The sequence below is a fragment of the Capsicum annuum genome, chromosome 9 (assembly GCF_002878395.1).
Source record: "Capsicum annuum cultivar UCD-10X-F1 chromosome 9, UCD10Xv1.1, whole genome shotgun sequence".
Classification (NCBI taxonomy): domain Eukaryota; kingdom Viridiplantae; phylum Streptophyta; class Magnoliopsida; order Solanales; family Solanaceae; genus Capsicum; species Capsicum annuum.
Window position 1 is genome coordinate 23,536,066 of NC_061119.1, and position 144,179 is coordinate 23,680,244.

Below are 144,179 nucleotides of genomic sequence, written 5' to 3' on the forward strand. Positions count from 1 at the left end.
AGTAAAGATAGATAGATAGACCAAGGGATGGTATAATATCAACAACCCAAAAGCGTATTCCACTTTTGGACCTTTAATATCACACACAACCTAAAATTATCTCTTACGTGACCACAAGGGAACCAGAATTCCCAAGAAATCTCCATTTCTAATCAAATGATCAACACAAGGATTCCACCTTGCTAAAGACTCTCAACGAGGCTGAAAAATATTTTCTCCAAAAATTCCCCAAAAATGAACTAATGAGGTTCTATTTATACCTAGGTTAACTTATTACAAATGACTAAAAAACCCTTACAAAGGGCGGATGAACAGTGAATGCGGATGAACAGTGAAACAGTTTTAGAGCTTGTGGGACTTGTTCTCTACACTTCAAATCTTGTTCCTTGAATGGGCAGCCCCCTGAGCTCGAGTCTTGATGCATTGGACCCCGATCATGATCATACCCGTATCACCTGCAGCCCTCAATTGGTTGCAATAACATCTCAAATATGCCACAGATCACCATACCCCATGTATGTCTCAAACTTGGGCATTTTAAAACCAAGGGGGAGGTTAATGTCTGGGAACATGCAAAGATCTTTATAGGCAACACTCTTATAACCTCTGACTCCCTACAAATTCCTCATGGCCTGTTCTAAACTTTTCAACTTTCGCGCCATGACTTCTTGTTCCTCTGTTGCAACAGGCTTCTCCATATCAAATGGAAATATAGGTGGCTGAGTGTACCCATATGGTTCATTTATCTTCAAAGTACTTTTCGAGGCATAATATTGATTATCTGAAACCTTCAATACTGGCTCACTAGCTGACTGAGAGAGTACCATTGTCGGATGCACAGTATAGGCGGGAGCTTTAGGTGGTGGCAGAGCCACGAATACTGGCACTGCCGGTGGCACTAGCTGAGTCGTGGGCCTTGGTTGAGGAATTGTCAAGGGCACACTAGAAGTACCAGGGTAATATTATCGCAAAGTAAATCCTGGTGCGTGCTCTGGTGACTCAATAAGAACAAAGAATTGCGCATGAGAGAGCAGTGGGCAATTAGGGATGTTCCTAAGATCTTCAGGGAGTGGAGGAGGAGGCATGCCACTAGCCCATGCTCGAAGCAAATCTAGAAATTGTTGTCTAAGTCTTAATACCTCATTATTACGTTCTGAACTTTCTTCCCTGGGATCCTGATCTAGGTCAATGAGTTAATTTTCAATCTCCCTACTTGCCATGGCAAGCTTCGCTTTTGATCTAGTGAAGTACGGGTGACTAGCCAGAGTGCTGCAAACCAACCACTTATCTGAAAGTACATGCTCATCAAAGACAAAACCCATTAGGATTAGGTCACACAACAAGCATGGGAATCACATTTGTAAAATTGTCCAAGATTCATGCGTATTTCTACCAACCTTTCAGGGTAGCAAGGTCATTTTAACATCATCCCCATCTTTTCCTACACCTATTTCTTCTTTACTCCAATCACGCCTTTTTTTTTTCTTCTCTTTTTTTTTCTTTCTCCATCACTTCTCTCATCTCTTGCGGCAATCCCTTTTTATCCTTTTTTCCCTTTTTTTATTATTCTTTCTTTCTTTCATCTGTCGACGTCTCTGTTTTTATCATTCTTTATGGCTTTTGTTTTTCCTTAAAATAAAAGAAAAAATAGTGAATAACCAAGAAACAAAATGATTAGATCAAACCCAAAAGTAGGTTGCCTACGTATCATGTTGTACATGAATCAGATCTTGCATAGTTCGGGAAGCGCATGCATAACTATCACAAAGTTGAAGTTTTTTTTTTGATGAAAAATAAACAAAAGAAAGAGCAACGCAACTTCACAACATTTCATAAAAAGACAACTAAAATTGACTTCGAATTTAAGGCAACCTTAACACTAATCAACAAAGACTAAACAACACTCCAAACCCACAGGAAAACATGCGTGACATTCCTAATAAAGACCCTTAAGTTAAAACAAACTTGACACGAACTCAACAAAGACACAACAATGCAATGACAGAAAAATAAAGGAGTCAAACTAAGAGAAGAAGTGCCCTTTCAAACTGCTGCACTGCATGACGACCCTGACTGAGATGGCCCTGTCTGTGAAACTCTCGCCATACCAGTCAAATTTTGCAACTGTAATGAAACGTTGATATTCGGGAGAAAGCTCCTAGAACGTATTGCTGCCTCTTGGGGAGTGCACCTAAAAAGTCTGTTCTGATACCCTTCCACAGTTGTGAGCAACCCTGATAATTGAACTCTCAGCATCTCTACCTTAGCCCCGCACTTTCATCCTAACGGTCATCAACTTTACATTCTTCCTGTATTATTCCTCTAAGTTGTACTGGTAACGGCCTACTGGCACCTCGAGGAATGGATTATAGCCAAATCCCATATCTTGGAGTGTATCTTGGATTATCTAAACCTTCCTTGAGGGTATTCATGCCCTGCCACATTGCATTATCCCAGAGTTTCTCGTATTTAATCTCATCCATAGCTTGGTCTCTAAAATACAAAACATCTTTTTGAAGGTCCATTATCGGTGGAACATCTTGTAATCTGCCCAACTGACGCATTACCCTAAGAGGAGTGTATAGTCGAGTACAATTAAACCCCAACAAAACTAGAAGTAGTTGCATGCTATATCCGACCAAGATTTTTTTCAAGTGAAGCCAAAAATAGGTCCATAGAACATTGTCATTTGTTCTTGATTCGAGAAATTCAATCCAAGCCTCGACTCCCACTGGCAATGAGAATTTGTCGAAGCGCATTGTTTCTTCCATGGCTTTCACTTGATTGGAGAGGCAACAGTCAATGACATTTGATTTTATCAAAGACGTAGCATGGAAATACTCCATCATCCATAGTTGCAACACTAGATTACTTCCTTCAAAGAACCGCATCCCCCCTTTTATTTCAGTTAGGGCCTTATATATCTCTACTAAAATCATAGGCGCTAGAGTAACCTTGCCCCCTTGATCCTTATGAAATAAGGCCATCACTATAGATTGCAACTGAGTATTAATACGTCTTTCATCTTGTGGAAACACTAAAGTTCCTAACAAAGTAAGAGCAAAGATTTCGAGACGCTTTTTTTCCCATTTCTGCTTAGTTATATGAAATTCATCCCAAAAATAATCAAAACCTCCCAATGATCCGAATTGAGAGAACAAGTAATCTAGGGAAATCTATTATTGATTAAGACATCCCAAAAGCATATTCTTACTCTTTAAACCACAATGCTGAAGAATGCTCGAGCCAGTATGATTGCGGGCTCAGATTATCTTTAGACCAATATAAGATAACTGACACAGACTGGATATTTTCGCCAGAGTAGGCATCATCTCACATTTTCCAAACCTAAACACCAAACTACTAGGATCCCAGAAAGTTGACGCTGCCTCTATTAGATTTGGACGGGGCGTAAGATGTAAGAGGGCTGTAAGATTACCCAATACTATCTATAGCTCGTGCTGCTCAGTGTAGTTGAACGTACCCCACCATTTGACTAACTTTTTAGGGACCTTAGAAACCATTCGAACTCTAGACCTCGTGGTTGGGTCTATCCTGAAATAACACATAGGTCATTAACTTAACAAGAAATTCAATTAGAGCAAAAGATTCACAACCCTTGGGAATTTGACATAAACATATGTCGAAGGGATAGACCACTTATGACTCCAAATCACCAAATAGTACCGCCGAATGAAATCGGCCTACTTGGCAAAGACCAGCTAACAGCACTAGATTACGAGTAGAAAGACCCTGGGCTAAGATCAAGACAAAGACCAAATATAAAAGATTACCGAACCCACCGAGGGTTTCCTATGTATCCCACCCTGAGGGGAGGGAATCAGGTATGCGTAGCTCGTCTAGATTGGATAATTAATGATTAACTGACAGACTGACCCTAACTTAAGACACACAACCAAAGACAGATGAATAAAATCTTTTTGGGTTTTTAATTAGACACTTCAAATAAAACTGACACCAACAATTATGAAGGAAAAATCTTTTTGGCATTTTCGATATATGAAATGTACAAAACTTTTACCATTTTTTTTCATTTTCTTTCATAAAAACTCCTAAAATTTTTTTTTTTTTTAATTTTTGAATTATGAATGTTTGTTAAAGAAATAAAGAAAAATCTTTTTGATGTTTTTGTTTTTGGACAAATGAGTGCGAAAGATAAAGATAAGAAAATCTTTTTGAATTTTGAAAAACAAAGGCCATAAAGAACTCTAAAACTACGAAACTCTCTTTTTTGACTTATTTTTCATTTTTCTTTTTTTTTTGTTCAACACTTAATATTCTACACACTTTACTTCTATCACATGCTTTCCCAAAATCAGTCCGTCAAATGACCACATTACCCTCAGAGATGCAACATTTAGCATGTAGAGATGTCTTAGAGGTGAGTATCCTACAAAGGACTACGTGGGTCCCGCTAGGTCTTAATATGATGTAAATAAGTATGTCCTAAAGGCTGACCTACGCTGGGGTTCACTAACAAGGCTGTTCGGGGGTGTGTATGGTCAATAGTGGCTACGAGAGCTTTCCACCCACTCCATAACACCGATGGCTCCCCCTCTTAAGATAAGGATGAATCAACTAGAGGTTGTGTACAACACATATACTATAGACTTGTTGCAGAAAGAATGACTCAGGTTATGCACATGATGCCAGATATAAAGCGGTAACACATAAGGTAAAAACTGTAAACAAAGAGCACGTAGGCACTCAACAATGATAAAAACAATAACACAAAACAACACAAACAATGTCTATACACCCATAATTCCAAACAAAGCCGATACAACTCCAAAAATAAGCTCATATTCTGAAAAATATCCCCAGCAGAGTCACCAGAGCTGTCACACTCCCTTTTTTAACTCAAAAGATATAGCTTTGAAGTTTCAAAAGGATTTTTATTATTAAAGTGACAAAATGAAGATAATTTTTTTCAAAAAGTACCTTTTAAATTCAAAACTCAGAGTTGCCACTTGACATAATCTGATATGCCAAGTCACCTTTGAAAAATCCTTTTCAAAATGATTTGACTCTAAAACTGATCCACGAATAGAGATTCTAGCTAAGGAATTCTGTTGACCAAGGGGAAGGTGTTAGGCACACCCTGATCCCGTGGTTCAACTACGTTCTCTTGGTGGAGCATATCGGCTAATCTGAACAATATGAATGTATAAACCAAACAAAACACACAAATCAAACAAACAAACACACAAAACAAAATAAATCTAAAGTATAATGTTTAGTCCAATTATACAGTTCCAAAATATATAAATAAGAAAAATCAAAAATAAATCCTATCTAACCTACACTAATCCTATCTACACTCCACAGCTCACTAATCCTATCTACTCTCCACAGCTCCACCCGATACCTCGGGCCTTCACTACGAACATCTTTCAAGTACAAGATACTTTGGGGAATTTCTCAAATAAATCAATACAGATTCTTTGAGGCATTCCCCGGCCAAATGAATGCACTTTTTTTAGTGCGAGAAGATTAACTATTCAACAAAATTTCAAACATTCCGCGGAATTTCCAACATTCAACCAAAGCCACTGATTCTAAACATTTTCCTACCCAACCTATTTGCCTAAACCAATCGATGTATCATGATACTACCAAATTCAATTAACGTTTCTTTCAAGTTATACAAACAATGAAATCAAACTAACCAAAATCGCCAATTATATCAAGTTTCCAATTCTCACCCCCAAACCCATTTTTAACCACATGATTAGTGCATGCTTCTATTATCCATTCACGTGTCAAAATCCAAAACCAATCATTGACGCAAACAACCAACGAATATTCAAACTAAGCTCACAACACATAAATCATCCACACCCACAACATCAATAAAGAATAAAAAATAAGGTAAAGATCAAGAAATGGACCTTTGAAGAATCGATTACGTTGATAATAATATTTAAGAAAATCAAATTTGAGAGCCCGAATAGAAAACCTTAACAGCGATAAAATCCCAACTCGGTATAGAGACACCACAATCTGAGACTGACCACGACAAGATAACTGAGACCAACGGTGTACCCTCAAACCAGTGCTAAAACCAAAGGACCAAAACCAAAAACCCTATTCGAGTGAACCAAACCAGTATGCAAAAGTTATTGCAAAATCAATTCAGAATAGAGACGAACGAGTCAGCGCTGGTTTGATCAACAACGGTAACCCCGAAGCTAACAATGAATTTTGGCAAAAAGTTCACTATTTCCGGCCAGATTCAACTAAAAATAATGGAAAATGAAGAAGATTTTGAGGAATTTCAACACTTTGGTGGATTTTTGAACCTGTAATACCTGGATTCGACTAACACAGACAGTTTCGGCGACGGGTTCGCTGGAAAAGCTCAAACCCTCCATTCTCTCTCTATATATTCGTCGGTCTTTCTCTCTCTATTCTATGTGTGTATGTGTGTGTGCCATTTTTTGTATGTTGTATCAGAAAAAAAATCATGTTACTTTATCTGAGAAGAAGAAAAAAATGGCGTCATTTTTTGCTCAAGATGATGATGATAAAAAAACAGGTCCCCTTTTTCTCTCCCTGTCTATGCTATATATGGAAGAATGGAATCCTATATCTACTCAATGAATAATAATAATAAAAAAAAAAAGTGAGGCATGGTATATGTGTTCAATGCTCCTTCCAGGAAGCTTCCTAGTGAGTATTAGTATCATATTCCTTTTTTTGGTCTTTTGTGAATTCATTAAAAAAAACGTGAGAAAGGGGTTGGGGGGGGGGGGGGGAATGGGGGGGGGGGTTGGGGTAGGGTAGGTGTGGTGTGAGGTGTTCCCTTTTAATTGGAGGGGTAGAGGTTAGGTGTTCATTTTTGCTTGGGTGGGTTGTTGGAATAGTAGAATGAGACAAAGTTTGTTATGACTTGTTACATGGATAAAAAAAAAAAAAACAAAAATAAATACATAAATAAGTAAAAGATGAGGTGGTTATTTATTTTCTTGGGAAAAATTATAAAAATGGGATTAAATTGTGTGATATCGGAATAAGAAATATTTTTTACGGGACAAAATTATGTGTCTACATTCATCACTGCTGTTTGTCATGGTTAAAAATAAGTTTTAAAATATTATTTTTAAAAGTGGACTAAAATTAATATTTTATTTTTATTTTTAAAGATGCAACAACAGGATTGATGAAATATGCTTAAAACTTCTTCTCTACATGTAGCTAAACAAAATTGTCATTATCGCCAAACTAGTTGTAGCTTGATTTTGAAACTGCTTTGAACCTGTATTTAATCTCTTTTCACCAAAAAATTGAATTTTTGAATCGTAAGCTTTGATACCACTTGTAGGGTTCGAAATCGAGAGTGTCATACGAAATTTTATAGTTTGCAAATCACAAAGACAATAAATTAGTTGACAAAAAAAATACTAAAAACATATTAGTAATATGGTTTGGTCAAAATACCAATATATTAAAAATAATATTGAAAAACTTAAAATCTATTGAGAGAAAATCTCCCCCTAAACAAAACTCTTTAAACGACTAAATTGTGGATGCTATTGTGTTAAGATATGAGAAGATTAGTCTTCTATTTATAGAGTTCTAAAATCTTTCTTGTTATCCAAATATGGAAAAGAATTATATTTTCATCTTAGGAAAAATAAAAGTAATTATGGTATTATTTTTATTTTCCTTTTAAGAAAAATAAAACCTATTTGGTAAGAAAATCAAGGCAAAATCTGTAACAATTGTCATTAGTAAATACCTCCAAAAAAATATTTTACGATAATTAAACTATTATAATTATTTAGTTGTCGCTAAAGATATTTTTGATGCAGCGTCAATGCTAACAACGATTAGCTTCTTAAATAGAAGTAGCAAGTATTAACAATGCTTGTATTAGTTACACATACATTATTTTTTACATAGCATTTGGTTTGATGTATTAAAGATAATATATATTTATATAATTTTTATAAAAAGATATTTTTTACTGAATTACCCTTCTTTCAACCTTCCTTTTACAATCTGTTTTCAAGGTGTACAAGCAACAAAGCTCGAACAAATTCCTATTTCATATTGTTTTCAAGGTGTACAAGCAACAAAGCTCAAACAAATTCCTATTTCAAAGTGAAAATTACAAAAAATAAAAATAAAAATTACAAGAAATAAGAATGTAAATACAGAAACAATCATCCTAAATACTTTGAACTTTATGATTAATAATACTTGATATTAACATTTCAAAGTTTCTATAGCAAGCAAGTTGCAGTTAAATGTCCAAGAATATCATCCAACATATATAAGAATAAATTTGAGGACTTGAATACAATGTAAACTTACTGTGGTAACTATGTAGAGAATTTCTTCTCGGATGAACCTTTTTTTTTTGTATCTCATACAAGTTCATCAAAACTTGAATACAATGTAAACTTACTGTGGTAACTATGTATAGAATTTCTTCTCGGATGAAACCTTTTTGTTGTATCTCATACAATTTCATCAAATAACACCCTCTTTTCCACGGTAGAATACAAAATTATCTCATACAAGTTCATCAAATAACACCCTCTTTTCCATGGTAGAGCACAAAAATAGAGAGCATTTTTTGAATATGGTGGGAAAGGAATAGGGGATGTGATATGGTGGGAAAAGGAGGGAAAATAATTCAAGGGGCAATAATGTAATTTAATAAATTAATATATGTGTTGAAAGTCTTACATTACTAATACATGGAAAATGGTGTGTATTATTAATACACACCTCAATACACAATAGAGTGTATAATTAATACAAAGAAAAATTCTTTTGACCATAAAATGTGGCCATAATTTGGATATAATGGCTCAAATTTGATAATAAAATTTATTCACATTGTAAACATGTTTACATATTTACATTTTTACCCTTTTCTCCCAAATTTATATTTTCTTTCGTCATTTATTTTCTAGCTATTTCTAACACATGGGGATTGAACATCTAACTTGTTTACTTATTTGTTTGCTGACTTTGCATTTTAAAATAATATCTATACAAACAAAGAAGAAAAACATTAAGTTATTTCATTTATTTGATTTTTTTAATTTAAAATAATTTAAACTTAAAAATAATTTTAAAATTGTTGGATATTTTTAGAATGATATATAAATGACTAAATGATAATTTAAAAATAATTATAAATAATTTTATTTGTCTTTGTTGGACAGTTATTCCATTTGGCCACATTTTTAGAATGAGAATTTAGAATATAAAATAATTTAAAAATTTAGAAAATTAACTTTTTTTCAAGTTTATTGACATTCTGTTTTTATAATTCATCAACAAAAAAATAAAATTACTTAAAATTAGGTAATTAGAGAAGACAAATTATTAAAATTATGTAATTAGACAAGATAAATTTTTAAAATTTCTAATGATACAAATTTACTTCTAGAATTTATTTCTCTGAGTTTTTAGCTATTTAAAATCTTGTTGTGTATTTTTTTTTCAAATTTTTAATCTAAAGGATCGAGAATATAGTAAATTCAACAACGTCAGGACTGCTGCTTCAATTAAATTAAAAGAGATATCAATAGAACATGCCTACTAAGAAAATTTATATTTTTCTATAGATAATTATTTTTATTCTTGTAATATAGAACTTAATACACTTACTTTGATTCAATAATTTGCTAAACATTGTATATATTTGCCACTAATATAACCTCTAATAAGTAATTTTACCAATTATTGAGTTTAAATAAATTTTAAAACTATTTAGATAATTATTTAAATATAATTTAAAAATATTGTCAATGACAATTAAAACTCAAAATAGTTTAGACATGGTAGATATCGATTCAATACAAAAATTATAAAATGCATATAGTTCATATATGTCGACTCTAGTTAACATTAACTCAGGAAAGTCACACATTGATGTTACAGTCTTGAACCCATATATTACATCGATTTGAAAAATTATGAATCATTACTTATGATTGTTATTATATATAACCTCTATTTAAATAATTTTATCAAATATTATATTTATATAAATTGAAAATAGTTTTTAAAATTTAATGTGTAAACAATTCAATAACAACAAACAAAATTCAAAACATTTTAGACATTAACAAACTATAAAAATCATAAAATTATACATAGTTCATTTGTGTCAATCCTAGTTAACAGCAACAAAAGAGATTCCAACGTTAATGTGGTAGACTTGTATTCCTATGTCAAGTCGATTTGATCCTGTAAATCATTATTTAATATGACCTATAATTAAGTAATTATATTAATTAATATATTTATACAAATTTAAATTGCATATTTAAATAATTTTAATCTGATTTGAAAATATTTCAATAACAACAACAAAAACTCAAAACACTTTAGACATGATAAATATTGACACATTATAGTAAACAATAAAAACATATAATCTGTAAGTGTCAACCCTAGTCAACATCAATCTAAGAGAGTCATATGATGTTGTAACAAATTGTCTACTCCGATTTAATAACTTGTGAATCATTACTTACATTGTTATTAATATGATCTTTAATTAAGTATTTTATTAATTGTTATTAATAGATTTAGATAAATTTTTTTAAAAAAATTGATAATATTCCAGTCGTCAATTCAAAAGACTTTAGAAATAAAAGACATCGACACATCAAACATAATTGGTATAAACGTTTATAATTTTCAACCAAACGTATTTGGAAACATACTGTGAAAATTGAAACGTATTTTCAAACCGATTTAAACATAATTTTTTACTAATTCTAATTCTCGAGTACAAAATTTTCTCTAATTCTTTAGTAAAATATTTTTCCTCCATACTTAAATTTTTTTTTTAGTGAAACGTATTTTTAGTATTTGGAAACATATAGTGGTAAATACGTTTAGAATTTGCCAACTTTTATACATCCTCATTATTTGTTAATTTAAGTATAATTTTATAATTTTAAAACATAATCATTATTGTTAGATACGTTTTCAAATACATTTACTTAGATTGACATTCTTAATTTTAGCTAGTATAATTTTATACCTTTTCAAGTTAAAAAAAATAATTAGATAAAGATCTCAATATTTCAGCATGATCTCAGTCAATGCTTATTTTTTCATAGTAAGAATTTTATTTGTGACAGTAAAAGACAATCAGTACTTAAATTTGAACATAACATCCTTGACTCTAGCTACGACTGTTCAGAATCGAATCGAAATCAATAATCTGTAATGACATCTTGGTTAGTGAACTAGTGGTTTGACTTATTGGATTACCAAGTGTAAAGTATGTGTGATTTATTGTTATCGCAATACTTTACAAATTATATTTGAAAATTATATACATATATATATATATATTAATTTTATTTAAGCATAATAATAAAAAAATAATTTATTAGAGATCATTTAGTAACAAATATAAGTAATAATTCATAATTTATCAAATCGTCGTAATATAGGGGTGAAAGAGTTATATGACTAACACTTATATCTCTCGACAGATGTGAACTATATGCATAATTTCTATAAGTGTCAACGTTTAAGGTATGTTGAGTTGTCATCATTACGATATCTTACAAACTATGCCTGAGAATTATTTAAATATATTTTTAAATTTTATTTAACCATATAATTAAAAAAAATAAAGAATTAGAGATCATTTTAGTAACGAGGAGAGAAAGTCAGAGAAGAACATGAGAAAAAAATAGACAATAAACGTAGTGTTTGAGTTATAATAAAAAATATGTACTTTTTTAAAGAAATATACATATTTTAATGGTATACGACTATTGATATTCTTGCCTAAGAATTTGTGTTGCAATTAAATTGCAATATAGGGAGTATACATATTTTAATGCTTAATTACCTTGACTTTAAAAAAATAGAAAAAGATTCTAAAAGGCTATTATAGACTTTTTAATATTATGGCCATATTATGGTTAATGTTTTATGGCCATATTAGTTATTCATAGTCAAAAATATGATACCAAACATAGTACTACCAATGCAGAAAACTAATGCATGTATTAAACTTTTAATACACTCTACCAAACGACCCCTAACGGGTCATTTGGAAGAGTGTATAAGAATAATGCTGAATAAGGTGTATTAGTAATGCTTGTATTATTAATGCAAGTATTAATAATGCTATATTATTTATACATACATTATCTTTTACATACGTTTGGTTTGATGTATTAAAGATAATATATATTTATATAATTTTTATAAAAGTATGTTTGTTTACCAAATTACCCTTCCTTAGTCCTTCCTTGAATTCTTCCTTGTACATTTTATTTTCACCCGTGCAAGACTAGCAGCAGTTATACTCTGTGAATTCAAAAATTCTGGCAATGAAATTAACGGAATTGTAGCTGGAAAGGGGAAGAACTCAAAAAATAAGAATAATCAAGTGGAATAGCCCTTACAGAGCTAAAATAGTTGAAAAATAGGTGAATTCCGAAATATGGAGTTTTATTAGAGCCACCGCATCGATCGAGGAAGAAAAATATGGATGGTTTTACTCTATACACGAAAAAGGAGTTGAGTATTAGGAGGTCTAATGTTCGAGGTACCCACTTTAACTTTTGATTGTAATTGTTGTTTTTAGTTGTTCTAGGATACAAAGAAATCATTGGCCACAGATGTATTTCATATTAACTATTGGTTATGCATCTACTTGTTTCCAATAAGGAGGAAAAAGATCGTTACTTCTCAAAATATAATGAATGATTCTGCAAGATCTTGTTAAATTTTGATCTTGTATTTGACATGTCTTGTGAATTGGTAACGGGAGTTGCAAGATAGAGTGGAAAAGGTGAAGGATCGTAATGATGAGATCATTAAGATTCACAGGGAGATAGTAGACTTCCATGGGGAGTGTGTTTTGCTGAAAATTATAGTGCCCTCAACTATGTTCATAATTTCTAGTTCTTTCTCAACTATGTTCATTATTTCAAGTTCTTTCTTTGAATGTGAAAATTAGTTACACCTCAGAATTTTACGGGAGCCTTTGAGAAGTCTCAGTAAATTCGCAAGACTTAACGTTTCAGGCTTTTGTTGTACGTTTGTATCTACTGTGATTGTCTGATTATTGTGCACCAAGATGGTGACATCATAAGTCACTTTATAATATCATAGGTAGCGATGAGCATTGGCAGATGTAGCTCTTTGGCAATGGGTTCGTCTCAAGTTCTTTCAATGTGGTCTATACATGAAATATTTGTAAACCGGCTATAATTTCAACTAATATTACATCTAAATCCATAGTATTATTAGTACGAGTTCAATGCTAAAAACCTTAAAGATCGAACTTGATTCGGTGATGATCCAATCTGATCTATTTCTATTTTATCTTATATCTTACTAGTGCAGACTGTTAGATGGGGTCAGCTATGCCTTTGAGATGTTTCCAATGAGAAGATTCTTCTGCTCTAGCCCGAGATTATTTTTTAGGTAGTCATTTAAGTCATTTCTTCTATAGCATCAATAACATGGAAAAGGAGAAAAGGTTGTCTTTGGTATTTGTATGTTGAAATAATTTTCTTCCCCGCTCTTCACATTTGACCGTTCTGAATGTTAGTGTTATCATTGAACGATGAATATGCTGCAAATTTCATGTTCTTACGAGAGTACCATTCCCTTTCCTAAAATACAGGCACTAGCAGTGTCTATGGATTTTTCGCTGCTGCTTTCCTAAAATACACTGCTGCTTGCAATGTCTCTGGATGCTTCTCCTAACTTCTATTTGCTCGGTTTTATGTTAGCTTTTAACATATGTTTCCTTCTTTTTTTCGTCTATACAGATGAGTTGGATGTTCCTTATCCAAATTCAGAAGGTGGAGAAGAAAATCGGATTGTGATTGTTGCAAAAGAGATGCATCATCCCCTCTGAGTTGAGCTATATTAGAAATAACATCTTCTCCTTGTTGTATTAGTACTATTTACGCTCGCTCTTTACTTTCAGTTTTTTCACGCCTTCAAAGTGAAAGGGTGCTTTAAGATTTCTCTGGTGATTGATACATTGAGTCGCGGAAGGAAATTTAGGTTAGGCATTTGGTCTATTCAATATTCCTACCAATTTAGTTTTGGAAAGGACTACTTTTATCCAAAATTAGATGGAAAGATTCTTTTAGCTGAATAATCTATGTACTTCAAAAACTATCTTGAAGTAGGTATTCTGGAGTTTTACACCAGTTTTGACTTGCCCTCTTGAGCTTGATCTTGTTACCTAACTATGGTGATGTTTAAATGGTTGAATTTCATTTGTTAGCATCCATCTTGGTATGTGCTATTGAGTATTAGAGTAAAAATGCTTCAATATGTTGTGCTCCATTAGATCGTTATATCTCTTGTATATGCAAAAAAGATGCAAAATCATGTTCAGATCGTTATATCTCTTGTATATGCAAAAAAGATGCAAAATCATGCTCATGAATATGATCTTTCATTCTTTCATGCGTTGTAATGCATAATTCTATGGCATGATGGCCAAGTTACTAAACAAGATAATTTCTGTATTTCTTTTTATATCCGACACAGATGAGGAAACATTTTTAAAGGGTCTGAGCAAAATATTTACTTGAGGCAATATGATCAGTAGGAGAAAAGAAGTATCTAAGCAATATATCAACAAGAAGACATTATTACCTTCACAAAATAGCAATAAGTTACATCTTACAAAAGCTTTCCTGAACTATTCAAACATGTCTTGACATTGCAGAAATAAACACAAAACCATACAATGTCTGAACAGACGATGATACATCTGAACAGAAGATGAAATATAGTTCCATCAGAGTATGAACGTTCGTTTGGTTTGGAAATTGTTATCCCGGGATAACTAATTATCCCAGAATAAAATAGAAGAACACATTTTCCTTTGTTTGGTTGGAGGGATTAATCCAACCCGGGATAACTTATCCCACCATTTTCCCCTTAGTGATGGGATAACTTATCCCATATACATGGTAGGATAAGTTATCCCGGGTAATCCTGGGATAACTAATCTCGGTATTAGTTATCCCGAGATAACAATTTTTAAACCAAACGACCCCTATAACTGATATAAACACAAAGCTCCCGTCAGTTGCAAAGAGCGAACGTTGGGGGCTAAAATTCTCATGATGGGTCCATGTACATGATTATCGTTTTCATAAACAATTGTTTCATACTCACATGCATTCACAGTTCTAAAGTAAAGAGAATCAAGTGTTAGATCATTATAGCCCCAGCATGAAAACAACTCAAAGAATTCTAGTTTTGGAGCACCCACCATAATCTCACGAAAGCTTTTATCCCGCAACACTGAGAACCGAGGGATAACTTTGTCAACAAGTTCCATCTTATCTGCTTATCAGGTACAAACCTACAGCCCTACAACTTCAATATCTTGAGTGAAGAATTGCAATACAAACATTGAGGCGGCAACTATTCGTAATAGTATGTTTCGAATTCTATAAAGAGATCTTCCACATTATTCTTCTCCGCATATGAAATCCATCCCTCATAATCATTAGGACAAAGAGAACTCAAATATAGTTCAATTCTAAGTGTCTTGATCTTACAAATGCCACGATAGATTAAGGATCGATTTACAAAGGCCAAATACTTCTCATAGGGAAAGAAACCTTCAGTACTAAAATAAAGCTCTTGAACATTAGTCCACAGGCGCTGCCAGTTGGTTACCATCAGCACTAAAATAAAGCTCTTGAACATTGGGTTGCAAAGACTCTCAAGCTCTTTCATTTTTTCCTCAAACTTATCAGACTCAGCAAGTTAGTTACCATCGAGCCATTGGATGGCTTGCTCAATGGTAATATTGGTGTTTCTGGGAATGAATACAGTCATGACACCTCCAGTAGTTTCCAAACCAAATGATAGAGGGGTAACATCCAACAAAAAAAGGTCCTGATAGAGTCGAGCACTTTTTTACTTATTAAACCCAAGAAAACTTGAGCTCCAGCTATTCAATTTTAGACAACAATTTAGCCATGCACTTCTAAACTAATTTCTGGTGGCAATGTTCATTGAAGAAAACTTGTTGCACAACCATCAGATAAAAATTATACACTGATCAGAAAGTTAAATTCCAAAGCAGAGGAGTTTCTTGAAAGTTAAGAGTAGCAGATAAAAAGGAAATGGTTATACTTCCCCGTTAATTGTCATAGTAGCTATCAAATTGCACCATAGAATCTAGAAGTCAAACGGCTACAAAGAGAACTTGAATAATTGTCATAGCAGCTATAAAATTACATATACACTTAACATTTGTTCTAGAGTTGAGATATTTAACAAACATTAGTTACACAAAAAGTTAGCATTCTTAGGTCCATAGCAATAACTAGAGGTGTCAAAAAATTACACTATTGTCATACTTTAGAGTTGTTAATCAAGAAAAAACGATCAAACTAGTGCCGCCACTTATATCCATAAGTTTTCCATACTTCAAAGTTCATCATGGACAGCTATCCACACCATTGTGTTGCGCTCATCTTCACCCACACTTACAAATAACTCCATTTTTTTTATCATCTTTACAGAGAACAGTTGCAGCTTTGATACGCTGTTGTACAGTGTACAATTCAAAAAATACAGGGGATTTAAGGATGGAATAAACTTGACAACGAACATCGGATCGATCACACTGCCCGAGCTTTTCAATCAAGGAACCCATTCTTTTGTCTTGAACTTCAGTAAAAAATTTTAGAACTTCCATCATACCCTCAATAAATGTTTTATTATCATCTTCCACTATTTTTTTCCTTTTCTTGTTTTTCTCTTTTTCATTAACATTAGAAGAGGACCTTTTAGCATACTCACCTTGTTTATGAGTCTGTCGGGATCCAACATTTTCATTTACAGATGTTCCAGCACTAGCTCCAGCGACATTCTCTCCTCCAGTAAACACACTAGGTCTAGTGGCATTTTCAGCTCCACCGAATGAACTAGGTTCAGTGGCATCTTCAGCTATAGTAAATGCACTATGTCCAGCGGCATTTTCAGCTTCTCCAGTACCTATTTTATAGCTATGATAAACATCACCTTCTTCTTCATCATCAACATCAATAAGAAATCCCAAACTCATGTCATTGCAAAGTTGTGGAGTTCGACTCTTTTGAATGTCCTCAATAGCATCTAGCGGTGCTTCCACAAACTCTCCAGTTGCTCTATCCTTGCCAAAGATTTCCTCCCAATCCTAAAACATTGGACATTTCTTAGTATTCATATTCTTTGCTTTTGGTTCAGCCTACAAAAAATAATTAAAATATAGCGTAATGCCATATTCATCAATTATGAAAGAATTTAAGAGCAACAAACTTCAATTAATCTAGCTCTTATTCCTTCAAATAGCAAAAAAATTCAGCAAATCAAGACGTTTACTAGCATTCACGCTCATTTAGAGAGGCTGTTAATTGACTTCGATAAATGTTGTGTAGTAGATTATCAAAAATGACACAAATGACTTCCATAAATAACACATACTTAATACGAAAATTGAAAAAACTCACAAAGAATCAGAATAGTAAGTCGGCTCATATTAATTACATTCAAAAAATTATCCCAAAATGTTGGATTGTCAAGTAATATAGCTCCATCACTATATTGAAAGCCCAAACCACTTTGAGTCTTTAGGAGAGCTATAATTCCATAACATTTTTTCCAATATTGCATTTTATTTTTGATATGTGGTTCACCTTTTAATGCACTCTTAGGATGATGTTTGTGGATATAACGTTCTAACTCCATCAAGTGGCCTGGTCTAAAGGTTCCATTATCGCCTCTCCAACCATTAGCACACAACTCTTTCAATCCATCTAAAAGAGTTTGTTCTTCCTCTGGAATCCACATCCTTCGCGTCGATGGAGTTGAGTTGCTTGGCTTTTTTGATGCCTTGGTTGAGGATGTCTGACTATTCATTTCACCTATAAATCTTGTATAATAGATTATCAAAAATGTAAAAAATAGAGCATCACAATAACTTCAGAAAGTGTGCCAAATTATCAAAAATATATTTTTAAATTATACTACACTTTACAGTCAGAGAATAACATGAAGTTAAGCTCCGAAAGATTAACTGATTCAACTAACCAACACTATAAATTACAGCATACAATAATGGAAGTTATAAAGAGTACAAAAGGATGTGCTATTAAGCTCACAAAAGTTAAAAGTTCCTGGCAGCTATACAACACATACAAGACCAATTCTAAGAGCTAATAAAGTCTAAAAGTAGTCCATAGCTAACAGGTAGTAATATAGTCTCGAAAGTGGTAAAAAATCAATTATTAGTTCTTTTATTCCACATTCGTTGAGCCAACTCATTCCTCCAACTGCTCCACTCCTCCGGCGATTCAACAACGTCAATTTTTTCGTGTTGATATTCCGCTTGTTCTTCCATATCACTGTCCAAGGGATCCACTTCCATCTCTCTACGAATAAAGTTATGAATAAAGCAACAAGCACTAATTACCTTGTTATGAACCTTAACTAAGTACCACGAAGGGCTTCTAAGAATTCCCCAACATCCTTTTAGGAGACAGAACGCCCTTTTAATAACATTACGAGCCCTAAAATGCCTCATGTTGAAAAGTTCTTCTTTACATCGAGGTGATGGATTGTCACCTCACCAATCATTCAACCAATATCTATATCCTCGAAAAGGTGACAGAAAACCTTTTCCATTTGTATATCCTCCATCGCACAAGTAATAATTACCTATAATATAAACATATAATTTAGTTATTTCTTTATAATATTCAATCCATGATGTAACTTGAAAGCATATATATGACCTACCCTTGGGGATTCTTAAACCATTTGTTCTTACTATAGCATCTCGTAAAATACGGCCATCGGCAGCTGGTCCTTCCCAACCAGGTAACATATACGTAAAATTGAGGTTTCTATCATAAACTCCCAAAACATTAGTTGCTATCTCTCCTTTTCTTGTCCTATATCTTGGTTTGTATTGAGTTAGAACTCTAATAGGAATGTAAGTACCATCTAGTGCACCTAAACAACCCTATAAGACAAATTATAATGTTACCTCAAAGTATAAAAGTTTTGTACTTAAAGAAGTGCTAAACTGTAATTTCACCTACCTCAAACCATTTCCAGCGATCTTCAGTCTCATCCTCAAGTATTGGTTTAGGATTAACAAGTAACAATGGGGTTAGTTTGAGAATAGCGCACAAGCATTCATTGAAAGCCTGACTTACGCTCCATCCCGATCTAATATAATCAAATTTGATAGATCTATTCTTCTCGTGATGAGACAAGACATTTAAAAATATAGCTAACTTTTCACTGCTTGACATACTTTTACTATCGGTCAAATCTCCAATATTCTTAGTTAAGAGAACTAAAGTGTGAAAGGCATTTCTATCCATTCTTAACTTATCGATACATATATTATCACCGTTGTTTATTATATAATGCAAGTGAGAAATAATTTTGGGAACTCAAACACCCATACGGTACCTAAATTTACCCCTATTTCGACATTGTCTTCTTAGAGAATGACCATGACTAGCCATGATTATGAAAAGACAAATAAGGACAACAAGAAATTGTTGAAACATTATCTCCTCAAGAATAATATATTCTGTACCTGACAGTGGTTGATGATCCATAATAACACCTAAATATGCCATCAAAATAAAAAGAATGAATATATATACAATTTTAAAATAAATCTGTGAACAACCATATAGAGAGTGAAACAGATACTCAAACAAAAACATAGTGATAAACTTAAACTTCATCATCAAATTCATTGACTTTGAAAGATTGCATTCCAAAATGATTGTCACTCTCTCTTGATGGTTGATTTTGGTATACAATAAACTATACCCAAATTGTGAAATAGGGATAGAAAAAACAAACAGTGACCAAAAATAAAGGTTCGATACAATTACAAACCTTGTGGAGAAAAGCAAACACTATTGACTAATTACAAGGATGAAGATGTGGAGAATATTACACTCTCTTTTTCATGGCAAAGTACCAAAACAGAGAAAAACTTTCTAATACAGTGGAAAAGGAGCTCTCTATTTCATAGCAAATTACCAAAACAGAGAGAACAAATTTTTAATATAGTGGAAAAGGAACGGGAACGAAATATAGTGGGAAAAGAACATGGGAAAATAATTTGAAGGGGCAATAGTGTCATTTAATAGACTAATACATGTGTTAAAAGTTTTGTATTATTAAAACATGGGAAATGATGTGTATTGTTAACACACACTTTAATACACAAAAGCGTGTACAAATAATACAAGTATTAGTTATGCATAATCTAAAAAAGGATACCAAACATGGTACTAGTAATACACAAACCATAATGCATGTATTATATTTTTAATACACTCTACCAAACGACCCGTTAAGTGTTACCATAGATACTTCTATAGCGACGGTTTAAAAAAGTGTTAGCTATATATATCTATTGTAACGGTTTATTTTTAATAGCAACGGTTATAGTTCTAATAGAACTATTATTTTTGGAAATGATTAAAAATGTTGCAATAGAATATCTATAGCAACGAATTTCCAATCGTCACCAAAAAGTCCATTGCCATAGGCCCAATATTTTGTAGTGGTGTAGATCCAAAGAGATTTTTCTTTTGACTAGTTAAAGTAATATACTTTATTGATAATCACCTCCCAACTTAATCCATATTACAACTAAAAATATGTTAAATTTATCATAAAAAACAACTCTATTTATTACAAAAAATCACAAAAACAACAATTTCCTACCCCAAAATAAATTCCAATTTGACTAGGGGGCATATGGAAAATAATTTAAGAAGAAAAAACAAGTCATGTGCATTATTCATTAAAGCAACTTTTAGTACTTCTCCTTGTTTTAGGAAATGCAAACTCCAATTCTCTGTCTTAGAAGCTCGAACTTGCTGACTGGAAGCGGCTTAGTAAATATATCAGCACATTGTTCTTCCGTCTTGCAGTAGACAAGAGTTACATCTCCATCTTTTTGAACTTCTCTCAGGAAAAAAAACTTAATACTATAGTGTCTAGATTTTCTATGAAATACAAGACTGTGAGAAATAAATATTGTTTCTTGGTTGTCCACGAACACTTCAATGCTTCGTGCTGATTTCATATGTAGATCAATCAAAAAAAATTTTAGCTACAGTGCTTGATTTACTGTTAATGTAGCTGCCATAAATTCGACAGTAGATTGAGCCACAATATCCTATTTCTTACAACTCTATGCAACAATCCCAGAATTAAGACTAAAACAGTGCCTTGATGTACTCTTTGATTCATCCCCAAAAACTTCACATGTTGACTCTTCTAAAACATGATTCCATAGGTGATGATTCTTTTGATGTATCGCACAATTCTTTTGGATACTTGCAAATGTATTTCACTTAAAAATGCATGAACCTTGATAAAACACTTACAACATACAATATATCGAATCTTGTTACTATAAGATACAGCAAACACCAAATGAAACTTCGAAAGTATGTTTTCTGTACCTTTTGACCCATCATCTTTGCTTATTTTTTTTTGGTTCATGGAAATATTCATCTCCTTGCAATTTTATATTTTGAATTTCTTGAGAATTTTCTTTGCGTACTTTTTCTGGCAAATGAAAAATTCATATTTTTCCTGTGTAATCTCTATTCCATGGAACTAAGTCATCAAACAAAGATTAGACATTTCAAAAGCTTGCATTGTATCCTGTTTGAACTCATCAATAAACTTCGGACTGCTCCCCGTAATCAATAGGTCATAACATAAGAGAAATAATAAAATTTCACTATTATTACATTTAACATAACATGTGAATTCTGAAAGACTTTTGTCAAAATTGAGGCTAAGCAAATAATCATCTATTTGACCATACCAAGCTCTTGGTGCCTGTTTTAGGCCATAAAAATCTTTTTGTAGTCGATAGACTTTCTCTTTCATTTACAATAAAACCTTCAAGTTGCTTGATATAGATTTATTCTTCAAGAACTCCATTAAGAATTATTTATTTGACATCCATCCGATGCACTTTTCTGTCATGTTGTGTAGAAATACTAAGAAGCAACTGATTGTGTCAAGCCTAGTAACTGAAATAAATGTGTCAAAATAATCAACACAAAAAATTTGTGCATAACCTTTAACTAAAAGCCTTGATTTGAGCTTATTAACAAAACCATTAACATTCAATTTTGGGCGGTAAACTCGCTTTACACTTGTTAGAATTGAAGAAGCTTCAATGGAAGCAAATCATAAACTCCATTAATAGAGCAGTTTAAGCTCTACAGAGAAGATATTTGAGAGGTTGAAGTGAGAAACCAAAAACTAATTTTATTCACGTAGGATCAATATATATATACAAGTAAGAAAAATAAAAGTCAGCTATCAATAACTTGTAACAAGGCATAACCAACTGCCAAGTCAGCATAACTACTCTAAAAAACTACTCTAATAACAAGAAACTAATCAGCGAGCTGTATAGGTAACAAGGCTAACACCAAACTGTACTAACTAAACTAGTAGCATAGTTATATTTGGTAATATCAACACTCACCCTCAATTTGAAGGCGGGAATGCACTGACAACTTGCCAAGAACGGAATGGTGTTTGGGATCAGAGAGGGCCTTAGTATGTATATCAGCTAATTGATCAGTAAATGAAATATGTTGAAGTTTAATGAGTCCTTCATGTAGCTTTTCCCTAACAAAATGACAGTCGACTTCAATGTGTTTCATTCTTTCATGGAACATAGGATTTCTAGCTATATGTATTACTGCTTGGCTCACAAAAGAGAACTATATATTTAGAAGTAAGAGCTGCCAATTTTGTGAGGAGCTTATTTATCCAAACCAGTTCTCCCGCCACCTTCTTATGGATCTGTACTCTATCTCAGCTGATGATAACGATATGGTCGATTGTTTCTTAGACTTTTAGCTGATAGGGGTGTTACCTAGAAACACTAAGTACCCACTCACCGACCTTCTTGAATCAAGGCAAGTAGCCCAATCAGAATCACAATGAGCAGTGATAACATAATTAGGATCATTAGAAAAGAGAAGACCTGAAGAAGGGTCATATTTGAGATACCTCAACATATGTCATGCAGCTCTGTAATGGGGTTATCTTGGAGCCTGCATAAATTGGCTTAAATGTTGCACACTATAAGCAATATCTAGCCTTGTATTGCTAAGAAAATTTAGTTTTCCAACTAGTTTTCTGTAGGAAATTGGATCTCATAGAAGCTTGTCGTCTGCAGCATGTAGTATTTTTATAGGATCAAGTGGACTAGAGACTGCAGGGTAGTCCAGACAATCAAACTCTTTTAGCAGATCATTCGTAAACTTTTTTTGTGACACCAGAATCCTATTGACAGTATAAAGAATTTCTAATCCCAAAAAGTAATGTAGTTTACCCAAGTCTTTGATTTTGAATTGGTGAAGGAGAAAAACTTTTAGTTGTTGAATTTCGTTCAGATCAGTACCAGTAAGGATTATATCATCAACATACACAACAATAAAGACCAAGGGCTTGTTGTTCTTCTTGTAAAATAGAGAGTAGTCACTAGCTGAGTGAGTGAACCCCTTGGAACACAAAGACTCAATTAACTTGTCATACCGTAGTTTACCTACTTGCTTCAAGCCATAGAGTGACCTTCTTAACTTGTAAACTAGCCCTTGCTATGGTGTAACTAAATCCGGTGGGACTTTCATATACACTTCCTCTTTGAGGTCACCATGTAAGAAGGCATTATTGACATCTAACTGGAATAAAGGCCAGTTCTTCTTTACTTTTAAACCGAGTAAAACTCTGACAGTAGTCATCTTAACTATAGCTGAAAAAGTCTCAATATAGTCCACCCCCTCCTGTTGAGTGAAACCTTTAACTACAAGTCGAGCTTTGTACCTTTCTATACTTACATCAGCTTTGTGTTTACTATTATAACCCATCTACAACCTATAGCCCTTTTTTTCAGGAGTTAGTGGTACAAGATCCCAAGTATGATTTGCATGTAGTTATTCAAACTCTTATGTCATTGCAGTTTGACAAAAAGGATGTAATGTTGCCTCTCCATAAGAAGAAGGCTCACCATCAAGTAAAGTATTTCTCAAAACCTGCTGATTGTCCTGATTAAGGAGTGATAAGAAAGCATGACTAGAGTTAGTAGTAGGTGGTGATAAGGTAGAGTAGAAGTGAGAGTATCTAAATTAGAACAAAATGGGTTAGTATTTGTTTGTTGAGTAGTATGTGTTTGTTGATAGGAACCAGACATTGGTGAATCGTCATTAGTGGGTACAAAATCATGGAAAATAGGATCAGTAGTGTCTCTGGTGTATAGATGAGATGCATCAGTGTGGTGTGTGGCAATGTTATGCATATGATCAAAATGAGAGTTGATTAAATGCAAAATAGAAGGAAAGGTAGAATTAGCATGTGACACTGGAAAGGAAAAATATGCTCATGAAATAACACATCTCTTGATACAATAATCTTTTGGTTTATAAGTCTAGGACTTTGTACCCCTTTATACAAAAAGGATATCCTAAAAAAATATGTGGTGTAACCATCGGTTCAAATTTGGTTTTGTGTGTTCCTAAGCTTATGGGGAAGCAAAGACATCCAAAGGTCTTAAGATGGTTGTAAGTAGGTTTATTTTGGTAGAGCAACTCATAAGGACATCTATTTTTCAGAAAAGTAGTGGGTAGTCTATTTATCAGATAGATTGCAGTCAACAGATACTCCCCCAGTATTTAAGAGGTAAATTGGATTGATATAATAATGCTCTAGTTGTTTCAAGTAAGTACTTGTGTTTTCTTTCCACAACACCAATTTGTTGTGATTTATAGGGACATGCTGTTTGGTGAATGATACCTTTGGATTGTAAAAAATTATGTGTTTCAGCATTGACAAATTCCAAACCATTATCGGTCCTTATGGTTTTAATGGTGGAAGAAAATTGATTCTCTATAAGGGAAATAAAAGATTTGAGAACATGAAGAGTGTTACTCTTGTTGTTGATTAAATAAGTCTAAGTTGATCTACTATAGTCATCAACCATGGTAACAAAATACTTGTAATTTTCATGAGTGCTAATGTGATATGGCCCCATAGGTCAACATGTAATAGTTCAAAAATTTTAAATGTGCTGGTTGTTTTCTATAAAAAATTCAATCTAGATTGCCTTGCCATGGGGAAAATGTTGCAAACAAAGGGTTTTTGAGCTGCCAATGAAGGTAAGAATGGGATAGTTTTCATTTTGGCAAAGGGTACATGTCCTAACCTCAAATACCATAAAAGATCATCACTATAATTATGAGATGGAGAGAGTAGATAAGATTCAATGTTAGAACATGTTCCTTTATTGATGGAGTGTGGTATATTTACAATATCTGAAGGAAAAGGAGATGAAACAAATGGAACTTGCTTATTACAGGCAACAACACTGGATGAAGAATCAGACAAACTGAATGTAGAAAGAGAAACATTGTAGGAATTGTAAGAAGTTGGAGATATTGAAATTGAACCTTTGTCGTGACATCTTGAGCAAAGGTAATACAAACTATTTCTAGCCCTACCAATCTACAAAGGCCTCTTCAGTGAAAGGGCCTGCAAGATGCATGAAAAACTGCTAAAGCTAATAGTGCTATGTAACTGCACAGTCAAACTGTGAATTAAAATAAAATTGAACTTAAAGCTAGGAACATACAACACTATGTGTAAATTCAAAGAGGGATTGAGAGATAAATTACCAATTTCTATAACTTTGACTCTATACCCATTTGGTAAGGTTATAAGGAAAGTATAAAGTAGAATTCTAGTATTGGTTAATAGTGCTCTATTGTAAGTCATCTGGTGAGATGCTCTAGAGTCTAGGATCCAGGATTCAACAGACAATGTATCACAATTACAAGTTAGTTTACCAATCTTAGTTATATAAGAGTGGCAAGCAATGATATCTGCAAAGTTTACTGTTCCACCAATGAGATTGTTCAAGTCCTATCCAATATTCCCAAGCTAAAAATGATTCAGTAGGTTGATCAACTTGTCATATTGATCCTTACTCAAGCTGTGAGCATCTTTACCAATCATCTAGCTCCATTGTGATCTCCATCAGCATTCTCAAGATAACCACTATGAGCATTAGAGATAGAAGCTGAATTTTTGCCTTTAGTAAACTTGAAATCATGAGGAAATCCAAGTAATCTATAGCATTTGCTCTCAGTATGACCAGTTTTCTTACAGTAATCACAAAACTTATAAGGTTTGGGGTTCAAATAGTTTGTCCTTTGATCTCCAAATCCAGAAGGATTCCCAAAATGATAAGGTGTGTTAGATTATAGTGACTTGGTCCTTGCTTGACCTGGTAATTGGTTCGAAAACCTGCATGTGCTGCTACTACCTGTAAGTTCAAAGAAGTGGAGGCCAACTCCATGGCCTTGGGTGACCTCCATTTGGTTTTCTTCTTGAATAAGGCTGGAAAAACACTAAGCTAGATTTAGTAAGGGGCTCATCATCAAAATATTACCACACATAGGCCACAATTGGGCTATCGATTATAGTGACTTGGTCCTTTCCTAACATGGTAAGCATAACAAAATTGCAATAACAAAATGAAAATGCAGCAACAAAGGTCGTGTAAATAGAGAGCAGAGAAAAAAATGAGAATTTGATGTAAAAGTGAAATCGTGATATAGTGAGGACAAGAGCAAAGGTTTAAATTCCCTGCTCTAATACCATGTTAGAATTGAAGAAGCTTCAATGGAAGAAGATCATAAACTCCATTAATGGAGCAGTTTGATCTCTAGAGAAGATATTTGAGAGGTTGAAGTGAGAAATCAAAAACTGCTTTTATTTATGTAGGAGCAATCATATATACAAGTAAGAAAAATAAAATTCAGTTGTCAACAACTTGCAACAAGGCATAACCAACTGCCTAGTCAGCATAACTACTCTAACAAACTACTCTAATAACAAAAAACTAATCAGCTAGCTGTACAGGTAACAAGGCTACCTTCAAACTATGCTAACTAAATTAATAGAATAATTATGTTTGATAATCTCAACAACACCAATGATTTTTCTATCTTGAGGCTTTTCCACAAGTTTCTCGATCATTGCAAGCTCCTCCTCCTCTATTGCAACTTGCCACTTAGGATTTAAAACAACTTCTTCAAATTTGGAAGGCTCTAAAATGGCCGCATTGTATCTATGATTTATGTTTGGGAGCAACCTTGTTCCTCTCACAGATTGATCATCAATGTTTTTATCAGAATTTGGTAGATTACTTGTAATTTGATTCCGGTTAACTTTTTTCAATCCCATTGCTCATTCTCCATAAAAAAATACATCTCTGCTTATCATAATTTTTTCAGAATGAGGCTGAAAAATTATCTAAGCTTTAGAGATTGTACTGTAATCAATAAAGACTTCAGATTTAGTTTTTTTGTTTAACTTATCCCTCTTAACCAGTTGAATATGAGAGAAACACAAATAACAAAATATTTTTAAGTTTTTAAAGGACGTTTTATACTTGTCATGCCTCAAAAATGTCTTTCCCCCAACTGGTTTGGTAGGAAACCTGTTCAACAAAAAAAATGAACAATGTTACCTACTTTGCCCATAAATATTTTGGTAGGACCTTCTCATATAACAAAAACTTCGACATATCTATTATAGTCCTATTTTTTCTTTCGCTGATACTATTCTCTTGAGGAGTATATGGGGCAGTGAGTTGATGTTCAATACCTGCATTTTCACAAAACTTTTCAAATTGATCAAATATGTACTAAGTATCATTATCTGATCAAAACAATTATATCCTGCAAAGAATCATTATCTGATCTAAGCAATTGCATCCTGGAACCACTTTGATTTTCTACCAAAGCTTTGAATTTCCAGAACACTTCAGGTACTTTAGATTTGAACTTGGGGAAATAAATCCAACACATTTTGTCATATCATCAATGAATGCTATAAAATATTTACTTCCACTAAGCAAAGCAGGATTATGTGGTCCACACAAATCAGTATGGAAAAATTGAAGCTTCTCCGATGCTCTCCAGGTTGCCTTGGCAAAAGGCATCCTACTTTGCTTTCCAATTGACATGTGTTGCAGCTTGCATGTTTGTCCTCCATTTATAGTAGTCTTTAAACCATATCTTTCTTCAACATGTACAAGAGTGCTCTGTGATAACAATTCTTGAGTCTCTTGTGCCATACATTTATTGTCATCTCTTGGGTTGGATAGGCAACTGACTTTCCCTCCATATCAAATGAAATTTTTTTTCCTTCTATTTTAAATTGACAAATTTTTGACCCTTTGGATCAAATATCACACACTTCTTGTCCCCAAAATTAAACTTGAAACCATTCTCCAAAAGCTACCCTATGCTCAATATATTTGGATCAAGTTCCAAAAAAGAAGTATATTCGAAATTAACTTTGTACCTAAGTAGCTTTCAATAACTATTGTGCCTTTTTCTTTGGCAGAAAGATAATCACCATTACTAATTTTGACTTTAGATATTGAAGAACTGTCTAAACATCTGAAAATCTCCTTAAGTCATATGATTTGTACAACCGCTATCAACTAACTAACTTTCACTTGAAGTTTTACTTGCAAAACAAGATGCGACAAAGAGTTGATCCTCTTTCTGCTTGAGTATCTACATCCTGTTACTGAGTTTTTTTCTTACAAATGATTGCTTTATCCCCAAGATAATTGTATTTAGTGTACTTAGCATCAGGCCTTTTCCATCACTTTAAAGGTGTGTGTCCGAGCTTGATGCAATGCTTACAAGGAGGGTAGTTTTCTTTGGAGCTGCCTATTTTGCTTTTGTTGTAATGAGATGCTCCTTATCCATTTGTTGGTTGATGCTTTATATTATTATTCTTTTTATATTGTCCATTATCATGATGCTTGGCTGGTAAGGCACCTTCAACAGCCCTTCCATGTTGTATAACACGTCGTTGCTTTTGTGTTTGAAAAACACTTAAGAGCTCTGCTAGTGTAATTTTGGACAAGTCGTTAGTATTTTCCAATGTTGAAATGGTAGCATCAAATCTTTCAGATACCATTACTAGGATTTTCTCAATGATCCTTAAATTTTTAACAGGGAACCAATAATCCGATGCGCTTTTCTATATTAAGAATTCGATTAGAGTACTTCTTTATGGTTTCACTTTCCTTCATCCTTTGAAGCTCAAACTCATTTACCACATTCAAAACTTGCATCCATTGAATCCTTTCATCTCTTTCATACTCAGTCTTGAGATAATTCCATACCTCTTTTGCTGAGTCAGAGACATAATACGAGTGAGGACATTAAATGAAACTGCAGTAAATAAGCATGTTTTTGCCTTTGATTTCTGGTTTGCCTCTTCTTATGAGTTTTAATATGTGCCATCGTGGGATTTTTTAGCAATAAAGATATCTCGTATTCACCTTCAACATCCTCCCAGAGATCCAAAGCCTCCAAATTTTTCTGCATTCTAACAACTCAGATTTAATAACCCTCTCCATCAAAAGTTAGTGCTATTCAAGAAAAACCTACTTCTCTGTTCATGATGTCTACTGAATCTGATTGATTCACACATTCACATGTACCTCAAGATTAAATCCCTATTACCAATTGTTGGTTTTAATACCATTAAGAAAAAGAACGCAGAAAGATGAGACAAAAACTAGCGGCTGGAAACATAGATCGAGGAAAAGAAGTAGACACAAAGAGGTTTTTCTTTTCTAGTTAAAGCAACCTACTTTATTGATAATCACCTCCTAACTTTAATATCCCTATTACAACTAAAAATATATTAAACTTACCATTAAAAAAGAACATTATTTGCTACCAACATTCAATTTATCAAGTCTTTAAAGCTGCATTGATCAAGTTGTCGCTGAAATCCCAAAGGTTTCGGGCCAAATCTTTGTCTTGTGCTAGCTCGATTGGCTTGTACTCTTTATAGTCATTGAAGAACTTTGAAGTGACCCCTTTCAGACTTGGATGCAATGCAACATAGCAAATTGTAGCTGCCTCCTATATAACAGTATCATTTTCATACCAATCAGTGTTTTCCCCTTCATAATCTAACAACAGTCAACATAATTATCAAAGTGATAGTTCATCGTACTTGACCTTAATTCCTATTACCTAAAGATAAGATATCATAATTTTCTAGAGCTAATTTCATTCTAAGTGACATGAAAGATTCATGAAGATTGTCTTGATTTAGTATTGACAATAACTCCTATCCCAGAAGTATATAATGCTCTGTATATTTGTAATATAGTTCTATAGGGAAGTGCTTTGTGTCACCTCCCATTGTCCTAACCTGAGTTTTGGATCCATAGTACATGTCCCTAATATCCCTAATCTAAGCCACAGGTACGCCTCTAGGCGACTGACACCATGTGTAAGTCCATATATAATACCTCCCTGTGATTCATAGGCACTCTCTACAAATAGAGGCCAACCCCCTTTACCTGGCTATCAAAAACAACCCTAGGCATATTTTTTTTCTTGAGTATATGGTACAACAATTGACGTCCAACAATTGATTTATCCAAAATGTGAGAGTGTAATAGCTATGCGGACGGTGGAAGTTGGGTGTTGAAGGTACACTTGTATAGTCCTAACTCAAGATTTAGTGTTTATATCTAGATACCATCTTAATCTATGTTATGGTTATTGATTTAATATCTTGCATCAGACCCTTGCAAAGAATCTATTCATTTACCTGTTGGACATTCTTCCATATGAAAGAAGAAAAAACCTTAAGGATACCTGTAAAAGAAAATCCAAGTAAAGCTCCAGAAAATTCAGTATCCTCAAAATAATCTTTTGTGAGAAAATAAGACATAACACTTACTCATTAAAAGGGCAGTATGCCTCATGAGAGGAGTCATTATCAAACCTGGATGCAATGAATTGACAGTTATATTTGCTCCCTCTTCTTGCTTTTGAGGAAAAGATTACACTTTCTAAAGTACTCTTAAGTATATATCTAATTGCATATTTGTCACGACCCAAACCGGGGCCCTGGCTGTGACGAGCATTCCAAACCATGAAGGCCCGAAACACCCCTATCTATCTAGTAATCATGCACATAATTCATATAATAAAAGAAATGCAGAAAATTCATAATATTATGGAAACATGGTCATGAGTCCAATGAAATCAATAATGGAAAATAATGTCCCAGAACATCTATCGGCATCTGAAAACCGTCTGCGATCTCTACTACATGACTAAAATAAACAAACTGTCTGAAAACTAGGACAAGGCCCCCAGTAGACCCCAAACTATTAAATGACATCAGGCCTTCCAAAATATAGAAGGCTCACCACTTGTCTATGCACAACTATCTGAAGATTCTACTAATTTTTTAGACCCCTAGACTGCGCCTCCGAACCTGGGAGGGAAAGGAGTCAATACAAAGTACTGGTACGCAGAATAATCCAAAACAAAGTAAAGATTTTTATATAAAATAAATGACAGCTGATATAAAGTACATTATTGAAATATGATTTTGAAAATACATGGGCTTAGTATAATGATTTTTCAACAAAAATGCAATGCATTTGAGCTAGGTGCTACACCCTATAATTTCACATTTTCACCAACTGTCAAATCTCAGTTGCCGCCGAGATTAGAGTATAAGTGAGGTAAAGACACAAAAGATCACATAGAAGGGTGTCTCTACCCAATCAAGTATGGTAGTGCACAAGATTACAAAGCAGGGATCCTAATAATAGTCCCAATTTAGGATGACATAATGTCAGGTACACAAGATCACACAGCAAGGTACTAAGTTCCCGAGTCGGTAAACACGATTTTCAGCGTAGAGTCATTTGACTCGTGCTTTCTTTGGGTAACCACCAATCTCACAAAATCAATGAATTAAACTCATTTTAGTTAATCACATGTCATACTCTGCAGGGTATTGTCATACCCGACTTGCAAGTCATCAATATCACATCAACTTTCCAACTTCTCATACTGTAACGATCCGAAATCACCCCTCGAGATACTACACGGTGTCTAGGGTCACAAGTGACCCCAAGCTAACCCTTCACTTGGCATAACACATAAACAACTGAATAAAATGCATAAATCTAGAGGAATAAAATGGAAGTTAACTTTATTATAAATTTTCTCAATACAAAACTAAAGTCACAAGGTTACAACTCTAGTTTTCATCAAACTAAAACTCAATATATCAACTTCTACTAACTATCTATGAAGCCTCTACTAGTACTGACCGTGGGTAGCTGGGTCATGACTCCCAACCAACCCAACTCAATACTACTGAATAAGGAAAATACAACACTTTTCTATTTTATCACTGACCCGTAGCCCTGAATCAAAGGACCCATCACCTGATGACTGGAAGCTGCGAACTGATTGGATATGGTACGTGTACTACAATCCTGTACCCACATTATGAGACAATGTAGCACACAGATGTGTATGTGAATCAGTACTTTGAGGATGTACTGAGTATGTGGGGGTGGATGCATATGTATAAAACAGTGTCAATCTTCTTCAATCAAGTCATGCATGCAATATAGGATGACTCACATGGCTTGAACAAGTATAAAATGTAAAGCTCATAAATCAAGTAGGATAAAGCGTTTAGCACAAATCTCTTGATTCATCATACTTTCACTTGAAATCACAAATCTCCTCTTATTCTCAATACTCAAGGGATAAAGGAACTTCACACGATACTTCCAAATCATTCATATATCTCATGGAGGGTAAAACTTCATCAATGCTCAAGATCTCATAACTCTTTTTGAACTCAAATACTTTGAATTGGAATCATATAACTTGAAAGCATACTTGAAGGCATTTCATTCACTTTAGGAAAATATCTTATTTCAAGATTTAGGAAAAATCATTCTATCTCAATTGGAAAGCATTCTAGTTTATGGAACAACTTATCTCAAAGCTTTATGAAAATACTATAACAAGGAAAGATGCTTTCATTTAGGAAAGTAACTCACATCAAGAAAAATACCTTGGTTAGGGAACATCTTTGCAATTCAACCATTTAGGAAAATAGACTATAGGGAAGGAAAATAAGTATTTGATCTCGATGTTTGAAAGACAAGGGAGGTTCTCGTAACCGACATAAACTATGCAAGCTATATGGAGTCCAACATTTTGTCCTTCTAAGTAAGAGACCCCACATTGGGGAGGAGCGTCATAGTCTTGCCAAGGAGTATAACCTAGGTCTAGTGATCACTAAATGAACTTAGCCTCAGGCCCACTCATAATCATAATATAATCAGCCTCAGGCTCACATCCTACGGTGACACGTAGTTTTTGGGGTAAGAAATCATAGTAACTTACCCGCTCGGTGTTAAATACTACTCCCTTTAGATTACCTACGCTCATCTCATAAAAATCCACTTTTAGAATAATCACATGGTTCACCATAAATCCATTAATCAAATCAATAATCTCATGTAGTGAAGTGGATTTCAAAGCTCAAGGACCATTAGGTCAATTCATTTCTCAATCATCTCAAAATACTCATAACATGGGTGCTTATAGCATAAGAGTTCATAAATTCACAAGTCTCAAATAGGGCTTACTAACCCATATATCAATCTCAAGTTAAAGCTTATCAAAAGCATAATATATAGCATATAGATTTATAAATCATATGAAAATCTGGGAATTTCAGCAATTTATATCAAAATCTCAATATAGTCATATGCTTCAATATCTCAAACATTTCAAATATTAGCTTCTCAAGGAGTGAAATCATGGGTTTATACCCAGCTATAATTTTCTCAATAAAATATGTAGAAATCATGTCATTTGACTCATAATTCATGGGAAATATCAAGATAATGCATTAAATAATAATGGGTGAAAACCTTCAATTCAAATTCATCTAAACTCCTCATATATTTCAAGAAATTCATGATGTAAATAGCCTTTTGGGCACAAGGGTGAAAGGGTTACTCTTGTTCAAAACCCTACATACCTTGAGTTAGAAGCTTTGGATGAACTCTCACTTTTGGGACTCTATTCTTGCTCTAGAGCGAGGGCTCTTGAGGCCCTTAACTTAGGAACCTTGAATCTTGACTCAATTTAGAAAACTCATGGTGGGCTCTTGAGATTCTTGGAAGAGGTTTTAGATATTTAGGGTTCTTGATGAGAGAAAACTTGAGAAAACCCTTATAGGATGCTTGTAAATGGCTTTGTAAGTGTTTCCACGATTTTATAGGCTTGGAAAAAGTCCAAAATGTCCTTTTAAACATCTGTGCAAAACTGGAAAGATTGAACTGGATCCCAATTTCACTAGCCTCCGCGATGCACCACTAATCGTGTTGGCTTACTGGAATTAGACAACTAGGAAAATGACAGCCTCTGCGATATGGAGCCATTGCATTTTCCAACTAGTTAGGACCTGGGACTCCTCCACAATTGCGAGGTTCCACTGGAAATTGACAATTTCCAAATGCACCCTCTCCGCAATGCGCTAGGCTCTCAAATGATGCAGTTTTATGACGAAGGCTTAAATTGGCCATAACTTCTTACCCGAGTGTCTAATTTGGACAAATTTTATATCGATGGAAAGCTTATTAGATTTCCCATGTAAAAAAAATATGAAAATTAGAGAAATTCTATATGGTTAGCATGTTACTCACTTAGGAAGATACATCTCAATCTTTTAGGGCTGAAATTACGCCTCACTCGATATGCCCTAAGGCTCAGACTAAGAGGGGATTTTGCGGGGCCTTACACATAATATTTACCAATGCACATACGTATGACTTTCACACTATTAAAACACATAAACCATGGTTCTAAACATGCAATTATTCAAGAAGTTTAATCATTTATGAGTAATGTCATATCAAATGCAAAACTCATGCTCTCAATGGTTTTAATAGTAGCATAATATGGGGTATAAACATCATCATGGGGAATTTAGAAAATTCACAACTCATGTACATCACACCCTTTTAAAATTTCAGGTCACATGTTCACAATTCAACCATTTAAATACATTCAAACAAACAACCCCATGATATCTCAGTAGTTCTTTTAAAATCATATATCAAAACATATTATTTGTATCAATTGAAAATCCCCATTTGTAAAAACATATATGTTCTTGTATAAGTTTAAAGTCTTGCGTAAGTTCCTTTTTGAAAACATGCCCATGAACTTTAGGATAACCCCATGTACCTCTATTTACGAAATTAGCGGGTGCTTCTTGAAGGGTATGATCTGGGGATTTTGAATCTTCAATCGATTTTGAAAACCCACGATTGAATCTTGGGTTTCTTGAAGTTCTTGTTTGAAACCCTAGAGAGGATTCTTGATGATTTTAATGAAAATAGGGTTAAGTTACTCAAACTTACCCTAAATCCTTTATTTGGACGGTTTTAAATGCTAGGGAAAAGTCAAATTTACCCTTAATGACTCCTAAATGGAACTGCAAATTTGAACTTAAAAACCTAATTTCGGGTACCACCTGATGTGTGAGCAGATGCTAATACATTTGAGGCTTTTAATGAGGAATAATTGTGAAGTCTTGATCAAATTTTGTTGTTTTTGATTGTTTTTAGTGTTTTAATGTAGATACAAGTAATCGGGGAGGAAATCAAAGGAAAGAGGAATAAATCAGCTGAAATCTGGTGTAAATAAGATGAAGTGTAGCTGACGCTATTTTTGACGCGCCGTCAGACATGGGACAGGCTGTCAAAGTTGCCGTCAAGCTTAGACAGAACCTGAGAGTTTGAGATGAAATGTGACATTTCGAAAGTACCGTCAAATCTGTGATGAGGCATCGAAATTACCGTCAACCTAAAGCAGATCATGCTGAGTTCCAATGAAAATGTGATGACATTTTTCATGCACCATCACATATTTGACACGCCGTCAGAAGAATCAGAAAACAACAATTCACTGGAATCTTTGGCAACATCTCATACACGTCGTTAGGTATCTGACGCATCGTCAAAAGCATCATCGTCTATTTCGAAGAGAAAACTGAAACTTTAATTTTATTACCTTATTTAGGGTTGACTATTTAAAGACTTGTTTTAGGTTTTTTTTTTTAGGGGATCTATCATTATCTATTAGGCATTAACCTAGGAAAGAGAGACATGTAACATTGCTCTCTTATATCAATTATTCTTCTTATTTTTATCAACTATTTTTGGGTTTCTACCTTGTGATTCAATTGAAGAAACTACTTGTTATTTTTCATCTAATTGTAAGTTATCCTTATCATTAAGAATTCAACTTCTGATTTTGTTCATCAAATCATGAGCGGCTAATTCCATTAGCTGGGGTTATGGGATCCATGGATTAGGGTTTGATATGATACTAAGTGTTTAATGGATTCAAAGAGTAGTGGAACATCTTAAAATTCTGTTGTTTTAACTGAAATCTAGTGGTTGCAAACATTAGGTTATGCCTTAGGTTTTATTTTCTTCTAATGGAGAAATAGACTAGAGGACGTGAATTATCAACAGGGACTCGGAAGCTACCAACCTTTTGTTTAATGATTAATGTCGTAACTGGATTAATCTACCTGAGATAACATCCTATTGGAAATAGATAAGTTATCTAAGTTTGAGAAAATTAGATAATAAATTGTCTGGTAAGGTCGAAAGATAAGTCATATAGTATAATCGTCAGGGATATTCTACTGTTCTAATCATTTTGAGAATCTCTAGCATTACCTAGAATCTGTCAATTCCCAAAACCCTTGGTGAACATAACTCTAGTTTCCCATTTATATTGATTACAAACATTAATATTGAAGTGACAACATTACTTGATACTTTCAAAACCCCCATCTTAATTTTATATTTTTGTACCATTTTTTTGAATTGAACTTGTAGCTATAGCTTCAAATTAGCTTAATCTCCACTCACATTATTCCCTGTGGATTCGACCTCGACTCCAAAGTTGGGTAAATATATTGATGACGACCGCCTTACACTAATTTTAGTGTAAGTTAAGTGTTATAAAAAATGATGTCGTTGCCGAGGAACAATTTGGCGTATTGAGTTAATTTGGAATTTTAGCTTACTTGCTTGAATTCAAACTTGTAAATATTTGTTTGTGATTTTCTTTGTTTCTTGTGTTAGGTAGATTTTCTTTATTTTTGTTTATTTCTTACTATGGCATCATGGAATGAATGTAAGTTTGATGGTTGGAAATCTTATCTTGATGATCCATGTCCATATAGTGATGGACCCCACTTTTGGCAAGATTGTAGATATACTCCCCGGAGAGAGATGTGTGCACCATCTCCATCCTACCGGGAGTATAATTGTTCTTTATGTGGTGGTCAAGATGGATATTGGAGTGATTGGCCAAATTCCCCCTCCCCCTATTGCGCTAACCCAAGTTCTAGTTTTTCTTATAAGTATGATAGGTCTTATGGTCAAGAAAAGGAAGAATGCAGCACTGGAAAGAGTGACACTGAAGCTATGCTTCAACTAATGTTGGATCGAATAGACACAATGAATGATACCATATGTGACATACGTAAAGATATTAGGGCATTTAACGAGGGAAGAGAAAGGATAGAAGAGATGGATATTGAGGTCAATCATCCAAAACACTTTTCTACATTATGTTTAGATGGTATCTTATCTGTGGAATCATTTAAAATAATGGAAGAGTTTGACGATGAAGAGCAAGATTCCTATACTGATGATGAGCTTGATGTTGATCAACCCTTGGAGATTTCCCAACCAACCGAGCCAACCATAAGGGATGATGCCAAGATTGAGGAAATGGTGCTAGACGCAAAAGAAGAAGCCAAGCCCATCTCTTATGAAAACTCTATCCCAATTCAAAGTAAAATGTTGAGAAGATGAATAAAAGTGAGTGTGTATAGGATAGTGTAAATTTTGAAATAGGATTTTTGGGCCACACTCGAAGCATTTTTTCACATTATGTTTAGATGATATCTTGTCTGTGGAATTATCTAAAATAGTGGAAGACTGTGAAGATGAGGAACAATAATCCTATATTCTTTATTTTACACTTGATAAGCAACACAAAAACACACCTCGCTTTAAAGCTAAGTTGTTTACCATGCATCATCCATTACTCGGCTTCTTAATCTTTGTACCACCTCCCTATTAGCAAGGCAATAAGATGGACTCTACATTATGGGTGAAGTTCATATCCTAAAGATGGAGTAAAAAGTTGAGTTGAGTCATGCCGCGACACTAAATTAGGCGCTTCTTGGGAGGCAACCCAAGGTATTTTGTTGTTTGTATTTGTATTGTGTTATTGACATCAGATCTTTGCACCCATGGTGCCATAAGTATGTTTCTAAGTCTCTTGTTTTGGATTGACATATTGGGAACACTGCATGATATTAAGTTGAGGGTAGGGTTACTTGTGGGTGTGATGTCCTTCTGGGGGTTTTGTTTTCATGCCTCTTTTCCCCGAAGTCTTATTCCTAGTAGAGCTGGCATGTTTAGTAGTATTGTGTTTGTTTTGTGATGTATTGTGGTTAACTGGAGAAAAATAAGTATCTAGAGTAGTTGACATATTTTTGTTGATTTTTAAGACTGATAAACACCTCTCTGTTGGTCTGTTTTATAACTATGTGATATGCATTTAAATGTGGGCATTAGTACTAGGGATATGATAATCACTTCTAACAATTGCATAAACTGAATGGGTAGTAGCTTGTGATGTACCACTGTGCCATGTGTGTGTGAGGTCTTACTGAATTCCCTATGTGTGTTGAATCTAGAACTTTCCCGGTTAGTCTTACCTTGGTTGAAAGATAGGCGTTAGGAAAGGATCATAGGCCGTTTTGATTTTTAAGTCACATTTTGGCCTAAATGACCTTCCCTACATACATGATATCTCTTGATCCCTATTTTGAGCTTGAATTGACCATTTCTTTCTATGACACGTATCACCTTCCCGTTTAGATCATAATGAACCTGTTTTGGCCCTGGTCCTCCTCGGACACTGTGTACCTTGACTTAGGTAAACAACCTAAGTTGAGGGTGGCTATCATAGGGGTGCGTGATGTAAACTGGGTATGAAGAAAGGTACAATAAAAGGAAAAGAATAAGTGAAAAGGAATAAAAATCTGGGTGGTGTGGAACAAGAATAAGAAAAGAAAAAGAATAAAAAAGAAAAGCCACATCCATCCTGAATAATGTGTGATCAAGAAAAGGAGAAAAAGAAGAAAAAGGTTTATAAGTGAACCCCAAAAGTTAAAGTAGTGCCAAGGAGGCGTAGTCACTCTAAATTCCATTAAATATCATACCAACCCTTAGCCTACATTACAAGCCCAAGAAAAGACCTATAGTGATCCTAACTTACCTGTCTGGACACCTTGATAATGAAAATAAGGGCAAGCATATGGTATTTGACATGCAGTGATTGGAAGTTTTTTCTGAGAGTGAGTGTCTCTTGACCGTCCCCGCATTAACATGATTGATTTCATATATGAGTGAAGTGGGACTTCTTTGTTGTAAGGGCATATTGGTTGCACTGCTAGCTGCTTACTTGTTTGGGTAGTGTAACTTGTATATATGCATAGTTGTTGTCTCTAACTTGATGCCAAATCTTGATTCCTTTGTTTCATATTGTGGATCTTCATTTATAAACATAGTTGGGTTTTTAAGTAATTGAACTTGGAGAGTGCCATGTGTTTTGAGCTAAAATTGAAAATCAAGTACCATGGGTATCTTATGTATTTCTTGGTTAAGCATTGTAGTGTTGTATTTTGGTTGCTTGAGGACAAGCAATTGTTTTAAGTTGAGGGTGTGATGTGTGAGCAGATACTAACGCATTTGTGGCTTTTAACGAGGAATAATTGCAAAATCTTAAGAAACTTTTGTTGTTTTTGATTGTTTTTAGTGTTTTAATGCAGATACAAGTGATCGGGGAGGAAACCAAAGGAAACAGGAATAAATCAGCTGAAATCTGGTGTAAATAAGCTGAAGTGTGGCTAACGCCATTTTTGACATGCCTTCAGACATGGGACAGGATGTCAAAGTTGCCGTTAAGCTTAGACAGAACCTAAGGAGTTGAGATGAAATGTGACATTGTTTCAGCAGCGCCGTCAAATCTGTGATGAGGCGTCAAAATTGTCATCAACCTGAAGCAGATCATGCTGAGTTCCAGTAAAGATATGACGATATTTTTCACGTGCCGTCATATATTTGACACGCCGTCAAAATTGCCATCAGAAGAATCAGAAGACAACAATTCACTGGAATCTTTGACGACATCTCGAACACGTCACCAGGTATCTGACGCGCCGTCAAAAGCATCATCGTCTATTCTGAAGAGAAAACTAAAACTTTAATTTTATTTCCTTATTTAGGGTTGACAATTTAAAGAGCTGTTTTAGGTTTTTTTTTTTAGGTGATCTATCATTATCTATCAGGCATTAATCTAGGGAAGAGAGGCACGTAACATTGCTCTTTTACATCAATTATTCTTCTTGTTTTTATCAACTATTTTTGGGTTTCTACCTTGTGATTCAATCGAAGAAACTACTTGTTGTTTTCCACCTAATCATAAGTTATCCTTATTATTATGAATTCAACTTGTGATTTCGTTCATCAAAGCATGAGCAGCTAATTTCATTAGTCGGGGTTATGGGATCCATGGATTAGGGTTTGATATGATACTAGGTGTTTAACTGCTTCAAAGAGTAGTGGAACATCTTGAAATTCTGTTGTTTTAACTGAAATCTAGTGGTTGCAAACATTAGGCTATGCCTTAAGTTTTATTTGCTTCTAACGGAGAAATAGACTAGAGGACGTGAATTATCAACAGGGACTCGATGAGATAACATCCTATTGGATATAGATAAGTTATCTAAGTTTGAGAAAATTAGATAATAAATTGTCTGGTGAGGTTGAGAGATAAGTCAGATAGTATAATCGTCAGGGATATTCTGCTGTTCTAATCATTCTGAGAATCTCTAGCATTACCTAGTATCTGTCAATTCCCGAAACCCTTGGTGAACATAACTCTGGTTTCCCATTTATATTGATTATAAACATTAATATTGAAGTGACAACATTACTTGATACTTTCAAAACCCCCATCTTAATTTTATAGTTTCGTACCATTTGTTTGAATTGAACTTGTAGCTATAGCTTCAAATTAGCTTAATCGTCACTCACATCATTCCTTGTGGATTCGACCCCGACTCCAAAGTTGGGTAAATATATTGACAACGATCCCTTACACTAATTTGAGGTGTAAATTGAGCGTTATCGCAACTACGACGCGCCACAATCGTGGTGGTCCACTGGAATTCAACGAGTGGGAAATTAGGTGCCTCCGCGATGCGCCACCATTACAGAGAGCCACTAGAATTTGACGATTGTCAATTTGAACCTCTCCACGATGCGCTAGACCCCAAAATGATGATGTTTACAACTGGAACTTTAAATTATTCATAAAATCTTCACCGAGGGTCCGTTTTGGACGAATCTTATATCGTTGGAAAGCTAATTCAGTCATCTACATAATAAAAGGTTGAAATCTATGAAATTCCACATAAAAAATAATTTAGATCATTCTAGAAACTAATGCTTAGACTTTCCATGGATGGAACTTAGCTAAGAAAATATTGGGGTGTTACAATATCCCCCCTTGGGATCGTTCATCCCTGAATGATGATGCGGAACACCGACAAGCATGATTCCAAGCATACTAAAGCATAGAAAGATTTAGGTAAGGGTTGTACCTTTAAATCCGCCATATACTGGGTTAAAAAGGTATGGGTATCTTGTTCTCATGTCGTCTTCTGATTCCCAAGTGGCTTCCTCAACCTTCTGATTTCTCCACAACACGTTAATTGAAACTATTTATTTACTTCTTAACTTTTGGACCTAACAATCTAGGATTGCAATAGGTTCCTCTTCATATGATAAGGAGGCTGTCACCTTGATCTCTTCTACAGAAAACACCAAAGAATGGTCTCCAATGCGTTTCTTCAATATGGATATATGAAATACCGGAGGGACAGAACCCAAACTGGCAGGCAATTCTAACTCATATGCAACACCACCTATTCTCCTCAAAATTTGATATGGTCCTATATAGCGAGGACTCAATTTACCTTTCTTTCCGAATCGCACAACTCCATTCATAGGAGAAACCTTCAGAAATACCCAATCTCCGACCTCAAACTCTAACTCTCTTCTCCTAACATCAGCGGAGGATTTCTGACGACTCTGAGCTGTTTTAAGTCATTCTCTAATAAGCTTCACATCTTCCATTGCCTGATGAACAAGATTAGGCCCAAATATCTGCATCTCACACACTTCATACCACCCTATTTGTGACCTACATCTTCTCCCATACAATGCCTCAAATGGCTCCATCTTAATACTGGAATGGAAACTGTTATTATATGCAAACTTTATCAATAGTAAGTGATCCACTCAACTACCTTTAAAATCAATCACACAAGCCCTCAACATATCCTTAAGGGTCTGGATGGTGCGTTCCACTTGCCCATCCATTTGGGGGTGAAAAGCAATTCTTAGGTTCACTTGGATACCTAAACCTCTCTGAAAAGATCTCCAAAACTGAGAAGAAAACTGCGTACCTTGGTCAGATATAATGGGCACAGGTGCCCCATGCAAATGAACTATTTCTGTGATGAACAACTTAGCATAATCCTCTCCTGAATAGTTAGTCCTGACAGGCAAAAAGTACACTGACTTGGTCAGCCTATCTACAATTACCCATATAGAATCATACTAGTTTCGGGACTTCGGAAATCCTATAATGAAGTCCATATTTATCATCTCCCACTTCCATAAAGGCAGAGCTATCTCTTGGGAAGTACCTCCTTGCCTCAAATGATCTACCTTCCCTTGCTGACAGTTCAAACATTTGGAAACAAAATCAGCTATATCATGTTTCATGTTATTCCACCAATACAAAGTTTTCAGATTATGGTACATCTTAGTAGATCCCAGGTGAACAATATACCTCAAAGTGTGTGCATCATCAAGGATTCATTCCCGCATTCCATCAACATTTGGGACGTACAAGCTACCCTCATATCTCAGAATACCATCACCACCAATTTTAAACGACATTACCTTTTGTTGACCCACATCTTTATTAATTTGCATCAAGATGGGATCTTCAACCTGTTTTTCTTTAACTTCAGTACAAAGGGATGACTTAGCTATCTCATGAACAATCACCCCTCCATCTTCAGAATTTAGGAGTCGCACTTCCAGATTTCTAAGGCGGTGAATATCCTTCACCATCTCTCTCTTCCCCTTTTCAACATAAGAAAAGTTGCCCTTAGACAACTTGCTGAGAGCGTCGGCTATAATATTTTCCTTGCCTGGATGGTAATGCAGGCTCATATCATAGTCTTTCAAAAGCTCTATCCAACGCCTCTACCTGAGGTTCAATTCTTTCTGTGAGAAAACATACTGCAAACTCTTGTGGTCAGTGTAAATATTAACATTCACTCCATAGAGATAATGCCTCCAGATCCTAAGTGTAAACACCACGGATGCTAACTCTAAGTCATGAGTGGGGTAATTTCGCTCATGCACCTTTAACTGCCTAGATGCATAAGCTACTACCTTACCATGTTGCATCAATACACAACCAAGTCCCACATGGGATGCATCACAGTATACCAGAAAACCATCTACACCCTCGGGAAGAGTCAAAATAGGAGCAGTAGTCAGCTTATCTTTCAACTTCTCAAAACTATTTTCACACAAGTCAGACCACACAAACTTCACCTTTTTTCTGAGTTAATTTAGTGAGCGGAGCAGCTATGGAAGAAAACCTCTCTACGAACCTTCTGTAATAACCCGCCAAACCCAAGAATCTCTGAATATCGGTAGGAGTCGTGGGTCTGGGACATTTTCTCACTACCTCAATCTTTTGGGGATCCACTCTAATCCCGTCACTAGATACAATATGCCCCAAGAAGGCAATAATATTCAGCCAGAATTCACATTTGGAGAACTTAGGATATAACTGATGATCCTTAAGGGTTTGAAGGATAATTCGGAGGTGAATGGCATGGTCTTCCTCACTTTTGGAATAGATTAGAATATCATCAATGAAAACTATAATGAACAAATCTAGAAACTGATGGAACATCCTATTATAAGATCCATAAAGGCTGCAGGGCATTAGTCAACCTGAAGGACATAAGTAAGAACTCATAGTGACCATATCGGGTTTGGAAGGCTATTTTTGGAATGTTTGACTCCCTAACCTTCAACTGATGATAGCCTAAATGAAGGTCTATTTTAAAAAAACACTTAGCGCCCTGAAGCTGGTAAAAAAGATCATCAATCCTAGGAAGAGGATATTTGTTTTTAATAGTGACCTTATTCTACTAGTAGTAGTCTATGCACATACGAAGGGACCCATCCTTCTTTCTCATAAAAAGTATGGGTGCACCCCATGGAGAAACACTAGGACGAATAAAGCCATTGTCTATGAGGTCTGTGAGCTGTTCTTTTAACTCTTTCAGTTCCGCGGGATTCATTCTTTATGGTGGAATAGAAATAAGACGTGTCTGGCAATACATCAATGACAAAATCTATCTCCCTATCAGGTGTTATCCCTGGGAGATCTTTGGGAAAGACTTCTGGAAACTCATTCACTATAGGGACTGACTAAAGAGGAAGAATTTTAACCCTGGAATCTTTTACTCAGATTAGATGGTACATACAACCTCTGGAGATGAGCTTTTAGGCTATAATATAAGAGATAAAGTGACCTCTAGGTGCCACAGAATTTCCTGCCCACTCAATTGGTGACTCATTTGAGAAAGAAAAAGTAACCTTTTGGGTTCTGCAATCAAGTATGGCATAACACGAATGGAGCCATTCCATCCCAAGGATAGCATCAAAGTCTACCATATCAAGTTCTACAAGGTCTGCCATAGTATCCCGGCTAAGAATAGACACAACATAATTTCTATACACCCTTCTAGCAATAACAGAATCACCTACAGAAGTGGAAACAGTGAAGGGTTCTACAATAAATTTGGGCTCAAACCCAAAACCAACAGCCACATAAGGGGTCACATAAGATAAGGTAAACCCAGGATCAAGCAATACATAAACATTGCGGGAAAAAATTCATAACGTACCAGTGACAACATCTGGTGAAGGTTCTATCTCCTAACGATTAGTCAAAGCATATAACCGATTACGACCACTCCCTACACCTGAAGGGGCATTCTTAGAAGGAGGAGTCATGGAGGCGGCTTGGGACTTAGCCCCCCCCCCCCCCCCCCCCCCATATTTCCTCCAGCAGAAGGGCTATCTCTTTGAGGGTGACCCACCTTGCCACAAGAATAACAATTTCTCCCCTCGAAATAACACTTCCCTGTGTGATTATTTCTGTAAGTCTCACACCATGGACAAGTACGATAATGCTAGGACACACTGCCCTATGACTGAGTAACTGGAGATCTAGTTCCATGATGAGTCTAAAAACTCTGAGATTATTGGTCTGTCGATGGTCTGGGCGCTAGGGCATTGGCAACAAACTGTGCATTAACTTAATTCTTTTTATTCTACCATTTATTTCCCCACATACCGCTTTGAGGTTGACTGTGACCCTGGTCGGCAGATCTGGCTCTTTTTGCCTGTCTTTCCTTCTCCCTAGATTCAGAAATCTTTTTTTCTTCACCTCTACTTGTTGCATGTGAACTGTCAACCTAGCAAAGTCCAACTCCTTATTCAGTATAGCTTCCTGACACTCAAGCACCAAATCATTAAAAGGCTAGAAGAAAACTTCCTTATTCGGGCCCTCATACTACTTGTCATCTCAGGAGCATAACAGGATAGCTAATTAAACTTTAGAGTATACTCCTGAACACTCATTTTACCCTGCTTAAGGTTTATGTATTCCTCTGCTTTATCTTCCCTCATCTCTAAAGGAAAGAATCGGTCAAGAAAAGCTTCCATAAATTTGTCCCACACTGTGGGCTCAGCACTGTCACCCTTCGCCTCTTCTTTTTCATTATATCATTGGTTCGCTATATCCTTTAGCTGATAAGCTGCTAGCTCAACACCTTCCACCTGATCTACATGCATCACTCTAAAAATCTTCTCCATTTCGTCTATGAACTCTTGTAGATTCTCTTCTACTTTAGTGCCAGTAAACTTAGGCGGGTTCATTCTCATGAACTAACCCACCCTAGTAGCTTCAGATGTAATAGGTACAGACCTAACATCTTTTGATCGTTGGGCCTGATTGGCCACCAAATGTGTCAGCATATGAATAAATTATCTAAATTCTGCATTCAAAATATCCCTCTGAGTAGTCGGGGGACGATTAACATTAGTCTATGGAGCCCTAGGTGGACTGGTTGGGACTGGAGGGTCTCCCAGAGTAGGGACAGGGTCTGGAGTGGGAGCTCTATTACGTGACCTCATCCCATGAGTGGGACAGACTTCATCATTCTGAGCACTCTGATTAGTATTACGACGAGGAGGCATGAATGTTATTTCTATAAAACAAAAGATCACTAATTAGTAACAGACTTGACACTGAAGCACGGACTAAATCACAAAGAAGGGAAACATTTTCTAAACGCCTAGTAGTCTCCTACTTATAAGTGTGGAGTGCTACACACCCATAAATAAGACTCTACCTGATGCAATTTCGCAGACACCCTGGGAACATGAACCATGATTTGATACCAAGTTTGTCATGAACCGAACTGGGACCCTGGCCATGATGAGCATTCCGAACCATAAAGGCCCAAAACACCCCTATCTATCTAGTAATCATGCACATAATTCATATGATAAAAGAAATTTAGAAGATTCATAATGCTACGGAAACATGTTCATGAGTCCAATGAAATAAATAATGGGAAATAATGTCCCACAACATCTATCGGCATCTGAAAACCGTCTGCAAAATCTCTACTACGTGACTAAAAAAAATAAACTGTCTGAAAACTGGGACAAGGCCCCCAGTAGACCCAGAACTATTAAATGATAAATAAACTGCTAGGCATTAGGCCTTCCAAAATATAGAAGGCTCACCACTTGTCTCTATAAAACTATCTGAAGATTCTACTGATTTTTTGGACCCCTAGACTGTACCTCCGAACCTGGTAGGGAAGGGGGTCAATACAAAGTACTGGTACGCAGAATAATCCAAAACAAAGTGGAGATTTTTATATAAAATAAATGAGAGTTGATATAAAGCACATTATTGCAAAATGATTTTGAAAATACATAGGCTTAGTATAATGATTTTTCAACAAAAATGCAACACATTTGAGCTAGGTGGTACAGCCTACAATTTCACATTTTCGCTAACTGTCAAATCTTGATTGCCGCCGAGATTAGAGTATAAGTGAGGGAAAGACACATAAGATCATACAGCAGGGTGTCTCAACCCAATCAAGTATGGTAGTGCATAAGATCACAAAGCGGGGCTCCTAACCATAGTCGCAATTTAAGATGACATAATGTCAGGTACACAAGATCACACAACAGGATACCAAGTTCCCGAGTCGGCAAACACGGTTTCCAGCGTAGAGTCATTTGACTCGTGTTTTCTTCGGGTAACCACCTATCTTACAAAATCAATACATTAAACTCATTTTAATCAATCACATATAATACTCTGCAGGGTATTGTCATACCCTATTTCCAAGTCATCAATATCACATCAACTTTCTAACTTCTTATACCATTTACCACATCCACATATGTATGACTTTCACACCATTAAAACACATACACCATGGTTCTCAATATGAAATTATTCAAGAAGTTTAATCATTTATGAGTAATGTCATATCAATTGCAAAACTCATGCTCTCAATAGTTTTAACACTAGTATAATATGGGATATAAACATTATCATGGGGAATTTAGAAAATTCACAACTCATGTACATCGCACCCTTTTGAAATTTCAGGTCACATATTCACAATTCAACCATTTAAATACATTCAAACAAACAACCCCATGATATCTCAATAGTTCTTTCAAAATCATATATCAAAACATGTTATTTGTATCAATTGAAAACCCCATTTGTAAAAACATATATGTACTTGTATAAATTTAAAGTCTTTCATAAGTTCCTTTTTGAAAACATGCCCATGAACTTTAGGATAATCCCACGTACCTCTATTTATGAAATTAGTGGATGCTTCTTGAAGCCTATGACCTGGGGATTTCGAATCTTCAATCAATTTTGAAAACCCATGGTTGAATCTTGGATTTTTTGAAGTTCTTGTTTGAAACCCTAGAGAGAATTCTTTAGGATTTTAATGAAAATAGAGTTAAGTTTCTCAAACATACCCTAAATCCTTTGTTTGGATAGTTTTAAAGGCTAGGAAAAAGTCAAATTTAACCTTAATGACTCCTGAATGGAACTGGAAATTTGAACTTAAAAACCCAATTTCGGGTACCACCACGACGCGCCACAATCGCGGTGGTCCACTGGAATTCAATGAGTGGGAAATTGGGTGCCTCCGCGATGAGCCACCATCGCGGAGACCTACTGGAATTTGACGATTGTCAATTTGACCCTCTCCGCGATGCGCTAGACCCCAAAATAATGATGTTTACGACTGGAACTTTAAATTATTCATAACTTCTTCACCAAGGGTCCGTTTTGGATGAATCTTATATTGTTGGAAAGTTAATTCAGTCCACTTGAAAAATAATTTAGATCATTCTAGAAGCTAATGGTTAGACTTTTCATGGATAGAACTTAGCTAAGAAGACGTCGGGGTTTTACAATATTCAGGTAATATTTTCATGATGTAAACCACTTGATACATTATTTTGGCAGAAGACAAAGTGTGTCATCAATAGTATAAACATATGATTAGAAGATTTGCGCACTTTAATGTGGTACTAAAATTGAAAAATATTTTGATCTCTGAGCCTTACCATTGCTTTACCGTCAAAAGCATTTTCATATGCTTACTGCTGAGGCAGAGCCAAAGTATAAAGTTTATGGCCTCAAGATTCTAATTTTTTAAGTTATTAGGTTCTAATTTGTATTTGATAGATTTTTAAGACAAATACAAGATTTGAATCAAAGCTACGTGGTTTGACCGAACTCGTACCTGATAAACTAGCTCCTCCCATGGTACTTAGTCACTAGCATAGGAAGGAGCATACGAAAGACGTAGAAAATAACAAGAATGCCTTTACTCTAACGGTTTTGTAAACCTCATATTTTTGAACTAGAAATCGAACTGTTGTTCCTACGTGTGGAAACTTTAATAGAAATTATTTCCAAGTGAGAATAAGTGTCATGATCTTTATCCTCATGTTTGAAGTGCTTTCGAAGCAAAAAATCTTTATAGGAATCACTTAGAGCAAGTTAAGCTAAGAATGTTTGATTCGGCTAAATCTTTGTATTCTGTTTTACAAGGGTCTACTTTGAACGTGTATAACTTTTGATACAAGTAGAATTTTGCAGCTCAAGACCCACCAAATTGTAGATAATTGAGTCAGCTTTCCAATAATACCAATTTTTCCTTAATCTGATACCCGTGCGAAAAGCTATAGCCATTTTTGTGAGAGAGGCAGTGAGGTCGCGCGATTAGCTCGCGTCGCGCGCTCCAATGCCTTCCCCTATTTTACAGCTGCTGGTTCTACATTTTTAAGGGTTTTTTAGTCTTTTCTTCCCATAACTTCTTGCCCACAACTTATAATCTTCAAGGGGTGATACTTTCCTCCTATTTCATCAATTAAACATCTCAAACTCCTCTCATACGCTCTCAAAAACAAGATTAGGGTTTTCTTACAAGATCATCCTCAAAGGTCAAGAATTCAAGCCTTTCAATTCAAGATTCTCAAGAAAAGTTTCAAGATTAGGGTTCCATTCTTTGAACTAAGTAATCTAAGGTACATGGGGCTATCCTAAATTACATGGGTATATGTTTTATGATTTCTACGAGCCTTAAAGATGTATATGCATGTATATACTATGAGTTTTAGTAAATTCTTTTTAAGACCATGCATTGTGAAATCAATTCAATGGAATTATAAAAGTGTTATAGGGTTTTCCATAAGTTTGATTTATAAATCTCATCCTTTTGTGATTTGAATTCAAAAGATGACCTACGAATGTAACATGTGAAATTCCACTTCCCATGATGAAATTTATGAACCTTGCATGATATAAATTATGATTTGGTTTTGAGAGTATGAATTAAAAGCCACTCTTTTTTATCATGAAATTTATGTATAACCAATATCGGGGAATGATTTGTGAATGATGATAAACTTTTGAGTTTTAAATATCTCGTTAATCGATATGCATGAGTAGAATAAATGGAATGGCCATAATGTTTTCAAGATTCGTAAAAAGAGGGTGTTTGAATGAATTTTATGTGTTTTTGATAATAAGGACTCTGGTGTGACTGGATAAACCTTTCGGTGGTAATTGTATATGTTTCAATAAGAAGCGTTGTGGAATTGATATGATATCAATGACTTGCAAGTCTGGGTGTGATGATACCCTCTTGTGATGCGTCCTTAACAGAATGAGAAAGATTTGTTATTAAGCTGAATTGTGTTTTAACGAGGCTAAAATTTGGCTCAAAGAGAGTTAGATAGTTACCCGAAGATAGCATAAGCTGAAAGACTCAATGCTGGAAATTGTGATTTACCGACACGAGATTATGGTACCCTGCTTTGTGATCTTGTGTATCTTTAATTCACGTCGTCCCAATTTGGGACTATGGTTAGGAGCCCTGCTTTGTGATCTTGTGTAGTACCATGACATGTTGACTTGATTGGGGATTATGACACCCTACTTTGTGATCTTGCGTGTCCCCCTTACTAATACTCCAATCCTTACGGTAAAGTTGAACTGGGGGTTTGGCCTCCGAGTCAAGAGCGGATTCCATAAAGCCCATGGAATTCTAGAAATGTAAGGTGTACCATCTAGCTCAGAAGTAAGATAAAGAGTAAGTCGTGGTTTTAAAGAAATGTTTCAAAGTCTTTAAGTATGCCCATGTGTTTTCATATATCGTATGTAAAAATATTTTTATTAATTTCTCTCACTTATGTTGTATAAAGGTATTGTTATTTTGGATTGCTCTGTGTACCAGTACAATTGTATTCACCCCTTATTTCAGGATCTGAGGCATAGTCTCAAGATCCCGCTAAGAAATAGATTGGTGTGTCTAAGACTTGCAGTTGGTGAGCCTCCCCTATTTTGAAAGGTCTGATTTGTAAGACATTATTATTTTATTTGATACAAGGCCCGACTGGGGGCCTTGTCCCAGTTTTTAGACATGTGTTGTTTCTTGTATTGTTAGAGATTTCGCAGACTAGTGTCATGTGTTTTGAATGTTAAGAACTTCCTCTTGTATTTGTTCAATTGAATTAAGAGATTGACCATGTTTCCGTTTTGTTAAATTTCCGCATTTCCTTATATTGTATGGACGTTGTGCATGATTTCCAGATAGAAAAAGGGGTGCCTGGGCCTTCACGGTTCGGGATGCTCGTCGCGTCTTGGTCCTTGGTTTGGGTTGTGACAGGTTTAAATTTGCAAATGAGATACTTTCAACAACTTGTGGTTGTGACGTAAAACAGATTAGTAGAGCGATCTAGTTTAGATATATAAAATATATCCTCTTATTGACTCCTTCAAGTAAGCGAAAAATTTAGTCCATTACCTGCAATAGATAAGAAAGCTCATTGGCACGTAATATGTTGGCTAATTTCGATTGACATATGTTAGTTTATCGTGATAACTAGTTTGAAGAGACAATAGATGGGTGAAAATTAACGAGAAGTCATGATTTAAAAATTTATTACCCTATGGTGTATATACACTGCAATGGATCAAAGGTTGACAGATCGTAGTACACCAGTTCTTGTCATTGATTGTGTCGAATTGTATTCCTTCTTTATAAGTGAAAAGGTGAGCTAATGATGACAAGCTCACAATCCTACCCTGAATACCAGTAGCTTTTGTTGTTTCCTTCATTTTGTCTATAAGAAGGTTAGTCAAGTAGAAGTGACCTGAAAAACCAAAGACAAAGATAATGGTTTAAGAACTAACTCGGCTGCAAAATGTGCATTTTGAGTTAAACAGTGCATAGATACCAATATGATTTGTCACAAAGTGCATCTCTATGTCATCTCTCGAAAGCTGATATGGACAGAACATGACACCCAGGGTCGGCTCAAGCATATGCGAGACCTAAAGAGAAAATTAAATGGAGGACCTTAAAAATAACTTTCTTTTAATGAACTCTATTTACAAAATTATATAATCGATTTTTTCTAATTATTTTAAAGTAATAATATAATCAATGCATTTAATCTTTCTTGAGACATAGTACTTTGGATATATGAACTTCTTCTAATAATTTTTTTCTTTTATATAAAAAAGTTATTTAGTCTATAAATAATATTAATTTTTTAAAAAAAATTATTTATATTATTATAAAAATAAGGCCCCTCAAATTTGAGGGCCTAAGGCGGACACCTATTTTTTCACAAGGTAGAGCCACCCCTGATGACACCTTCATTGTTCTGCTTTGCAAATTCTCATCAGATATACATATGTATTGGCAAAACTCAATAGAAACGTGTTGGGTACGATATAATTTTGATGATTCACAAACTGACAAAGTGATATGAAACACGTCAGTCAAGTTGGTTTACAGATGCACTGTCTCATATAGCTGAAACTTGTAGATAAATCATCGATGATTAAATACAAAGGTGGAAGAAATCAAGAACTAGATGAGTGGTTAATTCTGATAAACTCAATAAAATAAACATGTGCTAATTTGAAGAAGTTGAATTTTATTCAAACACTTGATGATAAGGGAAATCAAGTTGAGTTGAAAAAGGAGTCCTATAGAAAGAAGGAGTTTCACTTCTGAGCATATCCTGAAGAGACCTATGTATAAAAGGAGAAAGATTCTGCAGATTGAAGAATTCTACGCAAGATAGGAAACATACAAACTAAAGGACTCTTTGTTAGATCAATGAAGTTTTTGATGACTGACACATGAATGGACCATGTTACTTGAGCTGGTCCAAGCATAGAAAGACAGGTTTCAGGTTTCACTGATAGATACAGACAAAGATTCCTTAAGTCAGGAATGAATGAGCGAGCCTAATTCTAATATACTCAAGTTACTTATCACGTGAGAAATTGAAGAAGTTGTGGTTGAGCAAAATACTTGAAGATAAGTTGATTTAAAGAGTTGGAGTTTGACTATAACACTAAGGAGACAAGAGTTGGAAGAAGGAGTCTCACTTGAAGTAGAACTCTATGCAATGAGAGTTATAATTGAAGGGGGAGTTTGAAATAAAGAATGACTCTTTGAAGAGTTGTGCTTAAAGAGAAGATGCATCAGGTAGAATAAACTATGCACTTATAAAGCAGAAAAGCACAATCGACAGATTGACTTCATGAAGTGCTACTCAATCACTAAAGAAACACATTGAAGAACCTGGTCCTAAGTATAGAATCTAGCTAAGAGTTTTAGTGTTGATTTTTAGAGTTGTTCATTATGTTTGAACTATTGATGTAATATTAGTTTCAGTGAGTTATAAACTGAACTAGGATCTAGTCTTCGAGTTGGGGAAAACTCAGAGTCTTTGGAAACGCATACCTTAGGAGCTGTGTGTGTAGTTAGGAATTAGAGTTTTTAATTCCTAGTCGTTATGTTAAAGGAATTAGAGTTTATAATTCCTATTTGTTGGTTACAAGAGTTTTGTAATAAGTCGTTGTTGAGGCTCAGAGTTATTCAGTGAAATTAGGGTTAAATCCTATAGAGGTGCAGGTTGTGATTTTTTACACCTTTTTGAGCCGGGTGTTTTCCACGTAAAAATTATTGTGTTCCTTACTGTTTTATTGCTTCCCTAGAACATGTCAGGCAACCCGTTCCATCCATAGGTAACTCTTACGTTAAAGTCACTGATCAGTAGGGCACGTACTCTAACAAAATGCATACTGAAGAATCATCGAGAGCAATTACATTAGGATGTTGAGGGGAAGATTAAGTTCTATAAAATTATCAGAAAATCCCTTGAAAAATCTAATTGAGCTCAGGTCAAGTTTCTCAATATCAACTCGAGCAGCTTTATTGTCCTTGAGAATACACTGTTTTGCCTCATTCGCAGCCTCCATATTTCTAGCTGTAATCATGACATAGATATTCCTCAAAGTTAAAACTCTTGCAGTCTCCAAAACAATGCCACTTGCACCTCCTATAGTCATACATGCATAGTCGTAAGAAAGTTGAATAATTACCAAAAGTATGGTATTAAAAAATATCCGATTAACCATGAAACAGCAAGAAGGGAAGCCTTTGAGCAACGGTAAAGCTGTCCCGTGTGACTTCGCGCCATGGTATCAACTACTGATGTTTGCATCAGGGCAGAGATATCATACTGCTTTGGGGTGCGGCCCTTTTGGGGGTCCTGAGTGAACACAAAATGCTTTATCCACCGGGATGCCTTTTTTAACCACGTAACGTAACATAATACTGGTTAATTGGATTATCATATTTTTTAGAATCATTTTTACAGGTATGTAGTGTCAAATTGCCAAATTTTCCTCTACCGAACACAGAGAAACTGGATTATCTGTGTTTAAAATGTTCAGAGTTTCACTATGAACAACACTGTCTACAAAATTCATAATTATATAGAGGTGGCAAATTGGACCAAATATTTTCTATAGATATGAAAAATGGATTTTACAAAAAATATTAACAATTATTTGTCTTCCAATATCTGGTTGACATAATGTTCATATAAAATCACAAAACATACCAAGTGTAATTTCACAAGTGGGGCCTGTTCAGGGTAGAGCATACACATACCTTACCCCTATCTTGGGAGATAGAGAAATTATTTTTGATAGACCCCCAGCTCAAGTAAAAGCATTTCAAAGTAACAGGAACGAAGAATTCATAACAAAACGCTAAATAAAGCATGCCAAAGCATTCTCATAGAGGAACAATAACTAAAAATAGAAAAGATAAGATAATTAAAGTAGAAGAAACATAAAACAGTAATAGAGATCAAATAGCAAAAAACTGCCTGAGTAATACTGCAACTATGGAATACTAAGCGAGACAATGCTCAACTACCTTACTAACCTTCTAGCCATATTTGTGTCGTCTGTAACCTTCTATCTAAGTTCAAGTCCTTGATTAATTGAAATTGAGTCATATATTGCCTAATTACCTCTCCCAATACTTCTCAATACTTCCTAAGCCTATCTCTACCTCTCCTAAAACCATCCATAGTTAATCTCTCACACCTCCGTACTAGGGCATTCGTGCATCTCCTTTTTACACGTCCGAACCATCTGAACCTCATTTCCCACATCTTGACCTCACTCAAGATCACTCCACCTTGTCTTGAATATCATCATTTCTAATCTTATCTCTCATATTATGCCTACACATCTATCTCAATATCTTTATTTCTAAGTTTTTATCTTTTAGACATGAGAGTTGTTGACTTGACCAATATTTTACTCCATACAACATAATCGGTCTAATCACCACTCTACTTGCCTTTACGTTTTGATGTCATCTTCTTATCACACAAGACTCTAAAAGTGAACCTTCATCTCATTCACCTTGCACCAATACGATCTGTTATATCACTGAACCTGCACTATAAGTATTTTGTCTTGATCTTGCTCAAGATAAACTTTTTAGACTTGAGTTAGTCTCCAATACTCCAACTTATCATTAACTTTGTCACACGTCTTTCCGGTCATAACTATGTAATCCACAAATAACATACAATATAGCACTTTGCCTTAGATTTGTCGCGTCAATTCATCCATCACCAAGACAAATAAATGGGTTAATTGTTGATCCCTGATGCAACCTCATCACAACTGAAAAGTGTTTTTTAGGATAAATTACACAAATCCCATACTTAAGAGACTATATTACCTAATACCCCTTACTTTTTTAAAATTTACATAAAATATCATTTTTCAACTTTCTCTTGATATATATCAAGAATACTCCACATCCTATTTTTACTCCACCATTAACTCATTCAAGATTTTCTTCCCTAAAATATCTCACTAATTATCAACAATTAAATCATCTTCCTTCCTGATTTTTTTCTCTTCCATTAATGTTTAAATAATCTTCCTTTTTGATTTTTTTTCTCCTCCATTAATGCATGCAACTTTTTTTTTCCTCTCCTAAAATGTCTCCTATTTTTTTTTTAAAAAAAATCTATTGATACATATATAAATTTATTTAGTTATTCATACATGTTTATTTTTTTAATGGTGATTCATATTAATGATAAATATGATATCATTATATGTGTATTATGGGGATTCATACGATAGATACATTTTGTATGATTTAAATGGGTGATACATATAATATTAATGGGTGATACATATTGTATTATGGTGATTCATATGGTAGAGACAATTATTGAGTGATTCATATGATATTAATGGGTGATATATATGGTATTATGGTTATTCATATGGTAGAAACAATTATTTATTTCAATTATTGGGTGATTCATATATATGGTATTATGGTGATTCATATGGTAGATACAATTATTTATTTCAATTAATAGGTGATTCATATGATATTAATGGGTGATATATATGGTATTATGGTGATTCATATGATAGATACAATTATTTATTTCAACTATTGGGTGATTCATATGTTATTAATAAAAGGTAATGGTGTGGTCAGTGTAGGAAATAAAAGTAATAATATTTTTTAAAAAAAAAGACAAAAAGCAGAATTGAAACATAATTAAAATTAAATCTAAAAAAAATCAGACTAAAATTAAAGACGAGAAAAGAGAAGAAAGACCAAATAAAAAACATATCTTTCATAATTAAAGACGAAAAAGAGAAACATAATTAAAACACCTAAATTAAATCTGAAAAAAAAAAGAGAAAAATTAGATATCCTTTCTTAAATAAAAGAACACAATGAATAAAAGAGAATCTATTATTTCCTTAAATAAATATCTTGCTAGTTTCAAATGTATCACTTTTTTATATATATCACCATATAACATATGTATCACTATTTTGAAAAATTAGGATAAAATATAATTAACAAAATAGTAGGAATTTTATGTAAGATCACTTAAAAATTTAGAAATTTATGTAAGTTACCCTTTTTTTTTACTAAAAAAATACATAAATACACAACTTATGTTTTCAATATTACAAAAAATCTCAACCCCCTAAATATATTACAAAAAGTTTCAACATATACATGGAATATTATGTATATATCGGTTATGTTATGTATATTAATAGGGAGAGAGAGTAAAGTAATTAAAAAAGTGAGAGAGTGTGTAATTACTTCCAAAAGGGTTGGTATTTATGTTATTGAGTTAATACATAAAAATGACCCTAAACTTGACACCAAATTATAATTTTGACCTTAAACTTTGTAGTGTACAAATAAGACCTTTAACTATTCAAAACCTGAACAAATATGACCTCCGATTTTGCAACCCCATGCGTGAGTCTCACTCGCGCCTACGTGGAAAAGTAATCCAATCACACGGTGCCACGTCGTTAAAAGGGCTGACTTGGAAAGAGGTCATACTTGTGCAGTTTTAAATAGTTAAAAGTCATATTTGTGCACTGTTAAAGTTTTGTTTTTTATGTTAAAACGACGTCGTTTTTATTATTATTATTATTGTTGTTGTTGTTGTAGTTGTTGTTGTTATTATAATAATAATAATAATAATTTGTTTATTTATTTCTATAGTAGCAGCACCTAACTTTTTTTTAATTTTAAAAAATTATTATTATAATTATTTTTCTATTTATTTCTATAGCAGTAGCACCTAACTTTTTTTCAATTAAAAAAAACAGCCACTAGCAGGGATCAAACCTGCACAGTACGCTGAAGGAAGCGCCCAAGAAGAGCAAATAACACCACTGGGCTATCTAAGTTCCTTGTTTCATGTGGTTCAATATTAATATACGTATATAAATATACATTTTCTATCTTATATATATACAACGTAATTTTTTTACCGAGGGGTTCGGGTGAACCCCATGGCAACCACGTAGGTCCACCCCTCGTTAATTTAATAATATTTTAATAACGTTAATTTAATAACATTTTAATTACGTTAATTTTATAACGTTAATTTAATATACTACTACTATTGTCCTTAATAACATTAATTTAATAACGTTTTATTAAAACTATAAATTTTTTTATTATTAGTATAGTTTCATCTTTAATTTAATATTTAAATAAATAATATTTAGATATATTATATAACTTAAATTCGTCCTCTACTTTATAATATATATATACATACCCGCTCGATTTTTTCGTATGAGGCTGACCCGCCTAATTAATAAATCCTCAATATTGCTCTTTTCCCGCAATGACAAAAGAAATTTGATGTCATTTTCATCTTTGAGCCGAAAATAATAAAAAAATAATAGTGAAGAGACATTTAAAGGTCATATTTGTGCAGTTTTGAATAGTAAAAGGTCATATTTGTGCACTGTCAAAGTTTAAGGTCATATTTATGTATTATGCCCTTAGATTTTAAGCTAGACGCGCCCAGTTTTACGTGTTGAACACGCGTTTTTCCACGTAGGATTAGAGGTCATATTTGTGCAGTTTTGAATAGTTAAAGGTCATATTTGTGCACTGTCAAAGTTTAAGGTCAAAGTTATAATTTGGTGTCAAGTTTACGGTCATTTTTATGTATTAACTCTATGTTATTTATACTTTTTTTAAGTGAAAGTTGGGTTTTGGACCATAAATAAAATAATAAACTAAAAATTACACAAATACACAACTTATGTTTTTAATATTCTAAAAAACCCCAACTCCCTAAACATATTACAAAAATCCCACATATACATAAAATACTATGTATATGTCGGCTATGTTATGTATATTAATAGAGAGAGAGTAACGTAATTAAAAAAGTGAGAGAAAGTGTAATTACATTTAAAAGGTTGGTATTTATGTTATTTATACTAAAATAAAAGTGAAAGAGTCTTTACAAATGGCCTGGCCCAACAGTGATCTTGCCCAAATAAAGAAAAGGAAAGTAAATAAAAGAAGTGAAAACTATCCCAAATATACTTTTTAGATTATTAATTACAAGTTATAGCATAATTTTTCATTAATTACTAGACTTAAGAAATAATTACAACTTATAGCAACTTTTGAGAAAAATATATTTTAATTAAATTTTCAAAAATCAATTTTGTAATATTTATTATTTGTATTATTTCATTATATTTAGCATTTAACATCTATCACTATTAATTAAAGATTTTGGATAATTATGGTAAGTTAAGATATCAATATTTTTTTATAACAATTAAATATCAAAGTTTATCCACAATTTAAGGAGATATATATGGTAAATATATTTTTTAAACTTAAGATCTGATTTTATACTTTTTTATTAACTTGAATAATTAACTTGATTATACTCTTTTTCATATTTTTTAGTCTTTAATTATCAATAGAAGTCTTATCTCTTTACCTTTTTTAATTACCAATAGGAGTCTTTATCTCTTTAATTTTCATTCATTAAATTTCTTCTACATAGTGACTCTTCCATTCATTAAATTTCATTCATTACCTTTTTTAATTACTAATAATCTTCTCAATCATTAAATAGTGACTCTTCTAAATAGTGATTTTTCTAAATTGGAAAATTGTTTAGATCAATTTTATATTAAATTAAGAACAAATAGTAAATGTTAACATTTGAATTATTGTTGTTTTTGTTTGTTTTAATGCGTAGGTAGTGCTTAATTATTAATAGTTATTTCATTCTAAAAACATTAACTACTTTCAAAAAAATAAATCCTTTTTACAGTCAAAAGATAGTCTTGACAATTCAATTTTGTCAAATCGTTAAGTAATGATAACATATATATAGTTCTATTTTGGATTTTAATTAGTCATCGTTTCCCCACATCCATATAATGCATACCATAATTAAATTTTAATATTATTGCGATTGTAGTATATATGTAAAATTGAAATCAAAATACACACCAACACAATTTTGATTCCACATGTATACCTTGAAAAAAAAACTTATTCTTACACTCATCTAGAACTTCAAACTCGTGTTTAGCTCTTTGCTAACATCTGAAAGATAGTTAGCCAGAGCACATTTTATTGTTTTACCTGTAATATCCATATACTCGAGAAAGATAAATGAACAAGAAGACATTCATTTTTAAGATACATTAGCCAAACAAGAATGCCTTTTATTGAGTTTTTTTTCGTGTGAGACCTTTAGTAGATGTATTGATTAATCTGCAAGATTGTTGTACCTTCAGTTTATCGATCGAGGGATGGTTCCAATTAGTGTAATGATGTTAATTGCCAATTAGTGTAATGATGTTAACTAAGTTTTGATGAACACATTTTCCTAGGATAATTCCACTTTTAATACATAGAAATCAATTTATATACTCATTTCATACTTGAGTAACATTTTTATTTTGAGTTCTCAATGTATTAAATTGATATCGATGAAGTTTCGCATATATCACATTTGTATTGAATGAGTTTTATGAATGTGACAATCGATGAGAAAGATTATGTTTTATGTTACATAACCTTTTTAGTGTATGAATGGATATTATATGAAAAACTATCAACGTAAATGTTGAAAATAAATTAATTGATAGTTGTTTGATGTCAAATAATTTTTTGTTGTAATAAAAAAATAATCAATATTAATCAAGATTGATATTTTTATTTGCTTTCTAGCAAGATGAAGAACATCATATAAATACTATGTTAAATATCAAAACTAAACTTTATTCATACCAACAATCTTATACAAAGAGTAATGAGCACCAATAAAAATTAAGATTCAATATTCATGCCAAATGTTACTAATTGCAGCATCGAAAAATGTATAATTTGATGTAGTTGATATCAAATTTAATACCATCTGATGCGACTTAGTTCATATCAATTTCATTCAATGATGTAAAATACGAAACAAACGTTAGAGTAGCATAACATTATATAGATAATACATAAATACAAAAAATAAACTTTTTCATACCCACAATCTTATAAAAACAAACAGTAATAATCGAGCACCAAAAAGTTAATTTAAATTATTAACTATATTAGAAAAACAAACATTGAACAGAAAATGATTCAATATCAATTTTATACCAATTTAATATAAAAAAAAATATTTGTAAGTTTGTATGTACTGCTATAGTCCATGAATACAACTTTGTTACTACCACATCATGTACATGCTTACTAGAAAAAATAAAAAGAAATAAAAATCGAGGATGATAGACATGATCACTAAGTGAGAAAATAACATATAAATGACCAATCATTCGACAACAAGTACTAAGAATTCATTGATATGTATGTTGATATGTGAATTTATCAGAAGAAGCTACTTAAATGATGTACAAGAATTTGATGAACTAAAAGTCTGTATGTTTTTTCTGTAAGATGAAAGCTATCCCAAAAAACATAATCGGAATCATCGGAACACACCGATGTGCATAATTCTGCAACTTCTATTTTCCCTGTCCCACAACATCTATTTTGTGCAACTTTGAATCCTGCACGGTCATATAAAGAAAGAAACGGAGATCTTATCGATATTCAGGGAAAAAACAGCCATATTTGTACCATATTTTTGAGGGCTATTGATGACATCAAGTGGAAGATTATATCTACATACACCAATCTTGAATTAGTTACTTTGTTTTTCAGAGAACTTAAGTCATCTACCAATTTTCTGTTGAACAATTGTGCTGCTTGGTTCAAATAATCAACACATTCCCTTTCTTTTCGTCCTCTCAGTGTTCTTTGTGATGGCATGCATCCGATTGGTAGTATGCCAATAAATATTTAAATTCGTTTAGAAGGCGTAAAAAAATTAACAAATCTAAAGAATCTCATCTCCCTCCATGACGGATCATGACTGAGTGCAAATTAACAGAATTCATATTTTTTATCTAAAGAAATACTTATTTTTTGCTTTTCTATCAAATTCTAATCAACATAGAATGTGTTTTTTGTTTGATGGTAGATAGAAATCGTGTAAAAAGTGGCAAATAGTGTATGAAGATGGAAACTCTTAATGCAAGCATTAAAGTAGGAAGATAAATAATGGTTTGAGGGATTTGGAGGGATTTGGGGGTGGATAAATATCAGTAGTTAAGGTTAACTACTTTTAAGGAAGGTAAATTGTATATTAATTGTATTAAATATTAATTTTCCTTTTTTAGTAATTGCTTTTCTGTATTTTCAACAAAAGAAAAAAAATCTTTTTATATATTTTTTTAAGATGAAAGTTGTTATAACTTGAAAACTTAAAAGTTTTGCTATAAGTTATAATAACTAATCTAATAAGTTTATATAGTTAATTTTTCCATAAAAGAAAATGACAAAGTAAAGAAAAATCTAAAAAAAGGGAAAGTGAAGATGTAGACATCAATGTCTCTGGAAAGTTCCTGCGTGAAATTGAACTCTACCATTTCCATTTCTGTTCTTCAATTCCACCTGAATGTAGATGATTCAGTTAGAGCTCTTCCTCAATCAGCGAAGTACATCTTCATTTGCAGTCTCAAATTTCATTTGCAGTCCCCTTCCACTATCTTTAATAGATTCTTGGCTCTATCATATATGTCCTTAATCACCCTAATATACACCACAAGTATGCCTTTAGCCTCCAAGTACCTCTAAAAATTTCCCTTGGAACTTTGTCGTATTCCTTTTCTACATCGATAAACACCATGTGAAGATCCCTCTTCTTCTCCCTGTATTGCTCCACCATTCTTCTTACAAGATGAATGGCCTCTGTAGTCTAACTGATTCACGAAAATGGGCACACCCTTTCTTATACTCATTTCCACCCCCCTATGACAAACCTTCATTATATGGCTTAGCAGTTTGATACCCCTATAGTTGTTGCAATTTTGAATGTTACCACCCTTGTTCTTGTACTATGGAATCATTGTATTCCACCTCCATTCTCAAGCACTTTTATGGTTTAATATAACATTAAACAATTTAGTCATCCATGCCATACCTGCCCGCCTGCACCTTCAAAATTCCACCAAAATTTTATCTTGCCCAGTTGCTCTCCACTATGCACCTTATGAATAGCACCCATAACTTCCTCGACCTCTAGACACCTAGAATACTAAAACCGCAACACCTCTAGGAGTGCTCCAGGTCTCCCAGCGCCATTTCTTTGTTCCCCTTATTCGTTCAAGAGTTTATGGAAGTATGATTGTTATCTCTGCATAATGAGTGCCTACTCCACCTGCACTATGGCGCCCTCGTCCTTAATCCACTGCACTTTGTCCAGGCTCGAGCCCTCTTCTCTCTAGCCTTAGCTAGCAGGCACTATTTCTTATCTATGCCTTTGTCTTCTAGTTCTATATACAAGCATTAAAGGCTGTTGTTGTGCCGCCACAACCGCTAACTTTGCCTCCTACTCACCTTATACCTTTCCCTAGTCATCTGGTTTTCCTCCTCATCCGTACTCTCCACCAACTTTGCACATGCCACCTTTTTAACTTCCATTTTCCCTTCGAATGAAAGGAGCCATTTTCTTAAGAAGTCCTTAAGCACCAGATATAGTCCTTTTTGGCAAAGAGTTACCTAGACCTCATGTTTACACAAACTAATGAATGCAAGAAAGTGTCTTCCGAACACATAATATCACTTAACCATTTATTCACTTTAATTTTTAACTACTAAGTCAAATTATTTTGTTTGGTGTAAATAATGAGAGTGCAAGTATTTACCTTCATTTCCCCTATTGTTGGACGCATGAAAACATTAAGAATTTAGATCTAATAAGCTTTTATTATTGACGCCATTAAGAATCTTGATCTAGTAAATATTTATCATTGAAAACATAAAGAATGTATAGATCTACTAAGCTTTTATTATTGTAAACATAACCAACATTTAGATCTACTAACTTTTTATTGTTGAAAACATAAAAGAATACAGATCCAGATCTAGGAAACTTTATTATTGAAATATTGCTTCACAGTAAGACTCATCCATCAAGTGTCCAAAATCAGTGGTCCAATATCAACTCATCTCCAACTACATCCATTGATTCCAAACCCAATGTCATATAGAGCTATTTTTCCCCATTGTCGGTAAGGTATTTTTACACCATCAGGTCACCTTTATGTGTTATATGGAAGGCTATATGCCTTATTTTCAAGATTACAAGTCTCATATTTTAAGGAGGCTTACATGTAAATATCTCTTGGATAATCCGATAGTGTAAGCTTTTCTAAATTTCTTTAAACTGACGTTGTAGTATTTGCTTCAAAAACTAGTCAACTACGTAAACTCTCCTAAATTTTCAAAACTATATAATAAAAGAAGAACCACTATTCCGGTGAGCAAGGCGACCAAAGAGCCAAGTGCCAACTATAAGCACAACCACCTATGCCTGGAAACCATTTGGACGGACAAGTTCAGACTATGGCAGCAAGGCAGGGAATCCGGAATCGTTGGTTGGAAATTTTTTAGTAGAGAGTTTGTCCCAATTCTGAATTAAGGGGACAACATGTTTTGAATGCCGAATGATTAAATTCAAAACTAAAAATAAAAACATGGATCTATTAGTGAAATTGAGGTGGCTGTGTGCATGTGGACTATACTATGTAACTACAAAGAAAATCATACCATTATATCACCTTAAAGACAGTTGCAAGTAACTTATAATAAGCAAGCTATTGTGTACACAGCCTTACTCAACCTTGTTAAGGCATATAAGTTGTTTTCATTAGACACTCGACTCGAGTAAGCATATAAAAGATCAAAATATACATGAATGAGAATAAATTTGAAACCTGTAACAGTAGGAGTAAGATTGGAGCCATCAATGCCCTCAGTAACTTGTTCAGCAGTAGTAGCTGATCCAAATCCACTTGGACCTGGTCTACCTGTTATCATCCTCAACATCTTCTCGCCCTAAATTTTTCAACAAATATGACACACAATTAGTTAAACATAAGCAAACAAGAGGACTCTCTTATCTACTGATGTTTAAATAAACTGAGAAAGCAGAAACCAATCTTGGTTGCCATATAAACAGTGGGCAGTTTAAAAAAATAATTAGGACTAGATTTGAATGAGAAAATAGACAAACCTACAACTTAAACTTAAAATAACATGATTAATTTTTAATTTCTTATTTAATAATTTTTTTCCCTCACATGCAAATCACAATTACCAATTCCTAAAACCAGCACCTAAACTATTAAGTTCTCTCTATTAAATACACTTCCCGTTCCCCCTTTTGTTTTCTGCCCAAACCTAAAAGAGTTAATTAATGATCGAATCAAAACAAATTTGAATTATTACTTTTTCACGAATTTCACATCCCAATTATCAGTTGTTCTCTATTGCTTTCTGAATTATCACCATCGATGTAATAAAACACACCTGGAAGCTAATAAGGCCAACTATTAATTGTTTCTTTTTTCCACCTGAACTATCAACAACATCAAGTTCAATACCACAAAGTAGGGTCTGGGGAGAATAAGAGTGTGCACAAACCGTACCACTACCTTAGAGGTATAGATGTTGTTTCCAATAGACTCTCGGCTCAAAATAAAAAAGCAGTCCAAAGCAGTATAGAGGAGAAAAATAATGGAAATAAAGAGTCATGACAAAAATACTACAGACAAAGTGACAAATCCTAAACAATAGTCACTACAGGATACATTTATAATCGACGTATAAAAACCAACTCAAATGACAAGAAACTATAATTCTACCTGAACTCATAATCTAAAATACACATATGATAATTCAGTTTCCTCCATCTTTCCCGCCTTTGAATTTTCAGCAAAATGTTTTTGGATGGTGGCTTGCCATGGTTTCTTAGTGTCCGGTACAATATGGTATGGTATTTTACTGTATAGTATAGTACAATACAATGTTTGGATGAACTGTATCGTTCACTGATGTTTAATAACAGTTTTAAGGCTTTTCTTCTTATTGGTATGCCGCTCCGCGAGCAAGGAGCGAACTAAGTAAATCTTACCTGAAAATGAGTGAGATTCAATTCTTTTTCCTTTATGCTTTCTGTTTTGTCATTTTCTTTTCTTTATGATCCCAATTATTATATAATAGAAACTATAAAAATCCCAAAACCTCACATAATACATATCATTACATTTGAGTATCAATTTTGGAGAAATTTCTAAATAACTATCGTTTGAGCACGTAATGGAAATGCTGAAGTTTGAGCTTGTCTTTTCCTGATGCCTTTTTTCAAAGAAAAAAAGAAGGGGGTCGATTTAGGCACCTCCCCTTCCACTTGTTTGGTTTGATTGTATGATATTGTATCGTAATGGATAAGTATACTAAAATGCTCCTAATTATTATAAATTTTAAATTTATCAATAATTGTTAATAAAATAATTTTTCCTACACATTTATCACAAATCATGCCTTATAAATATATTTTGTTAAATTCATAAAAATTCTAACAAAATTAAAACTTTACATTCATGAAATAATCATGTAAATTGCGGCATAAAAGTAGAGAGTGAAAGAAAACGAATGTAAAAATAGACCAACATATAACAGGAAAGAGGGAACAACGCAACAGAAAAAAAACCTTCTGCGAATGACAGATTGAAATAAGGCATGCATGAATAATTCGTTAAGAATAATTTGCTGGGTTATGTTGATATGCTCCTCATTTTGTTCCTTTGCTTCATATATCATCCTAGCCTTCATCATTAGCTGCTGCACTTGGTCCATGCATGATCCCAAATCTAATGGCTTCTCATCCCATCCACCCTCAATCCGCAACCTCTTACTGCTGCCATTGAGAGAATGATGAGCCATGTTAGGCTCAATGTTTCATACCTAAGTGGTTAAAGACAATAACATGAAGTTTTCACATGGTTTTGCCTGGTCTGTTATTATCAAAGCATTCACACCATAAATTTGTTGGACTTGAAAGAGAAGACACCTTTAAAATAGAAGCTACAAGAATTGATGACTTAGTCCTGGACCACTTGGTTTAAGATGTGGCTTAACCTCATTTCTTAAACCTAGACACCCAGACTTGTTCACAATCCTTAAGTTCCCATTACTAACAAAAGCACATGGTATGCCTACTTATCTCAAGTTGGAAACTTTAGCTACATTCAAATTAGCCTTAACTTTATATAAAATGTTTCCATTAGACATTTTGATCAATCTACAGTATTAAAGTTCACATATCTACATGGCAAAGAAGAGAGCGTCAAACATGGTTTTGCTTCTTACCAGTAATTGTTCATTCAATGGTTTCAAATTATTTGCATTGGTTGGCTACACCTTTTATCCTTTTGGATTAGCTTCACCCACAAATTTTAGGCCCCATATCAACATGGCCAACAGGCATCAGCACGTGGCTTTGTCTTTGACTGTCAGTAGCAAAACTTCAGCTCCAACTCAAAGCCTGTCTATAGCCTTTTGTATAAATAACCCATCTTCCATCAGCCTAATTCATCATCAAATACAAGTGTAATGTGGACTTTGTTTGATTCACTCTTGCTTTGTCAAAGGAAGTTCCTACCAAATACTTGTGGAAGATTATTTTTTGGATTTATCAAACAATATTGCTACTTGTTCAAACAAGTTGCTACTTGTTCAAACAAGGTTGCTACTTATTCAAACAAGTTGCTTCTTGTTCAAACAAAGTTGCTACTTGTCTCCATTTTCATCTCTATAAATAAAGGCCTTCTTTCTCAATTGTAATATACATCAAATTACAAGAGTTCTCTTTCATTCTCTTGTATTTATTCTTCCTTCCTATTAGAATATTAAGTTAAGAGTGTTGGTGTTGGGAAATACTTTCTGTGAGCCCTTTATTTTTGAGTGATCTTGTGAGGTTTTCTCTTGGGATATTTGGGTTAATTAGAGTGACTATTCTAATTTTGTAATCTCTCTATTGTACTTTTGTTGATATAGTGAAGTTGTTCCTCTCCGCTCGTGGACGTAGGTCACACTGACCGAACCACGTTCCTTTCTTTTTTCTTTAAGTACCATTACTATCAACTTGTTATTGTTTTTGTTATTGTCATTATAACATTATTTGGCTAAATTCTGCAATAACCGGGTTCTCGATCCTAACAAATTGGTATCAGAGCCGAATCTAACCAGGTTATTTTTCAGTAGCCAAAATGACTATAACAAAGACTTACGTTGAGAAATTTGATCAGAGTGCAAACTTCGGGATGTGGCAATTAAATATGGAAGGTATCTTAATTCAAGATGGCTTAGATATGGCACTAGAAAGAAAGGAGAAGAAGTCGAAAAAATGATGGACGAAGAATTTGCCTTCATAGACAAAAAGGCAAAATCAGGTATTATTCTAAATCTCTCAAATGAGGTTTTACGTGAAGTATCTGCAGAAACCACAGCGAAAGGCATGTGGGAAAAACTAAAAGCCTTGTATATGAATATGACAGTGGAAAATCGACTTTACCTGAAGCAAAAACTTTACACATTTCGTATGGTAGAAGGTACCTCTATACTCTCACATCTTGATGATTTTGATTCTATTCTTATGGATTTGAGTAATACAGACGCTGAAGTTAATGATGAAGACCAATCCATCTTATTACTTATTTCCTTACCACAATTATTTAAGCATATTAGAGATACTATGTTTTATGGAAAGGATAATATCTCTTACAAAGAAATCAAATCTATCTTAAAAACAAAGGAACAGATAGATAGAGATATTACTGGGGAAAGTAGACAGCCGATGGGAAAGGATTATTTGTAAGAGGTAGATCTAATAAGAAAGAATCAAATAGTGAGAGGTCTCAATCAAGGTCAAAGTCTAAACCTAGAAATGTTGTGTGCAGATACTGTCATAAAAAAGTCATCTCATTTCTGAATGCTATAAGTTAAAAAACAAAGAAAAACTAAGGAAAACAAAAATGAGCACCAAAATGCTGACTCCGCCGAAGCAAGTGTAGCTGCTGATGAGTCTGAAGGAACAATATTCTTAGCAACTAATAATAGTTTTAAATCTAACGATGAGTGAATTTTGGATTCGGGTTGTTCTTATCATATGTGTCCCAATAGGGATTTGTTTAACATATTCGAATCTATTGGAGATGGAGTTATATTGATGGGCAATAATACTCCCTGCAAGGTTTTTGGTAAAGGTACAGTACGAATTAGAATGCATGATGGTGTGGTGAGAACTCTCACGGATGTTAGATATGTTCCGGACTTGAAGAAAAATCTCATTTCATTGGGCACTCTAGAATCTCTTGGGTGTAAATATACAAGTGAAGGTGGAGTTTTGAAAGTATCTTCAGGAGCTCTTGTGATGAAAGCACACAGATAGGTATGTTGTACACATTATTGGGATCCACTGTTACACGTCCTGCTGCAGTTTCCACTTCAAATCAACTTGATCCCAATATCACCGAATTGTGGCATATATGATTAGGGTATATGAGTGAAAAAGGTCTTTCCATACTCAGCAAAAGAGGTTTACTGTGTAGACAAAGTATTGGAAAAATAGAGTTCCACGAACACTGTGTGTTTTGAAAGCAGAAAAGAGTCAGCTTCAAATCTCCAGTTTATCGAACAAAAGGTACTTTGAACTACATTCATTCAGATCTTTGGTGTCTTTCCCGCACCCCATCAAAAGGTGGTGCCAGGTATATGTTAACTTTCATTGATGATTAATCAAGGAAGGTTTGGGTTTATTTTCTGAAAAACAAAAGTGATGTTTTCTTAACTTTCAAACAATGGAAAGTTTTGATTGAAAAACAAACAGGAAAATAGGTCAAGTGGCTTAGAACAGATAATGGCTTGGAATTTTGTAATGATGAGTTCAACAAATTTTGCAAAAATGAAGGAATTGCTCGACATCGCACTGTGAGGATGACACCTCAACAAAATGGTGTTGCAGAAAGGATGAACAGGACTCTTTTGGAAAGATCCCGTTGTATGATTTCAAATGCTGGGTTGACAAATTCTTTTTAGGCCGAGGCTATCTTTACATCTGGTTATATTATCAACCGTGCTCCTTCTGCACCTTTGAACTTCAAGACTCTAGAGGAAATATGGTCAGGTACACCTGCTAATTATTCTGACTTAAAAGTTTTTGATTGTCCTGCTTACATGCATGTAAATGATGGAAAATTAAAGCGAAGGGCTAAAAAATGTATTTTCCTTGGTTATGCATCTAGGGTAAAATGATATAGACTTTGGTGCCCTGATCCCAAGTCACCAAAAATTATAATTAGCAGAGATGTAACTTTTGATGAATCCTCCATGTTACATTCTTAAAAGGAGTCTTCTAGCTCTTGTACTAATAACAAAGAGCATGATGTGTATGAACAGGTGGAGGTAGATCTTGTCATACCTTCTGAGCCAAGCTCATCATCAACTGTGGAACAAAATACAGTTGAAAATCCAAAAGTTGAGCCAGAAGTTGTGACTTCTGAAGTTGAACCAAATGAGTATTCCATAGTAACACATAGACCAAGAAGACAAATTCTCAAACTAGAAAGGTATGAAGATTATGTTGCATTTGCTTTTTCAGTTGCACAGGAAACTGAAGAAATCAGAGAACCATCAAATTATTCAGAAGCAGTTTTTGGTGCTGATTCAGCCAAGTGGCTGATTGCAATGAATGAAGAAATTGAATCTCTTCATAAGAATGGTACTTGGTCTCTTGTGAAGCCGCCGTCAGGAAGTAGAATCATTGGTTGCAAATGGGTCTTCAAGAAAAAAGATGGAATTGCAGGAGTTGAAGATGCAAGGTATAAGGCACGATTAGTTGCAAAGGGCTATATTTAGGTACAAGGAGTTGATTTTAATGATATTTTCTCAGTTGTTGTTAAACATAGCTCTATTCGTGTCTTGCTTGCCTTAGTTTACATGCATGATTTGGAATTAGAATAGCTTGATGTTAAGACAGCTTTCTTACATGGCGAACTTGAGAAACAAATACGTATGCATCAACCTGAAGGATTTAAAATTGAAGGAAAGGAAGATCATGTTTGATTGTTAAAGAAACCCTTGTACGAATTAAAACAATCTCCAAGATAGTGGTACAAGAGGTTTGATTCCTTTATGTTGGGTTATGGTTATTCAAGAAGCATGTATCATAGTTGTGTTTACTTTCGAAATTTAAATGATGGTTCATTCATTTACTTACTATTATATGTTAATGACATGCTTATTGCTGCTAAGGATTTGACAGAAATGCACAATTTGAAAAGTCAGTTGAAAAGTGAATTTGAACTGAAAAATTTGGGAGCAGCTAAGAAAATCCTTGGCATGGAGATCAGAAGAGATCAAGAAGCCCGCACGCTATTTTTGACCCAGAAAAAGTACTTGGAGAAGATTTTGGAGAGGTTTGGCATGAAAGAAGCTAAACCAGTAAGTACTCCTCTTGCTGCTCATTTTAAGTTATCAGCTGCTCAATCACCGCAGTCAGAAGAAGAAGAAAGTTATATGATACAGGTACCATATTCTAGCGCTGTTGGCAGTATTATGTACGTAATGGTATGTACACGTCTGGATATTTCACATGCAGTAAGTGTGGTAAGTTGATATATGGCTTATCCTGGAAAAGCACATTGGAAGGCGGTGAAATGGATACTTGTGTGGTACCTCAAACACATGTTGGGAATTTGGTAGAAATACTAACACTTTAGTTGGTTTTGTAGACTCAGATTATGCAGGTGATCTTGATAAAAGAAGATTACTGACTAGTTACGTGTTTTGCATTGGTGGTTGTGCTATCAGTTGGAAAGCTACATTACAACACATAGTAGCTTTATCTACTACCGAAGCAGAATATATGGCAGTGACCGAGGCTATCACAGAATCTTTATGTTTGAAGGGTCTATTTGTTGAACTCAGTCCACACCAAGGTGATATTATTATTTTCTGTGATAGTCAAAGTGTCATCCACTTGACTTAAGATCAAATATATCATGAGAGGACGAAGCATATTGACATCAAGTATTATTTTATTTGGGAATCTATTATTGAAGGAAAGGTCTCTGTTCAGAAGATCAACACTAGAGACAATCCTGCAGACATGTTCACAAAGTCTCTTCTGGTAAGTTCAAGCTTTTCTTGAGCTTGATTGCCATTTGTGAAGAATAATTTTGCCCACACGGGCTTTTGTGGAGAGGAAGCAAATTTACTATATTAACCAAACTCAGGCCAAGGTGGAGATTTGTAATGTGGCCTTTGTTTGATTCACTCTTGCTTTGTCAAAGGAAGTTTCTACCAAATACTTGTGGAAGATTATTTTTTGGACTTGTCAAACAAGATTGATACTTGTTCAAATAAGTTGTTACTTGTTCAAAGAAGGTTGCTACTTGTTCAAACAAGTTGCTTCTTGTTCAAACAAAGTTGCTACTTGTCTCTATTTTCATCTCTATAAATAGAGGCCTTCTTTCTCAATTGTAATATACATCAAATTACAAGAGTTCTCTTTCATTCTCTTGTATTTATTCTTCCTTCCTATTAGAGTATTAAGTTAAGAGAGTTGGTGTTGGGAAATACTTTGTGTGAGCCCTTTCTTTTGGAGTGATCTTGTGAGGTTTTCTCTTGGGATATTTGGGTTAATTAGAGTGACCTTCTAATTTTGTAATCTCTCTATTGTACTCTTGTTGATATAGTGAAGTTGTTCCTCTCCTCTCGTGGACGTAGGTCACACTGACCGAACCACGTTAAATTTGTGCCTCCTTTATTTTTTCTTGAAGTATCGTTACCATCAACTTGTTATTGTCTTTGTTATTGTCATTATAACATTATTTGGCTAAATTCCACAATAACCGAGTTCTCGATCCTAACAACAAGCATTATCTTTTTAGCAATCAAAGGGTTTTAAATAGTCTACTTTCTTGCTTCAAAACTTTCAAGGAAAAATGGAAAGAAAAACAATGATCAGTACCAAGAAACTTATCAAAATGGCTAGGAGATGGCAGAAGTTTGCAGCCATGCAGAGGAAGAGGATCTCACTTACAAGAAATGGTAGTGATGCAGACAGTTGTAGTACGTCTTCACCCTCTATAGTCGGAAAAGGTCATTTTGTAGTATATACAATTGATCAAACACGCTTTGGGATTCCCTTGGAGTATCTTGAAAATGAGGTCATCAGGCAACTTCTAATCATATCCGAACAAGAGTTTGGCCTGTCAAGTGCTGGCCTCATTACATTACCCTGCGATTCATCCTTCATGGACTATATAATTTCACTTATCAAAAAAGGTGTAGCTGCAAGAGATCTTCACAAGGCGTTGCTCCTCTCAATTCCTTCATGTTGCTGTTCAATTTCTTCTTTGCAGCAAGAAAGTCAAAACCAGCAACTTCTTGTTTATTGAGTCAAGCTATTATGTTTTGTAAATGATAGCTCACTCTAGATCGTATAGTAGGTGAAAAATAGGCAACTGAAAGCTTGCATTATTACAGAAAGAACCAGATCTATGAAATTCATTTTTTTCAATTTGGGAATTGTGAAGTTTTAACATTCTCATCTTGGAGTAGCATTATTTTACTGCGGGCAAAAAAATAATGTCTGCACCAAAGTACCTTTTCCAATCAAATTGCACTCTTCAAAGTAAATATGCATGACTAATACGCCAACGTTTTGTTCCTTCTGAAGTTTGCTCTATTCAGATGAGTGCAGAATGAAATGAATAAAGAAAATGCAGTTTTGGAGACTTTTTGCAATGCAAATAACTTTTAGAATATTGAAATGGACAACATATAGATATACAGATAGTTGTTGTTTTACCAGAATTCAAAACCATCCACAAAACAGCAAAAGTTGTTCTAATCCAAATTACCCCAAAGACGTACAAGCAAAACAAAATACCATGGAGGAAATAAGACAACTAAATATCTAAACTATCTCAGCTTTCATTCGGATAAACATTTGAGACTTGAAAGTTGTCCCCCGTGACATTCTTGAGTGAGTAAAAACTTGGAAGATACCTAGTCGCTACAGTTCCAATACCCCTGCTAATGGGGATCATCCTAAAGATCTTGTCTAGTGGGTTGTAAGAAAGTAGCTGTGAGCCTTTTTTTCCTTGCATCAAGATTTCTCCATCTTTCCAGATTAGGATTGGTAAATATTTTTGATAACAAATATCAAGCCCAAAACCAGCCGGCCCCAAACAAGTCAAAATGCGATCTTTAGTCCAAGATTCTGCTATTCCATACTCTTTCACCCACCATATATCAATATGCCCAAAGATGCTACCACTATCATCAGTTAAACATAGACAATTCCCCAACCCTACTAGAGTCAAACACGAGGGTGGCCAGGTAAATCTCTGCAACTCTGCTTGGGTGAGTTAATAACTCAAATGATCTCTCAACTTTGGACTTTTATCCCAGAAAGTCACTCAACTTTGGACTTTAATCCCAGAAAGTTACTCAACTTTGATATCTACTCAGAAAGTCACTCAACTTTCATATTTTTACTCAGAAAGTCACCCAACTTTCACACTTTTACTCAGAAATTCACTCAGAATGTGAAAGTTGAGTGACTTTCTGAGTAAAAATATGGAAGTTGAGTGATTTTCGGAGTAAAGATCAAATTTGAGTGACTTTTTGGGATAATAGGTGGGTGAACCCATTTGGCATATAAACCCCTTAGTATTTCTCTTTTTTTCCAATGTGGGACATTGGTTCATTACAGTCGTCTTCGCTTGAGAACCAACAACCTCGTTGGTCACGGCTGGCAACCCTCCTGGGTCCAGGCCACCACTACTGACACACAGGCCACCACTCCAATACGTGGCTCCACACGTGGTTTGTTCCTCATTGGTCACGACTAAGCCTAGTTGGTCACGGCTGGCACCCCTCGGGTCCAGGCCACCATTACTGGTTTGTTCCTCATTAGTCACGGCTATGCCCAGTTGATCACGGCTGGAAACCCTCGGGTCCAGGACACCACTCTGAGTCACGGGCTCCTCGTAAGTCATAGCTATGCCCAGTTGGTCACGGCTACGCCCGGTTGGTCACAGCTGGCACCCCTCCTAAGCCAAGGCCACCACTACTGACACACAGGCCACCACTATGAGACTCGGTTCCACACGTGGTTTGTTCCTCATTGGTCACGGATATGCCCAATTGTTAACGGCTAGAACCCCTCGGGTCCAGGCCACCACTACTAGCACATAAGCCACCACTCCGAGTCACGGGCTCCTTGTTGGTCATGGCTGGCACCCCTCGGGTCCAGGCCACTACTACTGGCACATAGGTCACAACATCGAGTCACGGCCCCCACACATGGGACTCTCAATGAAAGTACCAACGTTATAAACCAAATGGGAGAGCCCAATCCAAAAGACTAGTCTAATAGGTGGTAGAACTCATTTGGCATATAAACCCCTTAGCATTTCTCTTTTTTTCCAATGTGGGGCATTGGTTCATTACAGAACCTGGCCCAAATTTCTCTATTTCTCATCAACTTCAAGAGTATAAACCTCCAATTCTGATACTTCATAATGACCCTCAAACCTTCTAATCACTGATCTCACTAACTTATACGTTCCTGACACTTCACTAAAGCAAAATCCATAAGCAACACGACAAACACTTTTCTCTAATTCAGGCAACTTAAGTTTGAAATACTCACCCAAAAGAGGATTACTAATGTAAACTGAAGCATTTATATCATATATATTGGTCATCAAACCAATAAATCCATTACATGAATCAATTAATCTCAACATTGGGTAATCCTTAAATGGAATGCTCATTCCCCGTTTCACTGGTGTGTTAAACTCAGGGCAGCTCAATAAAATAGGTCTGTTGTAGAGTCTAGAAGAAGAATCATCACAATGTGGTTCGAGTTCAAGAAGCTGATTTACAGAGTGATCACGCGAAAACAAAATGCAGGGAGGAGGGGATCTTAATTTATACATGGTAAGAAATAAAGGGTCAGGAAAAAAACTATACCAGAGTTTGCAAACATACCTAGAGCTTAACATTGACTCGATTGGCAATTTTGAGAGAATTTCTACCATAATCACCCTTGGAAGTGTTATTTCCTTCTATGGGTATGTAGAATCTGTATATGTAGAACAACAACTTCACCGTTAGTTCTATGTTTAAAAATAAGAAGACAATGAAGTGCAGTAAATACCCTCAACACAAGATCAAAGTGATCTTTCTTAGAAGTGTATTTTATTTTCAGAAATAAAGATGAAATTTTATTTTCAGAAATAAAGATGAAAAAAGAAATGGCCAAGTCGCCCGAATTCACGGACTTTTCTTAAGGAAATAATTCCCCTCACTGTACCCAAGGTTACGGAATTTTTCTCCCAGGATAAAATGCCCAAACAGACCAATTGTAGCGGTACCTCAAACAATTGGAATATCGTCGAACTCACTTAACGTATTGACTTATCATACAGAGTATTTGTAAAGACAAGAAGTGATACAGGAATGACAACGGAAACACGAAATCAGTCCAAAAATAGTCCACAAAATGGAAGAAATCAGTGAACCCTTTTGGAGACAAGTCTCGGCTTCCTAAGAACACCATAACAAGAAGATAACAAGGTATTTATTACACCAAATCAATGGACAATAGACTAGATTAACAACATAAGATGATGAACAAGAAGACACAAGATTTGGATTTAACAATAACAACAAGAACACAAGATTACAACACAAACACTAAACAAGATTACAAGAAGGTAAAAGGATAAATAGCTAGACAATTTGAAGGTATAATCATAAAAACCCAAAAGCCTATTCCACTCTTGAACCTTTAACATCACACACAACAAATACCTAAATCTTATGTTGGCACAAGAGTGACCTCGATCTCCCAAGCATCTAACGTTTCCAAGGTTGAGTCCAACACGAGTGAATCCACACTCAATGTTGATTTCCCTAGTTACAAGTCTTGGCCATGGGGGCCTTTCTCATAAGAGAGAGAGTTTCAAGTGTTACAACTTCAATATTCAACAAAAAACTAATGACTAAAACCCTAATAGGTTACAAAATAAAGTGTGAAATGTCCAAAATGACCCCTTAGTCAAATGCTTCAATTTGCGCCCTTGGAGTGCTATGTATAGATGGTTTTGGTGTCCATTTAGGTGATCCTTTGCACTTTATTTGTGCACACCAAGTCTCGGGTCTAATATACGCCTTCATAAGTCCATTTACGCGATCGTACTCGTATTATCCTCCCCTTCTTAAAAAGGATTCGACCTCGAATCTGTACCTTGCAAAATTAAGAGAAGACAAGCAAGAACACATCCTCATGACACGAGGATTAGGGTTAGCAAAAATAAACACACTAATATGCCATGCCGAGGGGGAACAAATTTGAAGTATATCCACGGGTCCTTTGTATTAAACATGAAAATATTAGTACAAATGTGCCAAAGGAAGTGGCTCAAATAAATACCAAAACAAAATGAAAATAGGTCGAGAGTTATCTTTTCCCACCCTAAGATGGTACCGGGATCAAATGGAAGAATTAGCCAAGGGCCTAAGCCGAGGCTAGCCCTTCCTTCCCCTAGAATGTCACTCCCACATTCACACATAAAAATATTTTCATACACATGATCTCTATGAACAAAATTAATCGCAATGCTTTTACCACACAAGATGTTCAAAGAGTCATGCGCATTATCAAGATCAATTCTATTAACACCATCACTAACTTACAAATTTCTAAGTACTTAATTCACATGACCAAGTAGTGAACTACATTTAAGAGTAAATTTATCATCACAAACACCAAGAGTACTATCAAGAGTACTCATTTCTGAGACTACACATTCCTTGCCCATAAGAGTACTATCACCTTCCAAGAAGAGATTTCCATCTTTAGGAGGAATGTTGTCATACCATAGTGGGTTAGCATATTGGCTATAGCTTTCAAGGAAAGCTATATCATCATTTTCACCACTAGGTTCATTAGGAGTGTTTATATCATCTTCAAACAAAACATTAAACCTAAAGAGAGCATGATCTATCTCATGAACAGATTTGGAACTAGCAAGTACTTCACTCTCTATAAGTTCACTATCAAGTACCAAAGATGTTTCAATCTCCTCTTTACCTTGGTGTGGGTCAGGGCAGCCAATCTCTTCCTTCGGGAAGCTCTCGGCACACGGTGTTTGGACAAGGGAAGTTGGATTTTGTGGAATAAGTTTAGGTAACAATTGGCGTAGCCTTTCCACGTGTCATTTCATTTCTTAAATATGATCATTAATGCGATCAAATGTACCATCGAGATTAGTGGCAGCCATGGTACCTAAAAAAAAGGACAACAACAAACAACAAACAAACTTGTTATCTCAAAAATGCCTCACACTCTCTCACTCTCGATTTTTACCTCACACTTGGTTTCATAAGTGTTGAAAGTTAGCTTGTACTTCGCAAGTGATTGAGGGTCGATTTTACTCTTGCCCGGAATAGATTTTTATTTGAGTTCACTCTAAAGAAATATTTTTTACTAACTTGAACCAACAATACACAATGAATTCACAAAAGAGAAAAAAAAAAGCACACAACAAACTTTAAAAACGAATGAACGAACATAAAGACTAACTAACAATCTAGTAGATGAGTACTAGTTTGCCAATTAGTATTGGAACCAACAAGCAAAACTACGGAACAATAAAAAGAAACTAAGAAATTTTGAAATTTGAGCCAAAATTTGATGCGTGAACAGTAACTTGATGACGTGGTAGCCACATATTTATTGCCTTTTCTACAATTTTTATTTTTCAAAGTCCAAGTCTAGACCAATTTTAATTTGGATTGGTGAAATTTGTTTCAAGGAGAGAAGAATAAGTCTTGGAGCCTTTTTTTCAAGTTTCAAATTTCAATACTTGACTTTTGTAGTACTTTTCATTAAAACATGGACCCCTGTTTAATGGAAAAGTGATACAAGAAAAGCAAGGAACACATGGAATTAGCTCAAAACAGTCCAAACACACTCCAAAAATAGTTCACTAATTCAAAGAATCGAGGACCCTTTTGAAGACCACTCTCGGATTCAAGAATGAAATACAAGAAGGACAATATAACTAGGTGTTTGAAACCCTTTGCAGCCAATAACAAACTAAGTTAACAATATAAGATGAAACAAAAATGATAAGAACAACAACAACAACAAAAATGGATTCACAATACAAGATACAAAATGGATACAAGATTACAAAAGAAAAAAGATGGATAGATAGACCACATGAAGGTATAATATTAAGAACCCAATAATGGTAACTCTTGGACCCTTAACACTACACACAATAATAAACCTATCTCTTACAAAGACACAAGATTGGAATCTACCTCCCAAGCATCACTGATTCCAAGCAAATGCAAACACAAGTGATTCTACACTTGTCTAAGCCCTAATTTCGGTTTTGGGTGCCTCAAGGAAAGAGGACTTATGTTTCTTTGTCTTGTAAGACTTACAATTTTATTCATCAACTAAGTCTAAAACCCTACAATGTTCCTTTTATAGCTATTACAAAATATAAGTTAAAATGACCAAAAGGTCCTTCAAAGAGTGGGCACCCATCTAGTGTAATTTATGAGCTGATTTGGGTGCATTTTGGGCCTCTTTTACACTTCAAGTGTGCATGCCAAGACTCGAGTCCAACATGCACTCTCCTAAGTCCATATCCGTGATTATTCCTGTATCATTCTCTCCATCTTGAGAGGAATTTGTCCATAAATTCATGGCTTCACCTCATTCAATTGGTCACTTCAAAGGAAACCTACTCAAAACAATCCGCAAACAAGTCACAAAAACAAGTTAAAACAGTCCACAAAATCATGAAGAATCCGAGGGCTCAATAACAATAAGTTTGGCCATTATCTTCATTTTGAAGCTCGGCTTCCTCTCCATCTTGAGCCTTGTCTTCAATCTCATCTGAAATAAGTCTCCTATCATCATACAAGTATTGTAGTAGTATCCATATCCTTCATGTTCCTTTCTACCATACTCCTCTACATGGATATATCAATTTTGGTGAAGTGGAGTTTTGATTGAGAGGAATGATTTGGTAAGGGGGGCTTTGGTTGTGGAGCTTTACTGGGAGAAAATTGGCTTCTAAGTCCCTCTTGTTGGACTTGATCAAATTGAGGGGGAAGTGACTCATTTAGGTCTTGGGTTTAAGGACATTTGTTGGCTTGGCTTATGTCTATGTCATTTAGTGGTGGTCTTGGAGGGTTGATCGTTTCAGGTAAAGCTTTAGGAGTAGAAACATGAGAGTTCCTTCGACTCTCCACTCGATCCAACCTCTCAAGTATAGTAGACATATTCGAGCCCAATTTGTTAAGACCCGCATTCGCCTTAGCTATTTCTCGGGCAATAGCATCAAGGTGGGCCAAATTGGTGTCCATTATGGCAAAGAAGTTACCTACAAAATAGAAAACACATTAGTTGTACATAAATATCCTCTCTCTCTTTTATTTCTTGTCTCTCGGATCCCTCACACTCAATCCTACAAGTGTTGTAAACTTGCTTGTACTCTGAGAGTTGTTGAGAGGTGAATCAGTGTGTACAAAAACTCAAAAGAATGAAACATATAAAGGAATGTAAACACACATAAAAAAATATGGTTTCGAACTAACTCACAATCTAGTAATTGGTCACTAGCTTGTACGTTAGTATTGGAATCAATAAACGAAACTAAGACACAAAATAAAACTAAAAGATCAAAATTTGAGCTTAAAATTTGTTGGTGAATAGTAATTGGTGATGTGGTAGTCCATGATTGGCCTCAGTTCTCAACAATTTTATTTTCCAAATTTGGAAGTCTTGATCAATTCTATAATTTTTTACTTTGGTGAAAATTGTTCAATGAAGGGAAATACAAACTAGTCTTTGGAATTCAAATTTCAAGACTCAAAAGTCTTTGACTAGACTTGTACTTTTCCTTAAAACATGGACCCTTGTTTTATGAAAAAGTGGTGGAGATGTAATGTAAAGTCTTTTGGTGGTTGGGGGTCTTTCAAGACTTAACAAGTACTACACCTTGTCTTTCACCTTTTTAAGATCTAAGTTCACTTTAATACTAACAAGGTGATGAATATGGTGAAGAACTTCAAGAACACAACAACCACAACAAGAACAACCAACAACAATCTCCCAAGAACAACAAGTCCACCAAAACAAGGTCAACAATCTCATGGCTAAGACCACAAGGATAGCAACAACAACCGACTAAGTCCCCTTTGTATTGTGTATTCGATTTTACAAAATATGAATGGTGTGATGAACAACAAGAATACAACAACAACCTTTCAAGATCTACAACACAAGGCCTTCAACTCGGTCAAGGCTAGAATAACAACAATATCCAATCGGCCACACTTTGTTCACAACAACAATATTAGCAATTCAAGCTCAAGTTTGGATCGACTAAAAGTGTTAGTGAGGAACAAATCTAACATTACAAACACACAAGACAAGTAAAATACTCCTAAACCTAGACTCAAGAACAAATCTCGGCCAAGAACACCACAAGAACACAATTTCGGCCAAGACAACAACAATGGACAGATTGCAATTTTTCTGAAATTTTCAGCTTTTCAACTTTTTTTTTTTTTTTAATTTTCTAACAAGCAAGCCCAAGATTGATCTTGTAGGAACAATATCAAGCCATGCTTTGATACCAAATGATACAAGAAAATCAAGGAACACACGGAATTGGCTCAAAACAGTCCAAACACACTCCAAAAATAGTTCACTAATTCAAAGAATCGAGGACCCTTTTGAAGACCACTCTCGAATTCAAGAATGAAATACAAGAAGGACAATATAACTAGGTGTTTGACACCCTTTGCAGACAATAACAAACTAAGTTAACATCACAAGATGAAACAACAATGAGAAGAAGAAGAACAACAACAAAAATGACTTTACAAAATAGATACAAGATTACAAAAAAAAAAAAAAGATAGATAGATAGACCACATGAAGGTATAATATTAAGAACCCAATAATGGTAACTCCTGCACCCTAAACACTACACACAAAAATAAACCTATCTCTTACAAAGTCACAAGATCGGAATCCACCTCCCTAGCATCAATGTTTTCAAGCAAATGCAAATACAAGTGATTCTACACTTGTCTAAGCCCTAATTTCGGTTTTGGGTGCTTCAAGAAAAGAGGACTTGTGTTTCTTTGTATTGTAAGACTTACAATTTCATTCATCAACTATGTATAAAACCCTACAATGTTCCTTTTATAGATATTACAAAATATAAGTTAAAATGACCAAAAGGCCCTTCAAAGAATGAGTACCCATCTAGTGTAATTTATGGGCTGATTTGGGTGCATTTTGGGCCTCTTTTACACTTCAATTGCACATGCCAAGACTCGAGTACACACGCACTCTCCTAAGTCCATATCCGTGATTATTTCCGTATCAAAAAGTGGTTGAGAAGTGATGTAAAGTCTTTAGTATGTAGGAAAAGTCTTTGAGTTACAAGTACTACACCTTGAAACTTGGATCTATGTCTTGCAAGACTAACACAATACACACTCTTTTTCTTCAACTTCTAAGATCAACAACCACTTTTTTCAATAATATATGGAGATGGTGAAGAACACCAAGAACACCAAGAACACAAACTTTGAGTCTTGAAGTTCTAAGGTTCAAGTTGGACCTCCCAAACAACAACAACAACTTCCCAAGCTTAAATTCCACAACACAATCTCCACAATACACATTCAAAACTTGAACCAAAAACACATCAAACGTTCAAGTCTCGAACCCACAACAACAATACCAACAACAATCGGCCACAGTTTGTTCACATTAACAACATCAACATTTTAAGCTCAAATCTAAGATATAGACTCAATGTGTTAGTGAGGAACAAAACTAACACTTAGAGACAAAAAAGACAAGTAAAAATATTGGCCAATACACAACAAGAACACTATTTTCGGCCAAAAACACATAATGGACAGATTGCTATTTTTCTGGAATTTTCAGATTTCAACCTTTTTTTTAACAATATTTTTTTATTTATCAACTAACAAGCCCAAGATTGATCTTGTGGGAACAATATCAAGCCATACTTTGATACCAAATGATACGGGAATGACAACGGAAACACGAAATTAGTCCAAAAATAGTCCACAAAATAGAAGAAATCCGCGAACCCTTTTGGAGACAAGTCTTGGCTTCCCAAGAACACCATAACAAGAAGATACCAAGGTATTTATTACACCAAATCAACGGAAAACAAACTATATTAACAACATAAGATGATGAATAAGAAGCCACAAGATTCGAATTTAACAATAACAACAAGAACACAAGATTACAACACAAACACTAAACAAGATTACAAGAAGGTAAAAGGATAAATAGCTAGACAAATTGAAGGTATAATTTTAAAAATCCAAAAGCCTATTCCACTCTTGGACCTTTAATATCACACACAACAAATACCTAACTCTTACGTTGGCACAAAAGTGACCTCGATCTCCCAAGCATCTAACGTTTCCAAGCTTGAGTCCAACATGAGTGAATCCACACTCAATGTTGATTTCCCTAGTTACAAGTTTCGGCCATGGGGGCCTTTCTCACAAGAGAGAGAGTTTCAAGTGTTACAACTTCAATATTTAACAAAAAACTAATGACTAAAATCCTACATTATTCTATTTATAGTAGGTTACAAAATAAAGTGTGAAATGTCCAAAATGACCCCTTAGTCAAATGCTTCAATAGGCACCCTTGGAGTGCTATGTATGGACGGTTTTGGTATCCATTTAGGTTTTCCTTTTCACTTCATTTTCACACACCAAGTCTCGGGTCTAACATACGCCCTCATAAGTCCATCTACGTGATCGTACTCATATTAAGAAGAGAGTTTATTGTAGAAAAATTCATATCAAAACCTGTGAATGAAAGCAAGTTTATATAGCCTGTGAGATGCCTCTTCAAAAAGGTGGCATTGGTTCACTTAAATGGTGTGATGTTTCTGAAAATTCATGTCTGTTTACCCAAAGAACGTGTCCTCCTCCAAATAGAGTACTGTTTCAAAATCTGTATGCATGTATAAATGGAGGTTACAGGTGCGTTTTTCGCATTCAGATTAAATATACGTGAAATAAACTTTTTCCAAAAAGATAGATCTCCTTGATCGATCATTTTCCAAATCCAAATCCAAAGCCGAGCCGAACGACGATGATGGAGCGAGGCATTTATTATTTCTTACCTTACTTAGCATGTGGAGTAACTGCTTTCTATTAAAAACACTCTATAGTTCCCTTTTCCCATTAATGTGGGAGAATTAGTGAACTTTCCAATTTTGGAAGTACACCTTCTAAATTGGTGTCTCCTTTCTTCCACCATTTTTTTCTCTATTTTCCATTCACACCTTTTTCATACATATTGAACCCAACAGGAAGATCCATAAATCTGGCTTTTCTATGATTAGGCTTGAAGAAGCTTAGTATTGGATTAAAGAAAGTGAAAAGCTTAGAGCTTCTAGGTCTAGGGTTCTTGGCCTTCATCTCTCTCAGTGTACAAACAAGCATTTTTTTCAAAGAAAAATGTTTGGCAGAAGCAAGAAAATGAGCTTCTGTAGTCAAAGTTCTTTCTAAAAAAAGGTAGTGTCAGTAAAAGCCAGGAGTAACTTTATACACCAAATATATACTACCTCCGTTTTGTATTATTTGACCCTATGAAAGTTAGATCCGGAACCTAAATGAGCCCAAATAGTTAAAAGTGACTGAAATAAGACATGAAATTAAATTGATACCAAAATAGGCTTACCACAATATTTTAGAGAGCAGTATGCTGCCTTTTTAAAGTTAACCCCGTTAACTTGAGGGACGTTTAAAATATAGCCTATTTTGGTATCACTTTAACTTTGTGTCCTATTCCGAAACGTGCAATTGCTAGTTTGTTGAACTAATGTCAGAAGATTTGCAATAGATATATGATACTCAACAAATGCTCAACATATTGTTATTTACTTATTAATAAGAAGTCCATATTCTGACCTCCAAATTGTTCTATTCTTTAATAATTTAGGAAAATTTGATATATTTTCTGGTAAGGGCCATTCATATCCAAATGTACAAATTACAACAACCATTTAGAATATAGACTTACAAGACCATGGTCTACAATATACTTAGATGAAACTTAGAGAAAAGCAGCCTCAAGTTTAAATGAATGACGGATCACCTTTACAATGGCCTATCTTGCCAATGGAACAGAACTTGGTATCTCTGTAGAAGAACAAACATTTTGGTTGCTTCTCTGATAGGAGATATTGGATGCTTAAATTCAGAAATTGAGATAGAAAACGTAGCAAAAGAAACTAAGCTAAACATGCCATTTTCTCAAATTGACCTCACAATCATGTAATTTCACATCTTTTTTCGCTAGACACGGTGTGGAGTTCACCTGCATAGAAGCATGATGTTCAGATTTACAATTTTCCAGTGAATGGAGTTATCCCTTCTAGCTTTAATTATGAATTAGCACTTAGTTGCCGATGTTACTAAAGCTAGTAGCAAGGTTATGCAAAATATCAAGTGACTTGAAAATATTTTCCTAGATAAAAATTTGTTATATCCTTTAGAAGCAGAAAATCCTTGTTTACAATACTATACAAAATGGTTATGAAAAAACAAGGAATTGTTTTCTCCCTTTGTCAAGTCCCACTCTCTACTATATCTCATCTTTCTCGTTTCTAATCCTATTGCTTTATAAAATTTCATGGGCAAAAGAATTTGTGCCATGGTCCTACTTATAATCTCCTCAAGCGAGAAGTGAGATCAATGAACACATCCTCTTTGCAATGTATTGTAAGACCACCCATTGGATAATCAAATCCAAACTCTTCTTCAGCTTGAGATGACAAGTCTTGAAATGATGGTTGGTTCAAGTATGATACTAGCACGACAAATCTCTTCTTTTGACTCTCTCCTATGTATACTGCACAATGACCTTTTGTAACACCTCCAGATATTAAGGACCTCCTTAGGAATCCCATTATCGCAAGTTATATTTGGTAATACTCTAAATGGTGAAGGAAAATAAAGAACAAGAATTTGGAGAACTGCACAAAAAAAGAAAGTTTGTTAAGTATCTAGATACTTGTGGTTTGCTCAAATGTTTTGTCCCCGACTATATATACAAGTTAATGGCAAGTTTCATACATAACAGGTGAGAGACCATGACACATGAAGTTTCACATGGTATTGCCTACTGTGTTATTATCAAAGAACTTGTTATTTTATTTGTACTTCGGGTACACAGAATTTGTATATTACAACATCAACTTCAACTTGAGTTCAAGTATAAACAAGAGCACAATTAAGTATCAACTTAAGTTCAAGTATAAACAAGAACACAATGAAGTATATCAAATACCCTCAACACAAGATCAAAATGACCTTTCCAATAGGTGCATTTTATTTTGCAGAAATTAAGATGAAACAGAAAATAGCCAAGTCGTCCGAATTCAAGGATTTTCCTTAAGGAAATAATCCCCCTCACTGTACCCGAGGTTGTGGAATTTTTCCTTCCAGGATAAAATGGCTAACAGACCAACAGTAGCGGTACCTCAAATGGTTGGAATATATTTGAACTCACAGAACGTTTTGAGTGATCACACAGAATATTTTTGAGACAAGAAGAGAGTTTTTAATCTGAAAATTTCGTACTAAACCTATGGAAGAAACCAGGATTATATAGCCACAACATGCCTTTTCTGAAAAGAGGCAATGGTTCACTCCAAAGGTTATACCTTTGTTGTAAGTTCATGTTTGTTCATCAAAGATTGTATCTTTTCCTGAACAGTCATCTCATTTCATAAATCAGTGTGTCACTTCATTAAAGGATTACATCCTTATGAAGCATCATTTCAAACTATTGCTACCTTTTGTAGCCTGAGTTCAGAACAATGTATCATTTTTGAAGCACTAGTTCAAAAATAATACATCATTTCACTTAAAACAGTGCAACTATTACTGCATGTATATATAAATGGAGGTCCGAAACTGCAGAAAATTTTTTACTGCATTTTTCCTTGGCATTCTTCAAAATTCAAATAAAGTTTGTCCAAAAAGATAGATCTCATCAATCGATCATTTGCCAAATCCAAATCCGAAGCCGAAGCAAAAGCTGAGCCGAGCGAGCGACGACGACGACGGCGCGAGGCATCTATTATTTCTTGCCTCACTTTCCATGTGGAGTAAGTGTTCTTGATTATAAACTCTTTCAAGTTCTCTTCTTCCACCAATGTGGGAGAAAGAGTAAACTTTCTAATTTGGGAGTACACTTTTCATTTTAGTGTCTCCTTCCCCTCCACCATTTTATTCTCTATTTTTCCATTCACACTTTTTTCATATACTATGAACCCAACAATCCCCCACATGAATGGGGAATGGCTATTTTTCATAAAATTTTTATGTAAAAGTATGTAATCATCAAGCAAAGACTGATTGCATCTAGATAAGTGGGTTTCCCTTTGAACTTTCCATAGTGAACATGCATCGGATGCACTCGGTCAATTGGTAGATTTGATATCTTTAAACTGTCGAGCTTTAATGTACACCTAGACAATACATGTCACACAACCAGCCTTTTAACGTTTATGGTTCTCATTGTTTTATTCTTTTCAGTCATGAACACGTCCCGGTTTCATGATAGCTTAGAGAATAGGCCTTTACTAACATTCTCTTTGAAGCGGCTTCCACTTCTCCCTCGCATAGGTGACTTCTAAATATTCAATCCTGTAGATTAAACTATTTGGTCAAATATTCCAAATTTAGATAATCGTTAAAATAGTTTTCACCTTAAGTCTTATCCTAGTTTACTATACATTGTCTACATCATGATAATGGGTTGGGTAATTGAAAATATTGAACCTGTCAAACACAACTTTGTTTGATCTCCTTGAACCTAGCTCTTTGAATCTCCAGTTTTCTAGGTAGAGTTACTGCCATGCTGACTCGTCCTAAGCCTTCAAACCATTCCCTTGTATGTTCTTTCCACTCCTTCTCTAAATAGGCTTTTTGTAAGTAGATCTGACACATTATTCTTTGACTTTACATAGTCAATAGTGATAATTCCACTAAAGAGAAGCTCCTTAACGGTATTATGTTTCCGTCGTATGTAACGAGATTTACCATTGTACATCATGCTTCCTGCCCTACCTATTTTCTCTTGGCTATCACAGTGTATACATACTGGTGCCACTGGCTGTAATACCTCATATATTTCTAAGCTAGAAAATAAACCATTGTTCCTACGTATGAAACCTACTATCCTGTGATCCATATTTGAGTACATGAATTAAGATGAGTATCCTAGTGAAAATAGAGCTTATGATGTGTTAAGAATGTTCATAAGAATCACTTAGAGTAAGCCAAGCTAAGAACTTTTGAATCCACCAAATTTTTGTGTGTGATTTCACATAGGTCATATTTGAATGGCCATAACTTGGTTTATAAGTGGTATTTTTATAGATTTATACCCTCCAAATTGTAGATAATTGAATAATATTTTCTTCGATACCAAATTCGCCTAAAACGGACACCCGGTGAAGAAGTTATGGCTATTTTAAGTTTCAGCTATAAGACGAATGCCATTTCAGTGCATGGCGCATCGTGCCGGAGGCCAAAATGGCACTCATCAATTTTTAGAAAGCCTCCACGATAGCCCCGCTTCACGCCAAACTTCCAGGTCGCAATAATTGGTATTTTACCAAGCTCCGCATCGCGCCGGGGCCCAAAATCGGGATGAATTTTTGCGCAGTTTTCAATTTTTGTTTTAAACTTCTCAAGGGAAATATGGTAACTTCCCAAAACCCTATATATACTCTTTAAACACGGAATTAAGCCATTATTCCACCAAAACATACTCTTTTCATCAAAATCCTCTCAAGAACACATTAGGGTTTCAATAGGGGGATTCAAGTTTAAGCAAATTCTACCATCAAATTCCAAGAATCTCTTCGTCGATCTTCACTAAATCAAGAACTAAGGTATACGTAGTGTTCGTCTATGGATCCAATCCGTTCATAGAGCTCAAGAATCATGTTTTAAATATTATTTTTTAAACATTTTATGGTGATATGAGTATGTACATGTTGACGATTATTGTTTAAGTTTCAATATGATATCTAAAGGTGTTTTCATGGAATATATATGTTTGTTAGTTGAAAACCATGAACTTTAGGTGGATTAATATGGTGCAAGTATGAAACCCACCTATGCCTTAAATAATGCATGCAAGGTGTTTGATAAAATGCTTAGGATGCTAGAAATTCATGTTTATATGGTTCCATAATGTCCAAATGACAAGTCCATGTTAGCTATATACTTCAATATGAATTCCATGCTTTTCATGTATTGCTATTGTTGTGGTATGAAGCATGTATGATAATGGAAATACACAATATGTACATGAAATATATCTATGCGCTTCCTACTGTGCTTAATATGTTGAGGAACTACATGATGTATAATATCCCCTATTTATGATAATGTGAAGTGTGGACTCCAATCTTATGATCAAGTCAGTCATGTTGTGTCAGTTTTCTTCCATCGAGTCCTGGGGATATTCGTACCCAAAAAATATAGTTGTGTGCCTACAGCCATGTTATATTATCACGATACTTAGTCAAGCCAAGATCTACAGAATTTAGTTAGTCTGTGACTCCGGAAAACTCAGAAATCTCAGCTGTCTCAGTAGTTCAGTAATCTTAGCACTCAATTAATCTCAGAAATCTTAGTACCCAGTAACTTCAGTAATCTCTATAATTCAGTACTCTCAGAAATCTCATGAACTTAGTACTCAATAAGATCAGTAATCTCATAAACTCAATTAGCTATCAGATATCAGTATTATTCTATCAGCTATGGAACTCAGTAAACTCAAAATCAGTTCAGTCCAGTTAATCAGTATCAGTTCAGCTAATCATTTTAGTTCAGTTATTCTGTTCAACTTAGTTATTCAGTTCAGTGTCCTTCAGATAGGAGTAGAAGCTAACACCGATTAAACCCAAGGATGGGGACTCACCTGCCAGTTCAGGGTGTGATTCTTAGTAGTCATCCTTGTATTTCAGAACTACACATAGCCAGCATAGGTTGAGACAACTTAACCTGCCAGATTAGGGTTGATGAGGTGGACTAACCTGTCAGATTAGGGTCCTGCCGTTCTTATTTGAGTACCTGCCAGATAAGGGTCACTCATAGCTTATCCTTACCAGTGGCACGGTATTGACACCCTTCCAGTCGGGGCAGAGATTGGACCCCAACTTAGCTATATTCTCTTAATTGGGGCATGTCGGTTAGATGACTACCTCCCATAGTTTCAGTATCAGTCTCACTAAAAGAACTCAGATAGTTTTTTAAATTTCAGGACTGTTAGGTACATCAACTCAGATACAATACAGAACTCTGCTAGTTTCATCAGATTTAGGACTGTCAGATACAACTACTTATGTGATCAGTTATATCAGTTCTCAGAACTCATGTTATCAGATATATCAGTTATCAAAACTTAAGTTATTGGTCTTTAGCTTCAGGACTATCAAATACAGTCAACCAGATCAGTTCTTTATAATCAGAACTGTCAGACTTAGTTATTCATGTATCAGTAATATAGTATCGGTCCCTCAGTATCTAGTAATATAGCATCAGTCTTTATCACTCATCAGTTACTCGGATGCCAATATCAGTAAACTCAGTAGTCAGAACTTAGTTTTTAGTCCTATCACAAGTTCAGTTATAGTTTCTTATGCATGTATGTATTCTCACGTTCATATCAGTCAGAATTGTTCATACATATAAACCCTTTGTATTTAGCCTACCTCACTTATATACTCAGTATATTCAGGCGTACTGATGCATTTGTGCTATGGTGCTTTCTCTTATGTTACACTATAGGTTTAGAAGTATGAGCTCCAAATCAGCAGTAGCATTCCAGTGTTCAGAGTTATAGTGAGTCCTTCTCATTTGAGGATGATATGATTATTACTTTATTTATCATTTCAGTTTATTTCAGTTGTTAGATGGAGTTAGTTGGAGATATGTTCCATCAACTCCTTATTCATACAATTTAGAGGCTTCTAGACTACAACGTGTCAGACAATTATTTTAGTTTTGTTTTGGTAATGATATACCATTTTCAGACATTGTTTTATCAAACATTTTTTATTATTTCAATTTTTGAACCTTATGGCCTTATAGTATTATGTTTCTGCATATTTTATAGTATGGTTATGCAGTGTACGGGTGCAGATATCAGTCATAGGTTAGCTTGTGGTCCTTCGGGGTCATGAGCACCGTGTAGCATTCCGGTTCAGAAATCGGGGTGTTACACTGGCTTGGGCCAATACGGAATATCTTCCAAGAAATTCTGGAGCCATTCTGCTTCTTCACTGGTTTTATCTAATGCGGTAAATTCAGATTCTATTGTAGAGCGAGCGATACAAGTCTGTTTGGATGATTTCCAAGAAACTGCTCCTCCACCGATAGTAAATACATATCCACTTATGGATTTTACTTCGTTAGATCCGGTGATCTAATTTGTATCACTATATTCTTCAAGTACCGCAGGATATTTATGATAATGCAAAGCATAGTTTTGAGTGTATTTAAGATATCGTTTTGAGTGTATTTAAGATATCCTAAAACTCTTTTCATTATCATCCAGTTTTGTTGGGATTACTCGTGTACCGACTCAATTTACTAATTGCACATGCTATGTCTAGTCGTGTACAGTTCATTATATACATTAAACATCCCAATACTCTTGCGTACTCCAATTGTGAGTCACTTTCACCTTCATTATTTCGAAGTGCAAAGTTCACATCCAATTGAGTCTTGGCAGTACTGAATTCCATATTCTTGAACTTATTAAGTACTTTTTCAATATAATAAGACTATGACGATGCTAACCCTTGTGGAGTTCATGGATTCTTATTCCTAAGATCACATCTGCAACTCCAAGGTCTTTCATAACAAACTTGCTCTCGAGCATTCGTTTGGTTGCATTTATATTACAAATATCTTTGCTGATGATCAACATATCACTCACATATAAACAAATAATGACTTGGTGATTTGGTGTGTCTTTAATATATACACATTTTTCACATTCATTTATCTTGAATCCATTTGCCAACGTGGTTTGGTTAAACTTTGCATGTCATTGCTTAGGTGCTTGTTTTAGTCCATAAAGTGACTTAACAAGTTTACACACCTTATTTTCTTTTCCTGGAACCACTAAACCCTCAGGTTATTCCATGTATATTTCTTCCTTGAAATCTCCATTTAGGAATGTGGTCTTCACATCCATTTGATGGATTTGAATATCATATACCGCCGCTAAGGCAATTAATATTTGAATCGAGGTTATTGCGAGTATGCAGCAAAGTAATCAAGACATTTCTTCTATTTGAAGCCTTTTACTACAAGTCTTGCCTTGTATTTGTCAATAGTACCATCCGCCTTCATTTTCTTTTTGAATATCAATTTAGAACCTAACAGTTTATTTCTGGGAGGAAGGTCAATCAATTCCCATGTATGGTTTCTTAAAATTGAATCTATCTCACTATTGACTACCTCTTTTCAAAAAGATGAGTCTGACGATGACATCGCTTCTTTAAATATTTGAGGCTTATTTTTTAAGAGAAATGTTACAAAATCCAATCTAAATGAAGTTGATGTTCTTTGACGTGTACTATGTCTTGGATTTTCTTCATTATGTACATTCTCACTTGATTCATCTCGAGGTAATTTAGATCCTCCACTAGACTATTCATGTCTAATTTTATACAGGTAAATGTTTTCAAGTAGTTCAGCATTGTCTAATTAAATTACCGTAGTTTCATTAATATCTGGATGTTCGGATTTATGAACCAAAAATCGACATGATTTACTACTTTTAGCATATCCTATGAACATACAGTCCACCATTTTAGGTCCTATCTTAACCCTTTTAGGTATAGGAACTTGAACCTTCGCTAGACACCCCTATACTTTGAAATATTTCAAGTTGGGTTTCTTTCCTTTCAATTTTTCGTAAGGAATTGATTGTGTCTTACTATGGGGAACTCTGTTGAGTATACGATTGGCCGTAAGGATAGCCTCACCCCATATGTTTTGTGGTAAACCAGAACTTATAAGTAAGGCATTCATCATTCCCTTCAAAGTTTAGTTTTTCCTTTCCCCAATTCCACTAGATTGAGGTGAATATGGGTTCATAGCTTGATGGATTATTCCATTCTCTACACATATTTGTGCAAAGGGAGATTCATATTCTCTGCCTCTATCACTTCTTATCATTTTGATCTTTTTGTCTAACTGATTTTTAACTTCAGTTTTATATTGCCTAAATGCATCTATTTTTTCATCCTTACTATTTAGAAAGTAGACATAACAATATTTAGTACAATTGTCAATAAAAGTTATGAAATACTTTTTCCCACCACGTGATGGTGTTGACTTCATATCACAAATGTTAGTGTGCATTAACTCTAAAGGATTGGAATTCCTTTCAATGGACTTATAAGGATTCTTTGCATACTTTGATTCCTCACACATTTGACACTTTGATTTATTGCACTCAAAGTTTGGCAAAACTTCTAAGTTAATCATTTTTCATAACGTTTTTTAATTAACATGGCCTAAATGTTCATGTCATAAATCATAAGACTCAAGAAAATAAGAAGAATTCAAACTTTTATTTATTTCAACAGTCATTACATTCATCTTATAAAGTCCTTCGGTCAGATAGCCTTTTCCTACATACATTTCTCCTTTGCTAATTACAATTTTTCTAGAAATAGTTACACATTTGAATCCGTTCTTATCTAGGAGTAAAAAATAAATTAAGTTCCTACATAACTCCGAAACATATAACACATTGTTCAGTGTCAAGACCTTGTCGGAATTCATCTTTAAGCAAATTTTTCCTATTCCCTCCACTTTAGCAGTAGCGGAGTAAGCCACGTAGATCATTTCTTCTACTTGAGCGGGAGAAAATAATGAAAACAACTCCTTATTGGCACATACATAGAGGGTGGCACCAGAATCCATCCACCATTCGCAAGGATTCCACGTCAAGTTGCATTCTAAGAACATAGCACACAGATCATTGCATTCTTTGTTGGATTCAATCATATTTGCTTGATCCTTCTTCTTGCCTTTCTTTGGGGCACGACAATCTGTGGAATTGTGGCCAATCTTGCCACAGTTGAAGCATTTTTCCTTGAACTTTTTCATGGGTTGATTGCTTCCTTATTCAGCTTTCTTCCTTTTCTTGGAATTGTTTTTGTCATCTTCTACAATATGTGCTTCATTAATTGTAGAATTCCCCTTTGACCTTCTTTTGACAGCTTTATTATCCTCTTTAATACAATGTCGGACAATAAGATCTTTAACAATTATCTCCTTGCGTTTATTCTTTAAGTAGTATTTGAAGTCTTTCCATAAAGGTGGTAGCTTCTCAACTATCGCTGCTACTTGGAAAGCATCATTCACAATTAAACCTACAAAATAATTTATGTGAGTATTAAGAATACTTTTAATTTTTTCAACTAAGGTATTTTTCAAAGATATACCTTCTGCTAGGAGATCATGTATGATGACTTGCAACTCCTGTCCATGAGAGAAAACAGATTTGCTATCTATCATTTTAAAGTCCAGGAACCATGCAATAAGAAATTTCTTAATTCCCGCATCCTCCGTCTTATGTTTTCGTTCAAGTGCCCCCACAGTTCCTTTGATGTCTTGGTTCCACTATAAACATTGTAGAGGTCGTCTGGGAGACCACTCAAAATATAATTACTGCAAAGAAAGTCCGAGTGTTTCCAAGCTTCTACAATAACGAAGTTGTCTTTGTCCGAGGTTCCCTCGGGTACCTCAGGAGCGTCTTCTCTAGTGAACCGTTGCAGACATAAAGTGGTAAGGTAAAATAACATCTTTTGCTACCACTGCTTGAAGTCAATGCCCAAAAATTTTTTGGGCTTCTCCGCCGGTGCCATTGTTGGAGGAGCATTTGTGCGACTTGATGTGGCAATATTATTTGTCCCCACAGACGTTGTCGCATCCATCATTTGACTTTCAATTGTCATTTTTCTGTCACCACAAGACAAAAAATACTTAGTATTTTCAGAATACTACTTATAAAAATTAAGCAACTTTAATTTTTTTTCTTTTTTCTAGTTAACAATGAAGTTTTTATCACTTTCAACTGTCAATCGAATGATCTTTAACTTGTGACGAAGTTTTTATGACTTCAAATCACTAGTTAAGTTCAGGCGGAGTAGAAAGTTAAAACTTTAATCTCCAAAAACAAGCAATACAGATTCTATAATAGTATTTATTTCCTTAAGATTGTTGTTTCGTTTGTACTTCGGGTACACAGAATCTATTTATTACAACACCAACTTCAACTTAAGTTTAAGTATAAACAAGAACACAATAAAATATATCAAATACCTTCAACACAACATCAAAATGACCTTTCCAAGAGGTATATTTTATTTTACAGAAATTAAGATGAAACAGAAAATAGCTAAGTCGTCTGAATTCATGGATTTTTCTTAAGGAAATAATTCCCCTCACTGTACCCGAGGTTGTGAAATTTTTTCTCCCAAGATAAAATGGCTAACAGACAAACAGTAGCAGTACCTCAAACGGATATCTTCGAACTCACAGAACGTTTTGAGTGATCACACAGAATATTTTTGAGACAAGAAGAGAGTTTTTAATCTGAAAATTTCATACCAAACCTGTGGGAAAAATCAGGTTTATATAGCCACAACATGCCTCTTCTGAAAAGAGGCAATGGTTCACTCCAAAGGTTACACCTTGACTGTAAGTTCATGTCTGTTTATCAAAGATTGCATCTTTTCCTGAATAGTCATCTCATTTCATGAATCAGTGTGACATTTCATTGAAGGATTACATCCTTCTGAAGCATCATTTTGAACCATTGCAACCTTCTGTACCCTCAGTTCAGAACAATGTATCATTTCTGAAGCACTAGTTCAAAAATAATGCATCAGTTCACTTGAAACAGTGCAACTGTTACTGCATGTATATTTAAATAGAGGTCCGAAACTGCAGAAAAAATTTCACTAAATTTTTCCTTGGCATTCTTAGGAATTCAAATAAAGTTTGTCCAAAAAGATAGATCTCAAATTCGAAGTCGAGGCCAAGCGAGCGATGACGACGGCACAAGTCATCTATTATTTCTTGCCTCACTTGCCATGTGGAGTAAGCGTTCTTGATTATAAACACTTTCAAGTTCTCTTCTTCCACCAATGTGGAAGAAAGAGTAAACTTTCTAATTTAGGAGTACACTTTCCATTTTAATGTCTCCTTCCCTTTCACCATTTTGTTCTCCATTTTTTCATTCACACTTTTTTCATATACTATGAACCCAATAGAACTTGCACCATAAATTTGTTGAAGAACAACACTAGGTCCCATTGTTTCTCTTAATTTGGAAAGATTACACCTTTAAAAATACGAGCCACAATAATGGATGAAATTGATTACTTAGTCCTGGACCCCTTGGTTTAAAGATGTGGTGACAGAGAATTGAATAAATGCGTCAACCTCTTTTATTAAAACTAGACAACTTATAATCCTTCATCATTTCATCCACAAATTTAAGGCCCCATAAACATAGCCAACAAATAGGCACATGGCTTTGCCCTCGGTGGTTAGTGACAAAAACTTAAGCTCCAACCCAAAGCCTGTCTATAGCTTTTTATATAAATAACCTCCCTTCTATGATATGTTTTCATCATCAACGACAAGCATTATCTATTCAGACACCAAATTGTTCTAAATTTCTAGTCATTGCTTCCAATCTTCCACGGAAAATGGCAATTCTCAGTGCTAAGAAACTCATCAAGATGGCCAGGAGATGGCGAAAATTTACAGCCAAGCAGAGGAAGAGAATTTCTTTTCCAAGAACTGGTTGTAATACAGATAGTTGTAGTTCATCCTCATCCTCTATAGTTGAAAAAGGCCATTTTGTAGTCTATACAATTGATCAAAGGTGATATGTGTTTCCGTTGGCTTACCTTGAAAATGAGGCCATTGCTCAAATTTTAAGCATGTCTGAAGAAGAGTTTGGACTGCCAAGTAGCAGCCCTATTACATTACCCTGTGATTCAAGCTTCATGGAGTACATCATTTCTCTAATCAAGAAAGGTGTAGCTGCTGGAGATCTTCACAGAACATTGCTTCTCTCAATTCCTTCATTTTGCTGTACTTCAACTTCTTATTTGCACCAAGAAAGTGGAAACCAACAGCTTCTTGTTTATTGACTCATGACATCATATTCTGTAAATGATAGCTCAAAATAGAACATATAGCAGTTGAGAAATAGGCAACTGAAGGCTTGTTTTATTACAGAGGAAATAGAACTTTATCTTGAAAATAACCAGATCTATAGCTTTCACTTTCCAGTTTAGTGATTTTTAACATTATCATCTTGGAATAGCACAATTATTTATTAAAGGCAACCAGTTTTGTCCGTTGAAACTAACAGAGAATCACTCCATCGCAAGTATAATGACCCAAAAATTAACTGTGCAGAGTTTAAATTAAGTGAAATGATAAAGTGTTGGTCTTTCAGATCTTTTTTGCAGTTATATTTCATACTGAAGAACTAGATGAGTTTTCCTCCTACTGTGGGACCTGGTCCTAACTAACGTATGCAACGGGAAAATGAAAACAAAAAAACTTGTAAAGTAAATAAACAAGGAACACAACAAGTTTTACGTGAAAACTCCTTGCTTAAGGGAAAATGATGGGTTGGAATCGAGAGGGCATCAAGCAGAAGCTATTAGTTGCAATCCAAAGCGGTGATAATTCAGAAGACAAATAAAAGTATTCTAAAACATAATATTATTGATATGATTCGGCCAATTGACCGACATATTAAAAGCCTAAATCAAAAACATAAAAACTAATTGAGAGAAAATCTCCTCCTAAACAACTCTTAAACGACTATATTATAGATGCTTCTATTTATAGAGTTACAAAACCCTTCATCTAAGAAAGAATACATCTAATAGGAAATAGATTTTTTTCTACTAGAAAACCTTTTCCACTAAGAATTTTCCTACTAGGAAACCTTTTCCACTAAGAAATCTTTTTCAAAGTAAAACACAATTATGGTAAAATCCAATTAAGGTAGGAAATTCAGGATAAATCCTAAGAAGAGAAACCACGACCCACCACGTAGGATTTCCAATAGCTTCAATAGATTCAAGCAACCTTCAATATAGACTCCATGACTTCAAGGATTAACCTCCTAACCCTTCTTCCACTTGTAATTACAAAGACAACCAAACACACGTAAACTATCATAATTAGGGGACTCATTAAAAATTCAAATATATGGTGAATCATAATTAAGTAGAGGTGTCGAAAACTGGTTGATTAAATAGACGACGGTCGGGAAAGTAAGTGACCAAAATGAGAGAGGCAAGTTGGCATTGTGGAGAAGAGTAATACTGGTTTCAATAATGTGCCTATGACGTCTTTCCACAAAACCGTTGTGCTCAGGAGTGTATGGTGGAGTAAGCAAGTGAAATATTCCATTAGAAGAAAAAAAATCTTTCAGATTATCGAAATAAAAGGAGGCAGTGGGCTTATTGAAATATTTTTCAACGAAAGGTTTAAGTCATGAAAAGATTTGAGAAACCTCGAACTTCTTTTTCATAGGATATAGCCAAACATATTAATGAAATGATCAACAAGTGTTAAATAATAATGAATTGCATACACTGTGTAGGACCTCATACATCAGAATATGTAAACTCTAACAGTGAAGTCAATTTTATTAAAGAAATTTTAAATGGTGTTTTGTGCATTTTATTGTACTTATATGAATTACAGAAGAATTTAGAGGAAACAAAACAATTTGAAAGGTTGAGAGCACGTATAATGTGGCCCAATACTGGTGAAGATGGGTGATCAAGTCTATTGTGCCATCATGAAATAGATGAGAACTGACTGTGAAAAGTAGCAAGGAAGTGGCCACTCATATAGTCCATCCCTAGGCTTTCCACGCACCAGTGGCATTGCCGTCCGATAGCCCTTTACAACATAAGCGAATGGTGAGAATTTAATAGACACATTATTAGAGGCACACAACTGATAAACAGAAACAAGATTTTTTTTATGCTACAAACACAGAACATTAGAAAGGTGCAAATCACGATAAGGAGAAGAAAGTTTGGTGGAACCAAAGTATGTGACAGGTAAGTTTTTACCATCATCCAACATCAAATTATCACTGGTGTAATTAGATCAATTAACCAATTTGGATTTCCATTTTCTCCTACAGCAGCCATGTTTGTATTCAGCTGTGGAGTGGATGTATTCTGATTTGAGGCCAAACTGTTAAAGCTAAAAAGATTTAGCCCCATTGATGTGATGACAGCCTTGTTAAGTGATCCCTTTATTAGATCCAGTACTAGACTTGTTGTTTCGAGAGTTGGAATAGGCATTCTTGGTTGTAAAGTTGGCAGTTAATGAAAAGGTAGTAGGATTGGGATCTCATTAGAGTTATTGCTTATAGTCACACAGTTTTTCATAAAGTTCATCAAAGTGAAGTGAGGTATCTCGAGTCTGAATGAAATCAGAAATACCTTTGTATTCAGGTTGCAAGCCATTAAGAACATAAAGAGTGACATCATCGAGAGTGATAACAGCTCCAGTAGAATTAAGAGTAGTCACAAGTTGCTTGATATGTTGAAGATAAGCAGACATACTTTGAGTACCCTTGGTAGCACGGGTAAGTGAGTCCTTGAGACTGAGAATCGGATCATGCGATGACTTTGCATATATCCTATGTAGAGTGGTTAGGGGTGGCAAAAGGGTGGATTGGATTGAATTTGGACGGGTTAAATATGGATCGATCAAAAATGGTTTGGATTGCAATCCGCCCATATAAATATGGGTAAATATGGATTTGGTCAAATATGATTTGGGTAAAAATAGTTTAACCCACTTTAACTCCTAAAGTTAAAAACTTAAAACTTCTGTATCATATCAACTTGACTTTTCTCTGTTTGTTTTTTAAAATTTTTTTTTCTCTCTCTCTTCTATATATAGCCTCTAATTTTATTTTTTTATTTTTTCATTTCTTTTTTTCTCTCTCTTCTATCTCTACCTTTGCTTCTCTTTCTTTTTTCTTTTTCTTTTTAAGTCTTCTTTTTTTCTATTTTTTAATTTTGTTTTGTTTTACTTCTTTCTCATTTTTTCTTTTTGGATTGTATTTTATGTTTGATATTTTTTTTATTTTCGAAGAACATGGTTAAACCGAGTACAAATTATGGATGATGACTGAAATATCATAACCACTCAGTATATTTGTATTTACGATCATTTTTTTCTTTGTCCATTTCTCCTTTTTCATTATTTTTTTTTGAGTTTTTTGTATTTTTTTTCAATTCTTCTTTATACTTTTTTTCTCTCTTTTATATCTAACTTCTACCTCTCTTTCTGTTTTTTTTTCTTTTTTGTTTTTTTTCTATTTTTAGTTTTTTTTATGATAACGAAATTACCCTAAGCATATATTGATTTATATTCGCCCAACATTTATAATTTGCATAAGTACACTCAAGCGGACTCCACCTAATGGACAGATATAGAGATAGTATCCTGAAAGATCTTGGGATTACATTCGTCAAACCAAATACCATTAGCAGTCGGAAAAAGTAAACAAATCAAGGTTTCTACGTACTTCCTGCCTTGCCTGACCCTAAGCTCTTAAACAAATACAAATGTTACATTTGTATTATATGGTACATGTTTATACAACTTGAACCATACGCATACTAATGATACTTGTTTATATACAAATATAAATGATAAATTTGATATACAAATACTAATGAGACATTTGCATTGAATGATACATTGTATATTTATATATTTTAGTCTCGAGAAAATATAATTAATTCATACACTTATTTGTATATAAATACAAATGATAAATTGTACATATTGACAACTAAGTTATTCAAATACAAATAATAAAATTATTTGAAATATATAGTACGATAAAAATAAATTTAAAGTAAAAATAGAATTAAAATATAAAATGCAATGAAAGAAAAATGAGGAAAAAAAATAAAAAAGAAGAAAAATGACAAAAATGACGAACCAAGAATGATAAAGGAAAAAGGGAAAACAAAAAAAAATGCGAAGAAAAAAGAAATAAAATTGAAAAATAAAAAAATTGATGAAATAGAAGAAAGAAAAGTGTAAGAAACGAGGAAAAAATAAGTGGAAAAAAACAAAAAAATGAAAAAGAAAAAAATTAAAATTAAAGGAAAAAAGAAAGAAAAAATAGTAAATTAAAGGAAAAAGAAAGAAAAAATTTAAAAAAAATTGAAAAAGAAAAAAAAAGATAAATAAAAGATAGAAAAAATTAATAATAAAGGAGTGAGACGATGGATTATATTTAATTGATAAGACATGCAATAAATTGTATAGGCTAAATGAAATAATTAGAAGCTTAATTAATTAACCCATGTAGGTCTCAAGCGAATATGAATGATCAAATAAGAATGAGAAAGGGGAAAACAAAAAAAATATAAAGAAAAAAAGAAAAATAAATAGATGAAAAAATAAGAAAGAAAAAGATAAATTATAAGAAACGAGTAAAAAATGAAAAAGCAAAAAATTAAATTAAAGGAAAAAAGAAAGAAAAACAAAAAAAAAAAGAAACTAGAAAAGAAAAAAAATAAAATTTTAAACATAGTGGGTGATCTCTGTGTTTAAATGGGTACCCATATTTTATCCATCTTGTCCATATTTGTATGAGCTTTTAAAATGAGTTGAAGTTCATATTTACCCATTTGAAATTTGAGTGATCCAATTCAATAAATATGAGTTAAATGGACTCTTTTCAAAAATATGGGCTAAAATTGCCAGTCCTAAGAGTGGTCCAAATATTATAAGAAGTTTCAGTAGTATTGACCAAAAAGACAAATTTAGTAAACAGAGTAGCAATAAGCGCACTTCGTAGCAACTAATCTTGGTGATACCATCATTCATTGTGCAAATGATACATAGTTGGTTGATCAATAATGTGATGAGCAAGAATAAAACCAATGAGTACATAATGCTATTGAGAGAATACCATGTCTGATAATTGGTGGAGGTAAGTTTTCTAGGAGTAATCAGAAAGGCTAGAAAGGGAATTAGAACTAAGTTTTGTTTGAGCGTTCTGGATAGTCGAGGGAATTATAGTTGGGGTGATTGGATTAATGGCAATGAGTACTTAAAATATTTGAGAAACAGAGGCAAATGGTTGAGGGTGGGACTGGAATCTGATTATATATGCGAAAGCTGAGAAAGGATCCTATTGAGAAGAGTGAGGTATTTTCCATGAAATTGTAGCTTGGAATGGTTACAAAAATATGAGGAGAGAAAGATGAATGTCCCGTAACAGTGGTATATGATGGTTACATAAGAGAAATGACAGTGGAAGGTTGAATTTCAGAGAACGGGTTTGTCGAGGAGAAAGATTTGGTTGAGGTAAAAGACATGATGATATAAGGCATTGAGGTGGATACGTTTGGCGCAACTGAAGATATTGTAGGGAAAGAGTGAGTGGAATGGATCTCTTTCATGAGGTTGTCTGAAAAAAATAAAATTTTAGGATCAAAAGAGCCATTTTGGTGTTGCTCTGATACCATAAAGGAGTTGCAGTGAAAACTAATATTGCATTAATTGTATTGATAGGGGTATATACATATATACATGATAGTCTTGGTGACTAAGAAAGGAATAAATATATAAAAAGTATCTAAAACAATTAGCACCAATTAACTATATGTCTAAATCTTTGAAGATATAATACAATCAATTTCCTATATTTGATAGAGAGAAATCAGGTAATGATATTCTCCTAAGGTGTAGGTGTGTCATTAGTTGCTTGACTTTGGTCACCCTGTTCATGTTCCTCCATATTTTTCAATGAGGAAGTATTTATTTAACTCATTTCATCTATATCATCAATAGTCAATAAACCAACACTTGATCTTTTTGATTTTTTATGATCATTCTTTTTTAATATATCTGAATCAGTCTTAGCATGTTTTTTAGTAGCTCTGTCCTTTACATATAACATCACTAGTTTTTTATAATTTTAAAATGACTTGGTCTTCAGCTCAGCAGCTTGAGTCTTAACCTATATATTATAAGTGCAAAATATTATTGAAAAAAATAATATTGAGAAAATAAACTTATTCATATTTGTTGAAGAATTTCACCACTTTAAACTAATCATGCCAAAACAATAAAAATTTATTTATGCCTAATAATATAACATACTTATTCGTGATGGTATATAAATTTACCTGAATTAGTTGATCTCATACTTCAGATTTAGCATCCCACTTATTCGTGGGAGGATCTCATGCAAATTTCTTCATTCCCAACTGATGAAATGTGTCATAACACTTAGTGAATTACCTTTTGATATTTTTCTTCGATTATGAATTTTTTCCTTGGTAATAACCTTATCCGTAAATTCGGATTATAGCTCCTTCATAATGTTATCCATTGTGTGCATAGTAAAAGATGTTATCCATTATGTGCGTAGTAAAAGTTCATCCAACCCTATATCCAAGTGCATCCTAATGACAATATACATCAACTAATGTGTCGTCCATTGCATTTGTCCAAATACTTACAGAATTATCTTGTATATTTAGATCACTTGAGGTGAATTTCTTTGTCTTTTTCGCCATATCAACCACTACAAAATTAGGAAAATATTCATAAGATTTAAAAAAGAAAATATTGTTACACATAAATATTGATAAAAAAAATTATAATATAAAGTAAATCAACTATACATAATTTTTGTAATAAAAATAATAGCATCACGAAATTACTTGTAAATAACATCAAATAAAAAAATGTGACACAATAATCACTTGAGTTTTTTTCTGAAAAATTAATCTTGATAATTAGTCCACATGGCAGCTGCTATACCATTTCGAATGAACTCCCCCTTTCTAAATTCTTTATTAATCTCCCTAGAATTTGGAGGTTCTTCGTGCACAGTTTTATCATTCATAAACTCTGTATTAATTAAGTGAGTAACTCATCATTTGGATCTACAACTCTTAAATGATTGTGCAAGACACAACATGCAAATATAATTAACTTTTGTGTTTCAATTTGTATGATGATTCAGTTGAGCTAGAAATTATAGGAAATCTCTTTTTAAGAACTCTAAATTCTCGTTTAATAGCATTATCCAAAGAAGCATGTCGCAAATTAAATAATTTATGAGAATTTTGGGGTGGAATGGATCTCATCCATGAGGTTGTTTGGGAAAAAAATGGCAGGACTAAAAGAGATTTTTGGGCATTTGCTCTGATACCATAAAGGAGTTACAGTGAAAACTAATGTTGCATTGATTGCATCGATAGAGGTACATACATATATACATGATAGTCTTAGTGACTAAAAAGAAATAAAGATATAAAAGGTATCTAAAACAATTAGAACCAATTAACTATATCTCTAAATCTTTGAAGATATAATACAATCAGTTTCCTACATTTGACAGAGAGAAATCGGGGAGTGATATTCTCCTAAGAAGGTATGGATGCGACATGAGTTGGTTGACTTTGGTCTTTCTGTTCATGTTAATCTATATTTTTCAATTAGTCAGTATTTATAGATTTCATTTCATCTATCTCATGAATAGTCAATGAATCAACACTTAAGCTTTTTGAATTTTTATTAGCATTTTTTTAATATATCTGAATCAATCTCAGCATGTTTTTCAGTAGCTTTGTCTTTTACATATAGCATCACTAGTTTTTCATAATTTCAGAATGACTTGGTCTTCAGCTCAGCAGCTTAAGTCTTAACCTATATATTATAAGTACAAAATATTATTAAAAAAAATAATATTGAAAAAGTAACTTATCCATGTTTATTGAAGAATTTCACCACTTCAAACTAACCATTCCATAATAATAAAAATTCAGTTATGCCTATAAATATAACACACTTATTTGTGATGGTATGTAAATTTACCTGAATTAGTTGATCTCATACTTTAAGTTCAGCATCTCACGTATGAGTGATAGGATTCCATGCAAATTTGCTCATTCTCGACTGATAAAATGTGTCATAATACTTGGTGAATTACTTTTTGATTTCTTGCATTCTATTATGAATTCTCTCCTTGTTAATAACATTATCATTAAATTTGGATTGTAGCTCCTTCACAATGTTATCCATGTGTGCGTAGTAAAATTTGTTATCCATTGCGTGCGTAGTAAAAATTCATCGAATTCTATGTCTAAGTTCATCCTCATGACAATAGGCATCAACGAACGTGTCATCAATTGCATTTGTTCAAATACATATAAAATTATCTTGTAGATTTAGATCACTTGAGGTGAATTCATTTGCCTTTTTTGTCATATCAACTACAACAGAATTAAGATAAATATTCATAAGATTTGAAAAAAAAATTGTAACACATAAAAATTAATAAAAAAATATAATATAAAGTAAATCAACTATACATACTATTTGTAATAAAAATAATAGCATCGCAAAATTACTTGTAAATAACATCAAACAAAAAAATGTGACACAAATAATCACTTGAGTTTTTTCGTAGAAAAATGATCTTGATAATTAGTCCACATGACAGTTGTATGCCATCTCGAATAAATAGTCCACATGACAGTTGTATGCCATCTCGAATCGACTCCCTCTTTCTAAATTTTTCATTGCTCGCCCTAGAATTTGGAGGTTCTTCATGCACAGTGATATCATTCATAATCTCTGTATCAACTTGAGCGAGTAATTCATCATTTGGATCTATGCAAGACATAACATGCAAATATAATCAACTTTTTGGTTTCAATTCCGTATGATGATTCAATTGTGCTATAAATTATAGAAAATCACTTTTTAAGAACTCCAAATGCTCATTCGATAGCACTACACAAAGAAGCATGTCGCAAATTAAATAATTTATGAGAATTTCGAGATGAATTTCTTGAATACTCTTCCAAGTGATATCTCTCTCCCCGATAAAGTACAATAAGTTCGCTTCTCAACATGAGTCCAGCATCAATAAGGTAGAATTTTTCTCAACATAAAAAATAAAAGACTCATTATTTACTTATCATAATATCTAAATCTAGAAGTAATAGACTCATTATATACTTATCATAATATCTAAATCTAGATAACTATATATAATATTTTACCTTCTGAAATTTTTAGTGAATCTTGGCTATTTAGTTTTTCTTTCATAATTCTTGAACCAGGCGTTGTCCCTTCCCACCCAGCTAACACATATGTGAATTTAAAATCAAATATACATGCAACCACTACATTTTGAGTTAGATAATCTCTCCTCTAACGATATTTTGATGCTTCATGTTGTGAAATTTTAACACGTATATGTGTTTCATTAATTGCACCAATATAATTTTGATGTTATAATATCAATTAATAATGTAAACAATTTTGATATTAGATTAAATTTAAATAATGTTAAATTATATTTACCTTCAAATCTGGATAGAATCTTTGATTGCTAGCAATTTCAGAAGGAACATGGGAGTCATCAGGTTTAATAAATTTTTCATACAACCCCAAGATAGCTCGTATGACAACATGAAAAAGATGACTGACCGACTCTTCAGATCATTGAAAGATGAAAGTTATCTCACAATTTGTCACGTTATGTGCTAACAAATAAAGTGCTTTTGCAACTTGTTCTTAAACTATAACTTGAAGTATTGATCTAAGTGTTGGAAATTGATTTAAGTTACTGCACTAGTTTTTAGTAAAATAAATTATTTAGATTAGGATAAATTTAGATTTTGAATTTTAACTAGGTTGTTAGTTTGTTTAGTTAGTTGAGATATTTTAGGTTATTTTAAATTTTGAATTTATGCTGATTTTCTTTGTAAGTTAGTTAATTAAAGCCCTCCTATGCTTAAGAAAAATTATTGAAAGCTATTGAAAGATTTCAATCCATTCAGAGTCATTTCAACCCCTTTTTATTGCCCCATATTTTTTAAAAAAAATCAACAGTGGTATCAAGAGCCTCATTGATCTTATAGGATTTGTGAGTTCTTTCAAAGCGCTACCATACCATTTTTAACCCGCAAGGGCTATATTTTTAACTCGTTAGGGCTACCTTTTTTCAACCGTGCTTATTTTCAAAGCTTAGGGCTATTTTCAACCAAACAGATGTCAAGCAGCAGTCTCTCTTTGAATGCCAAAAAAAGCTCATTGATAAAAATATCAAATTTGATCAGTGAAAATGAAATGATATTTTACAAACTATGATGTATGTGATGTTGTGATGAAAGAAAAATCCTTATAATATTTTGGAAAGCCTATTAAAGTACTTTCAAATAAGACAAGATTATTGATGGTTTTTCATCAAAGAATCAAAAGAAGAAAAAGAAAGAAGAGAAAGATCAACATCAAAAAGATGTGTAAGTTCAAAAACAATCAACAGAATTCAATATCAATTATCAAATAAAAAATTCAGGAGGAGCAGTTTTTTAAATGGAAATAACTAAAGCAAAGGAGGAGTGTTGGAAATTACTTAAATTTACTGCACTAGTTTTTAGTAAAATAAATTATTTAGATTAGGATAAATTTGAATTTTGAATTTTAACTAGGTTGTTAGTTTGTTTAGTTAGTTGAGATGTTTTAGGTTATTTTAAATTTTAAATTTATGCTGATTTTCTTTGTAAGTTGGCTATTTAAAGCCCTCCCATGCTTAAGAAAAATTATTGAAAGCTATTGAAAGATTTCAATCCATTGAGAGCTATTTTAACCTTTTTTTGCTGCCCATCTTTTTTTTTTAAATCAACACTAAGACCTCCATCTCTAATTAAAATCACACATAGACTAGTAAAACCTAAAGGGGTCATTCTTAACATACTATGGCAAACTTCAGTCGAAAATAGATGATTGAATAATTCATCTCTAACTTTCTCTCTTTCAAGTTTATATCATGTGGGATCATGCGTCATCAATCATTTTTAATTTCATAAACATAAGTTCAAAATCAAATAACTACTTGAACAACAACATATAAAGCTAATGTTGGAAACTTGAAGTTTTGATGAATGACAATATGAATGAAACAAGTTGAATTTGATTCAAACACTAGATGATAAGGGAAAGCAAGTTGAGTTGAAAAAGGAGTCCTATGTGAAGAAGGAGTTTCACTGCTAAGCATATCCTTAAGAGTCCAATGTGTGGAAGGAGAAAGATTCTGAAAATTGAAGAATTCAAAAGAGTTGGAGTTTTACTACAACACTAAGGAGACAATAGTTGGAATTGAAAAAGGAGTCTCACTTGAAGTAGAACTCTATGCAATGAGAGTTCTAGTTAAAGTAGGAGTTTGAAATAAAGAATGACTCTTTGGAGAGTTGTGCTTAAATAGAAAATGCAGTATCCCAAATAATTCACGCACTTAAAAAAGCAGAAAAACTCAATCGACAGATTGACTTCACGAAGTGCTACTCAATCACTGAAGAAACACGTTGAAGAACCTGGTCCTCATTACAGAATTCAGCTAAGAGTTTTAGCGTTGATTTTTAGAATTGTTCATTGTGTTTGAGCTATTCATGTAATATTAGTTTTAGTGTGTTATAAACTAAATTAGGAGCTAGTCTTCGAGTTAGAGAAAGCTCAGATACTCTGGGAACACATACCTTGGGAGGTGTGTGTGTGTAGTTAGGAATTAGAGTGTATAATTCCTAGTTATTGAGTTATAGGGATTAGAGTTTATAATTCCTAGGTGTTGAGTTATAAGAATTAGAGTTTATAATTCCTATTTGTTGGTTACAAGAGTTTTGTAATCAGTCGTTGTTGAGGCTCAGGGTTTTTTAGTAAAGTTGGGGTTAAATCCTGTAGAGGTGAAGGTCGTGGTTTTTTACACCTTTTGAGCTGGGTGTTTTTCACATAAAAATCATTGTGTTCTTTACTTTCTGTTTACTGCTTCCTTGAAACACATCAGTGGAACACGTCAGGCAACACGTTCCATCGATAAGCAAAAGTTACGCGAAAATAAAAAAATCAGTAGGGCACAAATTCTTAATAAGTGGTATCAGAGCGGGTTATCTTGTGAAGGCTAACACCTTAAGATAAGATCCAAGATGAATTCTACACCACCTCCTGGATACTACGAAGGACAAGACATCAATAGTCCTCCGTTGTTCAAGGGACAATACTACTTAGGATGGAAAGAAAGGATGAAAGATTTCTTTCAGGCTGTGGACTACGAACTATGGAATATAATTATCGATGGACCTCAATACCCCATGAAAAGGGATGTTGAAAAGAAGGGAGTATTAAAGAACAAGAACGAGTATGATGAGGCTAACTTTAAGATGCTTGGAAAGAATGCTAAAGCCAAGTATATTCTTACTTGTGGACTTGGAATAAATGAATACAATAGGATCTCAGGTTGTACCTCCGCAAAATAAATTTGAGATACTCTTGTGGATAGATATGAGAAGAACATGGAGAACTTCAAAAAGAACGAGGGAACCAAGGATAAGTCACCAGCATTTAAGGCGTCTGAGAAAGAAAAATCAAATATGGATGATAAGAAGCTTGTCAAGAACTTTAAAAAATAATTTAAGAAAGACAAGCGTCAGAACAAGAAAGGAACAAGTAGAATGTATTATTCCAATGATAAGTCTCAAGGTGGTTGCTTCAAGTGTGAGAAGATAGATCACATGATCAAAGATTGTCCAGTCTGGGAAATAGAATGGAGAAAGGAAATGGCTGAAAAGGAATTGAAAGAAAAAACCAAAAAGAGGGAAGAATATGCAATGGTAGCAGCTTGGGGATTTGACTCAGATAATGATGAAGTTGATGAAGCAGCACTCATGGCTCTTGGAGATTCAGAGTTGGAGGAAGAAGATGATGCTTTTGAGGTAAGTATACTTGAACTTAAAGAAAAGTTGCATTTATTTTCTAAAACAAAACTTATTTCATTGATGAGTGCACTAATTGATGAGTTCTAAGAATCAACTTCTAATAGGGATGAGCTGTTCAACAGTCTTGCAAGCATCAAATTTAATTTTATTGATTTAGAATCTTGCAAGAACATTGTCGAACAGGAAAACTGCACTTTCAAGAAACAGGTTGAGCAACTTGATTCTTCAAACAATGATCTTAAGTTCGAAGTTCTAAAATTGACACTCTCTGAAAAGGGAAAAAAGGCCATGAGTAAAGATCAATAAAATGCTGAACTTGAGCTAGTTAGATACAAACAAGAATGTCATGATCTAACTAAAAAAATGAATAAGTTGAGTCAAGAAGTTTCAAAAATAAAACTTGATCTTAAAAGGGCAAATAGGTGGACAAACTCCTCAAGAATTGTTCACAAATTGGGGGAAAGAAATTACAGTGAAAAGGCCAGATTAGGATTCCACAAAAATTTTAATGTTCCTAAAGATTTATGTGGTAACCTTGGACATCCAACCACTGAATATTCAGTTGTTGCCAAAAGCAAATATAGCAGTCTAAATCTGGAAAATAAACTATCTCAGACCAAGAAAAGGATAAGTAAACCTGGTCAGAGAAACAGGTAACGTAACCTATTGTCTGCATGAGCTAGAAGAAATATGATCCATCCATTTAATCATAAGAAAGGACCCAAGCTTATCTGGGTGCCTAAATTTAAACCCTAATTTATTTTGCAGGTGAGAGTGAAAGGAGGCAAGCAAAATTTATACAAGGATAAGGCTTGCTCAAGGCATAAGACTAGAAGAAAATAAAGTTTCTTTCACTCACCACATTTAAAGGGGGAATGGATCATTTGAAAGATGGCCAGATTTATAGTGCTCGTGTAAGGGGAAAGCAAGAGAGGTTTAAAAAAATAAAAAAAAGAGGATGACTGTGAAACTGATGTGCATGCACAGGAACATGTTGTACCACCTGGTTCAACTATTGTACAGGCTGAGGGCAGATTGACAGGGGGAACATGTTGTACCACCTGATTCAACTATTTTACAGACATAGGGCATATTGACAGGGGGAACAAAAAATCAAGAAATTGATGCATTAATAACACCAACACAAGCTGATGATAATTTTGTTGGTAATTCATAAAAATTGGTGTTGTCACAAGAATCTTGAGATATCTCATGGGAATCAATGGATTAAGACTATGGTATTTAAATGAAAGTAATTTCACTCTTGAGGGCTATAAAGATATTGATTATGTGGATTACTTAATTGACTGAAAATGCACCACTATCACAAAGTAGATAGAATTTAAAAAGAAGAGGTTAGACTTCGGGATGATTAAAATTGCATGAACTCCCCTCAATGATTGACTAGAATAACCATTTTTCTTTTTGATCTTATTAGCTAAAAAGTTATTCTACTCAATCTTGCACATTTAGTTGTGTGTCCCAATTCCATATTTTTGACTTTTCTAACGTAATTTTGTATTAGATTGTGCAGAAAAATAGGTGCAAGAAATTGTGATCACAAAGTTTTTCTTATCAGTTATGTTCTACACTAACATAAGCATAGGCTGTCTAAGTTGAAACAATTGAGCGTACCTATTCAATTCCATACAGTTCATCCTCTCATTGTCTAATAAAGCTAATGAATTGGTTGACCAAACTTTCTTTGATTCTCTGCAAATGGTTGTGCACAAATGTTTTAATTCTACACCATAAATTCCTTCTTCTCTCTCAACCAAAATATCAGTTTTTGGATCATGTATTTGCCAAAGTTGATCATCAATCACATGCAGCATATGTTTCTGAAGAATAAAAAGGCACACGTTCTCCCTTTTAGTTCCTAATTGGCTATTTTTTGGGGACTTCTCAGTCCTAGTTCAGGTTTGACTTATATAAAATAAATAAATAATAGATGTTCTTGAACAAATGAATCATGTTACTCTACCTGTTTCAATAAGGAGGGATAATACTCATTTTACAAAAAAAGATAATTTAGCTAAAAAAAATCTGAACTAGTGTCACGACCCAAACTGGGGCCCTGGCCATGACGAGCATTCCCAAACCCGAAGGCCCAGAACGCCCTCTGTCTATCTGATAATCATGGACATAATTCATATGATCAAAGTAATACGGATTGGACACAATAATACGGAAACATGGTCAATAATTTAAAACAGTTAAAGGCCTGAAAACATTCCCAACAATATTTAATAAACATCTGCAACAGTCTGTAAAATCTCTACTGACATACTATCTGAATAACTGGGACAAGGCCTCCAGCAGACCAAAAATCATACTAAAATAAATAGCTAAATGACTAGGCCTTCCGAAGCAAAGAAGGCTCACCAACTGAACTCTAAGACAACCCTGTTTGTAGACTCTACGGAGGATCTGGATGTAATACCCCGCATGTTTCTAAGCTAGGGAGTGAATAAGTATTCCTACGTATAAAATCTCCTATCCTGTGATTCGTACTTGAGTACATGACTTACAATGAATACCCTAGTGATAGGATAGCTTATGATGCATTAAACATGTTCATATGAGTCACTTAAGGTAATACAAGCTAAGAGTTTTTGAATCCATCAAGTTTTAGTGTTTGATTTTGCAAGGGTATTCTTTGAAAGAGTATAACTCGATGTTAATATGGTATTTTGGCTGATTTAGACCCACCAAATTGTAGAGAATCGAATTATATTTCTAACGATACTAATTTCGCCTTAATCCAATACCCGAGCGAAAAGTTATGCCCATTTTCATGAGAGACAGTAAGCATAGGCGATTGGTTAGGCACCGCCCAACCCAAGCATAGGCAATTGGTTAGGCGCCGCCTAACCTAGCTTAGGAAATCACTTGGGCGCCGCCTAAGTCATTTCCAGGTGCCAAAAACACTCCGTTTTGAGTTGTTTTAAGGGTAATTAAGTCTTTTAACACTCCTTACACGTCCCTAAACTTAACCCTACGAAATATATAGCTTTTAAACATATTACAACCCTATTATCATCTCAAATCTCGTCATCCAAGAGCACTAAAAGAGAAAAACAACAAGGGTTGCGTAACTAAGCTTGAAGATCTGATTTCAAGGAAATTCCTCCGTCAATCATCAAGAATCTTCCTTCTATGGTGTGCGTGAGTTGATTTATGGATTCCTTTCATCCATAAAGCTCAAAAAACCTATTTTTCATAAAGTATGATTTCTATATTTTTGGGTATTGTAGATCATGTTTTTGATATTGGGTGATTCCCAAGGTGCAATCTTTATATATTTTTGTGAATTCATGATATCATATGAGTTGGAAACATGTAAATTTGGTTGTTCATGATGTATAATTTGATGATTTCACCTATGCTTAAGATGTGCATGTAAGGTGCTTGATAAAATGCCTAAGAAACTAGAAATCATGCAATATAGCTAAATTGTGACTAAGTGAAGGATTCATGATATGCCCTTACGTTCCAATGACTTCTATGTTGATAATGTGCCTTATAAATGTTGTTGGAATACTCATGAACTATTCTTATGAGATAATGCTATGTTTACTTGCAAATCCTACTTATGAACAAGATGTATGATAACCATGCAATCCACATGAACTTCCATGCTATTGGTACGTGTTGCCAATATGATTATGCAATGAACATGATATTAAGATTGTGCAAGTACTTCCATGTGATATGAAATCCTTTACATGCAATACATTGTTGATAACCATGCTTAGTATGAGATCCCTACTTATGATATTATAAATTATGGACTCTACTCTTATGATCAAGTCAGTCATGTGTGTCAGTTTTCTTCCATCGAGTCCTGGGGGTACTTGTAAACTATAGTTATGTGCCTAGATCCATGTCATGTTTCATGATATTCGAACTCAAGCTATGATTCCATAGACTTCAGTCAGTCATGTGACTCAGGAAAACCTTATGATCTTAGTCAGTAGTCAGATATCAGTAATATTCCGCCAGTTAATGGAATTCAGTAAGATTAAGTCATGCACAGTCAGTTATTCATGTCCAGACCCTCCAGATGGGAGTAGAGGTTAGCACCAAGTGAACGCAAGGATGGGAACTCACCTGCCAGTTCAGGGTGTGGCTCTTAGTAGTCATACTTTTGTTCTAGAACTATGTAGCCAGCGTAGGTTGAGACATCTTAACCCGTCAGATTAGGGTTGATGAGGTGTCTTAACCTGCCAGTTTAGGGTTCCCACTGTTCTCATTGAGTACCCGCCAGATAAGGGTCACTCACAAGCTGTCCTTACCTGTGGCATGGTATTGACACCCCTCCAGTCGGGGCAGATATTGGACCCCAGCTTCGCCATAACGGCATACATAGGGCATGTCGGTAAAACACTACTTCCCATAATTTCAGTATCAGTCTCAGTAAAAGAACTCAGGGTGTTCTTCAGATTTTAATATATACAGGACTGTCAGATATAGTCGTCTATGCTATCAGTTTCAGTATCAGTCATGACAGTTATCAGTAAACCATGTATTAGCTTACAGGTCATGCTATCACGTATTCACAATCCCAGTTTCTATATATGTGTGTTTGCACTCCACGTTCATATTAGTCAGTCAGTGTTGTTTATGCATGAAACCCTTTATGTTCAGCCTACCTTCCTCGTATGCTCAGTACTCCAGTTGTACTGATGCATTTGTGCTATGGTGCTTTCTTTTCATGTTACACCATAGGTTCCGAGACACGAGCTCCAACCCAGCAGTAGTGGTAGCATTCCAGTCGCAGACACATAGTGAGCCCTCATTGATTCGAGGACAATATGATTTGATTCATTTATTTATTTCTTCAGTTCAGTTTTATGGAGTTAGTTGGAGACATGTTCCTTCAACTCCTTATTCAGATAGTTTAAAGGCTTTCAGATTTATGTTCAGATTTACGTTCAGATTGAGTGGTTTTGGGTATTTTCACCCATATGGTTTTATTCAGTTGAACCTTATGGCCTTACAGTTCTATGTATTCTGCATTATTATATCATGATTTGCAGTATATAGGTACAAATATCATTCATGGGTTAGCTTGTGGTCCCTTGGGGTCATGAGCACCGTGTAGCATTCTAGTTCAGCGAATCGGGGTGTTACACTAGACCCCTAGACTGTGCCTCAGTACCTGGGAGGAAGGGGGTCAACACAATTGTACTGGAATGCGAAGCAATCCAAAATAGAGTAATTGAACACACACACCCATATATATATATAATACGTGAGAGTAAATTTTCATCAAACATTACGCATAAAATAGTTTCTGAAAACACATGGGTATCTTCTGAAAACATGTAACCTGTCTGAAAATCTCAAACTCTGATTTGTGTATTACTTCTGAGTTAGGTGGTATCCCCTACAAGTCTGATATTCCACGGGCGATATGGAATCCGCCATTGACTCGGCGGGGAAGCCTCCAATCCGAGCATGCCGCAAGGGTTGGAGTTCCTGAATCTAATACGCTACACGACACTAAAGTCAGCATATAACAATATACCCGGGATGGCAAACTACGGTTTTAGGCAATGAGTTGCTTGAACTCAAGCCCTCTTCAGGGAACCACCTAACATCTTTGTATGCCCATTTTTAACCTTTTCTGTACATGCAACATTCTGAATGTCTAAAATCATGATAGTCTGAAGTGTCTATTAGTCTGAGTCTAATATGGAATTAGTCTAAATTGGTATCGTCATACCAAGACTTACAAGTCATGATTTCTGAGCCATAATACATTAAGCTAAATCTTTCATTTACAGCATAATTTAGACCACCAAAAACGTACAACTAATATAGAAGATTTCGTGTTTCAAAACACAAGTCAAAATCATGCAAAAACTTCATCAACATATGGTGGTCTAGTACCGTTAGCAAATCCATGCACTCTTTCATTACATGCGTTATGAACATTAAACATTCATGATAGATTCCCTCTTTAGTGATTTAAAACCACCTTTAAATCATAACAAGAGTTCAATCATTTCATATAGTGCTTTTCAAGGATGCATTACGAAACAATTCATATGCTATGAGAAATCTGAAAAATTCATAATAAGAGGGAATTCACTGAAAATCATGCTCTCAACAAGAATTCACTCTTAAATACATGGTTTCATACATTCATATTCTCAAATTACTTTGGGAAAGGTCACAAAACCAAAACAATGATGTTAAAACATTTAATACATGAATATATACATAGATTCAAAAATCCAATTCTAAAACATGATTTTTCTATGCCCATGAGAATTTAGGAAAACCACGCGTACCTCTATTTCGGAAAATAATGGGTGCTTCTTGAAGCCTGTGGATTGGGGATTCCGAATCTCTAATCAATTTTGAAAACCCACGGTTAAATCTTGATTTATTTGGGTTTTTAGTTTGAAACCCTTGGGAGTGTTCTTGAGAATTTTTAGATGAATGTGGATGTATTTTGGAGAATTGGGGACTGAATTTCGTGTTTATGGCTGAATTAAGGTGGGAAAAGGACCATTTTGCCCCAAAATGGAGTGTTTAAGTCACTTGAAACCATTACATAGGCGTCGTATATGATATCGCCTATGTTTACATAGGTGCCGCTAATCCTATCGCCTATGTTTACATAAGCGTCGCCTATGCTATCGCCTATGTTTACAAAGGCGCCGCATATGCTATCGCATATGCTTTCCAGTGGTCATGTGAGATTGGTTAGGCGACGCATACTACTTTGAAAGTCCATAACTTCTTGCTCGGATGCCGGATTTTAGCAAAATTAGTATCGTTGGAAAGTTAACTCAAAAACCTATCATTTTACACATAGTAGGCTCTCTAATTCGATATATACAAAGAGTCATGGTCGATAGAATTTGACACAAATTATAATGTCCACTTAAACTTAATCGATCGAAGTAGTTTTCAACTCGTCCTTGAGTCAAAGGACCTCTATGGTCTAAATTCAAGCTCAAAAGGATTAACATACTTCGCAAATAATTAACATGTCATATTGGCATAGGATTTATGGCTTTGGGATTATCAACGCATTGGAATCATGGTCTATATTATAGCCTGAAATACGGGGCATTGCATTATCCTCCCTTAGGATCATTCGTCCCCGAATGATAATGCGGGACACAGACAGACACGATTTCAAGCATAATAAGGACTAGGAAAGATAAGATAGGAATAGTACCTTCTGTCTCATCATCCATCGAAGGAAACAAATTGGGATATCTAATTCTCATGTCATCTTCTGACTCCTAAGTTGCTTCTTCAACTTTCTGATTCCTCCACAATACTTTTATTGAGGCTATCTTTGCTCCTCAACTTTCAAACTTGGCGATCTAAAATTTCAACGGGCTCTCCTTTGTAAGATAAGGAATCTGTCACTTTGATATCCTCTACTGGCAATACCAAAGAATGATCTCCAATGCATTTCTTCAACATGGATACATAGAATACCAGATGAACGGAACCCAAACTTGCAGGTAATTCTAGCTCATAAGCAGCTGCAACAATCTTTCTCAGAATCTGATATGGCCCTATATAGCAAGGGCTCAATTTACCCCTTTTTCCAAATTGCATAACTCCTTTCATAGGAGAAACCTTAAGAAACACCCAATCACCAACTTCAAACTCTAATTCTCTTCTCCGAACATCGACATAGGACTTCTGACGACTCTGAGCAGTCTTGAGTCGTTCTCTAATGATCTTCACTTTCTCCATCGCCTGATGAACAAGATCAGGCCCATACAACTGAGTCTCATCCACTTCATACCATCCTATCGGAGACCTACATCTCCTCCCATACAAATCCTCAAAATGAGCCATCTTGATTTTGGCATGGTAACTATTATTGTAAGAAAATTCAATTAGTGGAAGGTGATCTACCCAACTACCTTTGAAATCAATGACACATGCCCTCAACATATCCTCGAGGGTCTGAATGGTATGGTCAGCTTGCCCATCCGTCTGAGGGTGGAAAGTTGTGCTCAAATTCACTTGTGTACCCAAACCCTTCTGAAAAGATCTCCAGAACTGAGATGAAAACTGCATACCTCTATCGAATATAATGGACACTGTTTCCCCATGCAACTGAACTATCTCTTCAATGTAAATCTTAGCATAACTCTCTCCCGAATAATTAGTCCTCACAGGCTAAAAGTGGGCTTTGTCAACCGATCTACAATCACACATATAGAATCATACTGGTTTTGGGATCTCGGAAGAACTGTAATGAAGTCCATGTTTATCATCTCCCACTTTCATAAAGGCAGGGCTATCTCTTAGGAAGTACCACCTGGCCTCATGTGTTCTACCTTCACTTGTTGACAGTTCAAACACTTGGACACAAAATCAGCTACATCACGTTTCATGTTATTCCACCAATACAAGGTTTTCAGATCATGGTATATCTTAGTAGAGCCTGGGTGAACAACATACCTCGAAGTGTGCGCCTCATCAAGGATTCTTTCCCGCAGTCCATCAACATTCGGAACACACAACCTACCCTAAAATCTCAGAATACCATCCTCACCAATTTCAAACGACATAACCTTTTGTTGACCCATATCTTTCTTGATTTGTATCAAGATGGGATCTTCAACCTGCTTCTCCTTAACTTCAACACAAAGGGATGACTTATCTAACTCATGAACAATCACCCCTCCATCTTGGAATCTAAGAGTCGCACTCCCAGATTTGCAAGGTGGTGAATATCCTTCACCATCTCTTTCTTTCCTTCTTCGACATGAGAAAGGCTGCCCATAGACAACCTGCTGAGGGCATCGACTACAATATTTTCCTTGCCCAGATGGTAATGCAGGCTTATATCATAGTCTTTCAGAAGCTCCATCCAGCGCCTCTGCCCGAGGTTCAATTCTTTCTGTGAGAAAACATACTGCAGACTCTTGTGGTCAGTGAAGATATCAACGTGAACACCGTACAAGTAGTACCACCAATTCTTAAGTGCAAACACCACAGCCACTAACTCCAAATCATGGGTGGGGTAGTTTCGCTCGTGCACCTTCAACTACCTAGATGCATAAGACACTACCTTGCCATGCCGCATCAACACATAACCAAGTCCCACATGGGACGCATCACAGTATACCACAAAGCCATCTACACCCTTGGGAAGGGTCAAAACTGGAGCAATGGTCAATTTATCTTTCAACTTCTCAAAACTATTCTCGCACAGATCAGACCACACAAACTTCACCTTTTTCTGAGTCAATTTAGTGAGTGGAGCATCTATGGAAGAAAAACTCTCTATGAACCTTCTGTAATACCCCGCCAAACCCAAGAAGCTTCGAATATCGATTAGAGTCGTGGGTCTGGGCCATTTTCTCACCACTTCAACTTTCTGGGGATCCACTCTTATCCCGTCACTGGACACAATATGCCCCAAGAAGGCAATAGCATATAACCAGAATTCACACTTAGAAAATTTGGCATACAGCTGATGATCCTTAAGGGTCTGAAGAATAATTCAAAGGTGATTGGCATGATCCTCTTTACTCTTAGAATAGATCAGAATATCATCAATAAATACAATGACGAATAAGTCAAGAAACTGACAGAATACTCTATTCATAAGATCCATGAAGGCAGCAGGGGCGTTAGTCAACCCAAAGGACATGACTAGAAATTCGTAGTGACCATATCGGGTTCTGAAAGATATCTTGGGTATGTCTGACTCCCTAACTTTCAACTGATGATAACCCGAACGAAGGTCTATATTTGAAAAACACTTGGTACCCTGAAGCTGGTCAAAATGGTCGTCAATCCTAATCGTGATCTTATTCAGCTGATGGTAGTCTATGCACATACGAAGGGAACCATCTTTCTTTTGCACGAAAAATATAGGCGCGCCCCAAGCAGATACACTGGGGCGTATAAAACCCTTATCTAGGAGATCTGCTAGATAAAGTGGATATAAAGTGCCCTCTGGGTGCTAAAAAATGTCCTTCCCACTCTATCACTGGTTCATTCGGGAAAGAAAAGTGACCCTTTAAGTCCTACAATCTAATGTGGCATAGCACGAATAGAGCCAATCCATTCCCAAGATAGCATCAAAAGCAACCATATCTAACTCTATGAGATCTGCTAATGTATCCCGGCTACCAACAGTCATAACACAACCCCTGTACGCCCTTCTAGCAATAATAGAATCCCCCACCGGGGTGGAAACAGAAAAGGGTTTAGAAATCACACTGGGCTCAAACCCAAAACGAAACAGCCATATAAGGGGTCACATAGGATAAAGTAGGCCCGGGATGAAGTAACACGTAAACATCACGGGAAAAGACTTGTAACGTACCGGTAGCAACATCTAGGGAAGCTTTCACCTCCTGGTGGTTGGTCAAAGTATATAACTAGTTGCGACTATTCCCGGCAGCTGATGTGGCCCCCTTCTGAGGCGGGGGTGGTGCCGAAGAATTTTCCTGAGACTTTGCACCACCAACATTCTTTCTAGCAGATGGACATTTCTTCTGAAAGTAACCCGACTAACCACATGAATAAAACACTATCGAGCCCAACTGACACTTTCCCGAATGATTTCTACCACAAGTCTCACACCATGGAAAAGTACGATGTTGCTGAGCCACACTACCCTGTGACTTAGTATCCTGAGCTCTAGTTCCATGGTTAGTTTGAAAACTCTGAGATCGTCTGTCTGCTGGTGGTCGGGGTACTGAGGCGCTGGCAGCAGACTGCGCATTACCCCAATCCTTTTTTGGATAAATTACAGAAACTAGCAACCTTAAGATCTTAATTACAATTAATAACAACATTTTCTCAAAATTACAACTTATGTCAAAACTAGCAATATTTTGACTTTTCTAAAGTTAAGCACACGAATTCAACCAATTGCTTTTCCTTTACCTATTTTCAAGCAATTTATCCTATTTTCAAGAAATTTACCTATTTTTGGATTCCACCAATTACTTTTCCTTTACCTATTTTCAAGCAATTTACTCTATTTTCAAGCAATTTACCTATTTCAGTTTCCTCTATTCTAACTTTTTTTTTTCAAAATCGCTATTTTCTCTCTAATTTCGGATAAACTTGTTCCCCAATAATTAAGGGAATATGATTTTACAGTTAATTCATATTATTTTTTTTTCATATAATTTTTTTTTGTAAAATAATTTCGGCATTTTTCAACCTTCTTCTGCGAATTTTTATTTTTCTTGCGGTTTGAAATTTTTAGAGTTACGCGATAATGCCAGTACATACAAATCGTAGTAGTTCAGTTAGTGGGATTCCACCGATGAATTTTAGGTCCGATGAACTATCATCGTTTAATCTTGATTTAACACAAGATAAAGAAATTAACTTGATTTCTACTAATTTTCAGTCTAAGAAAGGTGTTAGCAAAGTAGAGGTGAGATCGAATCAGCGTAACGATCCAAAAAAGATTGTGGAAATCACGAAACGAAAAGCATTGAGAAAATCTTCATCCCCAAAACCCACAAAAATTTAAAAATCGGTGAAAAAGAGAAAATCGAATGAAAAGGGAGAATCTAGTCTGTAAATCTCAAACTATGATCTGTGTATTACTTCTAAGTTAGGTGGTATCCCCTACAAGTCTGATATTCCACGGGCGATATGAAATCCGCCATTGACTCAGCGGGGAAGCCTCCAACCCAAGTATGCCGCAAGGGTTGGAGTTCCTGAATCTAATACGCTACACGACACTTAAGTCAGCGTATAATAATATACTCGGGTCGGCAAACCACGATTTTAGGTAATGAGTTACTTGAACTCAAGCCCTCTTTAGGGAACCACCTAACATCTCCGTATGCCCATTTTTAACCTTTTTTGTACATGCAACATTCTGAATGTCTAAAATCATGATAGTCTGAAATGTCTATTAGTCTAAGTCTGATATGGCATTGGTCTGAATTGGTATCGTCATACCAAGACTTGCAAGTCATGATTTCTGAGCCATAATATATTAAGCTAAATCTTTCATTCACAGCATAATTTAGACCACCAAAAACATGCAATTGATATAGACGATTTCGTGTTTCGAAACTCAAGTCAAAATCATGCAAAAACTTCATTAACATCTGCTGGTCTAGTGCCTTTAGAAAATCCATGCACTCTTTCATTACATGCGTTATGAACATTAAACATTCATGATAGATTCCCTCTTTAGTCATTTAAAACCAACTTTAAATTATAACAAGAGTTCAATCATTTCATATAGTACTTTTCAAGGATGCATTGCAAAATAATTCATATGCCATGAGAAATCTGAAAAATTCATAATAAGAGGGAATTCACCGAAAATCATGTTCTCAATAAAAATTCCTTCTTAGATACATGGTTTCATATATTCATATTCTCAAATCACTTTGGGAAAGGTCAAAAGACCAAAACAATGATGTTAAAACATTTAATACATGAATATATACATAGATTCAAAAACCCTATTCTAAAACATGATTTTTCTATGCCCATGAGAATTTAGAAAAACCCCGCATACCTCTATTTCGAAAAATAATGGGTGTTTCTTGAAGCCTGTGGATTGGGGATTCTGAATCTCTAATCAATTTTGAAAACCAAAGGTTGAATCTTGATTTATTTGGGTTTTTAGTTTGAAATCCTTGGGAATGTTCTTGAGAATTTTTAGATGAATGTGGATGTATTTTGGAGAATTGGGGACTGAATTTCATGTTTATGGCTAAATTAGGGTGAGAAAAGGACCATTTTGCCTCAAAAACGGAGTGTTTAAGTCACTTGAAACCATTACATAGGTGCCGCATATGATTTCGCCTATGTTTACATAGGCGCCGCCTATGCTATCGCCTATGTTTACATAGGTGCCGCATATGCTATCGCCTATGTTTACATAGGCACCGCATATGCTTTCCAGTGGCCATGTGCGACTGGTTAGGCGACGCATACTACTTTGAAAGGTCATAGCTTCTTGCTCGGGCGCCGGATTTTAGCAAAATTGGTATCGTTGGAAAGCTAACTCAAAAACCTATCATTTACACATAGTAGGCTCTCTAATTCGACATATACAAAGAGTCATGGTCGATATAAGTTGACACAAATTATAATGTCCACTTAAACTTAATCGATCGAAGTAGTTTTCAACTCGTCCTTGAGTCAAAGGACCTCTATGGTCTAAATTCAAGCTTGAATGGATTCACATACTACGCAAATAATTAACATGTCATATTGGCATAGGATTTATGACTTCGGAATTATCAACGCATCAGAATCATGGTCTATATTATAGCCCAAAATGCGGGGTGTTACAACTAGAAGCTGCATAAGACAGTCATGAAGTGTAATAAGAGGTTTGTAAGGTGAGGATCATGACTTTAACTCTTGACCTTGATTGATGGAAGGATGAAAATATTGAAGACATTCGCCAATTGACACAGTTGATATCACCTCTTCCACCTTTCTCATCAGCTCTTCACTAATTGTATCCTTAGTCATGTCTCATTTTTATACCGTATTCTTTTTTGATTAATGCTCAGTTGTTTTTCCCTGTTCAGTACTAGCTTAGGTTTAATGAGGAACATGCTCTGACAGTAAATGGAATGGTTATCTTTGCTAAATTGACTCATATTTTTGCTCTCTTTAATACATTACTATGTTGGCTAAAGTCTTTGTCTGATTGTTTTGGTGATTGCCCCAGTGGCTATGAATAGCATAACAAATCACTTTGGCTAGTATATTATTTCATTGAAATGGTTTTCGATGATGCCAAAAGAGGTAAGATAAGAGAGTTATGCAATGTTTATAACCCATTGACTAACTTGTTTCATTCTAGTGTTTTAAACTTTAGTGCCAATAGGTGAAGATGTTTGAATGCACAAAGACAAAAGATTTGTCATCATCAAAAAGGGAAAATTTGTTTGAACCTTGAAGTTTTGATGAATGACAATATGAATGAAACAAGTTGAATTTAATTCAAACACTTGATGATAAGGGAAAGCAAGTTGAGTTGAAAAAGGAGTCCTATGTGAAGAAGAATTTTCACTTCTAAGCATATCCTTAAGAGTCCAATGTGTGGAAGGAGAAAGATTCTGAAAATTAAAGAATTCAAAAGAGTTGGAGTTTTACTACAATACGAAGGAGACAAGAGTTAGAATTGAAGGAGGAGTCTCACTTAAAGTAGAACTCTATGCAATGAGAGTTCTAATTAAAGTAGGAGTTTGAAATAAAGAATGACTCTTTGGAGAGTTGTGCTTAAATATAAGATGCAGCAGCCAGAATAATTCACGGACTTAAAAAAGCAGAAAAACTCAATCGACAGATTGACTTCACGAAGTGCTACTCAATCACTGAAGAAACACGTTGAAGAACCTGATCCTCAGTACAGAATCTAGCTAAGAGTTTTAGAGTTGTTCATTGTGTTTGAGCTATTCATGTAATATTAGTTTCAGTGTGTTATAAACTGAATTAGGATCTAGTCTTCGGATTGGGGAAAACTCAGAGACTTTAGGAACACATACCTTGGGAGGTGTGTGTAGTTAGAAATTAGAGTTTATAATTCCTAGTTATTGAGTTATGGGAATTAGAGTTTATAATTCCTAATTGTTGAGTTATAGGAATTAGAGTTTATAATTCCTATTTATTGGTTACAAGAGTTTTGTAATCAGTCGTTGTTGAGGCTCAGAGTTTTTTAGTGAAGTTGGGGTTAAATCCTATAGAGGTACAGGTCGTGATTTTTTAAACCTTTTGAGCGGGGTGTTTTCCACGTAAAAATCATTGTGTTCTTTACTTTCTGTTTACTGCTTCCTTGAAACACGTCAGTGAAACACATCAGCCAACACGTTCCATTGATAAGTAAAAGTTAGGAGAAAATAAGAAAATCAGTAGGGCACGAATTCTTAACAGCTAATAGCTCACTTGTCTCAATATGTCACTATTATCTTGATTATTCTGATCAGTCATATATAATAAAATTAAGGGAGATGCATCAACCAATTAAATTACGTACATACATAAACATATTTGGATAAAAATTAGCTATGACATTACACATTTATAAACAAAGTACATGCATGAAAAGATAAATATAAACACAAGTGCAACACATGCACATCGTCTGCTACTTTAATATTGCTTTAATAATACAAATAAAATATACACAAAGTTTATCTGCAACTTTTGAGACATGTAGATTATTTCTTAAATTAGGTTACTGATTAGCCAATTACTTTTTTAATTAGTGCATAAAGCTTCAACTCTATAGAAAGAAGAGTACAACAACAACATATCCATTATATTCCCACAAATAAGATAATTACTGTCTAGCAGGATGCCAATAGTTAGTAGCACTAATGAAATAGAGTAAGTTATTATTGCATTATCAATGAACAAATACATATTATTTCCCCCCTAGTGATCCAAAAAACATTAATCAATATCATAGTCCAACAAGTCAAAAGCATAATAATCTCAAACAAGATATAAATGGCATTTAGGTACCAACAAGGTAAATGAAAATTTCTCCTCCTGGATCGTTGTCTCTTATCTTGATCTATCAATATCTTTAGCCTTGAATGACTAGTTTTGGCATTTATCATTTTTTTTGTAGAAAAGTAACAATGGATTCTAGAACTCTTAAACTAGCTCCAGAATCATCTGTATTGTAGGTAAATGTACAAACATGTGTTTGTACAGGTAAAGCTAGTTACAACCATTATAACGATTATTTAGCTTACCTTCAATCTACTACTGATAATAGGTTACAATCTAGTCCATATTTATCACTAAACTAGTGAATATAGATGCATCATCTAGGTAGGTTTGTGTAGAACATTCTCAGCACAGCTTTGCGCCAAACAGAACTTGGACATATGTGACATGCCTGACATAATTTCATACTTGATCAATTTTTTTATCACTAATAAATCATTCGACAGACACGAGGACTCCACAACGACACATCCAAACACCAATCCAAACTCAACAATATCTTTGATAGGTAAATATGATAAATTTTATCAGAAAGTAAAACACTAACACAACTCAGTTACAAAAGAACCCAAAAAGGAGAATGCAAAATAATGACGAAACATATCAGATGATGTACAGAGGCATCAAGAATTCAGCATGCACTGATCTGTTGAAAGAACACAAAAAGAAAATAATAAGCAGTTAAGTTTTAAAAAACAAACTTACAAAGAAAGAATGAGCGTAGAAGAGGAGATTGAAGCCGAAGAACGCAGAGGAGAACAACGCAAAGGAGAACTATTGAGCAGTAAAAATATAAACATATTGGGGTTGGAAGTAATATAGGGTAAAGGGTAAAATAGGATTAGATAATATTAAGTAAGGACATAACTGGAAAAAAAATAAGAAAATCATGAGATACCATCAAATCGGTGGTTCTATAAATTGAAGGATTTAATGGTTACCAAATCATGAAAAGGAGCCATATCATACCATACCTCTCTAGAATAGGTCTACAAGAGTCAAAATAATTTTTAATATGCTAACGCATCAATACGCCGAAAGACATAATCTTTATCAAATAAATCTATGGTCTTCAAGGCCGTCTACAACAGCTACTCCCAGCAAGCAAAAGTTACGACTACCAAACTACAACTACGAAGAAAGAGACTAAGATAATAAAGATAAAGGAAAGGGTATGTTTACCTCTTTCGGGGCAGCAAAACCGAAATCGAGCTTCATCGGAATCTCTACTTCTACGACTCCGAAAACTTTGAGTAATTGTCGACTTTTCACAAAAAATTTTTTACTATAAAAAAAGAGACTGTTTTGGCTCGAAAGCTTTTACCACCTCCAAGACTTCTCCCATTTTACTCAATAGTGAGCCTTTTATAGGGGACAACAATGAGGAGTGAATTTTGTTCCACCGATGTGAGACAAAGAGGAATGGGGGTAATTTAGGGATTTAAAAAAAAGAGGATAAAAGAGAGGGTGAGCGGTAATTTGTACTATTCAGTACAATTTTGAATTTCATAGTTAAAAATTGGGTAACGTTTGAAATTGAAGGAAATTTACAGTTTTTGGTGCTGTGCGGATTGTTGGGTCACCGGATTTTCGGGTCTGGGTCATTGGTTTCGGGTTGAACTCGGGTCGCCGTCATTTACTGATGTTGTACGCTGGATTGGTTCACCGGTGTCGGGTTTGGGGGTCGTTGGTGCTGGGTCATCGAGTCGGGTTTCGCTGGTTGAAATCGTTATTGTTGTCCCGGGTTGACGGTGTCTTTGTTGGCTGGTCGTGGTTTGGAATTATTGTTATTAACGCTATTGTTTAGTCATGTACCTATTGTACTGGTTTTGCCGAAGATGATAAGAGAAATAGGTGGGCCGGTTTGGTGGAGGTTGCTTTGGGCCTGTGGGATGAGATGGTCTTATGTGAGGGAAGGGATGAAGTAGTTGTTATTGTTGTTGGGCCTGTTTAATTGGATGGGATGGTTTGTTTAATTATTGGGCTGATATTAGGGTTATTTAAGATAACCCTAATTAGATTAGGGCTTATAAATTTAGGCTATTTGTTAAATTATCCTAATTATTAGAATTTAGCCAATTGAATTTAAATTTTAGCCTAATTAAAAATTAATTGACCAATTACATCATAATTATGGTCAAATCATTTTCAATTAAGGTTAAATTTAATAAATTGATCAAATTTAATTAAAATTTGAAACAAATTAATCACTACTTTAATCCCGAGCTTCTTGATTTAATAAAATCAAACAAATATTTTCCAAATAAATTACTTTCAAGAATAAATTACATTTAAATCAAGATTTAATCATTTAAATTTATTTCAAGATAATCCTTAATTAAAATTCGATATTTTGTAAAAATAAATATTTAAGTATCAAGATTATATACTTTTGTATAATTGAATACGATAATATATAATCGCTACTTAAAATAACAAACTTACCTAGATAAATACTTTGAAAAGTTTTTATTCAAACAAAATAAATATTGTAATTTTATTTATAATTAAAGAAACTCGGAATTAAACTTAGCCGTGGAGGGCAAAAATTAGGTGTCAATAGAAAGGAACGAAGAAGAATAAAGGACCAAACAATTATTGATGATGAATTTATTTCCTACTTCTTATATATCAAGCTTCTTGTTAGGTTCAATTGGTGTGAATGAAAAGTGAAGGGACACAACCCTCCGAGGAAAAGACACACTGTTTTGGAAAAGGGGTGACTGTTCGGCTGGATGTGACTAGTCAGAAAAGACATGTTGTTTCGGAATGGACAGACAAGACTGCTCCAAAATGATACACCCTTTCATGAACCATTGCTTCCTTTTCAAAGAGTCATTTGATGGCTATAAATACCTGAATTTTTTCCTCGGGTAGTATGAAAAACTTCTGCATTGAAAAACACTCTTCTACTTCTGAAAACTCTTTGTGATCATCTGTCGTTGAGTGTGTTCGAAGAATCAGAAGGTTTGAGGTACTACTACATTCTGATTGTGAGTTATTTTATCCTGGAAAGAAAAATTCCACAACCTTGGGTACTTGAGGATAATTAATTCCTTATGGACACTCTGTGAATTCGGAGGACTTGGTTTTTTTTGAGTTGTGACCCAAATTTTATTGGTCCGGCCCTAAAAATTTTACAGTGTGCCCTATGTATTTTCAATGGGGTCTGTGGTGGTAGCGTAGGGATCGGGTCAATAGGCCCGATCCCGGAGCCCATTATTGATCGTCATGGAGGTATGGGGGCGAAAACCCCCCGCGGTATGGACCTTTATATTTTTTGGGCCTAGGACCTATTTTTGTACACACGTATTATATAAGTGCATTTAAGGTGTCGGTTTTGGACATTCAGAAATTACATCATTCTCCACATTGTACTCCTCTCCTTTCATAATGAAATTCCTCTACCTTTACCCGTGGTTTTTACTGCAAGGGTTTCCAGGTAAATCTTGTGTGTGTTATTATTTTTCTTTGACTTGTGGTTTGCTTATTCTGTCTGAATCATAACAAACTAGCATCAGAGCTTGATCAATTATTTTTTCGGGAATGGCAACCATAAAGTATGATATTCCGCTGTTGGATCACAATACTAGATTTTCGTTATGGAAGATTAAGATGCGGGTTGTGCTCGCGTAGATGGATTTGGACGATGCTCTATTAGGGTTTGAATAGATGCCCTCATCATGGACGAACAAGGACAAATAGTGTAAGGATCGGAAGGCGCTATCTCAGATCCACCTTTATTTATCCAATCAGATTCTATAGGATATTTTGAAGGAGACCCAGCCGCTGCATTGTGATTGAAACTGGGATCGTTATGTATAACGAAGAGCCTAATAAGTAAGTTGCATCTCAAATAATGACTTTATTCCCATCGTATGTCTGAGGGTGCGTCCTTAGGGGATCACATATCTGTCTTTAAGGAAATTATCTCTAATTTAGAGACTTTGGAGGCTAAGTACGATGAGGAAGATTTAGGGTTGATTTTGTTGTGTTCGGTGTCTACATCATACACGACCTTTAGGGATATGATTTTATATAATTGTGATACCCTGACCATGGATAAAGTTGATGATGCATTGTTCTCTAAGGAGAAGATGAAGTATTTTGTGAATAGGTCAAAAACTCGAGGAGATGGTCTCGTTGTTCGAAGAAGGACTCATAAGAGGAATTTTGGGGGTGATGACAGGAATAGGTCAAAATCCAGAAACAGAAACAAAACCTGTAATTACTGCAAGAAGAAGGTCCATATTAAATTTTAGTTTTATAAGTTACAGAATAGAAAGAAAGGGGTAGCTCCAAAACCAAAGGGACACCAACCAGAGAAGTTCGTTGAAGCCAGTTTTGTTGAAGATAGCGGTAGTGATGAAGAGCTCTTGGTAGTTTATGATGGTAACTCCAAACCCTATGAGGATTGGATTCTTGATTCATCTTGCACGTTTCATATGTGTCACAATCGGGATTGGTTTACAACAAATGAAAAAGTCTCTAAAGGTGCTGTGTTGATAGGAAATAACACACCTTGTAAGATAGCTAATATTAGAACAATCAAAATTAAAATATTTGATGGGGTTGTGAGGACATTTGGTGATGTGTGGTATGTCCAGACTTGAAGAGATATCTTATTTCCTTGAGTACCCTTGATTCGACCGGATACAGATACACTGGTGAAGGTGGAGTCCTGAAGGTTACTAAATATTCTCTTATTATGATGAAGGGACAGAGAAAGACTGTAGATTTGTATGTCTTGCAAGGCTCTACGATTACAGGTGATGCAACTATTTCTACCTTCTCTCTATCAGAAAGTGGCATTGCTAAACTTTGGCATATATGCCTGGGGCATATAAGTGAAAATGGGATGGCTGAACTAAGAAGGAGAGGATTTCTTGATGGCCAGAGTACTACCAAATTGGAGTTCTGTGAGCACTGCGTATTTGGGAAGCATAAAAAGTTAGATTCACTAAAGACATCCACTCAACTAGAGGCACGGTTGATTATATTCATTTTTGTAACACCCCATAGCATTTCCTGATTTAGTACCACCCTTAATAGCAAACTTAGAGAGATAATAACCTGAAAATTGTCTAGTGTTGATAAGGACTTAGTCATATTTTAAGCTTCTAAACTTCAATAATTCTAAAATCAATCTTACCAACCCTGAGACATAGATTTCTAAGTTGATTCATGTTCAGGAATGTAAAGGGGTTGTCTCGGGGAGTTTTGAATTTTTCAAACGATGTTTGGGACATATTTTGGATTTCAAAAATAGCAAATCAACATGATATCGAAGCGCCGTGATGCCAATCGTATTTGTACCCAACGCGGAATGGCGCTCAACGCGTCGGGTGTTTAGTTCATTTTATTATTTTTCTCAGGTCCAGAAGGGTATTTTAGTCTTTTTCCCTCGTCATAACTTAGCCATGACAGAAAATTTAGTCGTGATTAAGGCATAGTATGCCAAAAGTTGCTAAAATTCCCTAAAAACAAAACCCTAATTTCCTTCCCAAATATCAAGAATCTATCCTCTAAGTCAAGATTATCAAGAAAAGAGTTAAGGCTAGGGTTTCATTTTTTGAACTAAAAGACCTAAGGTATGTGGGACTATCCTTAAAATCCACGGACATGGATTTTATGGTTTTTATCAAGTTTGAGAATTTATAATCACGTTGTAAGAAAGGGTTTTGAATATTGTTTTAAAAAACATGTTATTAAATCATTTTGATGAGAATACATGTATTCTGTTGAACCCTTTTTGTGGTAATCAAATCTTGACCCTTTATGTATATACATATATAGTTTGGAATGTTTAATTGAGAGCATGGACAATGAATTTCCCTCTCTTGTTGCGAAATAAAGTGTATATTTATATTGTGAGTGATTTTTGAAAGCATGAATTATGATTTTAAAGTAAGTTTCTCAACATCATGGTGTTTGACATAGTTTATGATATGATGAGAGTTAGTTCCTTGCTATAACTATACTCTTGCATTAAAAAGTAGAATTACATGTGATTGAGTAAATTAACATGACCACCACATGTTTTAAGTCTTAAAAGAAAGGTATTTCATAAGTTTTCTTGAGATTTCAAAATAATGACTCTCTTGTGATATTATGATTCTTTGGTGGTCAAATGGTTTATTCGAATGTGATAGGCTATAACATTGATACGATATGAACGACTTAAAAGTCAGAGAATGACGATACCCGGTGATGACATGCCCTTAAGATTTTAAGCATTGAATGGCTTTGCATATGAATCATGTTGTTTAAAGAACTAAAATTAGGCCTTAAGAGAGGTAGATGGTTACCCAAAAAAAATATTTAAGTGTAAGGGCTCATCGCTGGAAATTGAGTTTGTCGATTCGGGTGATATAATTTGGCTAATGCCAATGTATACTTGTCCTTGAGACACTGGTATACTAGAATAGAAATTAGGAATCAAAACCTTGTGACATACTTGGATTGAAGGCTTAGCCGCCGAGTCAAGGACGGATTTCATATAGCCCGTGGGATTCTAGAAATGTAGGCTGTACCATCTATCTCAGGATTAAGATAAAGTGTGAGTCTTGATTTCAAGGAAAACATTTGAAGATTCTAAATTATGACCATGTGTTTTACTTATCTTACATGTAATATTTTACGAAGTGCTCTCATCTATATTATGAAATAAAAATGCTATTTTGGATTGTTTCACATACCAGTACAATTGTATTGACCCCCTATATTTCAAAATCTGAGGCACAAGCCTGGGGTCCCGCTAATCAGTAGATTCATGAGTCAAAAGTTGCAGTTGGTGAGCCTTCTCTATTCCAAAAGGCCTGGTTGAAAGACTATATTAATTTATTTCATTTTATGGTCCGACTGGGGGCCTTTTCCCAGTCTTTAAACAGATGTTGATCTTCATACTATTAGATATTTCATAGACTAATGTTGTATGTTTTGAATGTTATGAACTCAAATTTCATACTATTAAGTTAAACTAAGTGATTGACCATCTTTCCATCTGCATTATCTTTTCTGCAATTCTTTATAGTATATGAATAACGTGCATGATTTCCAGACAGAGAAGGACTTTCGGGCCTTCATGGTTCGGGATGCTCCACGAGGCTAGGGCCTTGTTGGGTTGTGAAAAATTTGGTATCAGATCACAGTTCATGGTCCCAGGGTATCTGCAAAATCACGTCGGGTAGAGTCCTATTTATGGGTGTATAACGCGCCATACTTATAAGAAAGAGGCTATAAGGCATTTAGAAATATTTTTCTCTTTCTTTCATGATTTATTCTATGCTATAGAGTCTGAATGTCCTCTAACCAATAATTCCCTGTATTTCAGAAAATTGATCATGCCTCCTTGTAGGACCAATGAAAAAACACCCAAGTTGAGGATGTCCTTCCCACTCATGGGATGCGTACCCGTAACAGATCTCATACCATAGAGTTTGTTGCCACTCTAGAAGTTCCTCCAGTTCTGACTAGTCTACCTTGGGCTCCACAGACTGGTGTTGACCGTCCCCAGCCTCCTCAGAGAGAAGTTTTGAATGCTGAGTTCTGACATTCCATCAATAGATTGCTCAGCTAGTGGCCTCTCAGACCCATCGGTCTGAAGATGTAGGTTATGTGTCTGGTTCATCTGAGGTTACATGAGTTTGTCAATTTATGAGGTTGAACCCAACTATGTTTACTGGTACGAAGGTTGAGGAGGACCCCCAAGGGTTCATTGATGAATGGGAGAAAATTTTTAGAGTTATGTTTACTGGCACGAAGGTTGAGAAGGACCCCCAAGGGTTCATTGATAAATAGGAGAAAATTTTTAGAGTTATGCATATGAATGAGGTTGAAGGGATTGAATTGGCAGCCTATCAGTTGAAGGATGTAGCCAATTAATGGTATAATGAGTGCGAAGATTCAAAGGGTAGTGGTACTAAGCCTTTTGTGTGGGATGAGTTTGTGAAAGCTTTCCTGGACCGTTTCTATCCCCCAAAATTGAGGGAGTCAAAGGCTGAAGAATTTATGAACTTAAAGCAAGTAAAAATGAATGTTAAGGAGTACACATTAAAGTTCACTCAGCTATCCCGATATGCTCCAGTATTGGCGGGTAACATGAGAACTCGTATGAGAAAGTTTGCATCCAGTCTTTTGGATGTTCTGGTGTTGGAATGTAAAGGAGCTATGCTGAATAGAGACATGGATTTCTCTAGGTTATCAGTTCATAGACAACAGGTTGAGGTGCAGAAAAAAAGGCTAGCAGAGGAAAGGGAGAAAGAAAGGCAAGCCAAGAGGACCAGATGTATAGACCAAACTAACAGTCAGCACCAGGGTGTTAACAATTGGGGTAATAAGTCATCAAAGAAAAAGTTTTGGAGTAATGCTCAGTCTTCAGCCGGCGCCTCAGTACCCAGACCTCTAGTTGATCTATGGCGCTAGAGCCCAATCTAAATCCATGGCACTACCACCACCACCAAAGGGCGCTACTTTAGCTATCGGGAGCGGTCGCAATTGGTTATATGCTTTGTCTAACCTCCAGGATGCAGAGGCTTCGCTAGATATTGTCACGAGTATATTTTAAATCTTTTCCCATAATATGTATGTGTTGCTTGACCCAGGGTCTACGTTGTCTTATGTGACCCCGTACGTGGCAGTCAGTTTTGGGTTTAAGCCTAAAATTATTTTGGAACCTTTCTCTATTTCTACTCTTATTAGTGACTCCATTGTGGCTAGGAGGGTGTATAGAAACTGTGTTGTGTCTATCGATCATTGTGATATTGTGGCAGATCTTGTAGAGGTTGATATGGTTGATTTTGATGGTATTTTAGGGATGTACTATCTCCATTCGTGTTATGCCATACTAGACTGTAGAACTCGAAAAGTCACTTTCTCCTTTTCAAATGAACCAGTGTTAGATTGGGAGAGGTATTCCTTAGCACCTAGGGGGATGTTCATATCTTATCTTAGAGCCCGGAAGCTTATATCAAAAGTTTGTTTGTATCATCTTATTTGGGTTAAAGATTCTAGCACTGAAAGTCCTTCCCTCCAGTCTGTCCCTGTGGTTAACGAATTCCCAAAAGTTTTACCTGATGATCTCCTGGGGATCCCACCTGACAAGGAGATAGATTTTGGTATTGACTTATTGCTGGAAACTCATCCTATTTCAATTTTGCCATACAGAATGGCTCCTGCTGAACTAAAAGAGCTGAAAAATGGCTAAAAGATCTTCTTGATAAAGGCTTTATTCATCCTAGCATCTCTCCATGGGGTGCACCAGTCCTCTTCATGTGTAAGAAACATGGCTCCCTCCACATGTGTATAGATTACAGTTATCTTAATAAGGTTACTTTGAAAAACAAATCCCCTCTTCCCAAAATCGATGATTTATTTAATCAACTCCAAGGTGCCTGATGTTTTTCCAAAATAGATCTTAGTTCGGGGTATCATCAATTGAAGGTTAGGGAGGCTGACATTCCCAAAATAGCTTTTCAAACCCGATATGGCCATTATGAATTCTTAGTTATATCATTCGAGTTGATTAACGCCCCCGTAGCTTTTATGGACCTAATGAATAGGGTGTTTCATCAGTTTCTAGATCTGTTCATCCTAGTCTTTATTGATGACATCTTGGTTTACTCTAAGAATGAGGAAGATTATTCTAGTCACCTCTGAACCATCCTTCAGACCCTCAAAGATCATGAGTTGTATGCAAAATTTTCCAAGTGTGAATTATGGCTTAGTGCTATTGCTTTCTTGGGGCATATTGTTTCTAGCGAGGGAATTAAGGTTTATCCCCAAAAGGTTGAGGCAGTGAGAAAATAGCCCAGACCCATGACTCCAACCGATATCCGAAGCTTCTTGGGTTTGGCTGGGTATTACAAAAGATTTGTAGAGAGTTTTTCTCTATAGATGCTCCCCTTACCAAATTGACTTACAAAAAGCCAAAATTCTTATGGTTGGACTCATGTGAAAATAGTTTAGAGAAACTAAAAGATAAGTTGACTACCGCTCCAGTTTTAACTTTTCCTGATGGTACAAAAGGTTTTGTTTTGTACTGTGATGCGTCTCGGGTGGGACTTGGGTGTGTGCTTATGCAATATGGTAAAGTGGTGGCTTATGTATCTAGTCAATTGAAGGTGCACAAAAAGAATTATCCCACTCATGACTTACAGTTAGCATCTATGGTGTTTGTACTTAAGATTTGGCGGCATTATCTTTATAAGGTACATGTAGATATATTTACTGAACACAAAAGTTTGCCGTATATTTTCTCGCAGAAAGAGTTGAATCTCAGGCAGAGGCGTTGGTTAGAATTATTGAAAGACTATGACATGACCCTGCACTATCATCCGAGAAAGGCCAATGTGGTGGTCGACGCTCTTAGCAGGTTGCCAACGGGCAGTCTTTCTCATGTTGAGAAAGGGAAGAGAGAGATAGTGAAAGATATTCATCGGCTTACAATCCTGGGAGTTCGACTTCTGGATTCTAAAGATGGAGGAGTAATTGTTCATAAAATAGATAAATTCAACTTATGTGCTGAAGTTAAAGAGAAGTGGGCTAATGATCTCATCTTGGCGCAAATTAAGAAATATACTAGCCAACAATCGAAGGTGATGGAATTCTGAGGTATCAGGGTAGGATTTGTGTACCAAACGTGGATGGATTATGAGAGAGGATTCTTGACAAATTTTCCACTTCGAGGTATGTTGTTCACCTAGGCTCCACAAAAATGTATCATGAACTTAAGACTATTTATTGGTGGAACAATATGAAATATAATGTTGCTAATTTTGTTTCTAAGTATTTGAATTGCCAACAAGTCAAGGTAGAGCATTTTAGACCAGGTGGTACTTCTCAAGAGATAGCTTTACCTTTGTGAAAGTGGGAGATGATTAATATGGACTTCATTTTGGGGCTTCCAAAGTCTCGGAAAAAATATGATTTTATTTGGATAATTGTAGAGCGAATAACCAAGTTTGCTCATTTTCTTCCTGTGTGGACAAATTATTCGGGGGATAACTATGCTAAGTTGTACATTCGTGAGATAGTTCGGTTGCATAAGGCATCGGTGTCTATTATATCTGATCGAGGAACACAATTTTCTTTGCAGTTCTAGCGATCCTTTCTGAGGGGTTTAGGCAGTCAAGTGAACTTGAGTACTACTGCCTTCCACCCTCAAACTGATGGATAGGCTGAACACACTATTTAGACCCTTGAGGATATGTTGAGGGCCTATATGATTAACTTCAAAGGTAGTTGGGTGGATCATTTTTCATTGATAGAATTCTCCTACAACAATAGCTACCATTCCAGTATCCAGATGGCTCCTTTTGAAACACTTTATGGAGGAGATGTAGGTCACCAATTGGATGGTATGGAGTGGGTGAAACCCAGTTATTTATGCCTTATCTTGTTCATCAGGCGATAGAGAAGGTGAAGATTATTAGGGAGCGGCTTAAGACTGCCCAGAGTCGCCATAAATCTTATGCCGATGTTAGAAGGAGAGATTTGGAATTTTAGGTGGATGATTGGGTTTACTTAAAGGTCTCCCTATTAAGGGGGTCATGCAGTTTGGTTAGAAAGGGGAGCTTAGTCTTCGTTATATAGGACCGTATCAAATTGTAAGAAAAATTAGCGGGGTTTCTTATGAGTTAGAATTGCCCGTGAGTCTAGCTTCTGTGCATCCAGTATTCTATATGTCAATTCTAAAGAAGTGTATTAGAGATCACTCTCTTGTGTTACCTGTAGAAGAGATTAATATGAAAGACTTCTTGTCATATGAAGAAGAGCCCATTACCATCTTAGATCTCCAAGTTCAGAAGCTAAAGAGTAAGGAAATAGTTTTGGTTAAGGTGTTGTGGAAGAATAAAAAAGCTAATGAAGCTACTTGGGAGTCAGAAGATGACATGCGAACCAGATACCCTCTTTGAGACCATGGACGACGACATAGAAGGTACAAATTATGTACTAATCTCTTTATCTTTTCCTTAGTGTGCTTGAAATCGTGTTTTTCTGCATTCCGAGCCATCATTCGGGGACGAATGATCCCAAGGGGGGATAATGTAATACCTTATAGCATTTCCCAACTTAGTACAACCCTTAATATCATACTTAGAGAGCTAATAACCTGAAAATTTTCTAAGTGTTGACAATGACTTATTCATATTTTAAGCTACTAAACTTCAATGATTTCAAAATCTTCCCATCCTCGATACGTAGATTTCTAAGTTAATTCATGTTCAGGAGTATAAAGGGGTTGTCTTGGGGGAGTTTTGGATTTTTTGGATGATGTTTGAGACGTGTTTGGATTTCAGAAACAACAACTCAATGCGATATCGATGCGTTGTTATGCCCATCGCATTGGTACCCGATGCAGTGCGTCGCTCATCGCGTTAGGTGTCCAATTTATTTTATTATTTTTCTCTGGTCTAGAAGGGTATTTTAGTCTTTTTCCTTCATCATAACTCAACCATAACATGAAATTTAGTTGTGATTAAGGCATGGTATGCCATAAGTCGCTCAAATTCCTTAAAAACAAAATCCTAATTTCCTTCCCAAACATCAAGGATTCATCCTCTAAGTCAAGATTATCAAGAAAAGAGTTAAGGCTAGGGTTTCATTTTTTGAACTAAAATACCTAAGGTATGTCAGACTATCCTTAAACTCCATGGGCATGGATTTTATAGTTTTTATCAAGTTTGAGAATTTATAATCACGTTGCAAGAAAGGGTTTTGAAAATTATTTCGAAAAACATGTTATTAAATTGTTTTGATGAGAATACATATATTGTGTTGAACCCTTTTTGTGGTAGTAAAATATTGACCCTTTATGTATATACATTTAGAGTTTGGAATGTTTAATTGAGAGCATGAACATGAATTTCCCTCTCTTGTTGCGAAATAAAGTGTATATTTTTATTGTGAGTGATTTTTGAAAGCATAAATAATGATTTTAAAATAAGTTTCTCAACATCATGATGTTTGGCATAATTTATGATATGATGAGAGGGAGTTCCTTGCTATAACTATACTCTTGCATTAAAAAAAAGAATTGCATGTGATTGAGTAAATTAACAAGACCACCGCATGTTTTAAGTCTTAAAAGAGAGGTTATTTGCATAAGTTTTCTTAAGATTTCAAAACAATGACTCTCTTTTGATATTATAATTCTTTTATGGTCAAGTGTTTGATTCGAATATGATGGGCTATAACATTGGTACGATATGAATGACTTGTAAGTCTAGGTATGACGATACCCGGTGATGATATTTTCTTAATATTTTAAGTATTGAATGACTTTGCATATGAAGCATGTTGTTTAAAGAACTAAAATTGGGCCTAAAGAGAGCTAGATGGTTACCTGAAGAAAACGTTTGAGTGTAAGGGCTCATCGCTGGAAATCAAGTTTGCCGATTTGGGTGATATGATTTGGCTAATGCCAATGTATACTTGTACTTGAGACACTGGTATACTAGAATAGAATTAGGACCCCAATCCTTGTGGCATACTTGGATTGAGGGCTTAGTCGCCGAGTCAAGGGCAGATTTCATATAGCCCATGGGATTGGAATCTGTAACTACTGAACATACTGTGCATACTGGGACTGAGCATACTGGGATTGAATCTGATAACTAATACTAAATATACTGTCAATCTGAGGTTTCTGAACATACTGAGATTCTGAGTTTACTGATGCTAACTAACTGTATCAGAGATCAGGCTTATCTAGCGGGTGATCTCTGAGCATACTGATAAGAATATTAGTTGAAGAAATTTGAGATCAAGCCTATCTAGTGGGTGATCTTTGGATCTGTTGGTACTGATACTGACTTACTTTATTTGAGACCAAGCCTATCTAGCGGGTGGTCTATGAATCTTTAAAACTATGTAAGTTCCTTACTGAGCTGAGTGACTGTATCTAACAGTCCTGAATTTCTATTCTGAAGATTAAGACTGAAACTGTGGCTGTAACTGTGGGAGTTCTCACTTAACCGATATGCCTTAAATCTGATCTAGTGGGGTCCAACCTATAACCCCAACTGCAAGGGTGTCAATACCGTGCCACGAGTAAATACCTCTGCTATGGTCAAGCCTCTCTAATGGGTGACCCTTAATAGGAAGTCAAGCCTAAGGCAGTATGATAATTAAGCCTTAATCTAACAGGTGACTCTGGTCCTACGCTGGCTACACAGTTCTGGAGTTCAGGGATTGTTCCTAACGACTCTGCCTCTCTAACGGGGAAGCCGTCATCCCTACACTCGCTCAGTGATAGTTTCTACTCTCAATTGAAGGACTCTGAATTGATTCTTAAGTGAACTTAGACTGAGCTAAATTTTTTACTGTTCATATTTCTTTATTGATCTGACTGAGTTCACTTGGTTCCATTATCTGATGGAATACTTATGAATTCTACTTTCTGTCTGAATATGACTGAGTTCTGTGACTTACTAAGCTTTACTAAAATCTGAACTGAGTACTGAGCTTGATTAGACTGAATACGGAGACTGGATTGAACTAGTACTGAGATTACTGAATTTCCTTAATGTCCTGTCATTAACTGAATTCTATGAATCATAGAACAACTGAGATTATCTTAAGATTGACTCGGCTCTAGACAAACAGCTAAGTTTTTAGGTATAAATACCCCCAGGACTCGATAGCATAAATAAATAGAAGGAACACACTTGAATGTCATGAAAATGGACTTTCATTCACAACACAATCCATACGATATCTCGTTAATCATTTGAATGTTATAAACATGTAAATGTATAGGGTATGAATATTAATATCTCATAGTTGTTCAATAAGGAATACATATGGATGAGAATGCATGCAACTTATCATAGTACATTCACTATGGCATTTCAACAAATGTTTGGCATGCACTAGTTATCACATAATTGGGGATTTCATGCTTAACATACTAAAAAGGCACTATTCTCTTTACTTAAGCATTCTATCAAACATATGGGGAGCATGCTTTGGTTATACCACAGATTCTAGACTTAATTATGATGAATACATCAATATCATGGAACTTGAAGGGATTTTATCATGAACATCACATAGTAGGATCAAAGCTTGGATCTTTGAAATCAAGTCATGAATTAAAACTCATCAACAACATGAACTTCAATTTCTATTTACAAAAATCATGACAATCTCATAAATATATAATCTTGAATTTAGAAAAGGATTCTTGAACTTCTTGGGTGAAAGGAACCCAAAAATCAACATCTAACATACCTCAAAGGATAAAATCTTGAAAGATAATGTATTTTCTTGAAGGTTCTTGAATTGGAAATGATAATTTCTTGGTTTTCTTGAAGGAGAGCTTGAATCTTATTCTTGGGAGATGATCTTGAGAGGAAACCCTAATTTTCTTATTCTTGAGAGTGGAGGGGATTTAAGGGTTTTTAAAACTGATTTATGATGGTTATGTATGTGGTTTGATGATTTAAGTCGTGGAACATGAATTAAAAGTTCAAAATACCCCTACAAAACCACTTCCCAGTTGTTAAAATTCTCGGTTGACGACCAAGGATGATAAGCCATCAGATCTGTGATAGCCCGTTAGCCCAAGTCGTCACCTAGGAGCTGAAATTGATGGGTTACTATCTAAGCTTGATTAACTGGATGATAAGTCATTAGAAATATTGTCAAAAATGTTATAAGTCATCAGAAATGTTATAAGTCATCAGAAATATCGTCACTCAGTTTCCAGGATAACATGCTGGAGTAAAATGGGCATAACTTTTTGCTCCGATATCGGATTTAGGAAAAATTGGTATCGTTGGAAATATAATTCAATTATATATCTGTTGGTAGGTTATCAAATACAAAATTCATATTATAACGAGATATATGCTTATTTGAAGTTAACTATGGCAATATCTTTCCCAAGAATTCAATCGGTAAGGAATGTTTTGAGTTGCTAATAGCTAGGATGTATTTAAGAACTTAATACACATCAAACTTGATCATAAAACTATCAAATCACTAGAATTTATTTCTCATGATCTTGAAGCATGGTTCTACTATCGGTTGGGAATCTTGGGGTATTACAATAATCTTGAGCTTGAGCAGTTGGATGTCAAAACTACATTCTTACATAGAAAACATGAAGAGGACATTTATATGTAGAAACCATAGGTTTTTATTGTCTTAGGAAAGGAGGACTATGTATGCTTGCTGAAAAAGTCTCTTTATGGCTTAAAACAGTCGCCCATACAGTGGTATTAGGGGTTTGACTCTTTTATGACCTCTCATATATTTTGGAGGAGTATTTATGATAGCTGTGTTAACTTCAAGGAGGTAAGTGATGGTTCAGTTATGTATATTCTCTTGTATATTGATGATATATTGATTGCAGCAAAAGATATAAGAGAGATAATAAAAGTCAAAGTCCAACTTAGAAAGAAGTTAGAGATGAAGGATCTAGGAGTAGCAAAGAAGATTCTTGGCATGGAAATTTCGAGGGATAGAGAAAAGTATAAGTTATACTTGAGTTAGAAAAGGTATATTGAGAAAGTGCTTCACAGGTTCAATATGCAAAATACCAAGCCTGTCAGTACTCCATTGGCAGCTCACTTCAAACTCTCAACCACTCTATCTCCAAAGATAGATGATTAGATTAATTATATGTTTCGGGTTCCATACTCTAGTGTCATTGGGTATCTTATGTATGCGATGGTGTGTTCCCGACCAAATGTATTATATGATGTCAATGTAGTTAGCAGATACATGGAAAATCCTGGCAAAGAACATTGGAAAATAGTTCAGTGGATTTTTAGATACTTACATAGATCTGTTGATGTTTGTTTGTAGTTTGAGTGAAATAGAGATGGAGTAATCGGGTATGTTAATTCTAATTTTGCAAGAGACCATAATAAAGGAGATACCTTACAAGCTATGTTTTCACTATTGGTGGTTGTGCTATCAGTTGGAAAGCTACTTTATAGATTACAGTTGCTTTGTCAATTACTGAGGCAGAGAACGTGGCTATTACAGAGGCTTTCAAGAAAGCAATTTATTTTAAGGGTCTATTTTGTGAACTTAGACAAAACCTACAGATTACTATGGTCTTTTGCGACAGTCAGAGTGTTATCTTTCTTATAAAAGATCAGATGTTTCATGAGAGGACAAAGTACATCGATGTTCGATATTATTTTATGCATGAAATTATTGATCATGGTGATATTGTGGTAATCAAGATTAGTACCCATGGTACCCCTACTGATATGATGACCAAGACACTACCAAGTGCCAAGTTTGAGAATTTCTTAGACTTGGTGTTAGCTATTAAGATGTTCCCTTAGGGGCTTTTGTGGAAGAGGTGGAGAGTTTGGTCTTGAAATAGATTTGAATTATGAATTAGAATTCATGTCAAGATGGAGATTATTAGATTTGTGACCCGAATTTTGTTGGTCCTGCCCTGAAAGTTTCACGGTGTACCCCATCTGAAGCCTAGAACTAATCTCGATGGGGGCGTAGGGGCGAATCCCCTGCGGTAGGGACCTTTATGTTATTTGGGCCTAGGACCTATTTTTGTACACACGTATTATATAAGTGCAATTAGAGGGTTGGTTTTGGACATTCTAAAATTACTTCATTCTCTATATTGCACTCTTTTCCTTTCATAGTGAAATTCCTCCGCCTCTGCCCGTAATTTTCCCCATAAGGGTTCCACGTAAATCATGTGTGTTGTTCTTATTTTTCTTTTATTTATCGTTTGCTTATTCTGTCTGAATTAAAACAGTTTTATTTCTTCTTCATCTTATTTCTTTAAATAACATACTTCTTTGATAGTTCTTAAAGAACTTGTGTTGAAGGTGTTAAAAACTTCATGTGTTCTTGATATAGTCTTGAACTTATGTTTATGTGTTTATGCATAACTACAAATTGTGTACCCGAATACAACAATCTTAAGGAATTAAATTACTAATCTATATTGTTTCGTTTACTATTTTTTTAGTAAATAGTTTGAACTTCATATTGATAGTTCTTTGACTTTTTGAACTTGTATTTGAAGTTCTTGAAACTTCATTTTGATAGTTCATAGTTGGTTGAACTTGTGTTGAAGTTCTTAACATTTGGTTTTGCTATTTTCCAGAAAATAGTTTGAACTTCATTTTGTTGATGTTCATAAGTTGGGTTGAACTTATCCTTAAAAGTTCAAAGTTGTAAATATAGAGTTAAAACTTTATTTGACTGTTCATATGTTAATTTAAACATGTGTGAAGTTATTGTTGAAAAATGCAAATTTTACAAAAATTGAGAAAAGTATAAAAATATTTATTTTTGTGCTTATTTGGTGAAGAAAAAAAATCATCGCCATTTATAAATCAAGTATTTGATTAATCTGTATTGGGTCTGATTTTGTGGAGACTAAAATCTTTTGATTTCTACTCCCTCGGTTAACATAAAAAATTTACCAATTCGTTAAAATCACTATATTGGTTTCTGGAGTTTAAAATCTATGGGGTTTCACTCTGTTTGAATTTGATTATGATTTGAAGTCATAAAAACTTCATGTTTCATAGTTCATTCGTTGATGATTTGAAAATGTAAAAACTTCATCATTAACTAGAAACAAGTTGGGTAAAGATTAAATTTTTTATTGTTAGTATTCTTAAATACTAAATAGTATGTAAAAGATTGAAAGGAAAATAATGAATGAAACTGAACAATAAATTGATTTGGTTGTGAATAGTGTTGTCCCAATGGCAACCAATG

At 34.8% G+C, this 144,179-nt stretch overlaps 1 protein-coding gene and 2 pseudogenes across 1 annotated transcript; 2 read left to right on the top strand and 1 right to left on the bottom strand.

The window, feature by feature from the left end:
* Positions 1-29,858: 29,858 nt before the first annotated feature.
* LOC107841647 lies at positions 29,859-67,293 on the bottom strand (annotated as a pseudogene).
* Positions 67,294-72,388: 5,095 nt separating this feature from the next.
* Positions 72,389-73,577, top strand: LOC107841648 (auxin-responsive protein SAUR68-like). Its single transcript, XM_016685501.2, has one exon. It carries the CDS (start codon positions 72,933-72,935, stop codon positions 73,386-73,388), a length of 456 nt encoding a protein of 151 aa, XP_016540987.2. The 5' UTR covers positions 72,389-72,932; the 3' UTR covers positions 73,389-73,577.
* A 23,073-nt stretch (positions 73,578-96,650) lies between these two features.
* LOC107842185 lies at positions 96,651-97,472 on the top strand (annotated as a pseudogene).
* Positions 97,473-144,179: the final 46,707 nt, after the last annotated feature.

Bases quoted from the DNA above. Each gene is read 5' to 3' on its own strand.
- LOC107841648 (XM_016685501.2), top strand. From the start codon at position 72,933: ATGGAAAGAAAAACAATGATCAGTACCAAGAAACTTATCAAAATGGCT.